The sequence below is a fragment of the Vipera berus genome, assembly GCF_964194415.1.
Source record: "Vipera berus genome assembly, chromosome: 6".
NCBI classification, from domain to species: Eukaryota; Metazoa; Chordata; class Lepidosauria; order Squamata; family Viperidae; genus Vipera; species Vipera berus.
In genome coordinates, this window is record NC_138208.1 from 37,989,587 (window position 1) to 38,133,765 (window position 144,179).

The 144,179-nt window shown below is 41.6% G+C and overlaps 1 protein-coding gene across 1 annotated transcript; it reads right to left on the reverse strand.

Moving 5' to 3' along the window:
• Nucleotides 1–7,720: 7,720 nt before the first annotated feature.
• SLC38A4 (solute carrier family 38 member 4) lies at nt 7,721–100,405 on the reverse strand. Its single transcript, XM_081330588.1, has 16 exons — nt 100,367–100,405; nt 33,116–33,234; nt 31,718–31,808; nt 31,511–31,626; nt 29,593–29,666; nt 28,776–28,868; nt 26,549–26,630; nt 26,375–26,457; nt 26,211–26,269; nt 15,130–15,411; nt 14,612–14,691; nt 12,585–12,685; nt 12,020–12,144; nt 10,564–10,708; nt 7,992–8,089; nt 7,721–7,910 (listed from the first exon to the last, which is right to left on the reverse strand). The coding sequence occupies exons 2-16, from the start codon at nt 33,232–33,234 to the stop codon at nt 7,809–7,811; spliced, it is 1,650 nt and encodes a 549-aa protein (XP_081186714.1). The 5' UTR covers nt 100,367–100,405; the 3' UTR covers nt 7,721–7,808.
• Nucleotides 100,406–144,179: the final 43,774 nt, after the last annotated feature.

Here is a 144,179-nt window from a genome sequence, read left to right on the forward strand (position 1 = left end):
AGTCGGGGAGAGGGGAGGGGGTTGGGAGGGGTTTTGTTTTGTTAAAAAAATGTATTGTAAAACTTTTCAATTAAAAAAATGGAGAAGATGGATTGAATATATTCAGAATAAATATGGGACTAAAAAGTTTCATTTAGCATTTGAATAAGTAGTGGTTTTATATGATGTATTATTAGTTATTAGTTATTTGTTAGTAATATAATTATGACTATGGAGAGTTAAAGCGCGATAGAATTTAATGTTTTATTTTTGTTGTTAGCATATTTTAGCTTATGTTTGCAAGTCTATACCCTGTATTCAGCTCTGGGAAGTCGGGGAGGGGGGAGGAGAGGGGAGGGAAGGGTTGGGGAGAGGGGAGGGGGAGGAGGGAGTTTTTTCTATTTAAAAAATGTATTGTAAAACTTTTCAATTAAAAAAAAAGAAATTGTGCCTGTACTTCTGGTAGTTCTTGATCCACATACTGCTGGAGTCTAGATTGTAGGATTTTAAGCATGACTTTACTAGCATGAGAAATGAGTGCAATGGTGCGATAGTTTGAACATTCTTTGGCACTGCCTTTCTTTGGAATTGGAATGTAAACTGATCTTTTCCAATCCTGTGGCCACTGTTGAGTTTTCCAAATTTGCTGGCAAATTGAGTGTAGCACTTTTACTGCATCGTCTTTTAAGATTTTGAATAGCTCGGCTGGAATACTGTCACCTCCACTAGCTTTGTTGTTGCTCAGTTTTTCTAAGGCCCACTTCACTTCACATTCTAGGATGTCTGGCTCGAGGTCAGTGACCACCTCATTGTGATTATCAGGGACGTTAAGCTCATTTTTGTATAGTTCCTCTGTGTAATTTTGCCCCCTCTTCTTAATCTCTTCTGCCTCTGTTAGGTCCCTGCCATTTTGGTCCTTTATCATGCCCATTTTTGCATGAAATGTTCCCTTCATCTGTTCAATTTTCTTGAAAAGATCTCTGGTCCTCCCTATTCTATTGTTTTCTTCTATTTCTTTGCACTGTTCATTTAAGAAGGCTTTCTTATCTCTTCTAGCTATTCTCTGGAATTCTGCATTCAATTGGGCGTATCTTTCTTTTTCTCCCTTACCTTTCGCTTCCCTCCTTTCCTCAGCTATTTGCAAAGCTTCCTCAGACAGCCATTTTGCCTTCTTGCATTTCTTTTTCTTTGGGATGGTTTTGGATGCTACCTGTTGTACAATGTTGCGAACCTCTGTCCATAGTTCTTCAGGCACTCTGTCTATCAGATCTAATTTTTTAGATCTATTTGTCACCTCTATTGTATATTGGTCAGAGATATGATTTAGTTCATACCTGAGTGGCCTAGTGCTTTTCCCGACTTAATTCAGTTTAAGCCTAAACTTTGCAATGAGAAGCTCATGGTCTGAGCCACAGTCAGCTCCTGGTCTTGTTTTTACTGACTGTATAGAGGTTCTCCATCTTTGGCTGCAGAGCATGTAGTCAATCTAATTTCTGTGTTGACCATCTGGTGATGTCCATGTGTAGAGCCGTCTCTTGGGTTGTTGGAAAAGAGTGTTTGCTATGACCATCGTATTCTCTTGACAAAATTCTATCAGCCTGTGCCCTGCTTCATTTTGTACTCCAAGGCCAAAGTTGCCTGTTATTACGGTTATTTTTTGGCTTCCTACTTTAGCATTCCAATCCCCCATGATGATAAGGACATCATTTTTTGGTGTTAGTTCTATAAGGTGCTGTAGGGCTTCATAGAACTGGTCAATTTCATCCTCTTCAGCACCGGTAGTTGGGGCATAGACTTGGACTACTGTGATATTGAATGGTTTGCCTTGGATTCGAACTGAGATCATTCTGTCATTTTGGGGATTGTATCCCAGTATTGCTTTTCCTACTCTTTTATTGACTATGAAGGCTACTCCATTTCTTCTGAGGGATTCTTGCCCGCAATAGTATACCTGATGGTCATCTGAATTAAATTCACCCATTCCTGTCCATTTTAGTTCGCTGATTCCTAAGATGTCGATGTTCAGTCTTGTCATCTCTTGTTTGACCACATCCAGCTTTCCTTGATTCATGGATCTTATATTCCAGGTTCCTATGGAGAAAAAATCTTTACAGCATCAGACTTTCCTTTCACCACCAGACACATCCACAGCTGAGCGTCCTTTCGGCTTTGGCCCAGTCGCTTCATTCTTTCTGGCGCTACTAGTACTAGCCCTCTGCTCTTTCCCAGTAGCATATTGGATGCCTTCTGACCTGAGGGGCTCATCTTCCAGTGTCATATCGTTTTGCCTTTTGGTACTGTCCATAGGGTTTTCATGGCAAAGATATTGGAGTGGGTTGCCATTTCCTTCTCCAGTGTATCACGTTTTGTCAGAACTCTCTGCTATGACCTTTCCGTCTTGGGTGGCCCTGCACGGCATAGCTCATAGCTTCATTTAATTATGCAAGCCCCTTCGCCACGACAAGGCAGTAATCCATGAAGGGGGATATGCCACTATACATGGTTAGTTATGCATGATTACCTTTCCCCAGGACTCTTATTCATCCCTCATTAATATCAAGAGAGTGGTCTGTATTAAATCCAGTAATTGATACAATGGCTGGGCAAAGGTGTTGTAACACAACACCCCTTCCCCCCTAACGAGACAACTACTACTTTTAACATTCCTAAACTACTCTTCCTACCCACTACCCCTTCACTGCCTCATAGTCCTTGAGGTATGCCAGGGTTTTGTGAGTCCTGGCCGGGTACCTTCCTGGTTGCTTCCCGGCTGCTGCTTCACTTTCAAGAGTTACCTCTCCGGCCAATGGCTGATCCTCCTCCCGTGTTAGCTCTGTGGTGAGTTCCTGCTGAGGCCGTTTTGCTGGTACAGTTTTACTGTCTGTTTCTGATGGCATTGCCGGCCTTGATTGGGATGTTGTTGGCTTCACTACTTGATTAGCTGCTGCTGCTGGGAGTGATGGTTGCCATCTATCTGAAAAATCCTGTAGTGGTTCTATAGGTGACCCTTTTGGCTGCTGTGTATAACCCTCTTGTTGTTGTGGGAGGTTCTCTGGAGCCCACTTCCTTAACTGGTCAATATGTCTTCTGACCTGCTGGCCCCCTTCCCCCTCAACAATGTATGACAACAGACCTATTTTATCCACCACCACCCCTTGTATCCACTTCTCATCCACCACCCCATAGTTCCTGGCCCACACTAAATCACCTACAGACAATTTCCTGGCTGTGTTGGGCTGTTCTGCCTCTGCGACCACCCTGTCTGGGTGTAGTCTGTCCAATCTGGTTATTAGTCTTCTTCCCCAGCGCAGCTCGGCTGGGCTCTTACCCATCACTGTACAGGGTGTAGTGTGTTGAGCTTCGGCTCAATCCCGACAAGACCGAGTAGTTGTACGTTCCGGCATCTCGGGAAATTCAGTCCATTCCATCTTTAAGCATGGGGGGGGCAAGGTGTTACCCCCCGTAGATAGGGCCCACAACTTGGGTGTCCTCCTGGATTCACAGCTCAGTTTGGAAGACCATGTAGGAGCTGTGACTAGGGGGGCTTTTGCCCAGGTTCGCCTGGTGCGCTAGTTGTGACCCTATCTGGACTGGGATGCCTTGCGTACAGTCACTCATGCACTTGTGACCTCTCATATAGACTACTGCAATGCTCTGTACATGGGGCTGTCCTTGAGGACCACTCGGAGGCTTCAGCTGGTGCAGAATGTGGCCGCGCAAGTTGTGATGGGGGTCTCCCGATACTCCCATGTAACACCTCTGCTCCGCGAGCTGCATTGGCTTCCAGTTGCCCTCCGGGTGAGATTCAAGGTGCTGGTGATTACCTATAAAGCCCTAAATGGCATGGGTCCGGATTACTTACGGGAGCACCTGCTGCCGGCGTCATCTTCCCTTCGTCCTGTGCGCTCCCACAGAGAGGGCCTTCTCAGGGTGCCGTCGGTCAGAGAGTGTCGGCTTGCAGCCCCCAGGGGGAGACCATTCTCTGTGGGCACGCCAGCCCTTTGGAATCAATTACCGGTTGAGCTCCAGATGGCTCCCGACCTTCGCTCTTTCCGCCCTGATCTGAAAACCTATTTATTTGAACAGGCCGGCCTGGTTTAAGGGTTTGGGGTATTTTTAATTATTTATTGTTAGGGCTTAATTAATTTAATCTTATTTTTAACTTTTGTATGTAATGCTTTTATTGCCCTGTACACCGCCCTGAATCCTTCGGGAGAAGGGCAGTGTAGAAATTCAATTAAAATAAATAAAAATAAAAATTGCGCCAGTCTCTGATGCCAATCACCAGCAATGATTCTTCGCAGTGCATCTTTCGTTGATCTTACATTTCTCTCAACCAAGCCATTACTGGATGGGTGGAACGGTGCAGCCGTTGTGTGTCTAATCGAGTTGGCCTTGAGGAAATCCTGGAATTCGGTAGATGTGAATTGAGGCCCATTATCAGATACAATTACATCAGGTAACCGATGTGTGGCAAAGAGCCCCCTCAGCACCTGTATGATCTTAGCAGACATCATACTTGTTACAGGCACCACCTCCAACCACCTAGAATAGCTATCCACAACCACTAAGAATAGTTCCCCTTGAAAAGGCCCAGCATAATCTATGTGTACCCTGGACCACAGGTTGTGTGTGGTTTCCCACCTATGCACAGGAGCATGTGATTGCTCAGGTCTGGATCTTTGACATTGGTAGCATCCCGCTACTTGTTCCTCAATGTCTTTGTCCAGGCCCAGCCACCACAGGTAGCTCCTTGCAAGGGCTTTCATGCGCATAATTCCGGGGTGATCCTCATGTAGGTCTTTTAAGACTCTACATCTGAGTTTGTCTGGCACTATCACTCTGTTGCCCCATAACAGACATCCTTTGTGTGAGGACATTTCATTCCTCCTCACAAAGTACACCTGAAATTGTGGCCCAGGTTTTTTTTTTCTTGCCAGCCGGATTGTACCCACAATGCCACTCTACTGAGCACAGCGTCACTGGCTGTGCCAGCTGCAATATCCCTTGCCGTGAGAGGGCATTCAGGGAGTTCTTGTAAGGCCAAGACTTGACCTACTGGTGCAGGATCAGGGTCAATTACTGGTAAGGGCAATCTGCTTAAAGTGTCTGCATGTCCCATCTCCTTTCCGGGTCTGTAGACAATTTTGTACGTATATGCAGAGTGGAATAGTGACCATCTTAACATCCTTGGGGACATTATTTGCGGTGTTTGTCTGTCTGTTGTAAATAGTCCCAGAAATGGTTTGTGGTATGTGAAGATGGTAAAGTGTCTTCCATATTTTAACACCTGCTACTATTGCCAATGCTTCTTTATCAATTTGTGCCCTGGATAAGGTTCTGGAGTAGTATGCAATGGGTTTCTGTTCCCCATTTGCTTCCACATGGCTTATTACAGTGCCTACTCCATATGGTGATGCATCACAAGCTAAGCAGATGGGTTTGTTTTCGATAAAATGCATTACTGTGGAGCCACTTGACAGTAACTGTTCGAGGTTGTCAAAACTCTTGACATGAACCTCCTTCCATGCCCAGGGTGTTTTTTTGTCTAGTAACCTGTGCAAAGGTTCAGCTATGGCAGCCTTATGTGGCAGGAATGTGTGGTAAAAATAATTAACCCCCCAAAGGCTTGTATTTTTTGGAGCTGGAGCCAATTTAATTGCTTTGATTTTAGACTCAGTAGGGTAAATGCCCTGAGCATCGATTCTATAACTCGAGGTTGTTCTCGAAAATTATGCTTAGCTTGCTGAATGCCTACCAACCACATTTAACACACCATTCAATTTCCTTTATTTCAAAGCACATGATCCTCTAAATTCAAAAAATAAATAAATAAAGGAAATTGAATTTAGGGGATCAAATACTTTGAAATATAACAAACCTTTGCAAGAGATCGGTTTGGTCTTGAAAAAGACAGTGCAACAGAAAAAATCTCTGTAATTTATTTATCTGTATAAAATATCTAACAGGGATTAATACTGTAAATGCTTCTGTTTTTCACATCGGAGTATCTAGAAAATATGTCACTCTTGACTGAAGTCACAATCAGCCGCACAATAGGTGTGGAAAATAAATGTGAACCCTGAAACCGAATTACAGGTATAGTTTATGTAGTTTGGAATAATATGTCACTTTGTACAACAGATCAATAAATGTAAATCTTGCATCCTTTAATTTTATTATCATTTATTTTAGAGACATTTGATTTTTCAGTTTATTTCATTTCCATTTGAGTTCCATTTTATTTAGGTATTATTCTGGCCTTTTCAGAAATTTCTAACAACGTATTGAGAAATGAAGCTTTTATAGCTCATTGAAACATTGCTGCATCTAAGTAGTATTACACTTGGGAATATTAAAGCAACAACTACCCAAACTTATATATAAAAATCAAAGCATTAAACCGTACAGGAATTTGATAAAGAATAATATTATGTACATACATATTTATATAGAACAAATATATCAATGCTTACAATGTGCTATACTGTCTATATTATCAGATACAACTGCATTGAACAACAATACTAGCTGGTGTGCTTTCAAATTCTATGTGATTTTGTTAAATCTATTTGAACTACTGCGGAAGACAAATTACAAACCAAGTTCCAGTTTGTTAAATAATTAAGATCAAAACAAATTACACGTGCAGGATCAGTTTGATACATGTTATATGTACTTGTCATAGGAATCCCACTAGTACTAGCCTCTCTCTGCATCTGAGCCCATTTCAGTTGTCACAGTTAGACAACCTTATTATGTAATTATTGACATCATATTGAAGATTAATCTATTAGCCACCAGATGCAGAGAAACTCTCACTATAAGAAGTTTTAAGTTTATTGGTGGGACAGAGAGTGTTAATTTTTGACAACATAATACAAGGAATAAAAAGTGTATTTTGGTAGCAGTAAAAATAGGAATAGCTCTGGCTGGCTAAGATTTAATTTATCTTTTGAGTACAGTTCCATAAATTGGAGAATTCTGATTGTCATTGATAACTATCCATTGGCCTGAATACTTTCTATAACCCACAGCTGTAGAGAAAGGGGGCCTTTTTGAGCCCCCATCAGCAATTTTTGTAATAAATAATATTATTAAAAGTTAGTTAATAAAGAATTTATCAGATTTGCTCACTTTCCTTAACGGATAGTCCTATAATTAATAGAATTTATTGATGTGTAAGTGAAATACTTTCAAAAATCGATGCTGTTTTTATATCCTGTTTTGAGTGTGCTTATTAATGTTATTGTTAGTCATTTCAAATAATAGTTTCATATTTCTTTATGTATATACATTATATGCACTGTACATATATACATGATTTTTTAATTTTTTATTTGGCAATTAGATAATCTCCATTTCTGGACAACTTATAAATATCCCAACCTCTTTTTCTCAGAATTGGATACAATATAGAATAAACTCAAAAGCTTGTTAAAAATATCAGCATAATTTTCAAATGGCTACATTGCTTTCTAGTTTCCAGAAATAGTAGTTATCAAAACTAAAGTAACAGTCTTTGTGGGTACTATATACATAATTAGATCCAAGCATCTTCACGAATCACATTTTTATTCTGTCCTGGTCCAAAAAAATGGACATAGGTGATAATGAATAAATAACCATCCCTTACCGAAGGGGGATTTATTCCACCTAAGGTCCATCTAGTGGTATTAACGAAGTCTTTGGAATCTTGCCGTTATTGACTAGAAGTAATGTCTTCTCTAACAAACAAAAGTCTTTTGTTTGTTTGCTTGCATATGGTTAATGAAATTCAACCACTTCGGTGGCAAAGAAAAAACAAACACTTGCAATTTCCTTCCAAATTAATGCTGATCGGAATGTGAAGAGTTGTAAATCCAATCCAAGAGAATTAGTATTATGCTCCCAAACATAAAGATTATGCCAACAATGAGGAAAATCAGGGCCTGTAAGTATAGCAAAAATGATTAATTAATAGGAAGAGCTAAAACATAGCTCAATAATTGAAAAAAATCTGGATGACTCACTCCAATCTTTTGAGGTGACCTCAAAGGCTCTTTCCTGACAATTCGAAGGTAAAATGCAGCAGGTAAAATAAAAATCAGCATTGTTGCAGCAGAGGCACCTAAAATAGGAAACATAGTCTTAATGTTTGGGAAATGAAAGTGAGCTAAGGGAATTTAAAAAAAATATTATTAATGTTAATTTCTCTCCAAAGTAACATTGCAATATATATACTTTCATAGAAGTTATGCCAATGTAAAGGTAAGGGCTGAATCTAGTTAGGTGGCAACCAGCACTCATAAGTTAAAGTTGGCTACTATATAAGTATATCAGTCATCCAGCACTACCAAGCAAGCCATCAATTCTCCATTGATTCTAAAATCTAAGACTTTAAAGTTTGCAGCAGTGTTTTTTCAATCTCAGCAACTTTAGTGTTGGCTGGGGAATTCTGGGAGTAAAATCCACACATCTTAAAGTTGCTGAGATTGAGAAACACTGCTGTGAAGCTTGGTAGTATTTAAACATTTTGTCTTATTTGCATATCAGAAGATAAATTATTGTGTGCATGTGTCTTAATTCTTATCTGTAATAAAGTCTATTTTATCTGATCTATTTGAATATTTCTTACCAAGAAAGCCTATTCTCAACTAGATGGTTCATTGTTTGGTGAGATTTATTGCTTGCCAACCTCTGGGGCAGTGGCGTAGCGTGGGGGGTGCAGGGGGGGCCGGCCGCACCGGGCGCAACATCTGGGGGGGGCGCGCTCACACTCGCAGCTCTCTGCCCCTGCCTGGCTCACTCACTCTCTCTCACTGCAGTGCTGGCTGTGCAAATCCGATCCGAGCCGCTGGGTCGCCGCCCACTGTGGAGGGGTGTGTGTGCAAATTACTTGCCTTGCCCCGGGTGCTGACAACCCACGTTACGCCACTGCTCTGCGGTGAAGCCTGACAAGAGGCATTCCAGCTCTGTAATAAATGCTTGCATTCAACCTTCCTCCATTTCATTTAAATTAGAACCTTTGAACATTTCTTCTCAAATGCTGGGTAAGAAATAACTGCACCTCTGTAGCAAAGGAGACCTAGTATTAAATTTGAATTTTCAATGTTATAGTTGTTGCTCCAGTCTGATTGAACCAAGCTAAAATTAGTGTTTTCTGAACATGCATTTTTAATATTACATTATCAGCTATCCAGTAAATTATATTGCCTGAAATTAAAAATATACAATATTTCTATAACAATATCTGACATTTCTACGAATGTATTTATAGGTCTATTTTTCTATTAGAAATATTTCTACAATGGAGAAAATTCCAGATTTACATATTTTCTTGTGAATTACTATTTGTTCAAAATTGTAGTCTGCTTTTTAACAATTATTTCCCAAAGCAGACTGTAATGACAGAAAAATAACAATGCGCCTACAAATACCAAAGCCAAAATGCAATGATGAATTAGAATACAAGAATGAACATTTTTAAACTTTAGAAATGATGTGCTAGAAAAGAAGAATAGAACTGATAATTATTTTAAACAGGCAGTCTTTTGGTCTTATAATCTAGCCCATGGGCCAAATGTGTCACGCAGAAGCCGTGCCCACCCCATTGCTGGCAATGGCAAAACTATCCTGACATGTTGTGCGATGTCACATGATGTCGCAAGTTTGAAATGTCTGATCTAGAGCAGATTAGGACTTCTCATTCTTCCCCCCAAATTATTCCATTACTATCCAAAAACCTGATCAATTGTGGAAATAATAAAAAGGCTTCATCCTGGAATCTAAAAATCTAGATTCTAGAAGATCTAGACATCAGGCCATATTTAACAAAGACAGTACTTACTGAGATCTCATTTTTATATAGGAAATGAGAATAGCTGGAACAGGAGAGAAAGAAGATGCTTCATCTATTTTTAAAAAACTTATCACGTGTGATACTAGAAAAAGATTGACCCAATCTTATGTGAAATTTTATGTGAGGTCCCTGGATTGGCATCTGAACAAGAGGGGGATGTTTCACCTCCTCTATGCAATAATAATTATATGAAAAGTTTCTAATTCTTGTAAGGAACAGAAGCATGGGTGGCCATAGGGGTGAATGGAAAAAATGAAGATGGCTACCTTGACTGTACAATTGAAGAATTGTTCCTTTCTAGGTGTTGCACTGTTGCACTGTGATGCATGAACAAATGGGTGGGGCTTTGGTCAAATAATGTGGCTGCCATTTTAAAGTTGTTGACATTCATCTCACAGGTATAGCAGGATGGGAAGATGAAATCTCCTCTACCTTTCTGTATAAAAACAGCTTTCTGAGCTTCATGCTTTCACACTGATGATATTACTAGTTTGGTAATGAAACATCTGCAAGAAAATAACCAAGCTCTGAGTGCACCAAGGATCCTACAGTTCAACCCCAAGCTACAAGTATTCCCTTCTACTGAAAAACAACTTCTCAGATTCCACAATAATTTGGCAGGGAATTCTAAATCCATATTATCCAAATACCAGGTTAGAGAAAGGAGATTTGGCAAAAATGAACATGTTGCTATGTTAATATTCTTTATTTAAAACAATGAGAGCAAGAGAAAGCATTCATACCTATGAATCCAAAGATGTCTTTAATAGTAGGGACAAAGATGACTAAAAGATTATTAAATATAAGAATAACAATAGCAATGAGGAAGTGTCTTATCCAACTGAAAGGTCTTCTGGGGAACATGACTGTGGTAAGAGATGTACGAATCTATAAAAAACATAAATCAGCATATTTTAGTTTTATTATACCCTTTAAACATTTTGTAGCAAGAAATGTTTTACCTTTGCCACTTTTCATCTTTGTAAACTTGCCCTTTTTATCTCATGTTTTATAAATAAAAACATATTTTGATGCAGAATATCTAATGTTATAATATGAAGATATCAAAAATAAGTTCTAATTATTAGTTCTACTTATTAAAAAAGATATTGGAACCTGACATGGAAAAGGATGTCAGCATGGTTACCAGTGAAATCCATAAAGGACATCTCTTATTCATAAGCAAACATTTCAGTATATTCACTTTATAGTTGCAGAAATCAGTTTTATAGGATTTCTTGAAGGTTTTAATAAAGCAAAGACTTTTGCTTCTTCTATATGTCTATTAAATATAATTTCACTCTATCATTTCATCTACAAGAGACCTCTGGAAAAATAAATGTGGATATATGATTCTGTTTGGCCTGTTCAGCAAATATATCAAGCCTGAACAGCATTTCTATAGCTGCTATGTAGATGTGGGGATAATTACTAGGTAAAAGGTTAATAGCAGCTCCAGTGGTCAACATTACGGTGAAGTTGCTTGACTCGTTAAAAGGGGGGGGAGGAAGTCTTAAGTAGAGATGCCAAACATCAAAAAATAGCATCAGAATGGAGTTTGTAAAAAACAACAACACACCAATGAATCAGTAGCTATTTTCTCACTGATTTTACTAACCTGGAGACTGCTCCTTTAGGTTATAATTTTTTCTGCAAGCATTTTTTCTATAAACAGTATTTAAGACTGAAAGCTGATTTTAGTTTAGTCAAAATAGTAGCACCCTTAAATAATAACAAAATATGTTTCCCTAAACAGATTTTAGGGGAAAAACACAACAGTAGAAGAATTTCCACATGTAAGAGAAGATAATGTGCTTATGGTTACATAATGCTTAGTGTATGTTCTTTATGTCTTTTTCAGAATGGAGTATCTTGGAAGAGGCCATAGCTGGCTATCATATTCAACTGGAACTCTGAATTCTGAGTTCTTTGGTGATTGGAACATTTTCTTTAATAGATCAAGATCATTAATACAATTCCTGAAGTAATTTTTTAAATCTAAAATGTCCCCCTTAACTGCTTAAATTTACCTTTCTTGTCTGTAATATTCTGTATTATTTTTAATGTCATGTCACATTGTCATTAAAAATTAAAAAACAGACCTATTTTATATTTGAATTTCTTGAACTGAATTACAAAAGTGGAGGAAAAGAGCACAGTCATGGATGAGCTGCTTAAAGTTTGCTTAAAATGACTTACTGGGAATAGAACTATTGGTACGGTTAGAGTCACAGCCACAAGAACTGCAAGGCGAACCATCAAGAGCAGAGTATCAAAGTTGTAAACTTTCCTATATGTATGAAGCAACTCATCTTCTACTTCACCTGATGAAAAAAGAACATTCTCTATTAGTTTTCTCAAGCAACTTCATCATTACTTGGTGCACCTTCAGACTGAACAGTTTGGAATTAGCAAACAGCAAAAATCCCTACGTGGAGACTAATTTGCAATATGGTCATCATTAGGGCAGTTGGGCAGAATTCAGTTATCTGTCCTTGGTTTAGGGAATCATCTCCAGTGCTTAAACTCTAGTAGAAGACAATCAAACAATAATAAACCTTGATCTTAGCATATGAATTTGATATCCTAAAATGCTCAAAGTAATTTTCCTTACTGTGCACAATTATTTTTATAAATAGCAAACTAAAGCTGATTTTAAAAAAATCAACCCAGTGAAGGGAAATAGCTATTACAAGGGAACAGATTCTGAATAATATGAAACTTGAACAGATATGTTGAACATTTTGAATCAGCTTAAACTCACCATAGAAAGTAAGATAGCCAAAAAGGGCAGCGAGAAGGTACATGATGAGCATTCCCATGATGGAGACATTGGAAACATTTTGCATCCGTTTTTGAGATCGGCTGAGAAGAATACACCAATGCACAGTTAATTTCTAGTAGATTTATTTATTCATGTAGCTTTTGTGTGTGTGTGTGTGTGTGTGTGAGAGAGAGAGAGAGAGAGAGAAAGAGAGAGAGAGAGAGAGAGAGAAAGAAAGAGAGAGAGAGAGAGAGAGAGATTGAGAGAGAGAGAGAGAGAGAGAGAGATGGTTACCTTGTGGCTCTTTCAGCTCTAATAAAGGAGAATATTTGAAGCTCAGGGTTGAAATGAGGAGTCCTTGGTGCTCTCTGAGCTTGGTTGTTTTTCTGTAGACATTTCATTACCCAAACTAGGTAACATCATCAGTGCTACACCTAGTACTAGCACTGATGTTACTGAGTTTGGGTAATGAAACATCTGCAAGAAAACAATCAAACTCAGAGAATACCAAGGACCCCTCTTTTAGCTGTCATGTGTTGAGTACAGTAAGTGGCTTCATTTGCTTATCAAACCTATACCAGATTTATATCATGCCTAAAGGAACTTTAGGAAGTATGTGAAGTGGGAATGAATTCTTAAGATTTCACAACTTTAAATTTCCCTACATCATCCTGTTTTTCTCTCTTCCTGAATCATTTACTCTATATCACTTCATTTATTCACATTATTTAAAAATAAACATCTGGAGATTATACTTGCCCTTTTTAAGGAGATGGCTCAAGAGAACTCTGGTTAATGGATGATTAGAAATATTAATACTGTAATAGTATAATAATAATTGAAATTTATTTTGTTGTTGAGATTAAGCAAAAAAATGGTAAAATTCCCTCAAGTACTTCATTGTTGGCAAAGGGGTAATATCCTATGCCATAACTGAGAAAATAGTTTTGCTTAGAAAGCCCAGTTGAAAAATGAGATAAATGTAAGTTTGGCATACAGTAGGAAGAAATTGTTATGTTCTTAGTTCGGTTAGGCATTGACGAGGCAGAGTGTTGAAACAACAAGCATGTTTATTAACTCATAACAGAAGCAGCCCTAGAGGCTGTTGAACAGTTATATATACCGTTCGCCTCTATGCGGCAACCAATACGTTTAAAGTAACAGTTTCCCACCCCAAACATAATTATCAGCTTGGAGACAGTCAGTCTGGGTTGCAGTAACAGAAACTGTTAAGCAATCCTACACTTAAATACAGCAATTAAGGTCACACATTAAGCAAGTGATATCAACAGTTGTGGCCAATACATTACAGAAATAACTGACAAATTTGGCTGAAATGTTTGAGGGTGTGATTATGTTATTGTCATTCAAGACCTTTTGCTTCATGGTCAGACTAGCTTTGAATACATCCCAAAATAGAAGTGTTACCAATGTCCCAAATAAAGTTTATCTTCCCCTGATGTGATAAAGGTAATCCTGGGTTAAGAATAAATGCAATATTTTCATGAACTACTGAAAACAGGATGTATATAGAAATGTTCAGCTTCAGCAGTTCATGAAAATATTGCACAGCTTCAGTGGTTTGTCAACGTGACAAAGAAGAAGGCTGTCTGCCATTTTTAGTAATATGCAGCCTGTTCATCAATATGAATTGTCTGTAAGTTTGATCTTAACCCAAAGACTGCCTGTATGCTAATCAAACAGTAAGTTACTATTACAGTACAAAACATATTGAGCAAAACCTAAAATATAGTGGGTACTGCATTAAGAATGTGAATAGGAGTCTCCTTGGAAGGGTAAAAAAAAGTCAAAATGGTAGCTGTGACCACAGAACTAATTCTCTGTCCATTTTTAAATGTATATTGCATTCTCAGATGTCCCAATGTGAAATGGAAACATAAAAAGAGAAATTAACAGTAAACCAAAGAAAAGTGAAACAGAAATAATAAATAGTAATATTTTGCTATGGAAAAATTTCAGTCTTTTATGAAATAAAAAAGTCAGAGGAACTCTGTGAGTAGTCTTACTTTTTAAGTTCACTGTATATAGGTAATACTTCTGGGTGACATACAAATGCAAATGCCAGAATTGGTATTGTATAAGCAGTCTGAAAAAAAACAAAACAAACAAGGATTTCAGCTCTGGTTAATGCTGGACTTGTTTCTTCCTGGGCAACCTGAATTCAATTTTCTGAACATTGTAAGGGTTTGTTATTGGTACTATTAAAGCTCTGACCAAGGCAGAATCCCAGATGAAGAAAGTTAGACCAAGAATGTGGTAGGCAGTGATCTATTTTGGAAGCAAGTGGCTCAAACATATCTTATGTATAAATTTAGAAAGTAGGAGAAGGAGGACAAGATTGATTATGGGACTATTGCTTCTATATACTTTTAACCATGATGCAGCAAGGTATGGCCACTATTCAGGTTGCACCAGTGACCAGCCTAGTTTACATATTTAAAACTTCCAGATTGCACTCTTTAATGGAGAAGGTCAACATTTACAGAGGTTATTTTCTATCAAATAAATGATAACAGGCCCTTACCCGTGAGTTAAACACAAAATACTTGGCTTGGCATTTGTCATTGTCTTCTCCATGGGCTTCATATTCTACTCCATTTTGATGTAGTTTCGCTTTGGTTTTTTCAAAAACTGAAGTATATTGTTTGTTAGTGTTGTCCATCATCAAATTTAATTCCAAATTAGCAGAATCATTTGGTAACATCACTACATGTAGCGGAACTGCAGTATCATTGTAGGACCAGTTGCCAACTTTATTATCCAAGACTAGGAGAGGACAGGGTATTTGGGATTTCTTGTAGATTACCTAAATTATTATAAGAAAATACAAGTATTAATTCATCACAGAAAGCACTGGATCTCATTATAAAGCATTGGAACTACCATTTTCACAGAAGTTACATTTCAACATTGCATTGCCAGAAAAGTAAAACATAACAAGTACATTTCCATATAATGTGGTGCCAGAATTTGATTTGGACTATTATGTGGCTAGAATATCATCCCATTAATATACAGTAAACATGTTTTAAAGAATGTAGCCATTGGATATTACCAGAAATGATCTCTATTTTTAAAGTTTATATAGTATACCTTTTAATGTGTATTTAAAAATTTACAATTGCAGAGATACTTCAATTCTGAGAAATAATGCAATAAATAAAAATCAGCCCGGATATTAGTAACTAAGACAAAATAATTCTTTGCAGGTTTCTATACAGAAATCTAAATCCTATAAAAAGGTAAAGGTAAAGGTTCCCCCGCACATGCATGCTAGTCGTTTCCGACTCTAGGGGCCGGTGCTCATCTCCGTTTCAAAGCCGAAGAGCCAGCGCTTGTCCGAGGACATCTCCGTGGTCATGTGGCCGGCATGACTAGACGCCAAAGGCGCACGGAACACTGTTACCTTCCCACCACAGTGGTCCCTATTTTTCTACTTGCATTTTTACGTGCTTTCGAACTGCTAGGTGGGCAGAAGCTGGGACGAGTAACAGGCGCTCACTCTGTTACGCGGCACTCGGGATTCAACCCGCCAAACTGCCGACCTATACAGAATTCTAAATCCTATACAGATTTCCCTAGACTTATTTGGTTTATTGTTGATAAAAACAGAAATATGTATAACGTGTTAAAATTTGCAACCTAATCTGTTACTTCTCAAGATATTAATAGTAGTGCTGCTACATAATATTCCATAGTTAGATGGTAATTGAGATATAAGGATCACATCTTGACCTCCCAATATTCTCAGAAGATTATAAGAGATCATTTTGGCATTAGAGGAGGAGATGGCTAAATTTAGGGTGCTTTAATATTTGGGGACAGAAAGAGTATAAATTGGATTGAGAAAAATCAGTGCTTCAATCTTTCAATATCTTAAATATCTTTCATATCTTAAATATCGTTTGAAGATCCTGGAGCACTGGGGAACTACCAGAGGACTGGAAAAGAGCTGATGTAGTTTCCATCTTCAAAAAAGGGGAGAAAAATGGATCCAGGAAACTACAGACCTATCAGCCTGACCTCAATACCTGGGAAGATTCTGGAAAAGATAATCAAGCAACAAATCAGCGAACACCTAGAGGCAAACAAAGTTATTACCAAAAGCCAATGTGGGTTTGTCAAAAACAGATCATGCCAGACAAATCTTATTACATTCTTTGACCAGGTGACAAAATTAGTGGACCAGAGGAATATTGTGGATATAATTTACTTGGACTTCAGTAAGGCATTTGATAAAGTAGACCATAACCTACTACTTGATAAGATAGAAAAATGTGGGTTAAACAGCATCGCCACCAGATGGATTCATAGCTGGCTGACCGGCTGTACTCAGCATGTGGTCCTCAATGGAACTGCATCTACATGGAGGGAAGTGTGTAGCTCTTTTCTGGGCCCAGTGCTCTTCAACATCTTCATCAATGATTTGGATCAGGAGATAGATGGGGAACTCATCAAATTTGCAGATGACACCAAGCTGGCAGGAATAGCCAACAGTCCAGAAGATAGGCTTAAGATACAGAAGGATCTTGACAGACTTGAACATTGGGTGCTATCTATGGGTACCACCTGTGGTACATTGGCACCTGGCAGGTGGTATGTGACCATCCTAGAAAAGTGGTAGCAGGGGAGGGGAATGAGCTGAACCAGTGGTAGCACTGCAGAAGCCTGAGCGAGAGATGGCTGGACCTGCAGGGCTGTCAGGGCTCAGTGGAAGTGCCGGGATCAGCGCCAGGCTCCAGCTGGAGCTCGGCACTGATCCCGGTGCTTCTGCTGAGCCCAGAAGAAGCACCAATCAGCTGGAATAAGTGCTACGTACTTTTCTTTTTACTATCTTCCACTGTCCTTTCTAACTTAAAGTCTGTCTGCATTTGAATCTATTCCTGTTTGGAGAAAGGCACGTGTTCTGTACCAGCCTGCTACCGGCCCTGCAGAAAAGGCAGGGACAACCCCTTTTACAAGAAGGCAAGAGGCTGGAATTACGCCTGCCAAATTTATTACCACAAAAACAAACGGAACAAGACAAACCAAGGAACAGGAGCTTTAAGAAACAGGAACTATCCAAGCGGTTGCCTTCAGCAAACCAGCCCTCCCCACACATTCCCCTTATATAGAGTTCAGGGTGTGGCTTCTCTCTGCCTCCTTCCGAGAAGCCCCATTGCCTTCCTCTGTTTACTCCTAATTGACTGCCTCCTGCATCGGGCGTCCTTGAACAGGGCCAGCTGTGGGTCATCTTCATTCACGCTGTCAGGCTCACACAGCTGGGTCTCCGTGGTGACCAAGTGGGAGGGGCCTGGCTGAGGGCTCTCATCAGCAAGATCTTCAACCCCCTCAGCAAGGTCTTCAACACCCCCCTCCTCCTCCTCTGAGTCATCCGACCCAACTGCCGAACCCACAGGCTGACCCTGAATCACAACACTATCCCGCACCGCAGGGCCCTTCCCCCAGGTCTGCCAATCCGGATGCGGTCAGGAAATGGAAATTGTTCATGAAAAGCGGTCACCAACGCAGGGGCATGAACGGCGGTCGCGTCTTCCCAGGTGAAGTCCTCTGGTCCGTAACCTTTCCATTCAATCAGGTACTGGAAACGACCTTTCAGCCAACGGGAATCCCTGATGCTGGCGACCTTGTACTCAGGGGTGCTGCCTCCATCACGAGGTCCTGATGGGGGAGGTTCTGCTCGGCGGAGTGGACAGGCAGGTTGCTCGGGGACCAAAAGAGACCAATGAAAGACTGGGTGTACGCGCAGGGAACGTGGCAGAGTTAAGCGATAGGCGACCAGATTGATGACAGCCTCGACTGGGAACTGTCCTAAATATCGGTGATCTAACTTTCTCACCAGCCGTGTTGACGGTAGGTTCCTGGTGGACAACCAGACCCGATCTCCCACCGATAGTAGAGGCGTATCCTGTCTTGACCGATCAGCAAACCTTTTGTAATCGGCCTTGGCCTTCTCTAACTGACGTCGCACCAATCGATGGATCGCCTGTAACTCTGCCATGAAGTTGTTCGCTGCCGGCTCCGGTGAGTCCACGGGAGAAAGGGGGAAAAACCGGGGGTGATATCCCGCATTGGCCAAGAATGGTGTCATCTGTGTGGAGGTGTGCTGCGAATTGTTAAATGCAAAGTCAGCTATGGCCAGATAGTCCACCCAATTGTTTTGCTGCAGATTGACGTAGCAGCGCAGATATTGTTCCAGGATACCGATGACCTTCTCGGTTCCCCCGTCAGTTTGAGGATGATGCGCGGACGAGAGGCAAATCTTGATATCCAACGCATGCATCAACTCCTGCCAGAAGCGGGCTGTAAACTGGGCCCCCCTATCAGAGACGACTCTATCAGGGAGGCCGTGCAGCCGAAACACCTGCTGAATGAACATACGACTAGTGGCACGGGCTGACGGTAAGCCGCGACAGAGGATGAAGTGCGCCATCTTGGTCAGCATGTCCACCACCACATACACTGTCGTAAAACCAGAGGATGGGGGTAAATCCGTCAGAAAGTCCATGGACACAGCCCCCCAGGGTCTTTTGGGTGTCAGCAAAGGCTGCAGTAATCCAGGCGGGGCCCCTGTCGCTGACTTGGCCTGCCTGCATGGGATGCAGGAGGTAACATAGGACTGGACGTCGTGTCGGACTCGGGGCCACCAGAAGGTACGGGAGACCAGGTTCAGGGTCTTGAACAGGCCAAAATGCCCCGCCGCCGGGTTATCGTGACACTGGCTGAGGATGAGTCCCCTGAGTGGCCCTCCCGGAACGTAGAGCCGGTCACGATAATACAAGAGTCCATCCGTGACCGTCCAAGGAGAATCTGGCCCCACCTCCTCCTTCCGCTGAGCCACCCACACCTCCTGCTGCTGTGCCTCCTGGATCCGAGCCCGTATATCTACCGGCTCCCGCACTGCAGCAAGACTTGACGGGGATCACTGTTCTGGGCAGAAGCTTGTCTTCCACTCGGGAATATTTGGGCTTCCTGGACAGAGCATCCGCTCTTTGATTGTGCCCGCTAGGTATGTACCGAACCCGGAAGTCAAACCTCGCAAAGAAAAGAAACCACCGGATCTGGCGTTGGTTCAAATTCCGAGCGGTCTGCAGGCTTTCCAAATTCTTATGGTCCATCCGGACCTCGATTTGATGCCGCGCTCCCTCCAGATGATGCCTCCAGGCCTCGAACACCACTTTGATGGCCAGCAGCTCCTTCTCCCAGATTGTATAGTTGCACTCCGAAGGGTTCAGTTTTCATGAATGGTACGCGCAAGGGAAGAGGGTACCGCTGGGCGTTGTTGCCTGGAGTAACACCGCCCCAATGGCAATGTCGGAGGCGTCCGCCTCCACAACAAATGGCCGTTGCGGGTCAGGATGCTTCAAGATGGGCTCCTTCATGAAGGCTTCCTTCAAAGTCTGGAAAGCCTGTTGTTCTGGAGCGTTCCACTGGAACCGAGTCTTCTTCTGCAGGAGCTGGGTCAGGGGGGCTGTCAAGGCAGCAAACCCAGGGATGAAAGTTCGGTAATAGTTGGCGAACCCAAGAAGTCGCTGAACATCCTTCACGTGACGCGGGGGTTGCCAACTCTGCAAAGACTCAACCTTACTCGGCTCCATGGCGATGCCCTCAGGAGAAATGCGGTGACCCAGGAAATCGATGGTCACCCGGTAGAACTGGCACTTCTCCAACTTGGCAAACAGCCGATGTTCTCAGAGTCGCTGCAGGACCTGATGGAGATGCTGATGGTGCTTGACCATCGATAGTCTCCACTAACATGGGCGGATCCACCGGGCACTGGGGAACAGCCCATTTGGCCACAAATGCTGAGTCCATAAAATTTGTGATGGCCCCAGAGTCAATTAAGGCATGGACTGGAATTCTCTCTGGCTTGCCAGGAAGGATCAGACGTGCCTCCAAAATCAGATGCCGTGGAGGTCCACAGGCAGTATCGGAAAGACGTCACTCAGTGTTGTTGTGGGACGCCTGATCTATCACACCGTCTAGATCGGGCTCGGGGCGTTTCCCGACAGAAAAGTAGGGGACTTTCTCGGGGCAGACTCGGTCACTGATGCCCGCTGTCGATTCTTTGGGCAAAAAGCAGCCAAATGCCCAGGGTCCCCACAGTAAAAACACAACCCCCCCAATCGTCGTCTGTTCATTTCAGTCACCAATAGACGAGACCTGGCAGCACCCAGCTCCATTGGCTCCTCCCTTTGAACTGGGGGCTCACGCACAACAGGGGCTGCAGGGGTCTGTGGGGTGGCACGGCGACTCCTTCGCTGCTGCAACCGAGCATCGATCTGCAGGCAGAGATGGATCAGCCCATTCAGGTCTGAGGGAATATCCACACGGGCCAGCTCATCCAACATCTCCTCCGACAATCCATCCTGGAAGGCATCCACAAGCGCAGCCTCATTCCAGGCGGAATCCTGGCTAAGCAGCCGAAAATCGCTGATATAGCCCTGTAGGGGGCGTTGACCCTGCCTCAGAGCTTTCAGGCATTGAGTAGCAGTCTGCGTCTTTATAGGGTCCTCATACATCAGACGCATATGATCACAAAACCCCACAAAGTTGTCCAACAATGGGCTAGGTTGAGCTAGCAGAGGCATGCCTCAACGAGCTGCATCACCCGAAAGAAGGCTTAACACAAACCCCACCTTATCCCGGTCAGTGGGGAAATCAGCTGCTCTCACGCTGATAAAGAGCTGGCATTGTCCCAGGAAAGCAGGAAACAGTTCTGGAGTGCCTGTAAATATATCCAGCATCGCAACTTGGCATTTTCTCCTGGGTGAGGGTGATGGTGGGGGTGCAGCATGAACCTGAGCTTGCAGTTGAGCCACCTGAGCTGCCAGCAAAGTTAGTTGCTGGGTGAGCTGGGCATTCTCAGCACATAGCTGCTCCATAATATTAGTAAGGGGTGGGAGGCTGAAGGCAAACTGTTCTCTACCAGCCTGCTACCGGCCCTGCAGAAAAGGCAGGGACAACCCCTTTTACAAGAAGGCAAGAGGCTGGAATTACGCCTGCCAAATTTATTACCACAAAAACAAACGGAACAAGACAAACCAAGAAACAGGAGCTTTAAGAAACAGGAACTATCCAAGCGGTTGCCTTCAGCAAACCAGCCCTCCCACACATTCCCCTTATATAGAGTTCAGGGCGTGGCTTCTCTCTGCCTCCTTCCGAGGTGCCCCATTGCCTTCCTCTGTTTACTCCTGATTGACTGCCTCCTGCGTCGAGCGTCCTTGAACAGGGCCAGCTGTGGGTCATCTTCATCCACACTGTCAGGCTCACACAGCTGGGTCTCCGTGGTGACCAAGTGGGAGGGGCCTGGCTGAGGGCTCTCATCAGCAAGATCTTCAACCCCCTCAGCAAGGTCTTCAACACCCCCCTCCTCCTCCTCTGAGTCGTCCAACCCAACTGCCGAACCCACAGGCTGACCCTGAATCATAACAGCACGCCTTGAAAACCTATGGATGTTTCTCCTTAAATTAAATTTAAGGGTCTTGTGATTTACATTCAGATGTTTGGCAACTGATTCATATTTATGATGGTCACAGTGTCCCAGGGTCATGTGAAGTGACCAAAACCTGCTGCAACCACCCAGCAGAGGGGGGGAATAAAAACCAAACACCCCCACCCCACCCCCACTGCCAATCCTTAACAGAAATGCTCACAACAATGAAAACCTGGGACAGGAGGAAGAGCGCTGCCAGGTGGGCAGGCAGGTGTCTCGCTCAGCTGTGGCTTGGGGGGGCACTTTTTTCAGTGCCATTGTAACTTCAAACAGTCACCAGGCGAACTGTTGTAAGTCGAGGACTACTTGTACTTCATCACTTTTTTACTCTTTGGGGAGGGTCATCAAGTTTTTGACACCTTGCTAGACGACTGGTGGTACTTGGATGTTGCCATATCCTAAAAGTGGTACAATGGGTGAAAAAGTTGAAAAACCCTGATCTAACAAAATGAAATTCAATAGTGAAAAAAGTAAGGTTCTACATTTAGGCAAGAAAAACCAAATGCACAGGAATAGTATAGGTGGTATCTTGCTCAATAGTAGTAACTGTGAGAAGGATCTCGGAGTCCTAGTGGACAATCACTTAAATATGAGCCAAAAGTGTGCTGCAGCTGCCAGAAAAGCCAACACAGTGCTAGGCTGCATTAACAGAAGGACAGAATCAAGATCATGTGAAGTGTTAATACCACTTTACAATGTCTTGGTAAGACCACACTTAGAATACTGCATCCAGTTTTGGTCACCATGATGTAAAAATGATGCTGAGACTTTAGAAACAGTGCAGAAAAGAGCAACAAAGATGATTAGGGAACTGGAGACTAAAACATATAAGGAACGATTGCTGGAATTGGGTATGTCTAGTTTAATGAAGAGAAGGACGAGGGGTGACATGATAGCAGTGTTCCAATATCTTGGGGGTTGCCACAAAGAAGAGGGAGTCAAGCTATTCTCCAGAGCACCTGAAGGCAAGACAAGAAGCAACGAATGGAAACTAACCAAAGAGAGAAGCAACCTAGAACTGACAGTTAGAACAATTAATCAGTGGAACAACCTGCCTCCGGAAGCTGTGAATGCTCCAACACTGGAAGTTTTTAAGAAGAGACTGGACAGCCATTTGGCTGAACTAGTATAGGGTTTTCTGCCTGAGAAGGGGGTTGGACTAGATGACCTCCAAGGTCCCTTCCAACTCTGTTATTCTATTCTATTCTATTTTCTAACTGTTAGAGGGAATGCATTATTATTATTAATATTATTATTATTATTATTATTATTATTATTATTATTATTATTATTATTATTATTATTATTATTATTATTATTATTATATCTTTAATGTAGCCTCAGACCCAAAAGTAGCCCCATGTCATGCTGTTGATTTCAGTACCAAATAGCCATATTTCAGTTTGATTTTGGATCATGTTTTGTGTTTGAGGGATTAAAAATGGTAATGAAAAGGTTTACTTCTGAAAGGATTTCCCACCCTTAATTTTGCAAAAGAAAAAAACTGCACAAGTGCAAGTTCCTCAAAGAATTCTAGACAGTTTTGCTAAACATGGAATTGGAAAATGTTTAATCAGTGTAATACAGTGTAATACACCACTACTTAGTCTCTATTTATACTGCCATGGTTCATGTTGTAATAGCTCTGATTTATCTGGTGACAAATGGAGATTTCACAAAAAAGATGGAGCCACTGATGGGCCCATCAACTGCTTATTGCCACTTTAATGCATGCACCAATAATTTACAACAGAACATTCAAAGTAGGTCTCCAGATGTCTGGAACTACACCATCTGGAGATCAATCAGAGAATGCCGGTGTAAAAATTGTGTATGTTTTGGCTTCCGGTTCCAGATTTTCGGTGCAGCCAGACGCGCGAGGGAATCGCTCCTCGTGTCACCTGGATTTCTTCATTGGGAGCCCCCTGTAAAGGGGTTGCAAGTCGCCCTAGAAAGGTGATGAGTGGGGGAGAGGTCTCTCCAGTTGGCTGTAGAAGGGCGGCGGCCCTCCCGTCGACTTGGAGCTACTCTCTGAATCGAAGAAGAAAGGATTTGAAGTACTCTGGGGATATCTAGTGAATACTATTGGCAAACAAGCTTGCTTAAATTTTGGACTGACCTTGGCATTAAGATAAAAACCTGAAACAGCTAGAGATGAATTTGGCTTAGACTTGTGGAGGTGGACTCTTACTGATTTTTGTTTGAAAAATAGCCTCCACCAAGGACTATTTATAATTATTGCAAAATGGAGAAGGATCAGCCACAAACCTTGCTTAACTATAACCTTATACTTCAAACAATCTACAGAGTCACTGAGATGTCTATCTCCAGATTTAGTAATTTACATGCCAACCTTAAGTCACAAATTGAAATCCAGACTGCAACTAAAGAATTTACACATCAGAATATAACAAAATTGGAAGATATTACTATTGAGACAGAGGAATATAAGCAACAACTATCCAAAGAACCGACAACTCTAAAAGTACAAGGAAATACCACTATGGCAAATAACCTTAAGGACCAACAACAAACTATGGGAAAACTTAATACTCAACTTTTGACTCCATCAAAAGAGCCTTTAGTATACTTTAGAAGTATACTATGTGCAAGATAGTGATGCTAACATAGAGGACGTGGAAGATCAACAAAGACAGTTTCCTGAAAGCCTGGATAGCCAAGTATTAATTACAAAATTGGATAAGACTCTCTACTTAAAGCAGATGAACCCAGACAGAAGAGGAATCCAGACCAAACTGAAGATAAAGTTTTTAGAGCAAATACAGAGACTAGAACTAACAGGGCAACAACATAATGATTATAAATGGTTTGTTTTTTGTGGATCACTGATGGCAAGATGGCCTCCTTCAGTTCAAATAATATGTATTGGAGCAAAGGGAGACCTATCTGGCAATTCAAAGGCCTTGGTCTGGAAACCTGATTGGCAAAAAAAGAAAGACAGAGTTAGATTTAAAAAGTGAGTTCTTAGAGAACCATTAAAGATTATCCTTTTAGTAATCAGTGATCTATCAGGATCTAAAATAGAAAATGTTTATGACATAGAACTAGAATGTGTTTATGTGTCTATTAGGCTTATTTTAGACATTATAATTTGTGCACTGACATAATGGAAATTTGGTTTATAGATCCCACATTTGATGTTAAAAGATGTTTGATTATTCTATTTAAGAATTAAGAATTAGCTAAAATTTAAAACAGAATCTGGTTGTGTATAAATAGTTGTAGATTGATAAACATAGGCTGTGGTCCTGTCAATAATGTGTGATGTATTAGGATGTGAAACAGACAATGTTTATTAGGTAGAACCTAGCTCAGACATGTCAAACACAAGGCCCGGGGGCCGGATGCGGCCCGTGAAGTGGTTTCATGCGGCCCGCGAAGCCATCCTGGAAACAGTGAGGGAACGGCCCCCACTGCCTTGGCCCTGGCCCAGAGACCCTCCTTCTGCCAGAGACCCTCAGATCTGTCCCACTCCTGCCCTGGCCCCCATAGGCACCCTTGATGCGAACGATGTAGAGCTGGCCATGCCCACCCAGTAGGCCATACGCACTCTAGCCACGCCCACCCAGTAGGCCATGCCCACCCTGGCCACGCCCACCCGGCCCCCTGAGGGCAACCGCAATGCTGATGCGGCCCTCAATGAAATTGAGTTTGACACCCCTGACCTAGCTATTCAGCCACTGTGTACATGTTAGATGCTATAGTTTTTGCTGTAATGAAATAAGGGAAATTTGGGTTGTGAATATTTGGGATGTTAAAGGCTAAATTTGAATAATATAATTAAAATTAAAATTAGGTAAATCTTAATAACAGGACATAGATATATCTCAATGAAACTGAATTGACAAATTTTTCAACTGACCATGCTATTTTTTAGAAATTTATTAGTTTAAACCGGTTGTGTGAAATGTTAGGGGAAATTGAGAAGGATGTTTTGATAATGTAACCTGAATTATGTACTGAAAACTGTTACTGAATCTCTGATTACCCAGTCATCATAATGCTTTCTAAATATGTAGATTTTAACTGAAAAACCAATAAAACTTGTTTTTTTTTAAAAAAAGATTGTGTACGTTTTCCTCACTTACCACACTGAGAAAGAATACCATGCAAGTAAGCGAAAATCCACTTGTATAACCAAGATAACCTTTAAAAATAATAAATGAATGTACAGTTAATTGAAAAATGAAATGATAGTACAATTTACTATCAGCTAAAGATAAACTATATATTTGAATAAGTAATTGCTTACCTAAATTTTTTAGTAGTGAAAGGGGTAGAATAATTCCAATGCTCACAAATATTACAAGGTAGTTGCCATTCAGATACCATACTCTAGTTTAAGGAAATAAAATATGAATCAATTAATCTCATAAACAGTTGGTTTTTAATAAATATATAAAAGTAAGCATAAGGAAAAACATACCCAGAATTCTCTTCGAGTCCTAAAAATGCTCGAATTACCTCTGGCAATTCATACTTAATAATAAAGAGGTAGCTTGACATTGCTGTGAATGACAAACATGATATTTTAGTTGAATAGGATGCTTGAAAGGGACACACAAAGGATTCAGTTGATTAAAATTCAGTCAAATGGAAATCCTATTTGCACTAAATTTAATGTTGGGGAGGACAAACAATGATAAGACATGTAACAATATTGTTGGATATTTACATACTTATAAAAACATTGGGACACAAGTATACTGTATATTGTGACATTTGTTTGATGCTGTTGCCACCACTGAAAAGTACCTACAGGACAGGTATCCTAAAAACGTAGGATCAAAATAGTCATATTTTAAAAAACTGATATCCAAAGGCATTTAAAAGCACATGCAAATGTTAGCAATTGTTGCCATACATCAACATTTTTCTGTAATTACACAATTCATATTACATACTATAATTTGATGGAAATCCAGAGTATCTTATAGCAAAAGCAGACAACATACAAATATAATAAATAGTCCAAACAGTATTTTCAGAATACTGTATTTTCAGTTAGAAAAATGCTACCGTATTTTCCGGCGTATAAGACGACTTTTTAACCTCAAAAGTTGGGGGGGTCGTCTTATACGCCCAGTCACCTTATACGCCGGAAAATCAGTGGGTGGCGTCTGGCGGGAGCCGGCAGGGCAGTCCTCCGCACGCGCGCACTCCCCGGCTGCTCCTTAGCAGCCGGGGAGTGCGCGTGTGTGCAGGACTGCCCTGCCGACTCCCGTCTGACGCTCTTCCCTCTTGAGGCAGCTGCTGCCTCAGGAGGGAAGAGCCGGCTCGCTCTTCCCTCTTGAGGCAGCAGCTGCCTCAAGAGGGAAGAGCGTGGAGCTGGCAGGGAAGTCCTGCGTGCACGTGCGTTTGCAGGACTTCCCTGCCGGCTCGCTCTTCCCTCTTGAGGCAGCTGCTGCCTCAGGAGGGAAGAGCCGGCTCACTCTTCCCTCTTGAGGCAGCAGCTGCCTCAAGAGGGAAGAGCGTGGAGCCGGCAGGGAAGTCCTGTGTGCGCGTGCGTTTGCAGGACTTCCCTGCCGGCTCGCTCTTCCCTCTTGAGGCAGCTGCTGCCTCATGAGGGAAGAACCGGCTCGCTCTTCCCTCTTGAGGCAGCAGCTGCCTCAAGAGGGAAGAGCATGGAGCCAGCAGGGAAGTCCTGCGTGCGCGTGCGTTTGCAGGACTTCCCTGCCGGCTCGCTCTTCCCTCTTGAGGCAGCAGCTGCCTCAAGAGGGAAGAGCGTGGAGACGGCAGGGAAGTCCTGCTCCCGTCTGACACTGCGCTTCCGCCGGGTGGTGCTGTCCGAGACGAGCCAGCAGGCAGCCGCCGTGAGCGCGGCGCTGAGTGGCAGCAGCCCCACGTGCAGCAGCAGCCGCCGGTTCAGCAACAGGTCCGAGCGCAGGAGCCGCACCGCCAGGCTGCCCAGGAAAAGCAGCCACACCGAGAGGCTGCACGCCCAGTCCAGCTCCATGAGGGGCAGGGCGGGAAGCCGGCCAGGAAGAGGGACCGGGAGCCCGGGCCGAGCGCGCCTCGGCCGACGGTGAGAGGGAAGCAGCACATGAAAAAGAGGCTGCGGCGGAGCTGCCCCGCCCTGCGCCGAATGGGAGAAGTTCAAGGCCTGGGGGAGAAAGCAGGAGGGGCGCCGGCCGTGGCGGGGTGGCGGCTGCCCTCTGGTGCTTCCTGCCGCCCGGGAAACGCTGCGTCTTGGGGGCCAGCAGAAGTGCGGGAGCAGTGGGAGGGCCAGCGGGGCCAGTCGGGCCTTCGCCTCCTCTGCGACGGACAGGGAGGGCAGGGCATGTAAGTATTTTCCGGCATATAAGACAAAAAACCTTGAAAAACTTCTTAAAAGTAGGGGGTCGTCTTATACGCCGGGTCGTCTTATACGCCGGAAAATACGGTACTTTGACAATGTAAATTATGCACCATTTTTACATTTCTAAATGTCATTTTTCAATTGTTCCTTATCAACTCTAAAATTAGTTTTCTGCTGCTATTCAAATTATATATATTACTTGTATACCATGTTTGGCAATACAATTAAGAAATTTATTTTTATTAAATCTAATTCAAGATTATGATGGTATCAGCGGTAGACAACTGTTTCCAATTTTTATCATTAGACAAATCATTTTTATTTTAAACCTTCTGAACTGTCATTTCCAACTTACCTCCAATGTTCTGCATTGTGAGAGAAATAAAAGCACCAATTTTTCCAGGCCATCCAAATGCCTTTTCACCTAATTTTTCATATATTAGCGAGCCTAGGACCAACAGGAAATGGAAAATTTTAGTGCAAAATATTTGATCCATTGGTTTTGATTTGACTCTTTATGACAGCTCAGTGGTTAATTTAAAATAGGTACATACTTAACATTTTCCCACTGCAATTAGGAAAGGGTAAAACTTGACTAAAATGCGACTGCACTACCATTCAATGCTGGCTCTGATTTAGGATTTAGGAAGACTTTGGGTAAAGTATCCATCCTAAAGATGCAGTCCCCTGTCCCATTTTGAAATGAAAGGACATAAAACCTGAAATTTTTTTTGGTGCATCTGCTTCCCAAGATACAGTGGTTCTCAACCTATGGTCTGCGGACCCTGTGGGGACTACGATGTCATCACAGGAGGTCCGTGAAGGCTTGAAGAAATGTTGATTTAAATCTTTAGTTAAGTCTTGGGGGTCTGTGGCCACAAAAGATATTTAAAGGGGGTCTGTGGTGAAGAAAATGTTGGAAATCACTGCCATGATACTTTTAAGAAGTTTCTAGTAAATGCTCATTGCCAATCTCTGAAGCTAGCAATACTACATGGTCATTTTGAGGGTCTTCTGGGTGGAATGATAGCACTGATGATAACGTGTAGCAAAAAATAGTTATGGTTACTGAATGTCAGGGTGGGGTGCCTGATATGTCTGCATTGCAGTCTATGAGTTAGAATATGCTTACTTAAAATATTGCCCCCATCTCCACTTTAAGTAAATCATACCTCCTTCTTTGGCTGTCTTCAGTAGTAGATGTACTGAATAGAGTGACATCATTGCTACACTGAAGAGTAAGATTCTGAAACAAATATGGAAATTAGAAATATAAATATAAATGAAAAAAACAATTACAAGTAAAGACTTTCCAATTCTATATAGAGGCTTTAATTCTGGATTGCTACTGTAGCTTCAGAAATGAAGAAAGAGGAAAGAAATGGTAAAGTCACAATTAGGTTCATAGGTGTTCCTAAAAGCCCAGTCTGGACTAATAGCATTTGCTTTCTTACTGTACATTGTATAGAATTATATGCACTCTAAAATAGAGATGATTTGGCCCTCCTCTTCACTTGTCACTACAGCCACTCATACAGTATTTAATTTGAATTTAGGCTCATGTAAAATACATTTGTTGTTTAATAAGGAGTGATATGATGAAGACAAGAATCAATGCCTTAAAATATATAATATTTTAGGGTTGAACATTTTAATATTATTTAAAGCAAATTTGTGGATTTATTTATTTTTAATAAAAAATCCCTCTACTTTATCATTTTTAGAAAACACTATGAGGAAAACTATCAGATTTGCTGATATGAACATAGAGGATCTATATGAATATATGTTCGCATCCCTGCTTATATTCCTGATTGTTAACTGATATTAAGTTATAGTTGTCTAGTGGAGGCATAATTGAGAATTCTTGTTTAGTGCAAGTCAAAATCTTTGTGCTAAATTTTTCACAGGCTGCTGATGGTGTGAGGGTGGAGGAGTTGAATGGGAAAACTTCAGTTCCAAAACTCATCTATGATCTTCTGATTATAACACTGAATTATCATCCAAACTAAGAACGTTAATATAAATATCTTTAGGACACATTTTTTCTTGGTAAAATTATCCTTTACTATTAGAAACCACTGATAAACTACATCTGTTTCCTCTTTTTCCTCTCATGTCTAAACCCTGCCTCAATCTAAAATCCTGTCTAGATTGAACAATAATTATTTTAAAATTTTTAATAAAGAATTAATTATTCTGTTTTTAAAAACTTCATTATCCTGTTGCTGAACATTTGTTTCATGCATTTTTAGTCTTAAATACTGAGAGTATTTAAGAATACTGAGAGTACTGAGAGTATATCTGCTGCTAGACCAGTCATCAAATCCAATTATTTCAGACTTTTCCAAATTAAACATCATGATGCTAGATTGAAAGAATTGTCATCATTTGCTGAATTGAACAGCTTTAAAAGTTGCATCTTGCTTTGATAGATCTAGCTATAGTTAAGACTTGCTCGGAAACATCTGCTGCTGTCTATCAAAGAATATACTGTATAGATAGTGTATGTCAGCTGTATGTCACTACTGTCAGCATTGCTAGAACATTTGGCATAGTAAGATATTAGATGGACAGAAATCTACAGTTACAGTTTCACATTGAGGGTTGTACAGTTCAAGCAAAATCTCCTGCAGCCCCATCATTGTGCCAGCTATTTAATTAATATCTGTTCTAAATCACTTAGTCTTGTCTCCCTTTTTTCCATTTGAAAAGAACAGAGAGAGGTACCATTTATCAACAGATATAGATTGTTAAGCATATAAGGTATTGTTTGGATTTGCCCCAAAGACTGAAATGATACTGGATTTTACTATTATATGTGCTGTTTGCCACAGTACCAAGTGAGTGAATTCTGCCAGGTCCAGGCTTATGTACAAGAATTTATTATCTTATGGTTCTCATATGTTAAGAATGTGAGAGAATTCCTAACAAGTTTATATTAAGATTTATTTGGATTGTTTCTCCTGCGAGCTTTTTTTGTACTGTGTATTTGTCCTGAGCACAAAATAGACAGAGTTCTCATCAAATGAGAATGCTTCATGTCTTCATTTCCTTACCATTTTTTTTAAAACATAGCTTACTACTTACATAAAAAGGATAATTCCAGTGTTGGCCATGGCATAGGATAACCCTAATATACCACTGCCCATAATGGCGTTGCTTAAATTAAATGCCGAAATACCGAATGAAATATTTCCTGGATGCTGTTGAGGAAAAAAACAATAATGATGATGTATTAATTGCACCACATCTCTACAGACTGGCCTACAACATAACTATTGCTAATAAACTTACATATTCATCTGTATAACTTTCCATTTTCTTTTTACCCAGGAAGCCATTAGCAAGAAACTTCTGGCTTTCTGCATCATCACCAACAAAGTGGCTGAAAGGTGAGAAAAAGCAAACGAAGCATAAGACTTTATAATGAAAATAAAATAAAATGAAATAACTTTATATTGCTCTGACCAACTTTAAATAAGATAAAATAACATGGGAAAATGACAGAAATAAAATAAACAGCCATCACAGATGTAACTTTCTTAGTGTCAGATAAATCATTTTGATTACTGAGGCTGTTAGTCTTAAGACTGAGTAAAGAGGACAATATAAATTGTAACAGGAAACAGATTAACTGTTTGGAAAGGGAGAAAATATAGGTAGTTCACAACCTATGACCACAATTGGGAACAAAATTTTCTTTGCTAAACAAGGTGATTGTTAAGTGAATCGTGCCTGATTTTACAACCTTTTTGCCACAATTGTTAAGTGAATCTCATAGCTGTTAAGCAGATCTGGCTTTGTAGAAGAGCAGGCAGAGAGGGTGGAGTTAAATGTGTCATCAGCTTAGAGTCTTTAGGTTGCCACAAATGATCCAAATCCAGTCCCCCTTGAATTCCTTTGAATTTAGTGCCAATTTAGTGCTGACCATTAATTAACCAGATTCTTGTGTGAAAGCTTAACTAAATCTTCTGTGCTGCAACTTGATCCTTTGTGCCTAACATGCTTTACCCATTGACTGCTTTTTGGAAGTTGACTGGGAAGGTTGAAAATGGTGACTAATGACTCTGCAATGCTGAGCCATTCTAAATACATGCCAGTTGCCAAGTGCCCAAATTTTGATCACTTGACCATGAGGATGCAGCAACAGTCATAAGTGTGAGGATTGGTCATAAGTCACTTTTTTCAGTGCAGATGTAACTTTAAACAGTTGCTAAATGAATGGTTGTAAGTCAAGGACTACCTGTATTACACAGTCACAGCAGTAAAGCACTTAATAGTTTAAAATCAAATGTACTGTCCAAATCATTAAACAGGTTTCAAGGAAACACAGTCATTTGAAAATAAGCACTGGTTCCTGTGACTTTAAATATTAACTTATATGTGTGATCAGTTTGAGAGTAATGAGAATCCTCACGGAAAACATTAATGATAAATTAAACAAAGTGTTGGGCAATGCATTAAGAATAAGTGTTAAACTGGGCAAGCAAATTTGCAGATTTCTTTTTATATATAGGTGGGAAAAATCCCTTTCCAGAAATACAGCTGCTGCCTTTTACAATAAAAGCGAAAGCAAGCATATTCATTTTCAGCAATATCAATTATTTAATCATCTGACTTTCTCCAGTGAAATTCTATTACATTTCTAACATGTTTTGCTTTTGTACTTTCTGCAACTACATTGCTTCCTACCTGCTAATAGTAGCCTTCTCTGAATCAACCATATCTGCGTCATTGTCTTCAATGCTGTCTCCGCTGTTGCTCTCCTCATCAAGTTCTGTGTTGACTTTCTGCAGTTCCAGGCGATCCATCTGAGCAGTCAGCGATTTCCAGAAACACACACACACACACACACACACACACAAAGAGGCAACTTCAGTGTCAACAGAACTGGGCCTTCTGTTTAAAGGTTCTGCATCCACAAGATGTTGATTCTTGGAACACTTATTACTCTAACAGAATACAAAAAAACCACAACCTAAAATTAGAGAAATTGAAAAGGATGTAATAATATTTTAATTCAGAAAAAATGAGTAAGAATTAAAATGCTAATCACAGTTTCCTCTCTAACTGAGATGTACAACTCTACATATGTCTGATCTACAGATCCAAACCCTTCCAGGCGATGGTACATCTCTTCATTCCTCACAAAAGGTGATACCTCCCCAGTGCGTGCCCAGGGGGCGAGGCTGACGTGGCAGGGGCTGGTCCCTCGCTGTTTCCAGATGGCCTTGCGGAGCTAAGCCTGAATGTGTTTCAGCATAGATGGCCACCACAAAATTGTACATTGGCTCCCAGCCAGCCTGGGTCAGGGCCAAGGCAGCGTGGGCCGTTCCCTCACTGTTTCCAGGATGGCTTCGTGGGCCACATGAAACCACTTCGCGGGCCGCATCTGGCCCCCAGTCCTTGTGTTTGACATGTCTGTCTTAAGGTCTCTTCCTATTCTAATTTATTTGGAAGTAGGTCCTATAGATCTAACAGGATTTAATTCTTATAAAATATTTACAAAGTTGCACAACTACATAACGAACTGTAATGAAATGATAATACACTTGAATTAAAAATTGACAATTGTATTTATGACATTTAAATACAGAGCTGAGTAGCATTATTGCCCATAACATGAATCTTGTGAAAATAAAACACAAGATCAAGGAGAGTTTAAGAGATGCCATATACAACATTAATTTTTATCCTTTATTTTACAATCTCCTTTTCTCCAAAATTTATATTTGAATTCCAATCAAACTTCAGGAAGAAGTCTTGCTAGTACTCCAGTTTTATCTCTGTACTATTATTCTGGAAGTTATTTTTTAAAAAACCACATATTGTAAAGTCCTTCTTTTTTACTATGAGAGATCCTCCAACCACAGCAGCTGTTACTAGTTGATGACATTTTCTTTGAGCAGTGATGTCATAAGGTCAAACATATTCAAGTCTAATTAGCAAAAGTCTACTAAGTGCCACCATATATTTGAATCTTAATCAGAGTTCAATTTTATAATCAAATTTACCATTTTCTCAAAGATAAAACAGAAGCAATCTCTCCCCATTCATAAAAACATCTTTAAAGCCTTGTATATGATCTTGTCAAAATCAAATCTCATTAATATGTATAATATGTATGTTTTAATCTTGATCAAATAGATTCAGTTGATAAATGTTTTCATTTTAAAAAAGCTTCACTTTTTGTCCTATCAAGTACTGCCCCACTAATTGATTTCTTTTCAGTTTCTCTTTGCTCCCTGGAACAGCTTGAGGAGTTCCTACCGTATTTTCTGGCGTATAAGACGACCCGGCATATAAGACGACCCCCTACTTTTAAGAAGATTTTGAAGGTTTTGTCTTATACGCCGGAAAATACTTACCCGCCGGCCCTCCCGCTGCTCCCGCGCTTCTGCCGGCCCCCGAGGCGCAGCGTTTCCCAGGCGGCAGGCAGTGCCGGAGGGCAGCCGCCACCCCGCCACGACCGGCGCCCCTCCTGCTTCCCCCCCCAGGCCTTGAACTTCTCCCATTCGGTGCAGGGTGGGGCAGCTCCGCCCGCAGCCTCTTTTTTAGAACTCACATGCCGCTTCCCTCTCACTGTCGGCCGAGGCGCGCTCGGCCCGGGCTCCCGGTCCCTCTTCCCGGCCGGCTTCCCGCCCTGCTCCTCATGCAGCTGGCCTGGGCGTGCAGCCTCTCGGTGTGGCTGCTTTTCCTGGGCAGCCTGGCGGTGAGGCTCCTGCGCTCCGACCTGTTGCTGAGCCGGCGGCTGCTGCTGCGCGTGCGCGTGGGGCTGCTGGCCGTCCTGCAGGCGCTGGGCCAGGACGTCCTGCCGCTGCCCCTCAGCACCGCGCTCACGGCGGCTGCCTGCTGGCTCATCTCGGCCAGCACCGCCCGGCGGAAGCACATCCCCGCGGGGGGAAGGGCGGTGCTGGTGACAGGTGAGTCCGGAAGGAAGCCTGAGGCTACAGCTTTCCCAAGTTGCTGGTCCCCAAAAGTTAGGCTCCCCAAGTCTCCTTCCTTCCCTCTTTGCCCCATGCGAGTTTGCTCGAATGTTGCAGCTGCTGGAAGGCCCCGCCAAACAGGAAGCTAAGCCTATACCTTCAGAACTGCAAAAAGCCACATGGTTCCTCGCGGGGCTTCCCGGAACAAGGGGCCGGCAGCCGCAGCCCCAAGCCAGGCCGAGAAGAGCGGCAGGCATGGGGGAGGAGCGGGGCCAGAGGGGGAAAGCAGGCCCAGGGGGCGCCGCCCCCGCCCAGGCCAGGCTCCGGGAGAACCTTCAGCACAGGCACGCCCCTCTCGCCTTTGTCCGCCAGCCCGCCTCGCTCCCCGGCCTCTCCCAGCGCCTCTGCCGAGCCACTCGCGAGGGAAGCGCCGCTCGGCTTCACGCGGCCCACCCAGCAGTCCCTGGAGAGGCGCACACACACCCCCATGAAGGGAAAGGGAAAAAGCGCCTCTCCGCCACGGCTCCGGGTCCTCGGCGGCTCGCACTCCTAGTTGCAGGCTGCTCTTCGGTCACCCGCCGGGAAACTTGCCAAACCGGGAGAGCGACTGCCGCGCCCACGCCCCGCCTGGGACGCCACGCCTGCCTGCCTCTTCTGGGGACTGCTTGGCTGTCAGGTCCCCGACGAGAGGATGGGCAGGCGGTCCCCAGAGGCACCCCGCTCGACCGTAGGAAGGGAGAGCCTTTGCTCCTGCCGAGGCACCGCCTGACTCGCGCTGACCACAAGAATTGCTTGCTCGGAGTGCGGAACTGAGAGCAGCAGCGCAGCAGGCGAGAGAGCTCAGAGACAATAAGGCGAGGCGCCCCTTTGGCGGAAAAGGAGCAAAGCTGGGCCAATCACAGAGCAGGCGGAGCAGGGAAACAGGGAGGGAAACAGGGCAGCGGCTGCTCGAGACGACGGGCGCGGGCTAGTCCTGCTCCTCTCATCAGGGACCTGTCAGCCAGCATTGGAGGCGCTAGCACGGCCAGTCCTTGAGCGAGCAACGGCAGCAGCTGCAGTAGCCGCCCCAGAAGCTGACGAGTTTGCCCTCTATCACCCGTTCGCCGTTGGCCGCTTAACCACGGGTCGCCATCGCCTGCCTCCATTCACCCAGCGATCCCGCCGTCCAGCAGAAAAAAGATCCGAAGGTGTTTTTTTTCCGGCGTATAAGGCGACTGGGCGTATAAGACGACCCCCCAACTTTTGAGGTGATTTTCAGGGGTTCAAAAGTCGTCTTATACGCCGGAAAATATGGTATTTATCTCTTCTGAGAGAGACCCAAAGATGCTTTTTCAAAAGGAAAGTGGTGTTTTCTTGTTTTCTTCCTTGAAGATATTTTGCTTCTCATCCAAGAAGCTTGGATGAGTTTCTTCACTTCTCAGAGTTTCCCTGCTTTCACACATTACTTTTGTACCGTAGTTTCAGATGACTTTTTAACCCATGAAAATCTTCTCAAAAGTCAGGGGTTGTCTTATATGCCAGGTGCTGAAACTTTAGGGACAGGGCTGGCTGGAAAACCTGGAGCGGATCTTCCATTTAGTCTGCGCAGGGAAAGCGGGACCAATTGGAGTAGAAGCTGCAGTCTGTGATTTTTTACAGGCTGGGGTCTGGGCGTCTTTCCTTCTAAAGTTGAAGAGCAGCTGTAGGCAGGTGGGGAATGCAAGAGCAACTTGAAAGGCAGGTGGGGCATGCCTAGCCAGAGCAGCTGCTTAGCTCTAAGGACACATTTGACTCAGGAACTGGGCGGGCTGGCTGGAAAACCTGGAGCGGATCTCCCATTTGGTCTTTTTTTTAAAATCCCATTTATATCCCGCCCTTCTCCGAAGACTCAGGGCGGCTTACAATTTAAAGCACAAATCAATGTGCTTAGCAATAGCCTTCATTCTATGTATATGCCTCCTTATTAGAGCTTTCACCCCCCCCACAAGCAGCATTATTACAAAGTCAGCTTATTGCTCCCAACAATCTGAGTCCTCATTTTACCTACCTCAGAAAGATGGAAGGCTGACTCAACCTTGAGCCTGGTGGGATGCGAACCTGCACTAATTGCAGGCAGCTGGTGTTACTTAAGGCTCTGTGCAGGGAACGTTTTAGAGTGAATTAGGAAAAGTGAAAAAGTGAATTAGGAAAATAGGAAAATAGGGAACGGTTGCTGGAATTGGGTATGTGTAGTTTAACGAAGAGAAGGGTGAGGGGTGACATGATAGCAGTGATCCAATATCTCAGGGGCTGCCACAAAGAAGAGGGAGCCAAGCTATTCTCCAAAGCACCTGAAAGCAATGGATGGAAACTAGTCAAGGAGAGAAGCAACCTAGAACTAAGGAGAAACTTCCTGACAGTTAGAACAATTAACCAGTGGAACAACCTGCCTCCAGAAGTGGTGAATGCTCCAACACTGTAAGTTTTTAAGAAGAGACTGGACAGCCATTTGTCTGAAATGGTATAGGGTTTCCTGCCTTAGCAGCGGGTTGGACTAGATGACCTCCAAGGTCCCTTCCAACTTCTTCTTCTTCTTCTTCTTCTTCTTCTTCTTCTTCTTCTTCTTCTTCTTCTTCTTCTTATTATTATTATTATTATTATTATTATTATTATTATTATTATTATTATTATTATTATTATTATATTATTATTATTATTATTATTATTATTATTATTATTATTATTATTATTAAGTTTAATCCACTTGCACTGTTTTATGTTTACATGTTTGATGACAAACAGCCTTATGTTTATAAGTGACAGTTTTCCTACTAAGTACCTGCATGTCATAAGCATTTGAATTAAAATTACCATATTAAAATCAAATCTGATGTTTTTAAATTTTTATTTGGTGTGCGTTGGAAGAGGGGTAGTCTTATACGGCGAGTATAGCCCAAACCCTATAATTTAACAGGAAATGTAGGGGGTCGTCTTATATGCCCAGTCGTCTTATACACCGGAAAATAAGGTAAATCCAAAGTAAGAAGGCTTTCCAAATCACTCTTCTGATTTATTAATTTGTTCATCCTCTTTAATCATTAAAACTTCATTTGTAGATCCATTTTGACATCATTTTATATATCACATTTATATTTCTGGCATTTTAATATCTATTTTCACACCCACAACATTTTTTCTATATCATTTTCTAATCCAATGTATTTTAAACCAAATCCACATTTTATCCAATAACATCTGTAGTTCTTCTGTATTGTCTACTACCATCACACTGTAGGAAGACAGCACACACACACACACCCCAGAAAAAGAAATATTTTGGGGGATATTAAAAAAGCAGAATATATTTCCCCAAAGGAATAATGGAGAAGATCTTAAATGGGAGAAACCACCCTCCCCTCCCCAAGTCTCTCTCCCCCAAGCAGGCCAGGTCTGTAGAAGTTCAGATTTGATAATCCTTTCAGAAAGACTGGAGCCAGGAAGCTTACAACTGATGGGATTAGAAAGACAAAGATCTTTCTAATAACGAACAACCCCTCACCCAAAAACATCCAACACAGGACATAGCCATCAGCCCCAGCCCCAGGGAAACAGGACATGACCTTTAGGACATAATAGGATTAACCCACCATTATCAGACTACAAAAAGGGCACACTGAACCTCAGGTCAAAGTTCATGCCACAGGAACAACTCCAAACACAAAAGCCCAAGAAAGTATAAAAACCCACCACTCCCAGCTCCATGTGGTCAGCCACCCCATAAATATGCTGCTATCACTGAAGTTTCTGGCAACTCAATAAACAAGAACCTTCTTTCCTAAAGGAGTCTTCATTTTGTTTATTCCCAGCTTGGACTGGACCTGATGAAGATGTTTCTTTCAACAATTTGGCACCCAAGATGGGACTTCAAGCTAAGCTCACCAATGGACTAAGACTGGGTAAGCCTTCATCTTTCCAAGACCCTGCCCATTTGGAGCAGGGGTAGTAAAGGGAGTTTTGGGTTTGAGCTCGAGGCTGCTTTGGAAAGAAGGTGAGTACCTCTAAATGTTAATTTTAAAGCCCAGGGGAGTGAGGGAAATGTCTGTATGTCTGTGTGTGTGAGTGAGAAGACCTTTTTCCCAACTTCCGGTTTTGGTAGCCAGTGGGACAGGTGGAAGAAGCCGGGGCTCTGGCTACTCAGCCCGATTTTGCTTCAACCAGCGACCCAAAAAGGGTCTGAAAGTTGCCCTGGAGGGGCAACAAAGTAGGAGGGACACTACAGTAGCTTGGATCAGGTGGTGGCTGATCGGAGAAGACTGAAGAAATCCTCTGAAAGGACAGAGGAAAGGCTGCTGGGTGAGCCGGAAAGAAAAGCGAGGAGCCGTGAAGCTCTGACAAACAGCTGATTGTCAACAGCATGCTGAAACTGGCTGAGGCAGTCTTTTTCTTCCTTTTCCTTGTGGATTACAAGTCATTGACCCCCTAATAGGGAGGAGTTAAAGAACAAAGATCCCAGAAAGATTGCAATATAAGAGCGGTGAGCAACTACAAAAGGGGAGAATTTTTAAAAATTCAATTTTAAAAAAAAATGAACTCAGCTTGATTCAAAGAAAGACTGACTATCTAATTTACAGAGGTGAAAACTTTCTAGATATAATCTTAAAGACAAATAATGTATAAAGAACTTTAAGAGAAGAACCTTGTAAATCTTTTGAACTTAGACATTGATAAATGAGTGTATGAGGACATCTAGTGGTGAAAGAAGAAATCACAGCATAATTAAACACTAAAAAAATATCTAGAATTGTTTGACCTCAAAAAACACCTGCTATAAACAAAGTGCTTTGGCGTGAGTCTACAATGGAAAAGATTTCTCAAAACTATATTTGTTGACTCTGTATATAACTAAACAGGAATTATTTGGAGATAATGAATACTTCACTGTGAACCTTTACATTTGAGACTCAACTGGAGGAGGTGGATTTGGCCTAAAATAGCTGGCTCTTTTTTACATCTTGGATTTTATATTAAGATTGCTGGTTGAAAAATGAGTACATCAATCATTTCTAAACTTATGAAGAAGACTTCCTTTGCACCCTCTATTGGAACACCCAGCCCAACAACCCAGGGATCTATTGAAACAATGTTGCAATGTGAGAAAATAAGCACTGCCTAAAATGAAATACAGGCCACACTAAAATTGATGCAAGAGTCAATGAGAAGAAACCATGAACAGACCCAAAGTAATTTTGAGAAATTAAGTGAAGAAATTTTGGATACGAAAACACAATTTGAAGTTCATCATCAAATGATTGTGAAAAATGAACAAAGAATTCAGAAAATTGAAGAGAAATCAGATGATATGGATAAAAAAATGGAAATACTATTGCAAGAGAATGAAAAATTAGAAGAGATGGTCATAATCCTAGAAATGGAGAAGGCAGAACATTACTTGAGATTTCAAAACATCCCTGAAGACAGAGAAGAAAATATTGCAATTGTGATTATTGAGCTTCTGGCAGAAGCCTTGAAAACAGATAGAGCAGAGATGCAAATGGAGATACAGTAGATGAAATATTTTGAATGAATTCAAGCTACACAAGGAAAAATAGATTACCTAGAGAAGTACATGTGAGATTCATAAAGAAAACAAGAAGAGATAAAGTACTAAGAAAAGTGAGGAAGCAATTACAGTACAAAAATAAAGAAATTGTGGTCTTAAAGCAGATACCTAAGAGAGTGAGAGATACTCAAAGACATTATCACTTTTTAACTACAAATCTGATTGCAAAAGGTATAAATTTTAGATGGCTAATGCCAGAAGGCATTCTAATCAACTGGAATAATACAAGATATCAGCTGGATTCAATCTGGAAAACAGAAAACTTCGAAATAAGACATCGAGCGGTTTTAGATGAAGGAGTGCAAAAACAACAAGAAGAGACCATGGAACAGAAACAAATGGAAGAGAAAATTCAAGATGAAACTACTGAAACAGGAGAACAGAAAGAGAAATCTGAACAAGAGAGCGAAGGAACTGCCAGAGAGCAGAGGACTATGAGAGCGACTAGACCTAAATATAAATAATGGAAATGGAGAAAGAAAGTAGAATTTTCTCAGTGAATGTAAATGGATTAAACTCACCATCAAAAAGAAATATATTTTTTTAGGAAACTACATAAATTAAATATAGACATAATTTGGTTGCAAGAGACACTCATTAAAAAAAAAACAACACCATAAACTGCTGGAACACCCCAAATTGGAAAACTTTACTCTGCATCAGCACATCAAAAAAAAGAGAGGTGTTGCTGTATATGTTAAAGAGACAATAGATTCTTAAATGATTTATTCAGATGAAGAAGGAAGAATTGTGATGGTAGACATATGCACCAAACATTAACCAGGAAGAATTCTATAAAAGCCTCCACAGAAAAATAATATAAATGGAGTATCAAAATATCTGCTTAGTAAGAGACTTTAATGCGATAGTAGATGGGACAATTGACTATAAAAGCAGTAAAATAGGGAAAACTGGAAGAAGTTTAAAAACTACAGACCAATATCGTTGCTTAATGTGGATTATAAAAATTTTACTTCGATAATGGCAGAGAGATTGAAAAAATACTTAATGGAATTTATACATCCAGACCAAAATGGCTTTCTACCAAAGAAACAAATTAAAAACAATTTAAGAGTGATAATAGACGTATTAGAATACTATGAATTACATCCAGGGAAACAATTGGCACTAATATTTCTAGATGCTCAAAAGGCATTTGATAATGTTTCCTGGCAATTTATGACTCAGCAACTACAAATAATGGACTTTGGACAGAACTTTATAAAAATAATAAAAACAATATATAATAAACAAACAGCGAAAGTAATAGTGAATGGAGATTATATTGAGAACTTTGAGATAAGAAAATAAAAGGCGAAACATATAAATTACAAACTTTGGAAATGATTCCTAAATTACTGGGAAAGATAGAGCAGTATGGAGAAATGGCAGGACTGAAAATAAACAGAGAAAAAACTAAAGTAATAGTTAAAAATCTTACAGATAAACAAAAAAAAACAACTGTCAGAAAAAACAGAATTACAGATAGTGAAAAATATTAAATACCTGGGTATATATTTAACAGCAAGATGTTCAACAATAAAAGAAGATAATTACATACAATTTTTCAGTCAAATAAAATTGGACTTGGAAAAATGGAAGAATCTGCAACTGTCAATTTTAGGAAGAATTGTGACAGTGAAAATTTTTGCCGAAAATTTTATTTCTATTCCAAACAATTCCCATAAAATGAGAAAAATTTCTTTCAAGCCAGAGCGGCTGGTGCTGCGGGAGCAGCGGGGCCCTCTCTATATGGCGGGGGTGGGCGGGGTGGGCGGCGGAAGCAGGGAGGGCCAGGCAATGCAGGGCAGCCATTTAGGCATGCAGGGCGAGGTGACGGTGGCACAGGTCCAGCACCAGGTAGGCTACCAGCCTGGCTGACATGGGTGAGCACAAGGAAGGAGTGCGCATGGACTCCGCAGAACCCACCTCCCACTCCTTGTCCTCTCTTACTTGCCTAGTTGAGATGGTGTAGTTGGGCAGCAGGGAGGGATGCAAAGTTCCTGCCAACTCACCTTTGCTGCAGACAACTTGCCGGTGCAGCGTTTGCCGGCCAGGTCTTTTGGCATGCTCAGCAGCAATTCTTATTGGCTTTTGAAAGCCAATAGGCTTTCGAAAGCCAATAGAGGGAGTAGCATGGCTTGTGCAAAAGCTTTTTGGGTGTGCAAAAAAGGGTGCCGGAACGCCATTCTGAGTGTTCTATGAGAAAAAAAGTCCTGCTTTTATGTTTTAATCTTATGATTTTAAAAATATTGTAAGTTGCCCCAAACCTCACCATGTGGATTGCATACAAATATTATAAAATCAGTAAATAAAGGTAGAACATATGTTAAATATACTTCAAATGATAATATGCTTCCCTACAAAGTCAACAAAGTCAATTCTTGCTCAATGACAGACCAAGGAGTTAACTCAGAAAGGCAAGAGGAAAATCTAGAAGAGGTCTGTGCAACTTGTAGAAGGGAAAGGCCCACATTGATAAATTAAATATCTTTGGGGTCTGCAAAGGAATGCTGGTGGGCTAATCAATGATTTGGTGACTAGAGGAGCATCTACATTGTTGGAGTTCATGGTCATGGTAAGCCATGGAGGCACTAGGCAACATGACTTTCAGGGCAGTGGTGGTGATTTTATTACTTTTTTTTTAAAGGTCTGTGCTCTGTCCAAGGGTGCTTGGTAGGCTGCATGTATAGGCCTGGTCTAGAATTTATTTTGGAGCATTCAACTATTTCCTTCTAGAGCAGGCATGTCAAACTCATTTTGTTTGAGGCAACTTCTTATAAAAGAATTGCCATTAATTTGTTTTCATAAAATAATTTAAATCAATTTTTCACTTGATTTCAAATTAAATGAATTATATTGGTTGACAATGAGATTTATTTATTTTTAGTACAATTGCCAAATGCAATAAACTGGTTTTAGGTATATGTGTGCACTCATTATTTCAACACCAATACATTTTAACAACATATTCTATTTGTAAATGAATGCAAATGCAAATTATACAATTTTTTGTGCAAAAATAAAACAAAATAACAGATTTAAGAGCTGTTATCATTAGTTATCCTTAGATAAAAAAAAATTCCATCATCCAAAACTTTGTTATACTGTATCTAACAAACAGATGCTTTGGGATTTAAAAAAAGACTGACTACATTTGATTGTGTATCACCATGGCATTAAAACAAAATTCGAACAGTGTATGAAAAATAAAGGTTCCCTAAACGTCTGCTGGCTATATCTATACATTTTCCTTGATAGTACTCTATTGCTTTCTTTTTAGCCTTTTTTTCAACTTCCCAGCTTAAAAAAGGCAAGGCACCAGGAGCTGAAAGTTACAGAGACTGTTTAAGCAGGTTGCTAAGCAACCTGTTCACACTCAGCCCTTCTTACCCTCCCACTTTTAAATTAGCCTGTACGGATCGCATTTCCTTCAATTTGAGCCATCTGAAGGCCTGTCGCTGCGATGCATTCTGCTGGTCTGCAACTTGGCTGCCTGAGGAGAATTTGGCTCTCCAGAACAGTTTCCTTCAGCTTTTTTTTGTGTGTGCCAAAAACGGTGCCATAACGCCGTTCTGAGCGTTCTATGAGAAAAAAGCCATGGATATATCACATATAATTGAAGATTATAATTAGTTGCGTGTGCACGTTCAGCAAGTGTGATGTATTTGTGCTGGCATTTCTAGGCCTCTTTCCAACCACATCCAGAAAAAATTGTAACAAACATTGGAATTCTTAAGGCCATGTTTGGTATTTCCCAGCAATCTGTTACTGGAAGGAAAAAGCAATCCCTGCTGCATTACTGATCCCAGAGAAGCATTTGCATGTATGCAGGTATCCTTAGGGTGCCATAGTTATGGATGAGAAATATTGGTTGCAAAGTTGGCATTTCTGGATGTAATACAGATATTTTGGACTTATTTTTGTTTCTTTGCATGTTTGATATTTTTAAAAAGGCATATGCTACTGACTACGCTTATGTTGTTATTGATGTTAAGCTCACCATGGAAAACATCATATATTGTTATGTATATACTAGGTTAATTATTTAAAGACTGAAGTGCAACATGACTAGATTCTAAATAATCTGTTTTTCAAAACACACAATAGTCCAAACAGTAAAAGTAAAGTCCAAATTAAGAATATTTCATTCTTAAGAATTGTTTAATTTAAAGTGGTTTAGTTGTAATAGATGGTTAAATTCAAAATAGTTTTCAAGAGTATGTACAAAAGATACTATTTTTTTCTAGTAAAGGTAAAGGTAAAGGTTCCCCCGCACATGCGTGCTAGTCGTTTCCGACTCTAGGGGCCGGTGCTCATCTCCGTTTCAAAGCCGAAGAGCCAGCGCTTGTCTGAGGACGTCTCCGTGGTCATGTGGCCGGCATGACTAGACGCCAAAGGCGCACGGAACGCTGTTACCTTCCCACCGTGGTGGTCCCTATTTTTCTACTTGCATTTTTACATGCTTTCGAACTGCTAGGTTGGCAGAAGCTGGGACGAGTAACAGGCGCTCACTCTGCTACGCGGCACTCGGGATTTGACCCGCCAAACTGCCGACCATCTGATCGACAAGCTCAGCGTCCTAACCCACTGAGCATCAGCTAAATTAGACATATTACATTGAGAAAAATGTTTTGCATTTCTTTCCTGTTACCTTTATTGATTTCATTGCAGAGATGTTAACATAGGAAATAGATTATTTAGTTATCTAATTTTACCTTCCAAAAGACAGAAGCAGATGAAAAATATGAGGTTCTTTCCTGTTGGCTTTTTTGAATTAGCTGTTTTAGATTCTAAAAGTTTAGTTCCTAAAAAAGTAACCCTGTAAATAATTTTAATGTCCTCCTCTAGTGCAGGCTCCTTTATGACTCATGGACTTCAACTCCCAGGATTCCTGGGAGTTGAAGTCCATGAGTCATAAGAAAGGGCCAAGATTGCCTAGCCCTGCAATAGGCTTTCAGAGGGAGCTTTTTTTTGCAAAAAAAAAAAGGTGCCGGAACACCGTTCTGAGTGTTCTATGAGAAAAAAAGCCCTGTATAAAAGAATGGATAACTCTCAGAAACAAAAGGTTGTTATATCTGGAGGGACATGACTTACAGTTGGGGTGGCACGCTTTTCTATGGTATGGAAAAAATAAGATTCATAAGTATTTCCAAAACCATTATATGAGAAATGCATTGTTAACAGTATGGGAAAAAAATAAAAAGTAAAATATATCTGAAAATTCCAGGGCGGTTGTCAACTATGGAAGCATTTGTACACCCAGATTTGGTAGAATTTGAAAAAATCTGGACATATAGAGACATTTTAAATTCTGAAGGAAATTTAAAAACTTTGGATATAATATAGAATTATAAAAATGGTAAAATGTATGGGAAAGAAACTATAAATTGACAATGTCAACTTCTTATAAATAAAATCTGTATAAAATGTTTTATAGATGGCACTTGTCACCAGCAAGATTAACAAAAATGTTTAAAAATATGTCAAATAGATGTTGGAAATGTAAACATAGCTCAGGCACGTATTATCATGTTTGGTGGACATGTGATAAGGCAAAGAATTATTGGAAAAAGATACATATTTGGTTAGAAAAGATGTTGGGAGAATATGTAGATTTTAAACCTGAACTCTTTTTATTAGGTATAATGTCAGAAAAGATTAACAAACAAAGCCTATATTTGATTTTACACATCACAACAGCGGCAAGAATAATATTTGTGCAATATTGGAAAAATAAAGGAATACCACCACATGAAGAAATAATCAAAAAATATTGGAATGCACAGAGATGGATAGACAGACCATGAGACTGAAAGAAAAAGAAGAAACAGAATATTATCAAACTTGGGACTTACTTTAGAGTAAGTTAGAGTAAAGATTAAAGGATTAGGAATTTAATATGTGTTAGTGTATTTAAACTCAGAAAAGTATGTTGGTTGAAAAATTATTATTATATGTATGGGAAAAAACTAATAAAATCTTATATAAAAAAGAGAAGACCTTTTTTCCCAATTACAGTTGGATCTTGCTCCCTCTGGCCTTTCCTAACTGCAGAAAGGATCTGTTCAAGTGATAGACCCTGGATAGCATGGGGGTTTGGCCAGAGTATAGGACCTTTTGTTAGGGAAAAGAGAGAGGCTGTGTGAAAATGGAATGGAAAAGTGAATGAGAGAATCAGATTTGGGCAACCAGCTGGGAAGTCAGTGAGCAAAGCCCAGATCAGGAGGTGCCCATACCTGCAGTTTGGAAGAAGCAGTAGGTCCTCCCAGATTCTCCTGAGTCTGAAAAGTGACCGGCGGTTGAAGGAGATGCCCTTACACTCAAATGAATGGTGATAATAAAAGAAACAGAAATGAATTTTATGAAAAATGTGCAACATTCTGAACAAATATGATTAAAGGGAAACATTATTTTAGTTAGTGCTATGAGTTGGGAATAAATTGAAAGAATACAGAAAAATGTGATTTAGCCATTTAGAGATCCAATAATGAATGAGTGTAATGAAAGTTTGATGAGTTTAAGCATAAATCATGTGCACACATGTGCACCCATATTGAAAGATTGTATAAACATCCAAATGTATTACTAATATGACTTTTTATGATACAAGACTGTGTAAATTAGTGAAGGATTGAAGGAAGATTAAAAGTTCTAAATGTAAAATGGATTTTTTTTGTGTAGATACATGAAAGAACATCAAATGACTATAGCCGTGGTGGCGAACCTATGGCATGGGTGACACAGGTGGCACACCGAGCCCTCTCTGTGGGCACGTACACTGTCACCCCAATCCTAGGCCTTCAGCTGGGCTTTATAAAACCTTTTCGCTTTAGGCCTCCACCACCATGTACAAAAAAAAAGGTTCAATCAATCAATCAATTTCAACTTCTTACGGGGGAAAAAAAGTTCTCGCAAAGTTGGAATTGATTGAACTTTTTAGTCCTACCCAGTCTGCCGTTATCACTGCAGCCACGCCCACCCAAAGGGCCACACCCACCCAAAGGGCCATGCCCACCCAAAGGGCCATGCCAACCCAGCACCTGATGATACATAAGTGGGTTTTGGGTTGCAATTTGGACACTCGGTCTCTAAAAGGTTTGCCATCATTGGACTATAGGAATAAAAAGTACACATCCTATTTGAAAAGTTATATTCATCTTTCACTAAAATGAATATTGGATGAAGAGAAATAAGTTATTGTCATAGAAATAAAATCTGTTTTAAAAATGTCTACATATGACTAAAAAGGAGTCTCCAATGGAATGAATTGAATTAAAAATATAAGTAGAGAAATGATTTGGTATAAAACTGAAATTAAGTAATTGTTTGAAGAAACGTTTTAAAAATCTGTATGATAACAATATTGATACTGTATGTCAAAGAATAAATTTGAAACAAACATGATAAATGTTATAGTTAGTGAAGAACTCTCTTGCAGAGATGAGCTGCATATAAATTTAATAACTAAAATACATAAATAAAGATGATATAAAAGATATAAGTAACATGAGAATGTTGAAGAATAGCTACTTATGTAGAAGATGTAACTGAAGAAATGTTACGACATGAACATGAACCTGACTATGGAATGGCTGTGTGATGTCTTTAACAAATATGTAGAGATTATATTGGTGCCCACCAAGTGGAACAATTCTATTATGGTTTGCTTATGCTGTAAAAAGGGAAAGTTATAGAAATGAATGCAAAAGCTAAAGGGAGATTAAGGTTGCCTAGGAAATCATCTGACAGAATTGTTATTGAAAGGGTACAAGTGGTGAGAGTGAGCAAAATCTTGAAGCTCTATGTCAGGAAGATGTGTAGTTCAGATTTATGCTCTTCAGCAAGTCATTGAGTAAAGTGTGAATATGAGAAAGAAAATGTGTGCAACACTTGTTGATTTTGAGATCATGTACAGAACAGTGGAACGTTCTGTGTGAATATGGATACCGAAACAAGTACAGCATACAGTACATCTGTGTAAGCATGGAATGTTTAATGAATGGTTCAGCAATAAAAAGAGAATAAGACAAAACTGTGTAGTTCTTTAATGGATAAGGAATCCATGAGGTGATGTTAGAAGTATGAAATTATTGACTGAGAACTCAAATGTGTTGCATAAAAATAGATTCTATGATGAAACAAAGATATTAAAAATTAATGTACTGTTCTCCTGCTTGAGCAGGGGGCTGGATTAGAAGACCTCCAAGGTCCCTTCCAGCTCTATTCTATTCTATTCTATTCTATTCTATTCTATTCTATTCTATTCTATTCTATTCTATTCTATTCTATTCTATTCTATTCTATTCTAAAACATGGTAGCTTGTGTTTGATAGGGAAAATGGAATGAACAGTTGCAAATTATACAGTAATGGTTAAAAATTTGTCAATCTCGGTTAAATGTTTTTTTACAGATATAAGGGATAGAGAAATTTATGACAAGCGATTATATTATAAAGTTAAATGGTATATGGTCTGTAACAAGTAATGAGTATTTTTGGAAAAAATGACAGTAGATAGGAATGCATTTATGCTCACTGTGTTTATATATATATCAAAAATAAATGGGTGGTAATTTATGGTGGGTTGAATAAAAAGTGAGTAACTACTAAGAACATTGAAGAGATTCAGTGAGGATCAAATTGCAAAACACATACAGTAAGAATGAAAAATTATGGCTGAGTGATGTTGATGAGACTCTGAAGAAGGTAAGCAAGTATAGTAAAAGAACTATATGTGAAAGATGGTTTGGAAGCAGAAAAAGTTATGCTGGTGTAAACTAGTCCTACTAATGTTTTCTTTCCTTTTATTTCTTTTGCTGATGCCTTTACTTTCTGGCTTAATGTTTCTTATTCCTTTTCTGCACTCTACATAATATTGATTACTGTAAGAAAATATCATCATGGCTATATAGATGAAAGTGTATTTAAGCAGAACTACAAAAATATATCATATTGTGAATCTTCCTCATAAAACTGTTACATATTTATTATTCAAAACAGCTGAATAAACCTGTTAAATAAATAAATTTTATATTCTATATATTAATAAAACTATGCTCATAAATGTTTTCATTTTTTGCAATAATAGCAGCTGTTATTTGCAGTCCAAATCTAGTTATTAACAGTGACTGTTATTACTAAAAGAGCCAACTTTCAATGACAGGGAAACTGAAATCTCCTAATTGTTATCTGATCAAAGGAAAAAAATAGTTCTGTATCTCATAAAATGAACATTAATTGGACACAGAATGCCAGGCAATTAAGCACCATATACATACATACATACATACATACATACATTACATACTAACATTACAGCCCTTATATGGAGTAAAGTCAAGTAAATCAAATTAATTTATTTAGATATAAGAACTTATTGGGTGTACTATTAATATTAAAGGGCAAAGATTAAAACACTGCAGAATTAAAAGTTAATATGAAAAAATTCAGTAATATGAATACTTCTAATTCCTGTTTCTTTTCATATTGATTTATTTCCCAATATTTTAACCTGGAATATTAGCAACTAGGAAAATTTTCAAGCCCACCTTTACTAGATTTAGATACAGTAAGTTGCTCCTAACAAATAGCTACTAATAAGCTTATTTATAGTACTGAGCATGCTGATAAGTGAATGCACTTAAAACATTAAAATATTTTTCAGTACCAGCAGACTAATAACAAATTAAAATAGATTCTGTTTAGAAAAGTAGGCATTAAATCTAGTTCTTTAAATCTTTAATTTAATTTATTTCAAAAGAATGTCAAGTGTCTAATTTGTTTTCCTACCTGAGATAGCAGATCTGTATATTCCTTTCTGTGATCAGTCTGGTAACTGAGAATGATAACTTAATATGGCATCCGGTCACAGAAATCTAGTTGGGTTTGTATTGCAGGCTTATTTTGATTCCTAAGATACATGAGCTCTACAATGTCTTCCTTGCATTAGCTATTTAAATAATCATTGGCACTTTGCTTTCCGGCAACCAGAATGACAACATCTATCTGCCTGTCTATTTAGTTCTGTCTGTCTGTCTGTCTGTCTGTCTGTCTGTCTGTCTGTCTGTCTGTCTGTCTGTCTATCTATCTATCTATCTATCTATCTATCTATCTATCTATCTATCTATCTATATCTCAGTATCATTCTATTATTAAAAAATAAAGCTACAAACCTACTCTTACTTCCTTGGTAGTAAGCATAGAATTAAATAGAACTTCTAAGTAGAAACTTTGAAAACAAACAAAATCCACTTCACTTTCCTTTTTCACAGATAAATAGTTTGATTATTTATTTCATTTATATATGCCAATTTCCCCCAATTTGGTAATTTGCAAATGTACTGAAATTCTAACTTCTAGAATTCTAGACTGACACTTTCATAATACCTGTCACATAGGCATTTTGATGCACACCTATGTCAGCTGTTTATATTTCCATCTGTGTTCCAATATTTACTTCAATCACACTGAACACCTCATTTTAACATGGATGAAGATGTGCATCCTGTCCTGGGCACTACCTGTTAACTTCAACTAGCTGAAGAAAATCATGTTGCATTAGGGCCAGTTTTGCAGATTCTAATTAATCAAGTACTTATCCCAACATGAAAAAAAATGTTAACTTACTTTAATATTTGTATAATCAAATGCTTTATTTTAAATGTGAATTCAAATAAAAAACCATAGGCCTTTCTGTTATGGTTGTTTATGCTTCTCACAGATAAATGACCCAGACAACCATTATCGACTATGGAAGAGTCAAAATCCATAGCAGATACCCCATGAATTTGTTGAATTGAATTAATAATATGAATATAGATGGAATCGTGTATTTCTTCAACCTCCTGTTAATCTTACTCAACAGCTTTTCTTCCAGGGAACAATTTAAGAGATTACATTACCATCATAATCTATTTATTTAAAAATCAACCTTCTGGCTTCCGGTTTGCGATTGCGGCATTGGCGGACGTGTGGGGCAATCACTTTCTCCACCATCTGGTTTTCTCCTGCCGGGGGACCCAGAAGAGGGTCGTAAGTCACCCTTAGAGGCGACAAGTGAGAAGGACCCCCGAGTGATCACGGAAGGGCAGCAGCCCTCCCATTTGATCAAGGGCAGCTCTTCAAACTGATGGGGAAAAGATCGACTATTAATATGGCCCATCATCAAGCTGCTGACAGCCGAGGCCAAATTTACTAACAAGCACCTTGAAAGCAACATGGAGGAATTGGGTGAGATCTTACCTTCTCTGTACCCCAAATACTTTTCTTGTTAAAAGCTTCTTGGAAATTTTTTCCCTTGTGAGGAGAGAGGGAAGGGAACTTTCTTCTCCCACCCTCTAAAATGGCAGCATCTGATCACTCAGGGGAAATAAAGCATTGAAAAGGTCAACTTAATTTATTACTTCTGACAAAGAGACTTGATCACAGCCCAGACCTGACCTTGGTATTATCTATGAGAGGTTTAACGCTGAGAAAGCAGCTGGACAGTGAAATTGGTCTCTAGAAACTTTGGAGGTGAACATTTACTGACTCTTGTTTAATAAATAGCCTTCACTAGAAAGACCATCTATAACTATGTCAGAAATGGAGGAGGGTCAACAAAAAATCTTGGCTATGTTAAAATCTTTACTTGAAAGTATTCTTGCAAACACTGAGAAAACTAAATCTAACCTGAAAGACAAAAGTGCCAGCCTAGATCTACAAAGCAAAACCTTGATTGCAACTAAAGAACTAACAATCCAAAAAACAACAGGAGTGGAAGAAGTGAATACCAAGACAGAGGGCTTTAAAGATCAACAAGTACAGCTTACTGAAAATCCAGGCAACGAAACAACAACTTTAAAACTGAAAATGATTTTCTACATAAACCAGAAGAAATCTGAGAAAGAAGAAGACCAGATCAAATTGAAGGCAACTATATCAGAACAAATACGGGGATCTGGGTTATCAGGGCAACAACCTAATGATTATAAATGGGCCAGATCTTTCAGAAAATTGGCAATTAGATGGTCTCCTTCAATCCAAGTAACATATACAAGAACGAAGGGAGATCTATTTGATGATTTAAAAGCATTGGTATGGAAGCCTGGTTGGCAAAAGAAGAAAGTTAGAATTAGGTTGAAAAATTGGGGCCTTTTGATTTACTAGAGAGGACCCTAAACTGTCAACTAGTGGGCTAAAGGGAGATTTTGAGACAAGGGGAAATTTGATTATTAGATTTAAAATAGTTGGAAAATAGTAAAAAATAGGGAATTAATCTGTGTAATACTGAGGACTTAGATTTACAAGGGAAATGTAAACTATTAGGAAATAAGTTTGAATTATTATTAGCCCAGATAATATAGATGATGGATCTGAACTAACAATGCATATTCTATTATTAAGGTGGTGATGTATTAGGGTGAGAAATAGAAAAAGTTTATGGAATTGAATAATATATTTAAGTAACTAATATGTGTACTGTAGACATTATAATTTTTATGAAGTGAGATAAAGGAAATTTGGGTTACCTGAAAGTCAATATTAAAGGTTAAATTGGAATACTGTAATTAAAAATAAAAAATTAGGTAAAACTTAATAACAGGATGTGGATTTATTAAGATATGTATAAGCAAAAAAGTGTATTCATAAATGTGATAATGAAGTTTTTACTGAGTTTGATACAATTAGAAATTTACTAACTTAAATATGAAATAGAAAAAGTTAAGGGAAACAGAAGAAATATTTGATGATGTAACCTGAGATATCTATTAAAGATTTTGTTATTGAACTATTGATGAACCCAATCACCACATTGCCTTCTAAATACTCAAATGTAAAACTGGAAAACCAATAAAATATTATTTTAAAAAGTCAACCTTCTGAAATTAATTGGGGCTTTTTTGTACAACATGTATACTGGGATTTCTGGTGAAACAACTCAGAATGCACAAAATATGAAATAATACTCTTGATATTGCCTATCCTGATGGAATATGCAACCCTTACTTCAACTACATCATTAGATTACCTACATCTGCACAGGGCTTTTTTTGCCATTGGTGTATGATTACAAAAAAGCAAGCATGCAAGTGATGTAAATATTATTATGAACTTATAACAGCTAGTGTTATGGGGTTCTCTCTGTCTTGCAATCTCAAAATACATTTAGTTCCATAATCACATTTAGACCATGGCTATACATTATGGCACTGAAGAGTAACAGATTAGGCATAGGCTGGCACAGAGACATCATTTTTCAGTATTGATACAATATAAGAAGAGTTTTACTTATGGGAAGAAATCTGCTTTGAGCATCCCCATGAATTCATGGATGGGCAGTGATCTATACTAATGTGCTTTCAAAGAATGCAGAAAATCTCTTAATGTCTGTCTGAAATTCTGGTTATATGAGCTCTCTAGCTATGAATCTACAACAATATGATATTTCTCCAGAAACCTCAGAGAAATGGGTTATATTTAGGGGACAATGTATTTATTCTACAGACACATAAATATAACAGCATGTACATTTGCAAGTTGTAAAAACATGTGGATTGTATTTGTACTAAATTCCATAGGTGCAGACACAATTGAAGGCATATAATGCAATCTTTGTTGATATACATAAACAGTGCCTGGAAAAAAGACCACTTTAGAAATGAAGGCAAGTTTCTTAAAGAAAACACAGTTTTAATAAATTGGAATAAACCCTATTTAATTACATTTCAAAAGAAGTTAAACCAGGCATCAGTTTGCCAATCACAGTACACATAAAATTCAAAAAACAGTTATGAGGCAGTATATTTTCAAAATTAGCATGATGATGCATACAATTTATTATTCAATTATTAATGTAATAATGCATGATAAATGAATTCTAAGAAAAATCAAATCATGCTGCTGAACAATATTTGGCAATGAAATCATCATAGGAAACCCGAACACTTACTGAATATTTTTCAAATTTGGAAATATTAATTAGAAATTCATACTAGGTTTTGAACCCTTAATTGAAATACTGAACAATTACCTTTCTTTCTTTCTTTCTTTCTTTCTTTCTTTCTTTCTTTCTTTCTTTCTTTCTTTCTTTCTTTCTTTCTTTCTTTCTTCACCTATCTTTCAGATATTCTCTATTTAAAACCTTCCACAGTTGGACTGTGATTTAAAGGGAGATGGGAGTATATTAGATAAGCCAATCAACAAAGAAGTTAACTCAACATTGCCCTTTGTCAGATTTGCGTCACTTTTAAAAAAAAATGGAATAGAAAAAGTTTTAGTGCACGTTCAGGCCAAACATCATTGTCACCAGAGCTATTTGCTTTTCAAACTTGGCTATAGTACAAAATGCACATCTGTAGAAAGCCTGATATGGACTTTTATCAAGTTATCTGGACACTATTGACAACCTATTTTGTTAAATATTACTTTAAAAGAAAAGTAAATGTTCTATTAAATTTTTGAGGGTCTTAACTAAAAACTAGATGGTTTTAAGGAAGTAGTCACTTAATTTTGATCTTTTTGTTTCTAGCTTCAAAGATAGTACCTGTGTCTGCAAATATCTCCAAAGAATTTTTCATATAATTCAGAATGTATTAAGAAATATTGCTAAAATGTAGATTCTAATAAAATATCTCTGGAAAAAGAGTAATATAAGAAAGTTGGATTATAATAAAAAGCAAGTGAATTTCTGTCTGTAAAGGCAATAAACATGGGCATTAGTAAGAGAGTATTAGTGAGATGTAAGTTAGAATGATCACTGTTGTCTTTTCTATTATGTGTAAATCTTCCTATTTCATTTAGATGCTTCATGGAGAGGGCAGCTTAGTAGATTAGACCAGTCAGTTACCTGTCCAAATGCAGCAATTCTTAATATCTTAGTTTAAAAATAATGAAATGATTACTTGAAAATATAAATATGTCATAAAGCAATTGGCTCAAGATCAGACAGATTGTTTTGTGTAAAAGGCAGGTCTAGAATTCTCCCTGTTTCTAACCTGATGCCTTAACTACTAGTCTTGTCATACTGTATATCAACTGGCAAATATAGTTGCATGTTGTTAATTCTAATTTCTGTAACTCACTCTGAATGTTTTACCAATTTCATGAAAAAGTATGATAACACATTTAAGGAGATCCACATAATTGAACATACCTTGACTTAAAACAAACTAATTGTAAGTAGGAAGCTGGTGTAAATGGAGAAAGTCAATTTAAGGAGAGACATGAAATCTACCTGCAAATATCTCCAAATTTGCTAATTTGAGCCTTCTTTAGTTCCTTTTAACTTGTGTTATCTCCACATATGAAAAGAAGAGGAGTGGGATCACTGTGGTATATTTAATTGTGTCTTTGCTGGTTTTCTTTCATGAGCAGAAGATAAACTTGAGAGTCTTCTCTATCTATTGAGAATGAGGATATTATTTTGATCAACTCAATCAAATGGATCCAACCATGCTAAGATACTCCATAGACAGAGGAAGCTCTCCTTCCACAATCAGTTTCAAAATGTAGAAGACAAAGATAAAGATAATGGAGAGATTTTGCTATTTGAGCACAATATGCAAAATCAAGTTAGTTGGTTTAGCATAATCTACAGTATGAAGCCTATCAGTAAGTACAAGCTGTTGGTCTAGTTAAAAGGTTAGGGGAAATTTATCTAGTTAAAAAAATGTCTCCAAAGCAAGTTTGAACTGGAGCCCACTTTCCCTCTTTTTTAAAAGGTAAATGATGAAGGATTCTAGACACTCTAGTGTGAACTGACATATTGTATTGATGTGAAGTCTGAGAGTTAAAAGTTAATGCTTAATTCATGTCCTGACTAATGTGATCCAGTGAGTAAAATATCTAGCCAGTTTGCATGTTGCCAAGAGACTGTGTTGATAACAAGATTTTGATTTGCCCATCCAAAGGGTTCATGGCTAAGCAGCTGGGGATCCCATGTTCTAGCAGTCTTTGCCCAGTCCTTGATCAATATGCAGGAGACAAATAATGTTCTCTCTATAGTAAATGGGGGGGGAAATGACCCCATAGTGACTCAAAGTCTGGGCCAGCCTTTTAAGAAACAACATCCCAGAAATGGATAAACAAAAAAGCATGAAATGGAATGTAGGTTTTCACAGCCATAATTCATAATGTATGACATTTGGTTTTGGCCATGAGATGGAGAAAGCAATCAGTTCAAAACCTGATGTAAACTTGGTGAAGCAATGCAGTGTATTTGTTAGGTAATCAACTGTAGATTAGGGATGCTCTAATTTGGTGGGGTTCATCCTTCCTAGATAGCAGGCTTAGCAATAAGCTGCCTTCAGTCTAATAACAAATTTTAAAACTTGTAGTGAAAACTTTTGTACTGGCATACCCACATTGGAACACACTTGACATAATGATACATATGCAATTTCACATTTAAAGATGAAATTTAAAATATCAACACTTCTGCCTCTTTCAATAACAAAATCAATTCAAAGATGCCACTAAGAGAAGCTAGAAAGAAACAGTGGTGAAAAACAAAAGCCACATTCACAAATGGATGAAAAGTTTGGGTAAAAAAGCAAGACAAATGTTAGCACAGCGTGAGTTGGAGCAATTGACTGACAGTTTGAGGTAAGCACATACAGTCCAAATTCTTTTTTAGCCTGGTCATTTGATTTCAGTCTTTTCTTGCATACCTCCTAGACTACTACTATCAAAGCAAGTTTTGTTTGTTGGCATTTGAGGGAATATACAAGAGAGGTTTTCAAATATATTAGATATTTCCATGTTCCCTATGTTGCCAATGGATTGTGTAAAAGTTCCTGGCTTTGTTGGGAGCTCAAATATAGTTTCCCAGCAATGTCACAAATAGAAGTGGTTGTGATATTACATATATAGTTACAACAATAGGTCAAAATGAAGCAACTCAGTTGTTTGAACAGAACAGATGGGAAGTGAAATGGAAAATAATGCTATCTCACTAGAAATAAAATATAACACAAATGACAACTTAAGAGCATTTCCTATAAAACGAAAGGGGTAGGTATGTTAGAGATGTTACTAAACCTTTTTTTCCATGCTGGTCATAACAGTATGAAGCTTTAGTTTAACAAAATATGGAGCACCATTGATTCTCCATTGTTAAACAATCTAAGGCAGAGAAAATTAGGAAATAAGAACTGCTTAGAGTTCTGGAAAAACCTTGATTGCTTGAATGGTGATGTAACAGAATACTGAAAGTCTGCTGAAACAGTTCTTCAGCTCAACTTATACCTTGTGCAATTAAGCTGGAGTTACTCTATTTCTCATATTTCTATGCTAAGAATATTTTCTGTAATGGCCTGTTTTCTCCTGTAATGCTCCTTCATGTTCCCAGGATCTGTTAGACATCCCATTGCATCTATGTCTGTCAGAGCTGCTGCTAGCATCTTTGTGCAAATTAGAAAAACACATTCCTGTAATGGAGGAAGTGGGGAGGTTGTGTGCATGCCATTGCCTCCACCACCCAGCTTAGCACGCAATGACCTCTTCAGGAACAAGCCAGCTATGCCAGTTTGCCAAGTCACACAGGTACCTTCCTTTCTACCAGCAGATCACTTCCCTTTTGTTCTTTTGCTGAGGAAGGAAAGCAGTGCTGACTCCTTGTGCTTTGCTGCTTCCAGCTCAGATATAGCAGCTTGTGCAGTACATAACCTGAATAACTGTTTGCGGCAGCCCTGACTTCTGTGTTCCAATGATTGCACAAAATTCTGGAATACATTTACAGGGAGGTGCTAACCAGACCTGTTGGATTTCGTTGTTTTGCATAATCTGCTAAGTTCCACAAAAGCATTATCAAGATCAAAAAGTGGAAATTTACCAAGAAGATTTGCTTGCTTACCTGAAAAAGGCCTAGGATGAGTTCTTTTTTCTATCTAGTCTAGGAAAACAGGGAGTCTGCTGATGTAGTTAATCTATTCTTAAATATGGGATGCTAAAATGGAGTATCGTTACATCACATCCCAACACAAACAGTGTAAGGCAGTGGTGGTGAACCTATGGCATGGGTGCCAGAGGCGGCACTCAGAGCCCTCCCTGTGGGCACCTGCGCCATGCCTCGGAGGTGGCAACTGTCCCTCTTCAACCAGCCGCATCCCACAGGTGTCCCTCCCCATGAGCGACATTGAGGTGACCACACCCACCTTGGCCACACCCACCCAATCTGCCATGACCACCACAGCCACACCCACCCAGTAGGCCATGCCCACCTGGCACCCAGTGATAAATAAGTGGGTTTTGCATTGCAGTTTGGGCACTTGGTCTCTAAAAGGTTCGCCATCACTGGTGTAAGGGATGTTATGTTGTGGCATGACCTTACTTTTTGTAACTTCCCTTCTTGTTCTTTCCACTGATGTCTGAGAGAAACACGAAGCTGCTGGAATAATGAAAAAACGACCCTCACATGTCTCTCAAGGCACCTCATTAAAGAGACCCATGAGAAGATAAATTAAATTATTTCTGCTTTTGACAAATGCTTCAGTAAGGCAGAACAATTTCTGTTATACAGGGCAAAAGAAAATGCAGGGGTAGGGACTGGTGATTAATCTAGTTACACAGGAAGCTTTTGCAGCATTTCAATTTCCCAGGATGTTCTGTTATTTGTTTCCATGTTGTATTGTGTAGACGCAAACAGAAAACATGGAAGAGCTACATTTCTGAAAAGTGGGAAGAACAGGTAAAAGTTCACTCAGGAGTTCTGAAATGCAACTCATCAGGCCCTATAGATGCCCAAGATATATCGAAGATAGACTTTTGAAGTCTAAAGAATACTGAATAGCATGCAACATTGCAACTGTTATTATCAGGGCTGAAATAAAATAAAACCTTTTTTTTTTGAAAAGGCTATTTTTAAAATTGGCAACACATTTCATATATTAAAATAAAGTTGCATTGATGAGCTCCCATCTTATCCTTTTAGTGCTTTTCCATAAACATCTTTTAGCAATTGCATGCAAATTAAAGTACATTGTTTCACTCTTAATACATGATAGACACCCTCAGCATAATTCTCTTTACTTTTCTTGAATGGTTAATAGAAAAGATTTTCTGTTTTTGAGAAATCATATTTGCTCAGTACAGGTTGTTTATCACAATCATATGGGAAATATGATTATGAAAATTCATTCTACAATTATTAACCAAACCTTCTGAAGTTAGCTTAGCAATAATTATTAATATATTTTGTATTTAATTTCTTGAAGCTATATTGCATTTACATCATAAAGTGTATAGTGGCCATATGCTAGCTTTGAAGGAATCAAATCATGTTTCCCATTTTAGAAAGTTGTTTATGATTTTGTTTGTATAATTTGTGTAATTTTGTGATAGCACTGATTAACAGTTTGTAAGTCTCAAAAACACAATTTGCAAGGTTATGTCCATGACCCCTTGAAAATAATCTAAGGAAACAACCCCCTTATGAGACTTTGCAACAGATGTTTGCTTAGTCTGATCTCTACAAGTCCAGCTCCCCACCGCTATGGTACATATTTGTTCCTGAATCATTTCTCAAAGAGACTATATACCGTAAATATGTTGAAGCACTAGAGTAGGATCTGTGTGAGTGTGTCTGTGTGTGTGTCTGTGTAAAAGTATATGTGGAGGGGCAGTGCCTGATATACTCCTCAAATCCCTCTACTGACAAATTAATGTTATTAGTAGAAAGTAAAAGACCACAGTAAGTGAATTACATTTTCCTTTAAAATTATACTGCTGGATTCATTATCCATATGTTATTTTTTCAGAATCTCATATTTGTCTCTGTTTTCTGTTTAATTTTTTAACAAGCTTCTGACAGAGGAATCACCAATTTATGAAGAAAAACAACAACTGCTGCACAAAGAGACTGCTCTATATATGTTGCTATTAAGTTGTGATAATAATTTCAGGCATGATAAGTGCTTTTATTGCCAAGAGGAATGAAATGAGAAACTGAAAAGAATTGTAGAAGGAAATATTTTCATATTATTTAACTAGCTAGTTCACAGAGCATTGTTTCAAGTGTCTTCAATCAACAATTCATGTGTTTTCACATTCATGTCTCTTCAATAAAAACAACATCTTCAAAGGAATAAAATTCACAAGGGAAGAACAAAACAACAATACACTATCCTTCCTGAATACCCTCAGCAGTAGGGCAAACAATGGGAAAATAGAAATGCAAGTCTATAGAAAAACACCACAATAATTAATCTTTGCTTCATTACCAAAGTAACAACCCAGCCTGGCAAAAGGGGAGCTGTGTAAGAACATTATTCAAATGAGCATAAATGCATTGCAGCAACCCAGAACATCAAAAATTGCTGGAAGCTTGGCATTCAGACAAATTAGCCATCAATAGGCACAGAGAGAGATAAACCATAAACAATAAAAAAACTAGGAAGGAAACAAAAAGACCAGAACACATTGTCACCAACCAACACCTAGGTAAGCAGGAATTAACACCAGACAAACAATAAAACAGAAAATAATACCCTAATCAAGAAACTACCAAGGATAAAGCCATAACCTACACCAACACTGGCAAGGCAAGCTATTCTATATAAACAGGAAGTAAATCCCATAATCAATAGCACTGATTATGTTATACTCAGGTTATGAAACATCTGCAAACAAACTACCAAACATAAGTACTACTAAGGACTCCATAAATTTGATATCAATTTCAATGTGGATTTAGGTAATTTACTCCATTTTTGGAAGGTCCATTTTGCATCTATATTTGTTGTTTATTCCATTGTTAATATTGATTCAACTTATGAATATCCTGATACAGATTCTGTAGACCTGAAATATGCCTGTGAATTTGTAATTCAAATTTAGAATGCTATGTATTTCTAGATGCAAAGAAATGTAATGTCTATTTCATATGATTGAAAACAGCAATAGTTTGGTATTTTATGTGGCTTTCTTAAAAGAAGATGCGTTAACATCTTGGAACTGTACAGTAGTAATTGTATTAGTGATTTATGAAGGAAAACCATAGTAACCTGATTACTTATTTAGTAATCTGATTACTATTACTTATTTCTGCTTAGGTGTGCTGTAGGAATATGATTATATGTTAGAATTATAATGCCAAATGGTATAGAACTAACTTGAAAAAGGTATATCTATATATTATGGAAGACCATTTGTATATCATATATGAAAAAGGAACATATTCTATTATTTTCAGAGAAAAAATTGAGACATTCAGAGGTTGCTTTTAATTGGCTCAGAACATTGATACATTCAAAAAATTAAAATTAATTTCTAGAAAATACTACTTTTTCCTTAAGAAACATTAATGAAATGGCTTGAATCAGAGTTGTTGAAAATAACCATTAACTTTTTCAATTATGTATCCTGTTGTGTAATTCACTTCCTACTGTGTCAAAGTTTTATAAATGAAAACATTTTATAGCAATAAAAATTCAACTACATATTTTCAGCACTGAATGATTAAACAGATTGTTTTCAATACTTTCAACACAATTATTACTGAGAGTCTTTGTATAATTTAAAACTTAGAATAACAGAGTTGGAAGAATTTGTATAATACAAGAGAACCCTGACTTTGTATAGAAAATTGTGATAAATGCCATAAATTAAGAGAGCGACTACAATAAAGAATTAAAGCAGCCGTCCCACTCTCTTTTTCTTCCTTCCCTAATACTACTCACTTCAGTTCACTTATATAGTGAGTGGGACATATAATGAGAGAAATAGGAGAATTAGGTCTGTATTATTATTTTAGACTCGTCATGATTTATAAAAAACAGTTCTCTGTTTGAAGACCTATCATATGACATCTTCTTTTAGGGCATAAGGCATCATATTTCTATATCAATTATGCTTATTTTTTCTTTTACTTTATCAAATTATCTAGTAACAATCTTATTCACTGTGTTAAAATAAATTGCATAATTGAATTACAAGTAGTATTTCTTATTCATATGCATCAAACATGTAAACTTTATACAGATACTCTATGTTTCCTACTTCGGAGAAGAATCCATTTTCTTTTCTGGGATGATATTGTTGTGATTCAGGGTCAGCCTGTGGGTTCGGCATTTGGGTCGGACGATTCAGAGGAGGAGGAGGGGGGTGTTGGAGAGGTTGCTGAGGGGGTTGGAGAGCTTGCTGATGAGAGCCCTCAGCCAGGCCCCTCCCAGCTGTGTGAGCCTGACAGCGTGGATGAAGATGACCCACAGCTGGCCCTGTTCAAGGACGCCCGACGCAGGAGGCAGTCAATCAGGAGTAAACAGAGGAAGGCAATGGGGCACCTCGGAAGGAGGCAGAGAGAAGCCACGCCCTGAACTGTTTAAAAGGGGAATGCGTGGGAGGGCTGGTTTGCTGAAGGCAACCATTTGAATAGTTCCTGTTTCATGGTTCGTGTCTTGTTTTGCTCTATTTGTTTTTGTGTTCATAAATTTGGCAGGCTTAGTTCCAGCCTCTTGCCTTCTTGTAAAAGGGGTTGTCCCTGCCTTATCTGCAGGGCCGGTAGTAGGCTGGTACAGAACAGATATAAATGGTATAGTGTTTCCTGCTTCAGCAGGGGGTTGGACTAGAAGACCTCCAAGGTCCCTTCCAGCTTTATTCTAATTGATTGACACATTTTGTTGTTGTTGTTGTTGTTAGTTGCGAAGTCGTGTCTGACCCATTGCGACCCCATGGACAATGTTCCTCCAGGCCTTCCTGTCCTCTACCATCTTCTGGAGTCCATCTAAGCTCACGCCTACTGCTTCAATGACTCCATCCAGCCACCTCATTCTCTGTCTTCCCCTTCTTCTATTGCCCTCAATCTTTCCCAGCATTAGGCTCTTCTCCAGTGAGTCCTTCCTTCTCATTAGGTGGCCAAAGTATTTGAGTTTTAGCTTCAGGATCTGGCCTTCTAAAGAGCAGTCAGGGTTGATCTCCTCTAGGACTGACCGGTTTGATCGCCTTGCAGTCCAAGAAACTCGCAGGAGTCTTCTCCAGCACCATAGTTCAAAGGCCTCAATTCTTTGGCGCTCAGCCTTTCTTATGGTCCAGCTTTCACTGCCATATATTGCAACTGGGAAGACCATAGCCTTGACTATACGCACTTTTGTTGACAGGGTGATGTCTCTGCTTTTTAGTGTACTGTCTAGATTTGTCATGGCTTTCCTCCCGAGGAGCAAGCGTTTTTTAATTTCTTGGCTACAGTCCCCATCTGCAGTGATCTTGGAGCCCAGGAAAATAAAATCTGTCACTACCTCCATTTCTTCCCCATCTATTTGCCAGGAATTGAGAGGGCCAGATGCCATGATCTTGGTTTTCTTAATGTTTAGTTTCAACCCAAGTTTTGCACTCTCCTGCTTCACCCGCAACAAGAGGCTCTTTAGTTCTTCTTCACTTTCTGCCATTAGAGTGGTATCATCTGCATATCTTAGGTTGTTGATGTTTCTTCCGGCAATCTTAATTCCAACTTTTGATTCATCTAGCCCTGCCTTTCTCATGATGTGCTCTGCATATAAGTTAAATAGGCAAGGCGACAGTATACAGCCTTGCCGGACTCCTTTCCCAATTTTGAACCAATCAGTGGTTCCGTGTCCAGTTCTCACTGTTGCTTCTTGGCCCGCATATAGATTTCTCAAGAGACAAATAAGATGGTCTGGTATGCCCATCTCTTTAAGGACTTGCCAGAGTTTGTTATGATCCACACAATCAAAGGCTTTAGCATAGTCAATGAAGCAGAAGTAGATGTTTTTCTGGAACTCTCTAGCTTTCTCCATGATCCAGCGTATGTTAGCAATTTGATCTCTAGTTCCTCTGCCTCTTCGAAATCCTGCCTGTACTTCTGGTAGTTCTCGATCCACATACTGCTGGAGTCTAGCTTGTAGAATTTTAAGCATAACTTTACTAGCATGAGAAATGAGTGCAATGGTGCGATAGTTTGAACATTCTTTGGCACTGCCTTTCTTTGGAATTGGAATGTAAACTGATCTTTTCCAATCCTGTGGCCACTGTTGAGTTTTCCAAATTTGCTGGCAAATTGAGTGTAGCACTTTTACTGCATCATCTTTTAAGATTTTGAATAGCTCAGCTGGAATACTGTCACCTCCACTAGCTTTGTTGTTGCTCAGCTTTTCTAAGGCCCACTTCACTTCACATTCTAGGATGTCTGGCTCGAGGTCAGTGACCACCTCATTGTGATTATCAGGGACGTTAAGCTCATTCTTGTATAGTTCTTCTGTGTAATTTTGCCACCTCTTCTTAATCTCTTCTGCCTGTGTTAGGTCCCTGCCATTTTGGTCCTTTATCATGCCCATTTTTGCATGAAACGTTCCTTTCATCTCTCCAATTTTCTTGAAAAGATCTCTGGTCCTCCCTATTCTATTGTTTTCTTCTATTTCTTTGCATTGTTCATTTAAGAAGGCATTCTTATCTCTTCTAGCTATTCTTTGGAATTCTGCATTTAATTGGGCATATCTTTCTTTTTCTCCCTTGCCTTTCGCTTCCCTCCTTTCCTCAGCTATTTGCAAAGCTTCCTCAGAAAGCCATTTTGCTTTCTTGCATTTCTTTTTCTTTGGGATGGTTTTGGTTGCTACCTGTTGTACAATGTTGCGAACCTCTGTCCATAGTTCTTCAGGCACTCTGTCTATCAGATCTAATACCTTAAATCTATTTGTCACCTCTACTGTATATTCGCTGAGCTTGTCGATCGGAAGGTCGGCAGTTTGGTGGGTCGAATCCCGAGTGCCGCGTAACAGAGTGAGCGCCTGTTACTCGTCCCAGCTTCTGCCAACCTAGCAGTTCGAAAGCACGTAAAAATGCAAGTAGAAAAATAGGGACCACTACGGTGGGAAGGTAACAGCATTCCGTGCGCCTTTGGCGTCTAGTCATGCCGGCCACATGACCACGGAGACGTCCTCGGACAAGCGCTGGCTCTTCGGCTTTGAAACGGAGATGAGCACCGGCCCCTAGAGTCGGAAACGACTAGCACGCATGTGCGGGGGAACCTTTACCTTTACCTTTACTGTATATTCAACAGGGATATGATTTAATTCATACCTGAGTGGCCTAGTGCTTTTCCCTACTTTCTTTAATTTAAGCCTAAAATTTGCAACAAGAAGCTCATGGTCTGAGCCACAGTCAGCTCCTGGTCTTGTTTTTACTGACTGTATAGAGCTTCTCCATCTTTGGCTGCAGAGCATATAGTCAATCTGATTTCTGTGTTGACCGTCTGGTGATGTCCATGTGTAAAGCCGTCTCTTGGGTTGTTGGAAAAGAGTGTTTGCTATGACCATCGTATTCTCTTGACAAAATTCTATCAGCCTGTGCCCTGCTTCATTTTGTACTCCAAGGCCAAACTTGCCTGTTATTCCAGTTATCTTTTGGCTTCCTACTTTAGCATTCCAATCCCCCATGATGATAAGGACATCATTTCTGGGTGTTAGTTCTATAAGGTGCTGTAGGGCTTCATAGAACTGGTCAATTTCATCCTCTTCAGCACCGGTGGTTGGGGCATAGACTTGGACTACTGTGATATTGAATGGTTTGCCTTGGATTCGAACTGAGATCATTCTGTCATTTTGAGGATTGTATCCCAGTATTGCTTTTCCTATTTTTTTTATTGACTATGAAGGCTACTCCATTTCTTCTGAGGGATTCTTGCCCGCAGTAGTATACCTGATGGTCATCTGAATTAAATTCACCCATTCCTGTCCATTTTAGTTCGCTGATACCTAAGATGTCAATGTTTAGTCTTGTCATCTCTTGTTTGACCACGTACAGCTTTCCTTGATTTATGGATCTTACATTCCAGGTTCCTATGGAGAAAAAATCTTTACAGCATCGGACTTTCCTTTCACCACCAGACATATCCACAGCTGAGCGTCCTTTCGGCTTTGGCCCAGTCGCTTCATTCTTTCTGGCGCTACTAGTACTAGCCCTCTGCTCTTCCCCAGTAGCATATTGGACGCCTTCCGACCTGAGGGGCTCATCTTCCAGCGTCATATCGTTTTGCCTTTTGGTACTGTCCATAGGGTTTTCATGGCAAAGATACTGGAGTGGGTTGCCATTTCCTTCTCCAGTGGATCACGTTTTGTCAGAACTCTCTGCTATGACCTGTCCGTCTTGGGTGGCCCTGCACGGCATAACTCATAGCTTCATTGAATTACGCAAGCCCCTTCGCCACGACAAGGCAGTAATCCATGAAGGGGTGATTGACACATAGTCATTATTAATCAGAGTTGCTGGGAAGTTAATCCTACTCCACAGTGGCTTAGGATGAAGATAGCTACGGTATCTGTAATGACCACGCTTTGACATTCCTTATTGAAACTAGTTCTGATACAATGCCTTTGCTTCTGGAGATACTTCATAGCAGCAGTAGGAAATATGCACATAGATTTCATTTTTTAAAAAAAGAATTAAAGCAGCCGCCCCCCTCTCTTTTTCTTCCTTCCCTAATACTACACACTTCAGTTCACTTATATAGTGAGTGGGACATATAATGAGAGAAATAGGAGAATTGGGTTTTATGAATGTTCCCTTTATTATGTTGACCCCCCTTCCCTAATATTGTTTGGAATGGGGTTGGAGGGTGAAAGACATTCATACATAACAAATGAAAAAAGAGCCTGAAACATTTGAATCAGATCTCAAAATTGTACTGTATATACTGTAAATACAGACACATGAAATTATAATCTACTTATTGGGCCATTGACAACAGTCTCAAAATTGGCTTGAAACAAGACTGAGGCTGTGAACAGTATTGAGTGAACTGGTTCCACTGGAGAACCTGCAATGCAAGATGCTAAAATATTGCATAGGATTTACATCTTTGAAATAATGTCACCTAAGAACATTTTGCTTTACTTATTTCCTATTATTGCAGTCCTCATACTTTTGCTTCAACCTTCCCAGAAGCCATGCTTCTGTCAAAACAAGGCAGGCAGTGAAACAGTGACAGTAATACTGACAGCTTTAGTGAATAACAGCACTGACTTAAGTGGCTGTTTACTTGGATACAGTATTCAATAAAGGATGTGAACTCACCATGGCAACCTTTGCATCACATAGCTGTCATGCTACTTCTAAGAAAGAGAGAAACTTCTGAAGAAACATGCCTGAAAGTTTGAGGTACCTCTATCACTTTCACATTGCCACTCAATCCATTATCTATCATGTACTGCTACAAGAAAATGGCAATTTATGGCCATTCCATTTATTGCCCCTCTTCCCACTGCCATTCTAGGTCTGTTTTAGAAAAAAATGTTTCTGGGATTTATTCTATACATATGTATGTCTATATATCTAAATTATAAATATACCTTCCATTTATTCTGATTGATCTTGTAACTAAAATCTGTCCTACTTTCTTAAGTCATATTCTAATACACACACATATACATTTAACTCAGACTTTCAAATTTTCCCTAGGTAACAGGTGATTTACATACTGGAAGAAACCTTTCTTTCATATGCAGATTTGATCATATGGGTTTCTAAAAAATCACCAAAAGCTTTTGCCATTAATTGATTGATATAAGAGAAGACAGCATCCAGCTATGTTCTGGGCTTGGAAGCTCATTATGATAAGATCTGGTTAGTACTTAGACGGGACCCATTAGGAAATCCCTTAATTGAAAATTTAAAAACCCACAAAGCTTGTTTTGGGCAACACTGACTGTTAGCAAAAGGTAGAATGCATATATCTATGTAGTTGCCAGGAGTAAAGCCCAATCCAACTGGTGCTCCAGATATTTGGGGATTATACCAAAGGTGCCTATTTACTGTAGGTATTATATTTGCTGAGCTGTGGTTAGAATACATTATTGCAGGTTAATTAACTGCTCACTGCCAGGAGTTAGATTCTGAGTGGCTCAAGGTTGACAGCGTTCAGTCCTTCCTTCCAAGATAGGTAAAACAAGGACCCAGATTGTTGGGGGCAATATGCTGACTCTGTAAACCATTTAGAGAGGGTTATAAAGCACTATAAGGGACGCGGTGGCTCAGTGGGTTAGGACGCTGAGCTTGTCGATCGGAAGGTCGGCAGTTTGGCGGGTCGAATCCCGAGTGCCGCGTAACAGAGTGAGCGCCTGTTACTCGTCCCAGCTTCTGCCAACCTAGCAGTTCGAAAGCACGTAAAAATGCAAGTAGAAAAATAGGGACCACTACGGTGGGAAGGTAACAGCGTTCCGTGCGCCTTTGGCGTCTAGTCATGCCAGCCACATGACCACGGAGATGTCCTCGGACAAGCGCTGGCTCTTCGGCTTTGAAACGGAGATGAGCACCGGCCCCTAGAGTCGGAAACGACTAGCACGCATGTGCGGGGGAACCTTTACCTTTACCTTATAAAGCACTATATACTGAAGCGGTATATAAGTCTAAGTGCTATTGCTATTTTTTTTGCCACAGTCATTCTATTTCTATTTGCAAGTCTTTGCATTTTATGATCTTCTGCAATTCTTTAAGGTCAAATATGCACGTGCAACAACTGGTTTGTAAGGGAGATTTTACCTTTGGATCCCAAATAGACATCATATATTTGATGGATGGCTGTACCAACTGTTTGGTTTTTTTGGTAGGTGTAGCCAATTGCCCAGGAAAAGCACAAAAGGAATCAGGGGTAGTAGGAGGGAGTGGCAGTAGCATTTTGGTAATTTGGTGCTTTGTAACTAGTTCTATCCCATGTGGTAGCTATTTAATGCTTGGATGTGTTTAACTAGTAGCCATTTTGTCAGAGTGCTCACATATCCTCAAAATGGGAAGTTAGTCATCTAGAACAGAGGTCCCCAAACTTTTGGGCACCAGGGACTAGTTCTGTCGAGATAGGTTTTTCCATGCACTGGAGAATGCATGGTTTTGTGTGCTGCCTGTATCCCATGGATGGGGCTTTGCTTGTTTGTGCAGACTGGGTTGCTAGCATGCTGCAGACTGGTACCAATCCATGGAACTGGGGTTGGGGACCCCTGATCTAGAATGAACACATTGGGATTTCTATGTTAGTCCTGTCAAATAACCCATATAGCAGAATTATAGAATTCAGAATTATAGATTTATTATCTTTAGTAGAAAATCTGTAGCTCATCCTACAAATATTTAAATTGCCAAATAGCTCTATATACCCAACAGTGAAGGATTTTATTCTAGTAGAGGAAACTTGCAGGTGTGTTGATGATTTTAAGGCAACTAAAAGGAAAGTTCAAGAAATGATGAATCGCAGCTGTTAAAATGAATGTTTTGCTGAAGTTTCTTTTTTTGTTTCAAATGATACCTATATTGAAAAAGGATGCCAACCTTGATGAATGGCAGAAGGGTATTAATAAATTTATCTGGGCGGGGAAAAAACAAGAGTTAAATTTAAGATTCTGCAAGATGCTAGGGAAAGAGGAGGACTCAAGGTGCCTAACTTGAAATTGTATTATGATGCGGTGGTCTTGACATGGGTTAGCGATTGGCTTAAATTAACTAATAAAAGAATACTTCACCTTGAGGGTTGGGATTTGGTATATGGATGGCATGCATATTTGCTTTATGATAAAAAGGTGGACAGGGCTTTTAAATCTCATATTCTTAGAAGTGCCTTGCTGCGTGTCTGGAAAAAGTATTATTGTAAGTTAAATTATAAAATACCGATTTGGGGAATTCCCGGACACACGATAGAAGGTGTATCTATGGGCCTGAGTTTGGATATGTTTTCCTATAAGGAATTACTTAGATTGGAAGGGAATAATTGGCAACTTAAATCATTAGATGAGTTAAAACAAGAAAACATAAGTTACTCTTGGTTCCAATACACCCAACTGAAAGCTAGGTGGAAGCTGGATCAGAAGGTTGGCATCACAATTATAGATGAAAACTTAGTAAAACAAATTAGAGATTTAAATCGTGTGCATATAAAGAGGATATATGTTTTAATTGAATTGGACTCGGAAACGGAATTAGTTAAAGATTGTATGATAAAGTGGGCACAAAACATAGAGGAACCAATTCCGTTGGATACTTGGGAGGCAATCTGGGTCAGAAATGTTAAATTTACTCAGGCTCAAAATTTAAGAGAAAATTTTTATAAAATGTTTTATAGATGGCATTTGGATCCCAAAAAGTTGTCTAACATGTATCCTAACCTACAGTCTAAATGCTGGAGATGCGGTAGTTTAGATGCTACTTATTTTCATATGTGGTGGACTTGTAGAAATATAAAAGCTTTTTGGATTAAAATTTGGTGGAACATTCAAAAGATTTTTAAGAGAAAGATAAATTTTCTCCACAACTGTTTTTATTGGGTATTGTTGTAGATTGTGATACTAAAGAAATCAATTTGATGTTGAAGTTGATAACAGCAGCACGGTTACTGGTGGGACAATATTGGAAGAAGGATAGTTTGCCTTCTATAGAAGAATGGGTACTTAAGGTATCGAATCTTGCAGAAATGTCTAAGATTTCTGCTTATTTGAAGGATCACTCGCAAGAAAGATATATTTCAGTTTGGAGGAGATGGATAGATTATATTCAGAATAAATATGGGACTAAAAAGTTCCATTTAGATTATGAGTAGATTTTAGATTGTTATTAATTTTAGTATTAGTATTGATTATATTTTTGTTTAAGTTATTATTATTATGTTTTTAATAATTTGAATGTATCTATGTTAAAGGGGAGTTAAAGCACATTATAAATTTGGTTAATTTTATAATGGATAATCTTAGTTAGAATATGATTATTATATCTATAACCCTGTATTCAGCTCTGGGAAGTGGGGGGAAGGGGGTGGTTTGGGGCGGGTGGGTTTTGGGGATATGTTTTGTAAAAAATTTTTTGTAAAACTGTAATAAAAAAAAGAAATGTCCAACTGTCACAATTCATAAATAATTTTAATATTGGTGTTGAGTGTATCCCATTGGTCTTACATAAAATCATTCCATTAGATTGGCTGGAATTCTCTTGAAAGATAGAACATTAACAAATAATGTTGTGCTTCTGCATAACATCTTGGCCAGGTGTTCTTGGATTGTGGATCATGACCACAAATAAAAGTTGGATTATAAGAACTATGCAGAAGTAAGCAAGCTCATCCTTCCTATTAAAAGTTACAGTTTTGTTTTGTTGTTTAAATCCAATGAAAATTTGTGTGTATGTGTGATTATTATATGAACTACCTTTATCCTAACTCAGACCCCAATGAAAACATGGGGTGGGCACACAAATCTATTTATCACATTTGGAGGTGATAGAAACTCAAGGTTTGAGACCTGATGCCTTGTCTTCCAGCCTCCTGAGGTTGAGAAGCAACCCATCTAAATTGAATCCAAGAGTGGCTACCGATGATGGTGGAGAGCAGAAGACACATTGCTCCCTAGCGCTCCCTAAAGGGAGAAGCCCTCTTATGCAACTTGGTCGGCTGGGCTCGGGAGGAGATCCCCACTCCTCCAACCCGACCCCCACCGCTCCTCGCGCCCGGACCGATAGCAGTCTCAAGGCGGGACACGTCGACACGCCCTTGTAGCCGCGCGCCGAGGAAGGTACTTTTGATGGCTGCCCTCTGCCCAGCCAGCCCGAGAGCCCTTTCCTGACGAAAGCAAGGAAGAGGCGAAGAGGACAATGTGCTGGTAGCCCGCTGGCCTGTCCAGTCACGGTCACAAACCAAGAAGTTCCTTAACATCGAGCCGTTCGCCCCAGTCTGGCTTGGAGCCCTGTGGCGCCAGTGGCGTATCTGCCGCCCCAGCGACCCTCCTCACAAGCGGGTACTTTGCAGATGTGTTCTGCTCCCAGAATATCCAGCGGTGCCCGTGAATGTGAGGCTTGGAGTCCAAGCACGTTTGAAAGGCAACGGCTTGACGAGGGCGAACTTACTCAGTCACGCCTGCCGAATGGGCCTTGCCGTTTAGCTTTCTCGCTTCGGAAAACAAATTAAAAAGCGACGCGGGTTTGTTTTCCTGCAGGTCCGTCCGCTGCAACCAGCTCTTCCAAGGTTGAACTCGGGCTGTTGCTCACAGTTGCCACGAGCTAGGTTTGAAGGAAGTTTTCTAGCGTTAGTCGGAACTGCAAGGGACTGTATCCAGCCGAGCCTTACTACTGTTAAAATGCACTCTGTATAAATAGGCGCGTTCTTTTCTTCATACAAATCAGCCCCTCACTGCCCATCACTGTGCCTCTTCCTTGCTTTGGCCTTACTGCACGTTGTTCTGTCACTCTGCCCCTCTCTCACTGTATTGTCTCCCCTTCACCCCATTTCAGACCCCCTACTTTCTTTTCACCTGTACGGTCTGCCTTTCCAGATAGGCTGCAACGTTTCGCCGGAAAGACAGCTCGGCAGGATCGCTCTGACGGCGTGCAGCCGGATCCTTCGCGGTGGAGGGGGGGGGGAGGGATAGGGTCGGGGGCAGTGAGGGAGCTGGATATATCCGATGCACCTTTTCCTTTCCTGCGCACCACCACCTCCCCCCGTTTGCTATCGACGTAGCTGCCATTCGCCTCAGCGACCCTCCCTGGCGGGATGGTTTGAAAGGGAAAAGCCAGCGCGGCGTTCTCCCAATGACGCGCAGCGGCAGGTGGCCCGATGCGTCGGAGGGGAATGTCTGCCGCTCGGGAAGATCGCTTTGCCTACCTGGGCGAGCGCTGGAATTCTTGGTGGTGATAGGCATCGGCTTTGGGGTGAGCTTCAAGGCCCCCTTCAGGAGAGCTACTTGCCGGGATGTTGGCAGGCGCTTCTGGTTACGGGACACCCTTCGGACCAAAAGTTGCTGCTGCTCCGGAGAATGAAGTGTGGACAGACGTCCTCCACCTCGCCTTCCTTTCTTTTCTTTCCTCCTTTTAACAAAGAGTCAAAGAGTGGAAATTTCCATCATGTGACGGGGGCAGCATCCCCCAGACGCTCCTTCCAGGCAGACCCCTCCCTCTCGGAAAACACCCACCAATAGCAGCCAGCAAGCAACTTGAGAGATTAAACAAAACATTAAAAAAGTGCTCAACTTTCCAAGCTCAGGTAGTGATTTAGGGGGCTACTCTGGAGGGTGAAAGTGCAACATACCTACCCATTAGACAGGTTTAAGAACTGTTCTTGTTTGATTTTGGGTTTTGCCAATCTTCCAGGTGAGCTCTGGAGGACCCACTCCAAAGAAAGCAGCTGGAAATATTCCATTCTGGGGCTCATGACTTGTATAGATTATAATATTTTTCTCCACCTATGAAGATTTTATAGCTCCCGCTCTCCCACCTAAATTTTAGTCAAGGCAGGTTTTTTTCTCCTTAAACAGGTATTCCTTAACTTACAATAGTTCATTTAGTGACCATTCAATATTACAATGCCACTGAAAAATAACTTATGACCTTTTTTCACATTTATGACTGTTGCAGAACCTCTATGGCCAAGTGATCAAAATTCAGATACTTGGCAACTGACTCATATTTATGATGGTTGCAATGTCTTGAGGTCATGTGATCAGCTTTTTGCAACCTTCTGACAAGCAAAGTCAGTGGGGAATCCTGATTTACTTAACAACTGTGTTAATAACTTCACAACTGCAGTTATTCACTTATCAGTTGTAGCAAGAAAGATTGTAAAACAGGGCTAAATTCACTTAGCAACTGTTTCACTTAGCATCATAAATTTTGGGTTCAATTGTGGTCATAAGTCGAGGACTACCTGAAATGGCAGCTGCCAAATTTAACATCTCCATAATACATCATGGTCAGAAGAAGAGAGTTCCTATCTAGCTTGTGTTTCCTTCAGTTTCTGACATACTACGGCAACCTTTTTCAACTTACAATCATTATAAAAGGGGGAAATCACTGGCTACTAAATAACCTAAAAGACATCAATGCCTGAATAAGCAAGCATATTTTGTATCCTTCATACCAATGGACTATATCAATTATGTTAATTGTGCATAAGAGTTGGTAGATAAACTAAGTGATTGACTCATAGATTTGGACTGTTGAATTCAAATGCCTGACAGAATTACTGAATGTCAAAAGAATAAACATGCTGATTTGTTGACTTTGGGCATATGGAGCAACTTTTGCATCTGAAGCCCTCCATCCTGGCTGGGAGAAATTCTGAAACATAAATGGCAAACACAGATGGAGAATCCCAAGTTGGGGAAGACTACAGAAGTGTAACAGTGGAATATAGGAAAAATCCTATTTATTCAATTTCCCAATCAAGAACTCTCACCTAATTCTCTTCATGGCCTTGCAACATAACTTTCCCTTCTCCAAGTTTGGCAAAATTCTCTTTAAAAGGATCTTCTGGAATACATTTGAGTTATAATACTAGATGGAAAAATGTATCCCTTTCCCCACATATAATGTTTTGCTGAATATCCCCCCACCTTCTCTCCCTCTGCCTCAGGTAGATCCAAGATTTGTATTTTTCCATTATGTGTGGAGTTCTGCTAGTAGGTAGGTAATTGAGCAGGATGATTCACCTTGCTGCCTTTGCATCCAGAAGTTAGGCTTGCACAATCTTACATGTAATTCGTGTTTGTTTGCAAGGGCACCTTCAGATGACTAAAACTAAAAAGATGTGGAAGTCTAAATTCTTTTGAATGTTTTCCAGTATTAATGTACATTATAACTCTTACTCTGTGTTGATAGAAGTTTGTTTTTTTCCTAGTCGGTTTCCATAAGACATCCTCAGAATACAGAAATGGCATTCAAATATCTTTCTCTTCAAATAATACCACTACTGTTACTGTGAGCTAAAATTAAGGAGCTACCTTTAATTTTATTTATTTTTATTTATTTTAAATAAATAAAATAAATAAATAAATAAATTTTCCTCCTCCCCTTCATATTGCATAAATAGAAATTTAGTTAGACATTAAATATTCTGCTTCTTTATTAGTCTCTTATTTGTGTTTTCCCCAACATTCTATGATCTATGAAAATATTGTGAATAACCTTAGCTTTCCTGTTTTTAAAATGAATATATAGAAAATGTTTCCAAAACACAAAAATTCTACCAGTGCACACACTGTAAATAGTGCAAAAACTATTCAGTTGCTTTGAATAGTTTCTTGATGTTTCTTAAGTAGGTCAGGTAATAAATTATGATGTATTTATGAATGTGTCTAATTCAGAAGTAAGTTGTAAGGAGTCTATCCACATAAATGGCTATATTCTCACTAGTTATGTAATACTTTTGGAACAAAGAAATTCAGGTTATCACAATAATGGTTATAAAACCCTGTGAAGAGAATTGACATTTTTATCCCCAAAGTTCATTGCAAGGTTGAATCTGCCCTTTGATTTGAACTTTGACTTCTTATTAAAGAGACCTTGATTTGTTAGCAATTTTAATAACTTCGATTGATAGATTTTTTTTCCTATTGTATTTACTGGTTACTTTTGTGTGTGTTCTCTTACATTTTTATTAATCTTTATTCATGTTTCTTTTACTTCACTTGAGCCTTTTTAGAATGGCAGACACAGACATCCTAAATATAAATAAAACTTGGAGCTGTATTTACTGGTTACTTTTGTGTATTTTCTCTTATATTTTTACTAATCTTTATTGATGTTTCATTTACCTCACTTGAACCTTTTTAGAATGGCAGACACAGATATCCTAAATATAAATAAAACCTGGAGCATCCTAATCAGAGTTTATGTTTTAAGTTGATCAAATTTAAGGAGATTTTAGGTAAACTGACTTCTTCATTGGCAGTGAGCAAAGGATGAACTATGCATCTTGACTCCAATGTCATTTATTTGCTTGAAGTTGAGATGCAAGTACATAATCATTGTGGCAAATGCTCTGTAGTTTTTAGCTATATCACTGCAACTCCAGCTTCTTGTATTTGCACCAAGAGGTGGAAAACAGCCCTTCCAGATTCCCCAAAACAGCTTCAATGTAGCTTTAAAAAAAATAAAAGGAGGGAGGTGGAAGATGAAGGAAAATATTACCAGTAGTATGTGATCTTTAAATCACTTGAAACTTGGCTATACACTGATCACAAAAGTAGAATACAAGTGGAAAATAATTGTCCAAAGTTTTTGTAAGTCATTTATAGATCAATTCTTAAATATTTATTTACGTATATATTGGGGTAATTTTTAAAAAATCAATATATTGATTAATATAATAAATCTATATGCTTTGTGTTGGAATATGTTAATGGTGCTGTATGAACTATTTCTGTGTATCATACTCAAATGCAATATTTTCTAGTAATAGAAATACTACTGGAGTAATATTATCTGGAACTCAGAATACATTTTGTGATAAGCTCTATTTCTTCACCAAGTACTGTTTAATTGTCCTGATAGGAATCCATATTTGTTTTCTTTCTATTGTTTCTGTTCCAGCCTTTTGCTGCTTACCAGCAACAATTCTGTTTCCATGACTTATAGCCTGAGTTCTAAAATTATGTTGTGTGTGCATATTTTTATTTATGCCAGAAAAAATATATTATGGAGAATCATTCCCAAGTCACCATCCAAGAACTACAGTATGTTGTTTCTGCAGGATTAAGCAGTAAAAACATCTCTCTCTTGCTCTTGTTGAAACAAGCAAACACAATTGTCAGAACCCATTCTTATTTCATTTCTATCTATCCCCTCTAACCCAAAAGCAAATATCACCTTTCCCTGGGTTCTGCCATACTCCCAAGGGGAAAGGGGGATGTGCCCGTGGGTTTATTGCCTCTGCTTCCGCTATCCACTACAATGTCACCTTTTACTTTTGTTTATTGCCTCATGCATTTTGCGGCTCCTAGGGTTGTTGTTTTTTTGAGGGAACCGGTTTCAAGTGGCTCTTTCAGTATTTTAGGTTGCCAATCGCTGGCCTAAACTGTGACCTGTATGATGCTTGCCTACCCTGAGGGGACCCACACTGACTAGACGAATGGTACACCCTGGCAGAGGAAGCAGAGATCGACATACTGAAGAGGCACCGCCGAGGAAAACTGTGGGGCCATTCACTCCCTGAACCATCGTGTGACCCAGGAAAACCAACGGCCATGGCCAAGAAGTAAACAGGCTGTTTCAAATACGGCAGAGAGGAGCATCGCACCATAAACTGCCACTCGAAAGCCCCTCAGCACAACCCAGATCGATCACCAGCCAAAAAGTCAGGGAAGTTCCCAGCCAAGACACGAGAACCTGCCATGAAGGCAACAGAGGCTGTAGAGTCCCCTCTCTCTGCCAAGCATGGGCAGTTAACTCTGGCCTACACTGCAGGAGTGGTGGATTCCTCCAACAACAATTTGAAGGGTGAATCCCTGGTAAGTGGACCCATCACGCCCATCCTCAAGACAGTGAGTATATTAGCCCCCTCCATGCTTGAAGCTGTCAAAGTGAAAGCCCTAATAGACTCTGGCTGCACCCGCTTCCTCATTACCCAACACTAGTGGGGAACTTGGTCAACCCGATGAGGAGGTTGAAACAGCTGATCTCATTTGGCCAGTTAGATGGGTCCATACCAGGGGTGTGTGTGTGTGCCAGCTAACCTAGCCACTTTACCAATCCACCTATCTCTGGGGAACCACAAATAAGACATAACGTTCATAGTAACCTCAGGCATGGAATGCCCAGTGATCCTAGGGCTGGCATGGCTAAAGAAATGGAACCCCTGGGTGGTTTGGAGAACATCAGAGCTCAGATTCCCGAAAGGGGATCATGCGAACTCGACACCCCAAGGAGCCCTACCAAACCCAGGAGTGGAGAAAGTGTTGGTAGGAGAGGAAAAGAGGCTACCCAAAATACTGGAGGAATACTGAGACCTCACTGAAGTTTTCAGTGAGGAACGGGCGGATGAGCAACTTCCTCACTGACCCATGGACTGTACCTTAGAAATCAAACCTGGGGCAAAACCCTCGAAGCCCAGATTGTACTCCATGAGCCCTAAAGAGTAGGAGGAGATGAAAAGATTCATAAATAAAAACTTAGGAGATTTATTGAACCTGCCAAACCCAAATTAGCCACCCCGGTCCTTTTCAGAGAAAAGAAGGATGGTACTTTGCGCTTGTGCATGGATTGCTGTGCCCTGAATGCAATCAGTGAAAGCAACCTGTACCTACTACCCCTCATGAAGGACATGTTATCCCACCTATCAAAAGCAAAATTTTTCACCAAAGTAGACCTAAGGGAAGCATACTACCACGTTAGGATTAAGGGGATAGAAAACTGCATTTAATTGCCCGATGGGATGTTACCAATTCAAAGTTTTGCCATTTGGACTGCAAGGAGCCCCCACAGTATTTATGCAATTAATCAACAAGGTGCTAAGGAAGCACCTATTAAGGGGGTCCTAGTTTATTTAGATGACATCCTTATCTTCACCGAGTCCAAAGAGGAGCATGTCAACCTAGTCAGAGCAGTTTTAAAGAAACTGTGACCTGCCCACCTATATGCCAAATTATCGAAATGCAAATTCCACCAGGAAAATATAGACTATCTGGATTATTGCATATCCCCACAGGGCATCGAAATGGACCCCGAGAAGGTCAGGGCAGTACTAGAATGGGAACCACCCTGCACAAGGAAGCAATTGCAAAGCTTCCTGGGCTTCGCAAACTTTTACCACCAATTCATCCCTTCGTTTGCCCAAATAGCTTTGCCCATCACAAACTTGTTAAAAATGAGGGGGGGGGAACTCAGTGAAACCCAGCCAGCCACTGAAATGGACAATGGAATGCCAAGCGGTGTTCGAGAAATTAAAAAGACTCTTTTCTGCCGAACCGGTACTGAGGCATTCAGACCCAGATAAACCTTTTGTAATACAGGTGGACGCAAGCGATGTGGCAGTGGGGGCTGTACTATTACAAGAAAACAATGAAGGGAAACTGTAACCATGCGCTTACACATCCAGGAAACTCTCAGAGACAAGCAATGCTGGGCCATGTGGGAAAAAGAAGGGTACGCTGTGAGATGGTCGTTACTCACGTGGTGCCATTTCCTTGAAGGGAATAAAATCCCTTTCCAGGTCTGGATGGATCACAAAAATTTGGAAGCATTAAAAACATCCAGAAAACTCACCCCTAAGCAAGCCTGCTGGTCCCAGCACTTTCACCAATTCTGCTTTACGCTCAAACAATTGCCGGGGGAAAAGAACTTCCTGGCAGATGCACTGTCTCACATGCCCCAATATAACAGCACACAAGCCACCAGTCCCAAACCATAACTGGCAGCAACCAAATCAGCAGGGTATTTTGGATTTGTAAAAACACTACGTTTAATCAAAAGACAATTTTGGTGGCCATCCACGAAAAAGACATAAAAAACTACATGGCCAGCTGCCCAACTTGCACAGCTGCTAAGAGATTGCAAGGGAAATTGCCCCAACTGCTACAACCAGTGGCGAATCCCTCAGCCCCATGGAAAGAAATATCCATGGATTTTATAGTGGAGTTACCAGAAAGCAATGGAAACAATGTCATCTGGGTAGTTACGGACCTGTTTTCAAAACAAGTGCACTTTATCCTTTGCCAAAAAATCCCTACCACAAAAATCTTAGCGAAACTATTCGTGCAGCACATCTACAGATTGCATGGGACATCCCAACACTTTCATATCAGATAGGGGAGTGCAATTCACATCAGAGTTTTGGAAAGAATTTTTATCCCTCTTAGGAACCACCCAGGGATTGTCATCTAGTCATCATCCTCAGACTAATCGATCGACTGAATGATCGAACTCAGTACTTGAGCAATATTTAAGGTGCTTTATTAATTTCCAGCAAACGAATTGGATGGACCTACTTTCTTTGAGCAGAAGTTGCCTACAACAATGCAGTCCACTCCATCACAGGCTACACTCCCTTTCAAGTAGCCACCGGTCAAAGTTTCAACCCTATGCCAGAACTAACCCCAAACAAACCAGCAATCCCATCACTGAAAGAATGGGTATCCCAATTACAAAACACCTGGCCAGTGCTTAGGAAAACATTAGACTACGGCTTTTCAACCTTTTCACCCAGCTGGAGCCTGGCGCTTATCCTGGCACTTCCATTGACCCCTGAGAGCTCCGCCTACCACCGGTTCAGCTCATTCCCCTCCCCTGCTACCAGTTTTCTAGGATGGTCGTGTACCACCTGCCAGGTGCCAATGTACCACAGGTGGTACCCATAACACTGGTTGAAAAGCCCCGCATTAGATGAAGCTAGACAGGCACACAAAACACAAAACACAAATGGATAAAAAAAAGAGTCGAACCTAAACCATTCACTGTAGGAGAAATGGTATATTTGTCTAGAAAATACCAAAAATCCCTACAGCCCTGTAAAAAACGTTGTCCAAAATATACAGGACCTTTTCCAGTTAAAAGAATCATAAACCCAGTAACAGTAGAATTAGAATTACTGAAGACCCTCAGACAAGTACACCCAATCTTTCACTGTAGCTTGCTAAAATGAGAACAACAGTCGCCCTTATGGCCAAAAATCCCCCCTCCACCACCTCCAAACATGGTTGAAGGAGAACAACACTTTGAAATAAAAGAAATCCTAGATTCTAGGAAGTACCATGGGGCAATCCAATACCTAGTAGCGTGGAAAGATCTTCCCTCTTCACAGAATGAGTGGGTCCACAAACGATATGTTAGAGCACCCAAACTGCTAAAAACGTTTCATACAGAATTTCCCAACAAACCCGACTAATCTCTATACATGTTTTGTTTTCTCTACAGGTGGATCTCTCCTATTTTTAAGGGGGGCAGGATGTCAGAACCCATTCCTGTTTCATTTCTATCTATCCCCTCTAACCCAACACCAAATATAACCTTTCCCTGGGTTCTGCCATACTCCCCAGGGGGAGTGGGGATGTGCCCGTGGGTTTATTGCCTCTCCTTCCTCTATCTGCTACAATGTAACCTTTTGCTTTCATTTATTGCCTTTGCTTCCTCTATCCGCTACAATGTAACATTTTGCTCCCCTGCGCTATATCTCTCTCTGAACTTATTTCCCTAAACTGTCAGTAAGAACAAGGGAAGGAATAAAGAATGTAACGTCCATGCCTGGTTTACTTCTACAATTCCCAGAGGAAGGTGTGAAGAGCCATCAACCATTGCTGTGTGATCTGGAGATGGGCAGATGTTATTTCCCCTTTTCCCACGATGGACCTAAAACCTGGGAATTGGTTGTCCCACACTGGCCGGATGGACTATGGGGTGGGGTCTTGCTTGGGGATACCTTAACCTATCGTTCTATGTGGGAAATCTCAGATTCTGTCTATTATTGTTCTGTACCAGCCTACTACCGGCCCTGCAGATAAGGCAGGGACAACCCCTTTTCAAGAAGGCAAGAGGCTGGAACTAAGCCTGCCAAATTTATGGACACAAAAGCAAACAGAGCAAAACAAGACACGAACCATGAAACAGGAGCTATTCAAACGGTTGCCTTCAGCAAACCAGCCCTCCCACGCATTCCCCTTTTAAACAGTTCAGGGTGTGGCTTCTCTCTGACTCCTTCCGAGGTGCCCCATTGCCTTCCTCTGTTTACTCCTGATTGACTGCCTCCTGCGTCGGGCGTCCTTGAACAGAGCCAGCTGTGGGTCATCTTCATCCACGCTGGCTGTGAGGCTCACACAGCTGGGTCTGTGTCGTAACCAGATGGGAGGAGCCTGGCTGAGGGTTCTCATCAGCAAGCTCTCCAACACCCTCAGCAACCTCTCCAACACCCCCCTCCTCCTCCTCTGAATCATCCGACCCAACTGCCGAACCCACAGGCTGACCCTGAATCACAACAATTATGCCTACTATCAACTATTCTTAATAGAGGTTCCTGTTGGAAGAGTTCGCTTCCAAGAGTTCTGCTTACTTAAGATGTGGGATTGAAGTGGGTCCTGACAACAATTCTTATTCTAAATAAATTCTATACTCAGTAAGGAGGCTTTGATTGTGCTATGTCAGTTCATACACATAAGCCAAACACCGTTGTGCCTTTATAAAATACAGTATACAGTGCAAAACTATATACAGACACATGTTAGAAATACAGCTACAAAGTAGTATGCAGTTGTTTGTGTGTTTGTGCATTTTTCGAACTTTATAAATGTGATCCAGAAAATTTGAACTATGGCACTAATTCTAATCAAAGTAAATGAAGCTACTTACATGTAATCCTTGATACCATGGAATCATGGTATACAATTTTGGCTGGAGGTATTATGTCATGTTGTCTCCCTTGAGGACTTCTGTATCCACCACTATGTTAAGTCAGTACTGTCTTCTCAACAATCATCATTGTTCCTGATGGGCCTAGTTTAATATTTATTTTCTAAATGATATTTACACTTCTAAAATCCTCAGTCTACCTCTAAACTGCTGGTTTTTCTTTCTACTATATAAAATATATAATGGAAATAAATAAGAAAGACACAGATTTTGCCAAGAATAGGACATGGAACTGAAATTTCTACTGAATTCAGCAATGAAATAACAAGGTTAAATTAAACTTGAATGTACACACTTATACAAGATTGTTCCAAAAGAAAAGGGAATAGGCACCTGTTTTCCTCTAGATATTGTTGTTGTTGTTGTTAGCTGCGAAGTCATGTCCGACCCATTGCGACCCCATGGACAATGTTCCTCAAGGCCTTCCTGTCCTCTACCATCTTCTGGAGTCCATTTAGGCTCACGCCTACTTAGTGACTCAGTGACTCCATCCAGCCACCTCATTCTCTGTCATCCCCTTCTTCTATTGCCCTCAATCTTTCCGAGCATTAGGCTCTTCTCCAGTGAGTCCTTTCTTCTCATTAGGTGGCCAAAATATTTGAGTTTGAACTTCAGGATCTGGCCTTCTAAAGAGCAGTCAGAGTTGATCTCCAGGACTGACTGGTTTGATCACCTTGCAGTCCAAGGGATTTGCAGGAGTCTTCTCCAGCACCATAGTTCAAAGGCCTCAATTCTTTGGCACTCTTTCTTCCAATGTTGCGCCACCAACAGTCTGGCTGCCGTTATTAAGTGTAACATTAATTTAGTTTCTATAACAGTACAATCAGAAATAATCCCCAATAAGAATAGCTGCGGAGTAAATCTTATTTTTTTCTTAAAAACTTTCTGAAAAATCCACCATATTTTTATCCAAAAGGCTTTAACATTTTTACATGTCCACCATATATGATAATAAGTTGCCTCTTCACTACCACATCTCCAACACTTAGGTGGTTGATTTGGATACATACATGCTAACCTTTTAGGATCTAAATGCCATCTATAAAACATCTTGTAAAAATTCTCTTAGATTTTGTGCTTGCATAAATTTTACATTTCTAACCCAATTTTTTCCCCAAGTATCCATCATTATGGGCTCTTGAATATTCTGAGCCCATTTTATCATACAATGTTTAACTAACTCCGATTCTGAATCAATCTCTATAAGAGCATTATATAACCTTTTTATATGCGATTGACTTTGATCTCTAATTTGCTTTATCAAATTTTCATCAGCTTTTACTATACCAATTTTCTGATCTTCTATCCATCTAGCTTGTAATTGTATAAACTGAAACCAAGTCTGTACTATTTTTTCTTCCTTTAAAACATTTAAAGGTTTCAGTTTCAAAATATTCCCTTCCATCATAAGAAGTTCTTGATAGGTAATCACATCTTGTTTCTGCTCCACATTTATATTTCCTATTGTATGTCTAGGTATTGCCCATATAGGTATTTTGTTATTTAATATATATTGGTACTTTTTCCAAACTTGGAGCAAAGCATTCCTTAAGATATGAGTCTTAAAATATTATCCACCTTTTTGTCATAAAATAAATACGCACGCCATCCATACAATAAATCATACCCCTCAATATTCAATATTCTTTCATCCGTTAAATTGAACCAATCACTAATTGTTGATAACACAACTGCATCATAATATAATCTCAAATTGGGCATCTTCAAACCCCCTCTCTCATGTGCATCTTGCATTATTTTAAGCTTTACTCTTGGTCTTTTCCCTGCCCAGATAAATTTATTAATACCTTTTTGCCACTCATTTAAATTTGCGTCTTTCTGAAGTATTGGTATCATTTGGAACAAAAATAAAAATTTTGGTAAGACATTCATCTTCACGGCTGCTATTCTCCCCAACCAAGACAATTGTAATTTTTTCCAACTATCAATCTCCTTTTGTACTTTTTGCCATAACAATTCATAATTGTTTTTATATAATTTCACATTCGATGCTGTGATATATACCCCCAAGTATTTAACCTTTTTTACTACTTCAAATCCTGTTGATTTTTCTAATGCTTCTCTTTGTTTTATAGTCATATTTTTGTTAATATTTTAGTTTTTTGCTTATTAACTTTAAATCCAGAAACTTGTCCATATTGTATTATCACATCCAGTAATTCTAAAACCGATTGAGTAGGTTGACTTAAAGTAACAACCAAGTCATCTGCAAATGCTCTCAATCTATAATCTTGATGCCTAATTTTAATTCCCTTTATCTTATTTGATTCCACATATTTTAATCAACAATATTTCCAGTGTTAAAACAAACAACAATGGTGATAAAGGGCATCCCTGCCTTGTTCCTTTTTCAATTTTACAAATTTCTGTTAAATTACCGTTAACAATTATTTGTGCCATTTGCTTTTGATATATTGCTTTAATAGCCTGTAAAAAATAATCCCCAAATTCCATCTTTTCTATTACTTTCAATAAAAATTGCCAATTTTGATTCTGTCATGTAAAAGTTTATAAAATTTTTCTTGATGTTGATTTGGTGCGTATATCCCAACCAAAAGTATTATCTTTCCTTCTATTATAAGTTCAATTGCAATATATCGTCCTTGTGCATCTGCCTCAATTAATTTAGCAGTTAGATCTTTCTTTAAGTATATAACTACTCCATTCTTCTTATCTGGGGCAGATGCAACAAATGTATTCCCAATCTGGAGTTTGTCAAATACTTTTGGTCTACTACTCTAATATGTGTCTCTTGCAAACAAATAACATCATTTTTATATTGTTTCAAATAATGAAATATTTTTTTCCTCTTTTGTGGTGAATTTAAGCCATTAACATTCCAAGTTAGAAACTTGGTCACCATCTTTCGCGACTAGAAGCTTTTGGAACAATTCCTGCAGATTCATATGAACCTGTTGCTTTGGTCTTGCCCCTTCCATTGCTTCCGTTTTAGTAACTTCTTGAGTTTTAATTTGATCTTTCTGTTTCTGCTGTTCTTGTGCTTTTCGTCTGGCTGCTGCTCACGTCACTCTTTGGCCTCTAGGTTCCTCTATTGATTTCAAAGGCTGGTCCATATCCACAACTAATTGTAGTTCTTCTTCAACCAACAAATTCGAACCATCTGCATAAATCTGCTTCTCTTCCATTTGAGCCTGTTTTTTTCTCTCCTTCACTTCTTTTTTTTCCAGGAAATAGTGGCAAATCTGCTTTCAGTACATTAAAATAAAATTATTTTGCTTTCCCTATTGTATTAAGACGATATCTAGTACCTAAGTAGTTGACCACTATTCCAGCCGGTATATCCCATCTGAACTGATGCTGCCTTTTTTCAATTCATTTACCAGAAAAGCAAACTATTTCCTTTTCCTTAAAATTTTTGGAGGAATTTCTTTCAATATCAAAACTTCTTGATTTTCCACTTGGAACCTATTATTATAAAAAGCTTGAATAATTTCATTTCGAATCACCCTCTTCGGAAAATAGATCACCACATCTCTTGGTAAATTCCTCTGCTTCGCAATCCAGGAGTTGACTCTAAAAACCTTTTCAATTTCCCGTATGAAATCCTCAATTTGCCAACCCATTATTGGAGCAAAGGCCTTTGCCAGTATCTCTCTCAGGTTTTTTTGTTTGTTCTCCTTCAGTCCTCTAATTCTTAAAGCAAATTCCATTTCTCTATATTGTAGCATTACAGTTTCATCTTCCATCTTTTCCATTTTATTTTGAGCCTCAATCATCTTATCTTCCAAAGCAATATTGCCTTGAGTTAATTCTTCCATACGATCATCCATGTTTTGAATGTTGTGCCAGTCCCTGAAATGCCAATAGAATATCTTCCCTTGTTTCTTTATTTTTTAATCTGCATAGTTTCTTTAATTTCTCCAATCTCTTCTGACATTAACTCAAATTTGTCATTCATTTTTTCATCTATTTTTTCCATCTTGTTTTCTATTTTCTCCATCTTATCATTTATTTCTTTTTCTATTTCTTTAGTTTGAGATTTCAAAGCCTCCTGCAGGTCTTTTAATGTCAAAGTTTGGGGGGGGGCATTAAAGCCAGTAAGTTTGATTGCTGTGCTGGCAAAGTCCCTGCACTCCTGGGGGCCCCAGTTTTTGACGATTTTAATGACATCTTAAATCAATTTTATTCTCTGTATTTAAAAAGATTAATCAAGTCAAAATGTTTGTAGTCTTGCTATTCTCTTCTTAAAATTCTTTTAGGTTCTTATAATTTTCTTATAGTCTTTACAGTTTTCAATATCCAAACAGCCACTTTCACTTTCAAAACACTTTCGATTCTTTGTTACAAAGAATAATTCAGGCGCCATCTTCCCTTTCTTTTTAAAACGACAGAAAGTTGAGATTCCAGAATTAAAGTCTTATACTTGCTGTTTATACTGCACCCACATCTGCTCTGCTCGCAACTTGGGAGTCATCCTAGATTCACAGCTTTCTCTAGAAGACCATATAGTAGCTGTGACTCGGGGGGCCTTCGCCCAGGTTCGCCTGGTGCGCCAGTTGCAGCCCTATCTACACCGGGATGCCTTATGTACGGTCACTCACGCCCTCGTGACCTCTCGTCTGGACTACTGCAACGCTCTCTACATGGGGCTACCCTTGAAGACCACTCGGAGGCTTCCGCTGGTACAGAATGCAGCCGCAAGAGTTGTGTTGGGAGTTTCCCAACACTCCCATGTTACACCTCTGCTCCGTGAGCTGCATTGGCTTCCAGTTGTTTTCCGGGTGAGATTCAAGGTGTTGGTAATGACCTACAAAGCCCTACATGGCATGGGTCCAGAATACCTTGGGGAGCACCTGCGGCCGGCGTCAACTTCCCTCCGCCCAGTACACTCCCACAGAGAGAGCCTCCTCAGGGTGCTACCGGTCAAAGAATGTCGACTGGTAGCCCCCAGGGGGAGGGCGTTCTCTGTGGGCGCGCCGGATTTATGGAACCATCTGCCGGTCGAGCTCCGGATGGCGCCTGACCTCCGCTCCTTCCGGCACGATCTCAAAACCTACCTTTTCGAACAAGCCTGATGGGATGGGGTTGGGTTTTATTAATCTGTTTTAATCTATTTTTTAATGTGTTTTAACTTATCCATGGGCATTTGTTTAATCGTTTTTAATTTTTGTATCTTGTTTTTTAATATGTATTGCCCTGTTCACTGCCCTGAGTCCTTCGGGAGAAGGGCGGTATACAAATAAAATTAATAAATAAATAATAAATAATTCCTCAAGATAACAATCAGATCAAGTCAAGTCCAGCAGGAGTGGATTCAGCATCTTGCTCTGCTTTAAAGCAGAGAAATCCTCCGCTCCGGAGTGTTTCCAGGCTTCGGGGGAGCTCTCACCCTTCAAGCCCCAGAATAAACACTCTGGGGCTCTAGGGGAGCTCTACCCCTACCTGGAATCTCTCCTTCCCCTGTTCGCCTGAGGGGAAGGGTTTTCAGCCGTGGAACAGCTGATTGTCGACTGCTCTGCGGCTTTTACGGAATCAGAGGGCTGGCAGTCGACTTTGACCATCCTCGCCGCTGAAGTGCAACCCGGAGCTCTGATCTTGGTTTTCTTAATGTTAAGTTTCAACCCAACTTTTGCACTCTCCTTCTTCACCTGCAACAAGAGGCTCTTTAGTTCTTCTTCACTTTTTGCCATTAGAGTGGTATCATCTGCATATCTTAGGTTGTTGATATTTCTCCCAGCAATCTTAATTCCAACTTTTGATTTATCTAGCCCTGCCTTTCTCATGATGTGCTCTGCATATAAGTTAAATAGGCAGGGTGAGAGTATAAAGCCTTACCAGAGTCCTTTCCCAATTTTGAACCAATCAGTGGTTCCGTGTCCAGTTCTCACTGTTGCTTCTTGGCCCGCATATAGGTTTCTCAAGAGACAAATAAGATGGTCTGGTATGCCCATCTCTTTAAGGACTTGCCAGAGTTTGTTATGATCCACACAATCAAAGGCTTTAGCATAGTCAATGAAGCAGAAGTAGATGTTTTTCTGGAACTCTCTAGCTTTCTCCATGATCCAGCGTATGTTAGCAATTTGATCTCTAGTTCCTCTGCCTCTTCGAAATCCTGCCTGTACTTCTGGTAGTTCTCGATCCACATACTGCTGGAGTCTAGCTTGTAGAATTTTAAGCATAACTTTACTAGCATGAGAAATGAGTGCAATGGTGCGATAGTTTGAACATTCTTTGGCACTGCCTTTCTTTGGAATTGGAATGTAAACTGATCTTTTCCAATCCTGTGGCCACTGTTGAGTTTTCCAAATTTGCTGGCAAATTGAGTGTAGCACTTTTACTGCATCATCTTTTAAGATTTTGAATAGCTCAGCTGGAATACTGTCACCTCCACTAGCTTTGTTGTTGCTCAGCTTTTCTAAGGCCCACTTCACTTCACATTCTAGGATGTCTGGCTCGAGGTCAGTGACCACCTCATTGTGGTTATCAGAGACGTTAAGCTCATTCTTGTATAGTTCTTCTGTGTAATTTTTCCACCTCTTCTTAATCTCTTCTGCCTCTGTTAGTTCCCTGCCATTTTGGTCCTTTATCATGCCCATTTTTGCATGAAACGTTCCCTTCATCTCTCCAATTTTCTTGAAGAGATCTCTGGTCCTCCCTGTTCTATTGTTTTCTTCTATTTCTTTGCACTGTTCATTTAAGAAGGCATTCTTCTCTCTTCTAGCTATTCTCTGGAATTCTGCATTCAATTGGGTGTATCTTTCTTTTTCTCCCTTGCCTTTCACTTCCCTCCTTTCCTCAGCTATTTGCAAAGCTTCCTCAGACAGCCATTTTGCTTTCTTGCATTTCTTTTTCTTTGGGATGTTTTTAGTTGCTACCTCTTCTACAATGCTGTGAACCTCTGTCCATAGGTCTTCAGGCACTCTGTCTATCAGATCTAATTCCTTAAATCTATTTGTCACCTCTACTGTATATTCATCAGTGCCTCTAGATATTACTGAGGCACAATTCCCAGCAGTTGCAACCAAACTTTACTGCTCTGACCAAAGCATCACACTGTTATTTCTTTTTATGGAGAGACAAATAATTTTTTAAGGAAAGACCAGTGAAATTCGAGACTTAACATCTTAGGCTAGGGTACAATGAAGTAAATAGACCTTACATCCAAAGTGTAGCAGGAGACTGCTTTTTTTGAGCTTTGCCTTGCAGCTGTACAATGGAAAAAATGACTCATGACCATTTATAGTGATTTCAGTTCAACTCCTTTTCTGCCCATTAAGAATAATTGTTGTTTGGGAATACCTTATGGCTAGACTTGCTGGAAACTGAGAACAGTAGCCATTAGAAGCAGTGCTGTAGACACCAATATTTCTCACATTCACATGAAACATTTCAGGTGCTTGGTGGCTTGTCACTTATATATAGCACATCACATTGTTCATTATTGAGATTAGATCACTGAAGTCTATGCAACTATTTATCAATGGCTGCTCATTTCAACAATAAAAATGTCAAAAGCAGTCAAATTAAAAAGTTTAAAAAAAACAAAAACACACACAAGAGATTAGACCAGCAAGGGAGCCATCTCAAGATTTCAATGGTCCTCTGAAGCTTCCAGGGCAAATGACATAGCCAAGATTTGACGGATACTCAGAAAGTAAGTAAGGATGGAGATGGGAGGTGTGCTTTGAGGAATGCTCCATAAACATGAGCAACATATGGCCTGGGTAAGGTTTTTTTTACAAATTTTATTGTTTTTCTAATATTACATTCACATATTTGAAAAGCAACATGGTGGCTGGGTAGTAGTAATTTAATTACATACAGATATCATTAGTACAGATTTCAAATTGTTACCATAAACATTTCCTCTCTTTTCCCCTTCATATATACTGTCTATTTCTAAATTTAAAGAAAAGTTTTACCTATCAATCACATAAAAAATAACTTTCTTACATTAGATCCATAGTTTTTAGTTTACACATATTCTAGTTGTTTTAACATACAATCTTTTAGACAATCAATGACCTAATAGATTTTTCAATTTTAATTTCCACAAACGTTTAGATTTAACGTTTGATATTTATCATTCCCAAGATTTTTAGTATACTCCCAATTCATCTATCACCATTCCTCACAAAATCTAATATTCAAAATACACATCCCATTAACTTCTCACCCTCTATATCAACAAATTAAGGATACAATATGATATCCTTCCTTTTTGCTAATTTTCAGGGTTTTTTAAGTAGTAATCAAAATTTCTTTTTATTTCAATATTTAATACTTCCTCTCTTCCTCTTTGTATCTGCTCTCTTGCATAAACTGATAATTTTTGTTTTTAACATTCCATATAGACCTATTTATTACTTTCAACAATAAGTTTTTAGCTTATCTACATTTTTCACCTTTACGTGACCTTTATGCACAAATCAATATTCAAATTAGCTATTAGTATTTATACTGCTAAATTTTAATGACCAACATTTTTTCTTTATCTCAGTTCATAACAGTGTCTTGTGTTCAATGTACACATCTTATCTATTTAAGTACATTCTGTTTCAGATTTCAATAAGATGGTCGAAACTCCATTCTTCTTGAGTCTTATTCTGGCTTTTTTCCTTTGCTAAATCATCTTCTATGTCCTTGTTTTTGGGTCATTGAACCAATCTCCTTGTAATATTATGTAGATTAATTGATATTGGAAAAACCATCCGGTTGCCATTTTTTAGAGGACTTGTAGGTCTAGTGGGTCATCTCTTTATTCTTCCATATCAACGTAGTTGTTCTGAATTGTTTGTCTTCTCATCCAAGTGTTCTTTTTCTAGATCCTCTAGTTCCTTCTGAGTTGTGTAAGAAACCTTTTCCTTTTTCCAAGTTGTCAATGTCTTTTCTGAATTTTCAAATATCAATATTTGTTGAATAGTAGATTCTTCTGTCATCGTATTTGAATGTTTCATTTTTTCTATTGTATTTTGTATAGATGGTTCTTTAGTTGTAGTCAAAGTTTGGGCTTTCATATCTGGGCTGTCTTCTTGTTCCTTCCCATAGCCTCTTAGTATTTCATTGGTTGTAGTAAGAATTTGGATTAGTGTTTTCAACATAGCGAGAGTTTGTTGATCTTCATCTATAAATAAATTTTGTTCCTGGTCTTCTTCCATATTGGTATTTTAAGCTAAAGGCTTTACACTTAGAAAATCCAAAAGAGAGAATGTTTTTTTCTACGTAGGGAAAAAGAAAGACTTTCACAGCTGTTGTTTCAAAGTTCTCAAGGTTATGTATCTTATCTATTTCCCTGGGCAGTCAGCCAGGCCCCTTTTAAAGTTTCCCTTTGAGTCCCAAAGTTATTTCAATCTTTTCAGTTTTTCTTTTTCTTTTTCATAAGAAAGAATCCAGATTTCCAACAGAAGTAAACAATGAAAAATAAAAAATAAAATATCTTTCAGTCCACATGCTTTGAGAAATAAAGTTCCAATTGGGATTCAGTTACTTTTTCAATGTTTAAAACATCCCTGGGTATTTAATCACTGCTCTTTCTGGAGGGAAGGCTAAAGTCCCCCTTCCCTCACCACAGGGGGGAAATGCTTAGCATCTTAAGGAGGTACAGAAAGTAATTAGGGTGTAAAAGAGGTAGTTCTCACCCAGTCTCTTCCACGCTGCTTTAAGAGTTTCCTGGTGGAAAATGTGACTTTGGCTGTTCACAGCCTAGGGATGAGCCATAATGGCTGGTCCTTTGGTCTGCCAGTTTGGAGGGATCACCAGGTCTAACAGGAGAGTTGCAGCTCTCCTGCAATCCAGAGAGCACCCGTCCTTTCTGGTCACCTCTTCGGGGTGACTTTTGGCCCTTTTCATGGGCCCTCAGTGATACGAAACTGGACAGGGGAGAGAGAGCAAGTCTCCCAGCCATCCATAGCGGCTGCATGGCAAACCGGAAGCCGGCCTGGGTAAGTTTTTATCACCTTCACTCTCATGCCATTACTGAAATTATACTTTGTGCATCCCAGGAAATACAGGGAGTCCTCAATTTACAACAGTCCATTTAGCGACTGTTCAAAGTTACAATAGCACTGAAAAAAGTGACTTATGAATATTTTTGATGTTTATGACCATCGCGGCATGCCCCTGGTCACGTGATCAAAATGTGGATACTTTGCAACTGGTTCATATTTATGATGGTTGCAGTGTCCTGAGGTCATATGATCAGCTTTTGAGACCTTCTGCAAGCAAACTGTGGGCTTCAGAATAGAAAATGTTCTCCCTTGTAATGATATGGTTTAGCTGTCATTTGCATGTGGATACCATCTAGACCAAGGGGACGCAGTGGCTCAGTGGTTAGGATGCTGAGCTTGTCGATCAGAAGGTCAGCAGTTTGGCTGGTCAAATCCCGAGTGCCGCGTAACAGAGTGAGCGCCTGTTACTCGCCCCAGCTTCTGCCAACTTAGCAGTTCGAAAGCATGTAAAAATGCAAGTAGAAAAATAGGGACCACTATGGTGGGAAGGTAACAGCATTCCATGCACCTTTGGCATCTAGTCATGCTGGCCACATGACCACGAAGATGTCCTCGGAGAAGCACTGGCTCTTTGGCTTTGAAACTGAGATGAGCACTGGCCCCTAGAGTTGGAAACGACTAGCATGCATGTGCAGGGGAACCTTTACCTTTACCTTTTACCATCTAGACCATTACTATATAATATTATAAAACAGAATGTCATGAACTGGCACTTTGACTTTGATCGTGTATGCTTTGGGTAAGCCTGAACATACCATAAAAAACATAAAATCACTGATAGAAAAGGAACAAAACAGAGCAATCTCCCATTTTGCCTACAACTCTCTTCCAAACAATCATTATCACATTATTCTGCTCTCTATAGTGGCTTTCCCTTGCTCTTCAGCTAATGAAAGGTTATGCAACACTATGATTTTATGATTTGTCCTTGCTCACGAATCTTATCTTGGAACACAATTTACATGAGGCCAAAAATTTCAAGATTGTGAGAACATAATTTTGTCAGCTCTACAAAGTATGTCAAGTCAAGAAATAGGCCTGGCAAGGATTTCAGAAATTTTCTTTATTGTAATAAGGTAGAATAACAGAATCTTAAAAGCATGCCAAAGTTTCTCTTTGTCCCATCTTATACCAAACAAAATAAATGTGGAATTATTTTGAGTTACTTTCTTATACTCTCCTTTTCTTAGGACCAACTAAGTGTTTCTGCCAGTTCCGCCTTAATGGCTTTCTCATACTATTCTCAAGATCAGTTGTAAATTTCTTTATAAAGTCAATTTTTTACTACCTAAAAAAACCCCTCCCACCGAAATTCCTATAACTGGTAATGTAGGAAATACACTTAAAGCATCTTTGATAAAGACTTGAAAATCCTCAGCTTGAAGATGACCAGCAACAGAATAATAAAATTTATTAGTTCTCCCATGGTGGATACAGTGCAGTTGTATATATAAACTTGTATATATCTTTTTTAAAAAAACAAGTTTTATTGGTTTTCCAGTTTAACATCTATATATTTAGAAAGCATCATGGTGACTGGGTAATCAAAAATTCAGTAACAGAGTTTTTAGTACATAATTCAGGTTGCATTATCAAAACATTCTTCTCTATTTCCCTTAACATTTAAACATGCTTAAACTAATAAATTTTCAAGAATAACGTGGTCAGTTAAAAAAATTGTCAGTCCAATTTTAGTTAAACATATCCATGTCCTGTTTTTAAATTTTACCTAATTTTTGATTTTGATTATAGTATTCAAGTTTAGCCTTTAACATCCAAAATAATATTCACAACCCAAATTTCCCTTATTTCACTACACCAAAAATTGTAACATCTAACATACACACAGTAGCTGAATAACTAAACTCAACCTAATAAACATTTTTTATTTCTCATCCTGATACATCACACGTTACCAATAGAACAACCTATATTTATCAATCTACTTCTACTTATACATAACCAAATTCTGTTTTAATTTTTATCTAATTCTTAGTTCTTAGTTAAAATATTCAAACAACTTTTAACATCAACCGTAGGATCCATAAGTCAAATTTCCGTTATTTCAGTGCACAAATTATAATATCTAAAATAAGCCTAGTAAATACATAAGCACGTTCTAGTTTTATCTCATAAACATTTTCTATTTCAGATCCTAATAGATCACATATTACTAAAGGAATAGCCTTTAGTAGCTCTCTAACAACTCTTTTTTAAAAAAAATAATAATCTAACTCTAGCTTTCTTTTTCTGCCAATCAGGTTTCCAGACCAAAACCTTTAGGTTGCCAGATAGGTCTCCCTTCGCTCCAAAACATATTATTTGAATCGAAGGAGACCATCTAACCATCATTAATCCACAGAAGCTAAACTATTTGTAATCATTAGGTTGTTGCCCTGTTAAATCAAATCTCTGTATTTGCTCTGGTGTCTTTGTCTTCAGTTCGGTCTGGTCTCTCCTTTTGTCTGGGTTTTTCTGATTTAAGTAGAGGGTCTTATCCAATTTTATAGTTGCTGTAGTGGCTATCCAGGCTTTCAATAAGCTGTCTTTGTTGATCTTTGGTGTCTTCTATTTTGGCGTTACTGTCTTCCACTTGATATGCTTCTGGAGTTCTAGGCTCTTTAGATGAGGTCAAGATTTGAGTATTAAGTTTTTCCATACTTTGTTGTTGTTCCTTAAAATTGTCTGTCTTAGTGATAGTTCCCTGTACTTTTAAAATTGTAGGTTCTTTGAATGGATTTGGCTATTAGATTTTTCAATATCTTCTTGTTGTTCCCTATATTCCTCTGTCTTAATAGTAGTTTGTTCCAATTTTGTTGGTTTCTGGATTGTAAGTTCTTTAGTTGGAGTCTAGGTTTCAGTTTGTGAATTGAAGCTAACACCTATATCTTTCAGTTTAGAGTTAATTATCTCAGTGGCTTCGAGAATTTTTTCAAGTATGAGCTTATAGCCAATCAAAGTTTGTGGTTGCTCTCCCTCCATTTCTGGAATATAGATGGGGTAGCCAGTTCCCGTGAAGATAGGAGTTTTTGGCTCACCAAATATAAAACGGAGGTAGGTCCAATTAGTTAGTTATATTTTTTCAAGGTTTTTTTCCCCCCGGTGTAAACAAATGCCGCTATTTGAGAGGGTGGAAAAGAAAAAGTTCCCTTCCCTCTCTCCTTGCAAGGGCAAGCAGATTCAAGAGGCTTTTGACAGGAAAAAGTAAAGTTGGAATAAAGAGAAGGCAGGTTACCCAGTTCCTCGACTGTGCTTTCAAGTGCTTGATTGTGAGTTTGGCCTTGGCAGGAAACAGCAGAAGCAATGGGCCATGGGATTGGCCGATCTTTTCTTTGTTGGTCCAAAGAGCTGCTTCAGATCGATGGGAGGGCTGCCGCCCTTCCACCATCGATTGGAGGGTCCTCTCCCCCACTTGTCACCCCTCCAGGGTGACTTTTGACCCCTTTACAGGGGGCCCCCGGTGAAACAAAGCCAGATGATGTGAGGAGCAATCGCCTCACACATCTGGCAGTGCCATGATCTGGAACCAGAAGCCCAACTTGTATATATCTTTACAAATAGTTAAGGATTCCATTCAAGAAAAAAGAGAGAACATGTGGCTAGGTATAGAGATGTTATCTGATAAATGACTTATACCAGTTTTATCTGATCCAGTGCACTCTAGCCTACAGAATACTCATGATGCTAAAGATTTCTAGGAGTTGTAGTCTAAAATTGTAATCCACTAGCCAACGGGGGTCAGTAGATGTCAGTTTCTGACTGTGCCATCACCAAGATTCCAATAAATGTTGCAGAATATTTGTTCACCATGACTTCTGCTGGAAATATAATTTTAAACCTGGAGCAACTAAAGCAAATTTAGGCTGGCTCTATGGTAGCCAGAGGTTGTGACAAAGGCTGCATCATGAGATCATCATCTTCTCAAAAGATGGCTAGTAACAAAATCTGAGATCCTAAAGCAATTATCCCACTGTAGAAATGTATTTATTTATTTGGAAAATTTATATTGCTGCCTACTTGCTCATGGCGATTTAAGGTGCCTTATGGGAAATAAAAACACCATATTAATAAATAAGTAAAAATAAAAATAATAAAATAATAATCCCCACCCCGATGACACCACACACTCATACCAGCCATTTAATGGGCTTCATGCTGCTCTGGATTCCCCAGGCCCAGTGGCAGAACCAGGTCTTCAGGGCCTTCTGAAAGAGTGTTAGAGTGTGGGCCAGTCTAATTTCTGGAGGGATGATGTTCCAGAGGACGGAGCCACCATGGAGAAGGCCCTTCTTCTGGGTCTCACTAGATATATCTTCTTAGGGGATGGGACCCACAATATATCTTGCCTCCCTGGTCTAGTGAGTTATGTAGAGGTGATCAGCAAGAGATGGTCCCTCAGATAACCTGGTCCCATGCCATAAAGGGCTTTAAAGGTGGCAATCAACACCTTGAATTGCACCTGGAAGCAAATTGGTAACCAATGCAGCTCCCATAGGAGAGGTGACACATATGCACACTGAGGTCTGCAGAAAATCATGTGGGCACTGCAACTGGAGCTTCTGGATGCTTTTCAAGGGCAGTCCCATGTAGAGCACATTGCAATAGTCCAGATGGGAGGTGACTAGGGCATGAGTGATCATGAAAATGGGATTGTTTGTTCCAAATTAGTAGAAGAAAATTGAGTATCACTTATTAACATATATTTACATATCTGCCCAATTTCTATGAATGCTATAATCTAATGAGCCAATGAAAAAATTGGAAATAGTTTCTTTTAAAAAACCACTATCCTCACTGTGGTAGAAATTCAAATGAAAGTTTAACACTCATTCAGAAAGGGGACCAAATTCTCAGATTGCACTTTGCAAGGGAAATGCATAATCCCTCCACTGACAGTGGAACTCAGTGCATGCAAGCAAGCCCATCAGTAAGTGGTTCTGGCTTTTAAAGAACAAAATGTAACTCTGCTTCACAAGGCGAGAACGTGCACTTTTTTGAGAGGAACAGCTGTCATAACTTCAAACTGTATTTAATGCAGAGCTCACAGCCAGCAGAATTACTGAATATTTATTTTTAATAAGGGACTTCTTGAAAACAACAGACCCTCCTGTTTATATAATCTGCAAAATTGACCTTTTGTTTGGACATTCAGGATAAGAAGATGTGCAAGCTGTCACTTCTCGGATCTGAAACATTAATGTGATGGGTGATAATTGGAAAGTTTGCTGCTCCCTGGAAACCACTTCCCATATTGACATGACAGAGCAAGAACAGATAGGCCAGATTGGAGGCATTCTCCATTATAATTGATAGGATTTATATTAAAGGCAACGGAGTGGTTTAATCTCTTGCAGCATGTTCTGGAATTGGAGTTATTTTCTATATCAGATTTAATTTGAGTGATATAATATTCATACTTCATTATACTGCTTCACCAGGGGCAAATGTTATAACAAAATCACTTGATTTCTAGTATCGATAATCAGACTGCTTTATCTCTGAAGAAGAATGTTATTACTTCCACTATTGTAGTTAATAAGAATTGACAGATCTCCAGGGAGCCATATGGAGCAGAAATCAAAGTACTTATGTATTACTTCTGGGTGGCAATTTGATACTCCAAACTTCCTTAAATTGGGGTTCTCAAGACAAATGAAAGGACAACTTTCAGACTCCTCTCAGTATGGCTATTGGTTAGTTGGAATTCCAGATTCCAACTCATCTGCATAACTTGCTATATGTTCTTATTTGCAGTGAGAAGGCAGTTAATACAGTGTCTTAAAAGGTCTCTTACAATTCTATAATTCTATTATTCTCAGTTCCATTGAAGTTAATGGGATTTTATTCCACGTTGAGATACAGTGCTACATTTTCTAGATTCAATTTATGGCAGGGAATAAAAATAATTTAGGGGTTAATATAGGTTTGTGTGAAAAACATAATAAAAGTATTTCAATATGCATCATTGCATTGAAGCAATGCCATGCTGGTTTTTCTGTTGTTTTCAGCAATTTAAATTAAAATTCATTTGGGTTGATTCACTAATGAGGATACATCCTTTGACTACAGTTGAAAGTTACATTGATCCATCTGAAAGACATTATTGAAACTTGATAATTCATTCATATATGTAAATCATTCAGTGATCAAGCAAAGAATTCAACCTCAAATTGAGGTGCCAATCAGCAGTGCTATTACCAAATACCCAAACTAGCCTATGATTTGCTCTTTATTTTACAAGTTATGTGAGAGCCCTTCTGGTTGTAATCCATGACAGGGTTATTATAAGCAAACAATATAGATACTCCACTTTCCCCATTCCAAAAATACTAAAAAGAAGGCCACCTTGTATTACCTGTTTTGCCTGTTTTGAAGAAGAGATATGAAATACTAGCTAAAAATCCATATTTGTTTTTGAGTCATCTGTAAAGTAGATTCAAAAAGTCATGCTTGTTCATAAAATACCTGAAAGTTTATTTTATTTTTATTTTATTCTACATAGGAAATCTAAGAATTCATAAGAATCAGTTTGCCACCAATCTATCTCCAAAAGAGCAAAGCAAAGCAAAGCAAAATCTTGTATCTAAACAGTCCTGTTGCTCCGTACAGTGTTTAATGGATACATGAAGTAGTAGCTGAGCAGAAACCAAGCAATTTTAATATTTTTGGTGCATTGTTGCCTCCTCCCCATTAATCTTTGATTCTGTATAATATTTACATTTGCTCTATGCTATCTTTGGGGTGACTGGTTCTAAATAAAAATGTAGGAGACCACTTATTTATAGGTTGGTGACTTTGAAATTGATCTTGCTTGCTCCAATCCAACTCAGGACCTATTTAGTTACAGCAGACAAGCCCAGTATTCAACATGCCAACAGAATTCAAAACAGTCTTGCTATTTCTTTATTGGCATATATGGTGAGCATTTGTGATGGTGGTGGTGGAGACGATGGGCAATTAGCAAAATAAATGTGACAACATCAGGACAAATTTCATCCTCATGTCAGATGTTGGGAAATAAATACATTCATGACATTCGTTGATGATTTCACTACATGCATGTTGATAGTTTGGCATTATTGCAAGTTACTGGAGGTGCTGCTGTTAGTAAAAAGTACTGTTCTGGATATATTATTATTTCCTTGCAGACATCAACCAATACATAATGTTCTGGAGAGAAATATTAGTAAATGGCATTCAAAAGAACAGATATCACAAGTATGTGTATAAATTGTCCTGTTTGCATAACATGTTTAACTGACTTATTTAAAAGTCTAATGTGTTAGCAAATCCAGATTTATTTTAGAACTTTCTAATTCAGTGGTGGCGAACCTATGGCACATGTGCCAGAGGCGGCACTCAGAGCCCTGTCTGTTGGTGTTACATACCAATTCCCCGGGAGCCTTCGACCATCACGGGAAAACCCCAACCCGGCAGCCGTTGACAGTTGACAGCTGTCAAAAGGCTGCCGGAAGAAGTAACGCATGCGCACGAGCCAACAGGCAGCCATTGACAGTGAGAGCTGTCAAAAGGACTGCCAGGAGCATTTACGCATGTGCCAAGACCGATCCAGCTGACAGCCGCCGGAGCTGTCAGAATGCCAGTTCCCAAACAGGTCCTCCAGCCAGCCGGCCGCTCAGCTGGCGGATTCCCCAAGCAGCCGAGTAAACACAGCCCCCAGGAGCTGTCAGACTGCAGGAAGGCTATTGGCTGCCGCCCTAGCGGCGGGAAAGCATGGTTCTCTGATTGGCTGTTATGTTTGACAGTTCTCTATAAAAAGCCGGTTTTGTGCGCCTGTCAGCTGTCCGGAGCTGAAGCCAAATAAACGCCTGAACCCTGCCTGCCGCCTCCCTCTCGTCCTTCGTGGAACAATTCACCTGGCGACGAGGAAGGGATCCCGGTACAACAGAGCTGACTCTTGCGCTAAGTCACGACTAGAAGGAGTTCCGATCCCTCCAGCCGCTAAGTCACTGCTGAAGTCGCTTTTGAGGGCAAAGGAACCCTTCTGCAGCTTGGACAGTACCGTGGACCCACACCATGGCAAACCTAGGACACATCAGGGAGTTCGACATCTGGCATCCCGAGGGATGGGAGTCGCACTGGGGGCAGGTCGAGGGCTACCTCGTTGTCAACAAGATAACGGAGGACTGCCACAAAGCCGCAGCCCTACTGTGCCTCAGCGGTCCTGTCGTCTATGACATCGCTGTAGGGCTCTGCAGCCCGGACCCCGTCGCTACAATTCCATATGCTGAGCTGACCGACCGCCTCAGCAAGCATTTTATGCCCTGACGGTCAGAATTATATTGGCGGCTCCACTTCGCTCGCCGACACCAGCAACCGGGCGAAGCATCCACAGCATTCATCACGGGGGTGCGCCACGCCACCCGCAGATGCCAATTTCCGGACCTGGAGGACCGTATTAGAGATCAAATCATCGCTGCTCTCTTAAACGAACGGCTCCAGCGGAAATTGGTGGCCAAGCCCACGATGGACCTCGCTGAACTCACACTAGAAATCATGGCCTATGAGGACAGCCATCGTGAGGACTCCCCTGTGTTCAGAGGCAGCCCCAACGGGTCAGTCCATCAGGCCTGGGAGCCAGACAGCGAATCCCCGGAGGCTGGCGCCGGTGTCGACGCTATCATCCCCCGTTTCAACAGGATGGTCACCGACCAAGAAAGAAACCGCAGACCAACCAAGCCATGGGGTTCTGGCCAAAGAGCCATCACCACCGGGCCCAGGGCCAAGTGTGCCAGCTGTGGCGGAGCCCACGCCAGAGCTACTTGCCGTTTTAGGAATGCCAAATGCCACGGATGCGGGAAGACCGGGCATATCCGCTCCGCATGCCGCACCCAGAACCGGAAGACCCTCCACGAACTTGAGGAAATTCCGGCAGGTAGGACCAAAATTCCCCTCCCTGCCCAAAAAACCTCCCAGCCTTCAGTGTTATCCATCCTCGCCAAACAGAAAGCCTTGGCCATCCACCACTTATGGCCCAAAATCAAAATCTGGGTCAAAATCCAGGGGTTCCCTTGTGAGATGGAAGTGGACTCTGGGTCCTCCGTCTCCATAATGTCCTGGGACACTCTCTGGAAAATCGGCTCCAAAAGCAAACGCCACATTTCCCTTCAGCCTTCCCGAATTTTACTCGCTGATTTCCAGGGGGCCGCCATACAATTAAAGGGGCAGGCCAAATTGAGGGTAGAATTTAAAAAGTTCCAAAGGCACCTTTTGGTCCAGATTACAGAAGGACCCAGGGCCAGCCTCATCGGCCTTGATTGGTTCGAGGCTCTGGGCATCCGTCTTGAGGGAACCAACCGCATCCAGTCACAAACTCTAGAAAACGTTTGCCACATGTTTGCAGATGTTTTCGATGGGACACTTGGCAGGTATACTGGCCCCCCATAGACCTCAAACTTAAACCAGAGGTCAGTCCCATCCGTATTAAAGCAAGGAGGGTCCCCTTCGCCCTAAAACAAAAAATAGAAGCCGAATTAGATCGCCTAGTGACCCTAGGGGTCCTGGAACCCACAGACGGGGAAACCTGGGAAACATCCATTGTAACCCCAGTCAAGCCAAACAGGGACGTGAGGATCTGCACGGACTATAAGGCCACCCTGAACCGCACATTAAACCCCCATGCATATCCAGTCCCTGCAGTCAGGGACGTGCTGTCCGAAATAGGCTCTGGCTCCATATTCGCCAAACTTGATCTGGCGCATGCGTTCCTTCAACTACCTGTCACCCAAGAAACAGCTGACGCCCAAACTATCGTCACACACCGCGGTGCCTTTAGGGTAAACCGCCTTCAATTTGGAATTTCAGTGGCTCCTGGTATCTTCCAGGAAGTCATGGAGAAAACCCTGAAAGGGATCCCTGGGGTCTGCCCCTACTTCGATGATGTGCTCATCGCAGGGGAATCCGAAAGTACCTTGGCAGCCAGACTGCAAGAAGTACTAACCAGATTCCGCAGAGCAGGGTTAAAACTTAAACGTGAAAAATGCTCCATAGGAGTCCCATCCGCGGAATTCCTAGGCTACAAAATTGACTCGCAAGGAATTCACCCCACTAACTCAAAAATCCTTGCCATCAGGGCCGCCCCAACTCCAAAAAACAAAACGGAGCTCCAGGCTTTCCTGGGGCTCTTGAATTTCTATCATGCCTTCCTGCCCAGGAAGGCAACCATCGCAGAACCCCTCCACAGGCTACTCGATAAAGGGGCAGCCTGGCAGTGGACGGCAGCCCACGACAACAGTTTTAAATCACTAAAACAAATGCTGTCCAGCAACGCAACCATTTCCCACTACCAAGAAAATAAACCTCTCTGCATAGCCTGCGACGCATCCCCGTATGGGATTGGAGCAGTTTGAGCCACTTACATAGTGATGGGACTCAGGCACCAGTGACCTATTATTCCAGGACCCTATCCAAAACCGAAAGAAACTATGCCCAGATCGATAAGGAGGCTTTGGCAATCGTGGCCGGCATCAAAAAATTTCACGACTATCCTTATGGCCGCCCCTTCATAATTTACACGGACCACAAGCCATTGCTGGGGCTATTCACCTGGGACCGCCAAACCCCCCAAATCTTGTCTCCCAGGATGCTGCGATGGACCACATTCCTCGCAGCGTATTCCTATTAATTAATTTACAAGCCAGGGCGCCAAATGTGTCACGCTGACAGCCTCAGCAGGCTGCCCTTACCCCTCGTAGACCCAGCCCCAGCCCCAGCTGGTAACATCTTAGCCATCCAGGAGCTCCTGGAATGCCCTCTGACAGCGAACGACATCGCTGCCGCGACCTCACAAGACAAAACACTTAGCAGGGTATTGGCATGGGTACACACTGGATGGCAATCCACTTGCCCAGGCACAGAATTCCAGCCATACTTCACCAGACAAAATGAACTGACCTCACACCTGGGGTGCATACTCTGGGGTTGCAGGGTAATCGTGCCACCCGTGCACAGACCCAGAGTCCTGCACACATTACACGAAGGGCACCCTGGCATCCTAAAGATGAAAGCCCTAGCCCGTAGTTATGTGTGGTGGCCAGTTATCGACCAAGACATCGAAGCACACATAGCTGGCTGCTATTTATGCCAGCAGTCCAGACCAGTCCAACCCAGGGCCCCAATTCACAAATGGGAAATCACCAAAAATCCCTGGTCCCACGTCCACATTGATTTCGCCAGCCCCTTCCAGGGGCAGGTTTTCCTCATTGTAGTGGACAGTTATTCCAAGTGGCTGGAGGTTCTCCCGGTTCACAGCACAACAACAGCTGCCACCATTCAAGCCCTCAGGGGAATCTTCGCAACGCACGGCCTCCCCGATGTTTTAATCTCAGACAACGGCCCTCAATTTACCTCTCGTGAATTTCAGATCTTCATGAGGAACAATTGTATTAGGCATGCAACGTCGGCCCCCTTCCATCCATCGTCCAACGGCCTTGCGGAGGTTATGGTGAGGGCCACCAAAGACACCCTCCGAAGGATCATCACAGGAGATTGGCACCGTCGCCTGGCACAGTTCCTCTTGGCCCACCACGCTACACCCTGCTCCTCCACCGGTAAAAGTCCTGCTGAACTGCGATGGGGCCGCCGATTGGTGACAAGGCTGGACAGGCTTCACCCCGACAGACCAGCGGCCGAAATGGCCACCAACGCCCATCCAAAGACATTCTCCCTGGGACAAAATGTCTGGACTAGGGACTATGGGGGAAGGGACAAATGGGTCCAGGGAGTCATCCTGGACCAAACAGGGCCCTTATCCTACACGGTGGACACCGGAAAGGGATTTGTACATCGCAGACATGCAGACCAGCTCCGGCCTAGGTCACCCCCAAACATTCCCCTACGCCCACCTTCCGAGGAGCCTGAACCATTTAGCAACATCACCCCCAGCAAACCACCATCCCCCCAGGACATACAAACTCCACCCGTGCCCCCCCCCAGGAAGAAACTCCAACGGCACCACACTCAGAAGAGGAGGGGCCCCTCCTCCACCATTCCAGCAGAACCAGATGGCCCCCCTGCCTACCTCGCAGACTTTGAATGGACTGGAAACACACCGACGCAAAAGAGCCCTGTTGAAAATGTTTGTTCCAAAAGTTTAGTTAATGATATTGTTAAAAATCCCATTTCGGGGGGGGGGGGGGGGAAAGGGGTGTTACATACCAATCCCCCGGGAGCCTTTGACCATCACGGGAAAACCCCAACCCGGCAGCCGTTGACAGTTGACAGCTGTCAAAAGGCTGCCGGAAGAAGTAATGCATGCGCACGAGCCAACAGGCAGCCATTGACAGTGACAGCTGTCAAAAGGACTGCCAGGAACATTTACGCATGCGCCAAGACTGATCCAGCTGACAGCCGCCGGAGCTGTCAGAATACCGGTTCCCAAACAGGTCCTCCAGCCAGCTGGCCGCTCAGCTGGCGGATTCCCCAAGCAGCCGAGTAAACACAGCCCCCAGGAGCTGTCAGACTGCCGGAAGGCTATTGGCTGCCACCCTAGCGGCAGGAAAGCACGGTTCTCTGATTGGCTGTTATGTTTGACAGTTCTCTATAAAAAGCCGGTTTTGTGCGCCTGTCAGCTGTCCGGAGCTGAAGCCAAATAAACGCCTGAACCCTGCCTGCCGCCTCCCTCTCGTCCTTCGTGGAACAATTCAGTTGGCACGTGTGCTGCCACCAGCATCAGGTCTATCAGGCCACCACCACCACCTGGAGCAGGAGCCCTGTCCAGCAGAAAGGAGGCGAAGCGGTCGACTAGCAAGCTCGAGTAGAGCAGAGGTCACCAAACATTGTCGATTGGCAGACTGGAAGAAAAGGGAGGCGGAAGCATTTTACATGCGTGCGTGTACGGGGCCTTGAGCATGCAGGTGCTGCAAATGGGGTGGGGCTAGTGCCTGTGTGATACTTGCCCTGCCTCATTCTTGTGTGGTGCAGTGCCTTATATCTGCACCCCGTGGCACCGCGGCAGCCGTATTTGCACCTTGCAGCACGGTGGCCCATGTTTGCGCCTTTGGTTTTTGAATGCCAAAGGTGGCACTCAGAGGCACCTCCCTCCCCCCCCAAGGGCACCACAATGCTGATGCACCCCTGGGCACTCAGTCTCTAAAAGGTTCACTATCACTGTCCTAATTTATATTATTATAATGAATTATAATATATTATTGTACCATTTGTTTTATTCTATATCTGTGCTCCTCTTAATTATAACTACATGATAAATAAAACTATTACTATATTTTTAGATGAGGAATAGGCAACAGCTACTTTCCTGACAGGAAGACCTGGAGGAACGTTGTCCATGGGGTTGCGATGGGTCAGACACAACTTCGCAACTAACAACAACAACTTTCCTGAGTCTGGCTACTTTGTACAAACCCAGAAGAGAAATCTATTTTACCCTCTGGCTTTGGATGTGGTGGTGGTAGTCATCTTTGCAGAAATGAGGCAGGCACTCCATGGTTTATTTTACTTTTCATTGGACAGGGAGTGATATGGGGGCAACAATGGTGTGATTAGCTATCTTCTTCCCAGACATCATCTTCCCAGTGGATCCAACTATAATGGGACTGCAATTTTTCTTAAACCATTCAGCACAGTTTATTGATACCACTCTATATAATATAACAAATAAAGTCTACAAATGCACACTACAAATCAACAACTAGTCTGTTCCTGCAAAAGATAATAGGATACTACCCAAGATAGTTGCTGGATATGTAGTTTCTGATTTCTCTGATAATTTGTTCCTGAATATTGGAGAAGTGATATAGGGGTAGTGACAGACTTCGTCAACCAAGCTAGGGGCTAGAGTGAGTGCAAAGCTAAAACAATATTCGTTGGGATGTGAAGAAGCAAAGAAAAATTTAACACAGTACATTTTGAATATAGACAGACAAGACTAGGCTCTGTTGCCCAGGTATGTTTTGCCAAGCAGCCAAACCTATAAGTTTAGACTGATGAGATATTTAAACAATATTACAGTAGCCAAACTGAGAAAGGTTTTAACCCAGATTTAATGCTTTTCCTTCAGCCACTTGGGAAGGTAGATAAAAAAACAATTCCATATGCTGTTCCATTCTGTCCATGTACTACAGGTGCTGTAGAATCTATTATCCACATTTTACTGTACTGCTGCTTTTATACAGATATTACAATCTGTTTCACTCCCCTCCAGTGGCGTAGCGTGGGTTGTCAGCACCCGGGGCAAGGCAAGTAATTTGCGCTCCCTAACCTGTGGATTTTAGCACTCGAGTCTCTTCCACTAGCTCAGGAATTCTGGGAGTTGAAGTCCATGAGTCATAAAAGAGCCAAGGTTGCCTACCCCTGAGTTAGGTTCAAGGCAAAAAAGGGTCTCTGGAGAAGAGGGAAAATGCTAGTTTAAAACTGAAACAAGGCAACTTTAAGGTGCCTCAGCTGTGATTTAGGATGAGACAAAGAGAGGACATGGCGTTGAAAATGGTTAATGGGGCATGTTTGTTCCACTCTTAGTGGACGTCAGGATAAACCCCACGAGAGAATGACCTTACAACAGATGTGAATAGGCTTGGACTACGTTTGTAGATTGAGTGCATACATCACGTGGAGCGATGATGGGCTTCATCAAGATTTATGATCCCACAATTGGCTAGTTTTCTCCATCTTGTCCTAAACCCTGGATACCAACCACGGTTTATGGCTTAGCATGTGGCGTGGGGTTGACCCAACATGTTAGGCGACAAACAATGACTTCCAACTTACAATGCCTCAGCTTCCCAAGGTTATTCCAAAGCCGGAAAAGCCAACCAACCCACCCTGCAGCTTTGCCTGCTTAGGCTGAACCCCAGGAATTCATACTTGCTGCGGCGCCCGACCTATTTTCTGCCCAGACGCTGCTTATCCAAGCCAAGCCGCCTCCTTTTCTTTGGCACCTCACCCCAAAGATTCGCCGGCCTGGCTGGAAACTCTCGCTGCTGGCGACGTGTGTGGGGGGGGGTGGTCCCGATCGCCTCCTGCAGGGGGAACCGAGTGGCCGCAGAGAGTCAATACAGCAGGAGGAGGAGGAGGAGCAGCAGCAGCAAGCAGCCGCAGGTGCGGCGGCTGCAGTTGTTACCTGACTGCCAGTCAGTCTGACGTAAGGGAATTGAGCTTTACCTGTTGGTTTAGCATCCTGCCAGCAAAAGTTTCAGTCATTCAAAGTCAGCGGACCAGGCTGGGTGCCGAAGACTTAGGAGCAGACAGAAGGGAGAAAGTTGGGAACTTTAACTGAGTTTCCGAGTGAGGTACTATCATTCCTTCTCTTTGTACCTTTATCCACATCCATAACAATAAGAGAGTTGGAAGGGACCTTGGAGGTCTTCTAGTCCAACCCCCTGCTCAAGCAGGAGACCCTATACAATTTGAGTAGTCTCCTCTTAAAAACTTCCAGTGATGGAGCAGCCACGATTTCTGGTGGCAAGCTGTTCCACTGGTTAATTAATTGTCCTCACTGTCAGGAAGTTTCTCCTTAATTCCAGGATGTTTCTCTCCTTGATTAGTTTCCATCTATTGTTTCTTGTCCTGCCTTCTGGTGCTTTGGATGTATAAGTTCACACACACACACACACACCATTCTTTGCTGTCATGTCACCCCAATGATACGTTTGGTTTGCCATTAGGGTGCTGTGTGAATGTGGTCTTTAAATAAACCACTGTTTATTAAATAAAACAGTTTTTTTAAAAAAAAACAAACAAACCCCCTTTAAATAAAAGGGAAAGTCTGTAGCTTGGGAGTTTGGAGAGAGAAATGTTTTGACACAGTTAATGTGTGTTTCTGTGACGTTCACGAAGCCCCGGTTGAATGACATGAAACGAATCCCAGTTTATGGCCAATTTGGGGAAGGCGGCATCTGAGCGCTCGTTTTCCCCGCACCGGGTCCGGTCAAATTCACACACTCTTGAGCCAATCGAACACATCCTTGTCTTTTAATCCTGTTCGCGCTCCAGAAACTGAGATTGAAGGCAGAAGAAGAGTTCAAGCTTTTAATGGGGGGGGGGGCGAGGGCTGCTTTTCTGCATTCCAGCAGGACAGGATTTATTTATTTTTTTATTTTTTATTTTTAAAAAAGCGCCTTTTGCAGAACAGAGACAGCACGGGCGCGCCCACAAACACACACACACACGCACACGCACCCGACCACGTCCTCTCGCCCCCAAAGTCTGCATGCACGGTTGGATCGGCAACCTGCCGACGCAGCTTTCGTTCCAGAGCAGGGACCCCCGGAGAGACGCTGCAGCGATCCTCCCCCCGCGGGAAATCCACCCTCTTTCAAGCCCTGCCGCGCCCCCCCCCCCCGCCTTTGGCAACCCCGGGAGCGCCTTGGGAGAGCCTCCGCAGCGGAGCCCCGGGCTTGCAGGAGGGCCGCGCTCTGTGCACGCTCAGGAGCCGCCTTCTCCTTTGCGGGGGGGGGAGGAGGGAGAGAAGGCTTCCGTCCAGCGCCGGAGCGAAGGCGGAGCGGCCCGAAGGAGGAGTCACGCTGTGTGGTTGTGTGTTTGTGTGTGTGTGTGTGTGTGTGGCGCGCCGTGGGGCGTCAGGCCCTTCCCGGCTGGGGCTCCGGTGCCTCGGCCCTGCCGGATCCCGGCGCCGTCGAGCGCGCCCCCCCAGATGTTGCGCCCGGTGAGGCCGGCCCCCCCTGCACCCCCCACGCTACGCCACTGCTCCCCTCACCTGGTAAAATACCTAAAGTCACTTTGATACTTTCTACATACAAATTCTGCTTTCTGATCAAAGAGACACTATATTTCTGGATGTTGGAAAATTCTGTTATGATGCTAGTAAGACAAGATTTAAGCTGACCAATTCCCATCTGATATAGTAAGTGTGTCTAACATTTAAACAGTAAAGGTTTCCCCTGTCCAGTCATGTCTGACTAGTGGAGCAGTGCTCATCTCTGTTTCTTAGCCAAGAGTGCCAATGTTGTCCAAAGATGTTTCTATGGTCATGTGGCCATCATGACTATATGCCAAAGAACATGAAGTGGTACCTATTTGTTGACTTGCATTTGCATGATTTTGAAATGCTAGGTGACCAGGAGCTGGGGCAAGTAACAGGAGCTTACCCTGTCCTGCAGGACTTAGGTCTCAAACCGAGGCTATCTACTTTCCAGTCCACTGTCTTAACTACTGAGCTATCATTCCCCTAACTTACGCACTCTCTCACACACACACTTTATATATTAAATGTTTAACTTTATGATTCAATTTTAGACAAATAGTATATTTTGGATCTTTGGTCCTACCAATGGAGCAACAATAGTGACTATAAAATTATGTATTATTCATTTGGATTGAGTTTTATGTTTTGTCCTTCTCTTTTACTTTTAAACTTTTTTACTTTTACTTTTCATTCTCTACTAGTGTTTGACTGATGATATGAAAGTATTAACCAAGTAAGGAAAACAAAGTTTTTCCTTATTATATGCACTTGTTCTGTATATCTGTACATTTTAAGCTAGGTGCAAAAATATGAGAACAATCTGATTGTGATACCTGGAAAAATTCTAGAGCAAATAATAAAGAGATTGATCTGTATAGCCAGTGAAGATAATGTGATAATATCAGCCCCATGAGTAGACATTGCATTACAGTCTCTGCTATGAGTCCTAAGAGTGGTGCTCCATTCTTATTCCTCTGGTATGTTACTGTGTTTATCAATCAAACTGAAAGCAAATAGCTTATAAAATAGCTATAAAAGGAATAAAATTCAAAAGGGAAGAATAATAATATGTAAGAACTGTTACATATTCTGACACAAACAACCCCCTCACATCTATAAGGAATCCCCGGCAGCCGTTGACAGCCATCAAAAGGCTGCCGCGGCAATTCCCCCCCCCACACGCGGCTAGCAGCCGATTCTGACAGCTGTCAAACTGCCGCGCATGCGCAGTGCACTGACAGCTGTCAAACCGGCCGACTCTGACAGCTGTCAAACTGCCGCGCACGCGCAGTGCACTGACAGCTGTCAAACTTCAGAGAGCCGCGCATGCGCAGCTCAGCCGGAGCTGTCAAAGCTGCCAGCTGGCCCCGGCAACAAGCCGCCGCAGCCGCGCCTACCTTTAGTCGGTCTCCCTCTTATTGGGCGTCCTTATCTGGCGGGAGATTCTTGCTTGTTTATTGGTTCTTGTTGTTGTTGTTGTTATCGCTGTTCACTATAAATACGAGAGATTCCCGGCATTGCTTCGCCCGGGACCTCTGCCCAAATAAAGCGTTGTTTTGAACCGTGCCTGCTGTCTCGCTGTCGTCCCTCAAGATAACACACCTGGCGACGAAGGTGGGATCCGGGTCTGCTTGTTAGCTGAAGTCACTAGCTGAAGCCACAAGTGAAGGAGGGAAGCCGTCCCACCAGCTGACACCGCTGAAGTCACTTGCTGGTCGGGAGAGCCCTCCACGCATTCCACCCCAAGCAGACCCGTGGACCTGACAGTATGGCAAATCTTGGGCATGTCCGAGAATTTGATGTCTCCCAGCCCGAGGGCTGGGAATCGCATCTCGGGCAAGTGGAGGGGTACCTCCTCGTCAACAACATTGTCGAGGATCGCCCCAAAGCCGTGGCGCTCCTTTGCCTCAGCGGCCCGGCGGTCTATGATGTCGCCGTGGGGCTCTGCGACCCTGCTCCGGTGGCTTCTGTGCCATATGCCGAGCTGGTCGACCTCCTCAACCGTCATTTTGCCCCGAGACGGTCCGAGTTGTACTGGCGCCTGAACTTCGCCCGCCAGTACCAACGACCAGGCGAGTCGGCCAAGTCATTCATAGCCACGGTCCGACAAGCGGCCCGACGCTGCCGTTTCCCGGACCTCGAGGACCGCATAAGGGACCAGGTCATCGTCGGTCTGCGGAACCTGAAGCTCCAGAAGAAGCTTGTTACTAAGCCGACGATGGACCTGGCCGAACTAACTATAGAAATTATGGCATATGAAGATAGCCATCGGGAAGACGCGCTGCCACCTGGAAACCCCTTCATGGGGTCAGTCCACCACGACTGCCCTAGAAGTGCCGACCCAGGAACAACCGAGCAGAAGACTGAAGTGGACGCCATCCGTCCGAGACCCACCAACCCCCAGACTCGCCAGGAGGGCGACAAAGGGCCAGATCATCCGGCCGGAGGCCAAAGGGAGACCACCAACTGCTCCAAGTGCGCCAGTTGCGGTGGCAACCATGCCAGGGCATCTTGTAAATTTCGTAACGCCAAGTGCCATGGCTGCGGCAAAACTGGCCACATTCGCTCCGCCTGCCGCAGCACCGGCCGCGAGACCCTTCACGACCTGGAGGCGGCCCCGGAAGGTAATATTCCCTCCCCAAAATTGCCAGGGAAGGCCCTACGGTCATCTGTCATGACCACTAATACGGACCAGGGGGCCCTAACTACCAGCTTTATCCGCCCCAAAATAAAAATTCAGGTCCGGATTCAGGGGATTCCCTGCGAAATGGAGGTGGACTCTGGGTCCTCAGTCTCCATTCTGTCCTGGGACACACTCCAAGGGATCGCACGCCAATGCAGGCGCCGTTTTCCCATTACCCCCTCCAAAATTCTGCTAGCTGATTTCCAGGGCGCCCCTATCAAATTAAAAGGGGAAACGAGGCTCTCTATTAGCTATCAACATTTCCAGGGTGAATTAACAGCCCAAATCGCAACAGGTAAACGAGCCAGTCTCATTGGCCTCGACTGGTTTGAACCCCTCGGGATAAAAATCTTGGGCGTGAACCACTTCCAGCCTCGCCAATTACAGGCCGTCTGCCATCAATTCGCAGATGTGTTTGACAGGTCGCTGGGAAAATTCAATGGCCCCCCCATTGACCTAAAATTAAATCCAGAAGTCCTGCCCATTAGGATTAAGGCAAGAAGAGTCCCCTTTGCCCTCAAATCCAAGATTGACGCAGAGCTGGACAGACTAATTGGACTGGGAGTCATAGAACCCACGGATGGGGGCACTTGGGAAACCCCCATAGTCACCCCTGTCAAGCCTAACGGGGAGGTCCGCCTCTGCGTGGACTATAAAGCCACCCTGAACCGGGCTTTAAACCCCCACGCCTACCCAGTCCCAGCTGTCAGGGACGTGCTTTCTTCTATCCAGGCAGGCACTATATTTGCCAAATTAGACTTGGCCCATGCATTCTTGCAGCTGCCAGTCTCAGATCGAACCGCCAATGCCCAAACCATAGTCACCCACCGCGGAGCGTTCAAAGTGAATCGCCTGCAGTTCGGAATAGCAGTAGCACCTGGAATATTCCAGGAGACCATGGAGCGGACTCTTAAGGGAATCCCTGGGGTCTGCCCCTATTTCGATGACGTGCTCATCGCAGGGGAATCGGAAGACATACTAGCTGACAGGCTGCGAGAGGTGCTTCAAAGATTTCGCACCGCCGGGCTCAAATTAAAAAAAGAAAAGTGCTCCATCGGAGTTCCTTCTACGGAATTCCTGGGGTACAAAATCGACGCTAATGGAATCCACCCCACGGATTCTAAAGTCAAAGCCATCAGGGCAGCACCACCCCCCAAAAATAAGGCAGAATTACAAGCCTTCTTGGGTCTAATAAACTTCTATCATGCTTTCCTCCCCCACAAAGCTTCCATAGCAGAGCCGCTCCACAGGCTATTAGACAAAGGAGCCCAGTGGCTCTGGACTCAAGCCCACGAAGACAGTTTTAACAATTTAAAACAACTCCTTTCAAGCAAGTCCACTGTCACCCACTACAAAGAGAAAATGCCCCTCTGTGTCGCTTGCGACGCTTCCCCCTATGGCATAGGCGCTGTCCTCAGCCACCTCCACAGCGATGGAACTCAATCGCCCATCGCATATTACTCCAGGACCTTGTCCAAAGCCGAGCGCAACTACGCGCAAATTGACAAGGAAGCCCTAGCACTGGTGGCGAGCGTGAAGAAATTTCACGATTACTTATACGGCCGCCACTTTACAATCTTCACTGACCACAAACCCCTGCTAGGGCTCTTCACCTGGGACAAATTGACCCCGCAAATTCTATCCCCCAGAATGCTTCTCTGGACAACATTCCTAGCAGCATACTCCTTTAAAATTGAACATAAACCAGGCAAGGAAATGGGCCACGCAGATGGCCTTAGCAGACTGCCCCTGCCCAACCTCGACCCAGACCCCGCACCCGCCGGCCAAATCCTGGCGATCCAGGAATTGCCTGACCAACCCGTATCAGCCAAAGAAATAGCTGCAGCAACCACCAAGGACAAAATCCTGGGCAGGGTTCTGACCTGGGTCCAAACCGGCTGGCAATCCACATCCCCGGGGCCAGAATTTCAGCCATTTTTCCTAAGGCGCCTGGAACTGTCAGCTCACCTCGGCTGCGTCCTTTGGGGCAGCCGGGTCATCGTACCCGCCCCACACAGGCAACAAGTTTTAACCTCCCTTCACGAAGGCCACCCAGGGGTGGTCAAGATGAAATCCCTCGCCCGCAGCTACTTATGGTGGCCAGGGCTCGATGCAGACATCGAACACTTTGTCGCAACCTGCAACATGTGCCAACAGACCAGGCCACCGCTTCCTCACGCTCCTGTCCATAAGTGGGAGGTAACAAAAAACCCCTGGTCCCGAATTCATGTTGATTACGCCGGCCCCTTCCAGGGACAAAATTTCCTAATAATAGTAGATAGTTTTTCCAAATGGCTCGAGGTCATCCCAGTTTCCAGCACAACTTCAGCAGCCACAATCAGGGGTTTAAGGAGGGTATTTGCCACCCATGGGTTGCCTGATGTCATCGTATCTGACAACGGGCCCCAATTCACCTCTACTGACTTCCAGGTTTTCATCAAGGCCAACTTGATTAGGCACGCCACCTCCGCGCCTTTTCACCCCTCCACGAACGGTCTCGCAGAGGCCATGGTGAAGGTGACCAAAGATGCCCTAAGAAAAATCATCTCCGGCGACTGGCACTGCAGACTGGCGAAATACCTACTGGCCCAGCACTCCACACCATGCACCACCACCGGCAAGTCTCCGGCCGAACTCCGTTGGGGGCGCCGCCTAGTCACAAAACTGGATCGTTTGCACCCCGACAGGGCAGCCGCCGAACAAACCAACGCACCGACTGCAAAGGTCTTCCCTCCCGGCCAGCCCATTTGGGCAAAGAACTTCGGGGTCGGCGACAAGTGGCTACAAGGCGTGATCTCCGACCAAACTGGCCCAGTCTCCTACCTCGTCGACCTAGGAGACGGAAGGCTCATCCGGAGACACGCTGACCAACTAAGGAAGCGCACACCGCAGAACCGCAGTTCCCGAGCCCAACCGGGCACACTAATTTCCCCAGCAACACCGTCAATGCCACCCAGCCCATTACCGCTCGTTCCTGACGTCGCCAACGACCCCCAACCTACCAACCCCGAAATCCTCCCCACCGTGGAAAGGGAAGACCAGCCCAGCACAAATCAGCCCAGCCCGAGCCTCCGACGCTCCGCCAGACCGCGGAAGGCTCCCTCGTACTTGGCGGACTATGAATGGGCCGGCAGCAGGACTAGCGGAACTGACCCCACCTAAACTTCCAGGGGCAAGGGGGGAAGGGGTGTTACATATTCTGACACAAACAACCCCCTCACATCTATAAGGAATCCCCGGCAGCCGTTGACAGCCGTCAAAAGGCTGCCGCGGCAATTCCCCCCCCACACGCAGCTAGCGGCCGATTCTGACAGCTGTCAAACTGCCACGCATGCGCAGTGCACTGACAGCTGTCAAACCGGCCGACTCTGACAGCTGTCAAACTGCCGCGCACGCACAGTGCACTGACAGCTGTCAAACTTCAGAGAGCCGCGCATGCGCAGCTCAGCCAGAGCTGTCAAAGCTGCCAGCTGGCCCCGGCAACAAGCCGCCGCAGCCGCGCCTACCTTTAGTCGGTCTCCCTCTTATTGGGCGTCCTTATCTGGCGGGAGATTCTTGCTTGTTTATTGGTTCTTGTTGTTGTTGTTGTTATTGCTGTTCACTATAAATACAAGAGATTCCCGGCATTGCTTCGCCCGGGACCTCTGCCCAAATAAAGCGTTGTTTTGAACCGTGCCTGCTGTCTCGCTGTCGTCCCTCAAGATAACACAAGAACATTATTCAGGCAAGCACAAACTCACTGCAGTAACCCAGAACACCAAAAAGGTTCCGAAGATGTGGTTCTACCAGCAGGCCTGGGGAGTGGGATGGAGCTCATTAAATGGCTAGTATGAATGTGTGTTGTTGCCAGGCTGGGGGTTATTATTTATTGTTATCTTTTATTATTTTTATTTTTATTTCTTTTATATTGTGCTTTCATGTCCTGTAAGCTGCCGTGAGCCATGTGCAAATAGGTAGCAATATAAATTTTCTAAATAAATAAATAAACACTACCATACATCACAAATATTTCATAAATAACCTATAGGTTACTACGAACACATGGCATCACCATTATACACAAACCAACTAATGCCTTCCAAAACATCTTAACTAAATCAAAGACCCAGTAGTGTCCCCCCAAAACCAAGACAACAGAGGTCCCCAACCTTTTGGGCATCAGGGATCGGTGAGTGCATGGTTTTGTGTGCTGCCTGCATCCCATGGATGTGGCTTTGCTTGTTTGTGTGGACTGGTTGCTGGTATGCTGTGGCCAGGTACCAGTCCATGGACCAGGGGTTGGGGACTCCTGATCTACAACATACAGCCACTATATAGGGTAAACCAGCAAAAGACTAGTGCAGTTTAGTGTTGGTGTGGGTAGAAATTAAGGATTTGGGATCGTGGTGTTTGACTGACAGCTGGTGTTTGTGGATCCTGGTTTTTAATTGACATGTTTGTCCCATGTAGAATTGGTTGGAATTGTTAGTTGATTTTGTAGATTACATTGTTTCTTTAACAAATTTTTCCCCTTACAGTGTGGTTGTTGGTTTGTGAGCTATTGCTATTATGTGTGATAGGGTTAGTTTTTGCATGTGGTTTGACTGTGTGGTGTGTTGTGATTTGAGTGCTATGTGTCAGAATACAATTTTTTTTGGATAGTTGTTCCTCTTCTCCTTTTTTTAGTGTTATGGTGCTGCAGTGTGTCCAGACCCTTCTGAAAAGGGACTGGACACAGCTTCTTTTTTGTGTGGTGCGGTGATTGCTTGTGAAGCTGACGGTCTGCTCAGTGTGCATGGTTTGTGGTAGACGCAGGTTTCCAGTTCTCCATTGCCAAGGAATGGGAGTCTGTTGCAAGAATAGAATAGAATAGAATAGAATAGAATAGAATAGAATAGAATAGAATAGAATAGAATAGAATAGAATAGAATAGAATAGAATAGAATAGAATAGAATAGAATAGAATAGAATAGAATAGAATAGAATAGGACCTTGGAGGTCTTCTAGTCCAGCCCCCTGCTTCAGCAAGAGAACCTATACCATTTCAGACAAGTGACTGTCTAGTCCAGATATGTCAAACACAAGGCCCACAGGCCAAATCCAGCCAGCTGTGTGGTTAGATTTGGCCCACAGAGCCACCCTGGAAATGGTGAAGGACCAGCCTACGGTGCCTTGGCCTGGCCTGGGCATTGATCTACAATGTGGTCAGCCTTAGATCCATGGCACTGCCCTGGAGCCAGTGAGGGACCACCCCACCCCACCATCTGGGAAGTGTGTTCTGAGCACTTCCCTTTCACCCAGGATGCCGGCCCTCACGTGCTTGCTGGCTCCAGGGCAGCCCCGTGGATCTAAGACTGATCACATTCCACACCAATTTATAGATCAGCACCACACCTGCACCAGCGCATCCATGCCCTGCTTGCCAACCTGGCCTCGCAGCCTGCGAGGATTCCCTTTCACTAGGACTACCTCACCTCTGAGTGGGAAAGCCACCGGCAATGCTGCCAATCTCTCCCCCTCCACTTGCCCCTTCCTAAGTGTGGAGGAGACAGAATTGGACCTTTAGGCCATGGGGCTTCTGTCTGCCAGTGTGTGATCAGTGATAAGCTATCGCAGGGGCTCTGGGGGAGATGTGGAAGGTGAATGGTAGTGGCATGTGGTTTCTGACATTGGGGAGGTCAGAAGCAGCAGCTGTAGAGTCAATCCTTCAGCAGGTGTAGAGTCAATCCAAGCATGGAGGCAACTGATGGGAGGGTGGACAAAAAGGGAAGCTGCTGCTCTGCACATTTTTTAAAGCTGCCAGAGTCTCCAGGCAGAGGCTTCCCATTTTGACTCCTCCCTGTCATTGCTTCTGCTCCTGAAGGGCCTCTGCAAGGCTCTCAGCCCACTTCTCCCAGACGGCATGTGTGTGTGTGTGTGTGTGCGCGCGCTCGCACGCGTGCGCGTGCAGCCCCACACTGTGACATTGGGGAGGAAAAGAACATGAGAGATAAGAGAAGCTGTGATACGCTTCTTGCAGCCTTCCACAGGGCTGGGGGGAGGAGCTGAGGGGGGCAGGGCACAATGTGATCGGCGGCACGTTGAAAAAAAGAAACAAGTACTCCAAAATAACAGCTTTCGTTAGTTTGCAGCCTTTCATTGCAAAGACCTCTGTTGAAGGTGCAGGGCTGCAAGGGGTGAGACCCCACACACACAAACAAACAAACATGTTTGAAAGAGATGAGAGCCACACAGAGGAGTGACAGGGGGGAGGAGTCAAAATTGGAACCCTCTGCCCACCGCTGCCTACCTGTTGCCACCTCTGCCCAGAGCCTCTGGCAGCTTTAAAAAAAACAGGGAGGGAGGGAGGAAGGAAGGAAGACAGGAAGGAATGGGATTATAATGAGAAAGAGGGATGGTCTTAGGGAAGACTTGCCTTAGCACTTGGCCACCAGCAGCCCTGCTGCCCTTTTGCCATCCCCTTGTCCCCTCCTCCTGACCTCTTCTGATGGTCTCTCATCCTATCGCTGAGGATGCTTTCGTTATAAAGCCAGGTCTCCTCGCATGGAGAGGGATTGGGCCCCTCTCTGGCCTACACACACCATGAGCAACCTGCCCAAGGACAGTGGGCGGAGTAGCAGCAGCTTTGAGTGCAGCTGGGCACCCCTTTGAGGAGGCAGGGCTGGGCTAAGGGGTCCCGGTGCCCTGGGAGTTCAAGGACCAGTCTGGACACTTGTCCTCCACTGCCCAGGTCTCTAGGCAGCCTGTGTCACTGTCCGGAGGTCCTCCGCATGGCCTGAGAGGGACAGCAAGGCTCCTCTGGTGGACAAGAGTTTGGCACTCGCCCTGGTCTCACCTTCCTCCACTGGAGACAGTGGATCCCCCCAACCATACCACACAGGTGCGCCTTGACATAAGCAATGTTGCATTGGCTATGCCCACCCTGGCCACACCCACCTGGTCCCCCGAGGTCAACCACAAACCTGATGTGGCCCTCAGTGAAATCAAGTTTGACACCCCTAGTCTCTTCTTAAAAACCTCCAGTGATGGAGTGCCCACAGTTTCTGAAGGCAAGCTGTTCCACTGGTTAATTGTCATCACAGTTAGGAAGTTTCTCCTTAATTCCAGGTTGCTTTTCTCTTTGGCCAGTTTCCAACCATTGTTTCTTGTCTTGCCCTCTGGTGCTTTGGAGAATAGTTTGACACCCACTTCTTTGTGGCAGCCTCTCAAATACTGGAATGCTTCTATCATGTCACCCCTGTTTCTTCTTGTCTTTAGACTAGACAAACCCAAGTCCTGCAGCCATTCTTCATATGTTTTGGCCTCTGGGCCTTGGATCATTTTAGTTCCTCTTCTCTGAACTTTTCCCAAGGTCTCAAGGTTCCAAGGGTTTCCTGCCTGAGCAGGGAGTTGGACTAGATGACCTCCAAGGTCCCTTCCAACACCACCACCACCATCATCATCATCATCATCATCATCATCATCATCATCATCATCATCATTATTATTATTATTATTATTATTATTATTATTATTATTATTATTATTATTATTATTATTATTATTATTATTATTAATCTTTTTTGTGGTATGGTGACCAAAATTGTTTGCAGTATTCCAGGTGTGGTCTTACTAGGATTTTATAAAGTGGTACTAATACTTCATGTGAGCTTGATTCTATGCGTCTGTTTATACAACCCAGGTTTGTATTAACTTTTTAATGTGCTTTCTCTGTAGTAGTGTTAGCTGTTTTTCTTTTTCCATTTTTCTTAGGGTGTCTTTTATTTTGTTCTCTAGCTGTTTTGTCAGATCATTGTGGATTATTTGATATGTGTTGGTGTCATTTAGATGTTTTTCAGCTTTGCTGATGTAGTCAGTTTTGTCCATTACCACCATCAGTCTGCCTTTGTCTGCCAGTAGGATGATGATGCTTTTGTCTTGTTTCAGTGTCTTTAGTGCTGTCTTGGCTGAGTGTTTTGTTTTGTATGTTGCATTGCACATTGATTCTTTGTCTGATGTCTTCATGTGTTTCTTGGTCCAGGTGATGCATTTTTAGAATGGATTCAAAATTGGTGAGGAATTCAATGGGGTCATCATCTTTGTGGTTGAAATTGAGGCCATGTATGAGGACAGTCTTTTCGTCATTAGATAAAGGTCTGCTGGATAGATTTCTGACCCATAGTTCTAAGTTGTCATCTTGTGGTTTTGGGGTGATGGTATTGAGTTTCTCTTGAAGTGAGTTGTGTTTTTCGGTTTGCATTTTGTTGGCATTCCTGTGGATTGTGTGTTCTAAGGTGTCAGGTCTTGTCTGATGGAGTTGAGGCATGCAGTTTTTTTGTTTGGCGATAGTGTTTGGTATTTTTCCAGGAGGTTGTGGGCATCAGTGATCATGAATCAAAGCACTTTGCATACATTTTGGAAGGCCAGTTTACATGCTTGTCGGTAGTTGATCAGTGGTCAGTAGCATATGGTTTTAGGGGTTCTTTGTTTACAGAGGCATTCATGGAGAAATTGTAGCTGTTTGTGGTTTGGCAATCATCTCGCAGCAAAAGTCTCCCAATGGTGGGCAAGTTTAAGCATTGCGTGCCCAAGTATGTTTTCAATAGTGGTGAATATCTGTAGGATGGAGATGTAGGATGAGGGTGAAGGTTTGTTCTCCAAGTCTGTGGGTTGGTTTCTGAAGGTTTCATTACCAGGCTAGGTAACATCTTCGGTGGAATTTAGGAAACACTCCATGTCCACAGAAACCACCATGAAACTTCTAGATCTATGCCTCAACACATACTTCAAGTTTGATGGGAAAAATCTATAAGTAAGTACAAAGTATCCCGATTGGATCACTCATATCAGGCTTAATAGCAGAAGCAGTCATACAATGACTTGAATCCATAGCTCTACCCACCATCCAACCAAAATTATGGACACACTATGTTGATGATAACTTCATCATCATCAAATGATCCCAAATTGAAGAAACACACTATCTACTCAATAACATATTCCTTGGGATCAAATTCACATGCGAAGACAAAACAGATAACAGACTTCCATTCCTTGACATCGACATAAGGAGACTAGACAATGGTAAACTGGAAACTTGCATCTAATGAAAACCCATGCACTAGACCCTCAGCTTCACAAGCAACCACCCCACTGCACACAAAAGAAGCTGTGTCTAGACCCTCTTCAGAAGGCCCAAGACACACTGCAGCACCACAACACCAAGAAAAACAGAAGAGAAATGGCTGCTTGATGTCTTTCTCTATAATGGCTATTCAAAAAACTTCATATTCTGACACACAGCACCCAAATCACAACACACCACATAAAAAACAACACACAAAAACTAACCCTACCATATATAAAAGGGGTGTCAGAAATGACAGCCACAATTCTCCAACCTCTAGGAATAGCAATAGCCCATAAACCCACAGCACATTCCACCAGGAATTATCCAGAACCAAAGACAAGATACAGAATGATGAAAGAAACAATTAATTTACAAAATCAACTCTAACAATTGCAACCAATTTTATGTTGGACAAACATCATGTCAATTAAAAACCAAAATCCACAAACAACATGATCCCAAATCCTTAATCTCTACCCACACTGATAGGATTAGGATTTATTAAATTTATATGCCGCCCTTCTCCCTAAGGACTCAGGGAGGCTCACAACAATAAAAATTAAGAGAGACTTCCGGGTGGCTCTCCAGTGTCGCAGACGGTCGGAATCGACCGCCAGCCCTTCGTTTCTGTTTAAACCGCGGAGCAGCCAACAATCAGCTGCTCCGCGGTGTGAAAACCCCACTCCTCGGGTGAAGAGGGGAGGGGGAGTTCCCAGGTAGGGGTAGAGCCCCCTTAGAGCCCCAGAACGTTTGTTCTGGGGCTTGAAGGGTGAGGGCTCCTCCAAAGCCTGGGAATCTCCGGAGCGGAGGACTCTTCTGTTGTTAGCAGAACAAGATGCTAAATCCACTCCTGCCGGATTTGATTGACATTTAGAATCATTGTTGCAGCAGAGCGGAGACAGGAGACGTATAAACAGCAAGTACAAGGCTTTAACCCTCGAAAAACAATTCTTCTTTCGTCTTGCTTATTATTTCGAAAAGAAAGGGAAAATGGCGTCTGAGTGAAGAGGGAGAGAGGGGAGAAGAACTTTTTTTCCTTTTTTATAAGAGGTGAAGGGTTTTTTCGTTTTTCTTTCCCCTCTCTCACTTTTTTTTATAGTGAAAGAAATGCGGGAGGACATTCTCCTAGCACTTCAGGGGCTATGGATCCATCTGATAAGAGGTTAAAAGAATCAATTAATTTGTTTTTTTAATTGAAAAGTTTTACAATAATTTTTTTTAAAAAAAGACCCTGACTAATAGGATTCACACAAATAAAGGGATAAGGCAAGGGTGTATCCTGGCCCCATTATTATTTAATTTATACATCAATGATTTGCCAGGGTTAATGAAGGATACCATGGTACACATGCCGATGATCCTAAATACTTACTGTAACAGCTTGCTTTATGCTGATGATATGATTTTATTATCATACTCACAAGTAGGATTACGTAGGCTATTAAGAAGATTCAGCTCTTATTGCCAGGATAACTCCCTAATTATTAGCAAATCCAAATCGAAAATAATGGTGTTTGGAAGAAACCATCAGAGACATAAGTGGCAATTAGACAGTGAACCAATTGAACAGGTTAATACCTTTGTATATTTGGGAGTAACTTTTTCCAAGACTGGATCTTGGGCCTGCCATCATCAACGAAGTACATTTAGAGCAAAAGCCCGTTTGAATTTATTGCTCAAACTAAAGAATCATAGTTACCCAGGGTCCCTAGCTCCACTACTCAAAGTTTATAAGGCTAAGGTTACGACAATGCTCTTGTATGGAGCAGAAATTTGGGGTCTTTATTCAACCACAGCTTTAGAACGAACACAGTCCCAGCATCTGAGATGCATTTTGGGTGTAGATCCAAGAACATCTGCTGCAGCAGTTAGAGCTGAATTGGGAATTCATACAATTCAGGCATTATCTAAAATTAGAGCTTATAACTACTGGTGCAAAGTTAATGAAATGGAGACTGATAGACTCCCCAAATTATGCCTACTAGAGCAAATAAAACTACAATCACAAATCTCCTGGATCACCAAACTAACAAATTTTGTAAGAAGCTGTGGCCTTCCTGTTTCTTGTGTAACAGGAGAACAATCTAAAAAAAGAGTTGCCCAAAGAATTAAGGATATAGAAGCACAAACTGATATAGCTATCCTTAGTAAGGTGGGTAACTTGAAATGGCTGAGTAAATACAAATGTACTTTTCAAGTGGACAGTTATTTGAAGTCACAACTCCCAAAACATCTTAGGGAGATATTTACGAGAGCAAGATTTGAACAGCTGGACACAATGGTCAGATATGGGAGATTTCATGCTATACCGTACAATGAGCGTCTCTGCATTTGCGGAGCGGCAGAGGTAGAGGACCTGCCTCACATCCTATTTGACTGTTGTTTGTATAAGAGGGTGAGAGACAGGTATCTTGGTCTATATACCAAACGAATGACCCATTGGGATCCCCATATCAAAATAACTTACCTTATGTCCGGCCAGAACTTGAAAATAACATCCAACGTAGCACAGTATTTGAACAAAATGATCCAGTTAAGATCTGCATATGTGGGACTGATTGGGGTAGATTGTAAGGGCGACTCCGAAATATAATGTTTCCATATTTTATCTATATCTTAAATTTGCATTTTATTACTATTTTAACTTAAATTGTATTTTAATTCCATTTTAAATTGTATTTTATCAAATTCCATTTCGGATTGCTTTTATCTAGTTTTGGTGATGGTTTGTTGCTGGAACTTTGTACTTTGATATGGCCCAAGGGCTAATCAATAAAAGTTGTTGTTGAAATACAAGCAATTTAAATATCACATCAATACTTATTCAAATGCTAGATGAAACTTTTTAGTCCCATATTTATTCTGGATATAATCAATCCATCTTCTCCACTCCACAATATATCTCTGTTGCGACTGATCTTTCAAGTACGCTGAGATCTTTGCCATTTCCGCCAGATTGGAAACTTTTAAAGTCCATTCTTCTATAGTCGGCAGTTCTTCCTTCTTCCAATATTGCGCTACTAAAAGTCTCGCTGCCGTAATTAGGTTCAACATCAGCTTAGTGTCCACAACAGTAGTATCAGTAATAATGCCCAGTAGAAACAGTTGCGGACAGTTGAATCAATTACTTTGTTAAGAAGTCAGTTTGATATGTTAATGGCGGACCAGGTGGCAACTAATTTAAGATATGCTAAACATCACATTTTTAATAACGCAAATAAACCTGGTAGGTGGTTAGCTTATTTATTAAGGAAAAAACAAAGATCTTGTTATATAGATAAGATAGAATATAGGGGTAAAGAAGTATTTCAGCAAAATCTTATTAAAAAGGCCTTTGTTGAATTTTATTCTAGGCTGTATGCAAGGGATAAAAGTCAAGGTTTAGATATAGATAGTTATCTGCAAGGAGTGAAGATCCTGGCGCTCACACAAGAGCAACGGGAAGAGATGAATCAATTGATAACCTCTGAAGAAATTATTCTAGCAATTAAACAATTAAAAGTAGGAAAGGCACCTGGGACAGATGGATTGACTGCTACTTATTATAAAAAATTACAATTAGAGATGGTGGAACCTTTAAAAGAATTGTTTAGAATAATTCAATCTGGAGGGGAGGTACCTCCATCATGGAAAACAGCATTTATAACATTGATTCCAAAGGAAGATCAAGATCCTGTACAAACCAAAAATTATAGACCTATATTGTTGTTAAATACTGATTACAAGATATTTGCAAACTTTTAGCAAATAGATTGATGAAGGTTATGCAACAAATGATTTATACTGATCAAACAGGATTCATAAGCGGTAGGCAAATGAAAAATAACATGAGACACATTGTAAATGTATTAGAATATTTAGAAAGAAATAACCAAGTCCCTGCAGCGCTTATTTTCTTGGACGCTGAAAGAGCTTTCCATCAATTGAATTGGCAATTCTTATTTAAGGTGTTAGAGAAGATGCAGTTTGGGGATATGTTTCTACAACCTATTAGGGCTATATATCAAAAACAAACAGCACAAATAATAATTAATGGTAGCTTATCAGAAGTTTGTAAAATTGAAAAGGGTACAAGACAGGGATGTCCATTATCACCATTGTTGTTTGTTTTAACATTGGAAATATTATTGATTAAAATACGTGATTCAAAGAAAATACAGGGAATTAAAATTAGAGATCAAGATTATAGATTGAGGGCATTTGCAGACGACTTGGTTATTACGTTAAGTCAACCAATTCAATCAGTTTTGGATTTAATGGAAATAATTTTACAATATGGACAAGTTTCTGGATTTAAGGTAAATAGACAAAAAACTAAGATATTGTCTAAAAATATGACCATAGAACAAAAGGTAGCTTTAGAAAAATTAACGGGATTTGAAATAGTTAAAAGGGTTAAATATTTGGAGGTATATCTTTCAGCTTCAAATACTAAACTATACAAGAATAATTATGAATTTTTATGGTCAAAAATACAAAAAGAGCTTGATAGTTGGAGAAAATTACAACTGTCTTTATTGGGAAGAATTGCAGCTGTGAAAATGAATGTTTTACCTAAATTTTTATTTTTATTTCAAATGATACCTATACTCAAAAAAGATTCAAATTTGGAGGAATGGCAGAGAGGTATTAACAAATTTATTTGGGCAGGGAAGAGACCGAGAGTTAAATTTAAGATAATGCAAGATGTACGTGAAAGAGGCGGTCTCAAAGTGCCCAATCTTAAATTATATTATGACGCAGCAGCATTATCGTCAATTAGTGATTGGTTTAATTTAACACAAAGGAGTTTATTGAATATTGAAGGGTGTGATTTGTTATATGGGTGGCATGCTTATTTATTGTATGATAAAAAACTGGACAAAGTTTTTAAAACACATATATTAAGGTCTGCCTTGTTGAGAGTTTGGAAAAGATATCGATATAAGTTGAATTATATAATTCCTATTTGGGCAATACCTAAACATGCAATAGAAAATATTAACGTGGGATTTAAACATGATGTGATAACATATAAAGAAATCCTTAGATTGGAAAAGAATGAATAGCAATTGAAGTCGTTCAATATTTTAAAAGAAGAAAAAATAGTACAAACTTGGTTTCAGTATGGGCAGTTACAGGCTAGATGGAAAGAAGATCAGAAAATTGGTATCTCAATATCAGACAGGAACTTAGTTAAGCAAATTAGAGATCAAAGTCGAGTGCATATAAGAAGGATATATAATGCATTGATAGAAATTGACTCAGAAGCGGAACTGGTTAAGGATTGTATGATAAAATGGGCCCAGAACTTTCAATAATAATGACTACTTGGGAGAAAATATGGGTTAGGAATGTTAAATTCACACAGGCACAAAATCTAAGGGAGAATTTTTACAAAATGTTTTATAGATGGCATTTAGATCCCAAAAAATTAGCATGCATGTATCCAAATTGTCAGCCAAAATGTTGGAGATGTGGTTGTGATGATGCAATGTATTATCATGTATGGTGGACTTGTAAAAAACTTAAAGCTTTTTGGATTAAAATTTGGTGGAACATCCAGAAGATTTTTAAGAAAAAGGTAAGATTTTTACCACAATTGTTTTTGTTGGGTATTATCACTGATTATACTGTTATAGAAACTAAATTGATGTTGAACTTAATAACAGCTGCAAGACTTTTGGTAGCGCAATATTGGAAGAAGGAAAATCTGCCAACAATTGAAGATTGGACTTTGAAAGTTTCAAACTTGGCAGAAATGGCTAAAATCTCGGCATATGTGAAAGATCACTCGCAACAGAGATATATAGTGGAATGGAGAAGATGGATTGATTTTATTCAGAACAAATATGGGACTACAAAGTATCATTTAGCATTTGAATAGTTATTAGTTATTGTAATTAGAGGCTATATTATTTTTCTTTTCTATGGCTAAGGAGAGTTAAAGTGCGATAGGGTTTAAAGAATAATTATAGTAATTAGAATATTTTAGAGTAAGATTGTATGATGTAATACCCTGTATTCGGCTCTGGGAAGTCGGGGTGTGTGTGTGTTGGGATGGGAGGGATGGGGAGAGGGGTGGGGTAGATGGGGTATATGTTTTAAAAATGTATTTTAAAACTTTTCAATTAAAAAACACAATAAAAATTAAGAGATATAAAATACAAAAATTAAAAAAGAATTAAACAATGAATATAAGAAATATGGGACAATTTACACAATAAAAACCAAATTAAAAACCATGGTCAGTCCAGGCCCACTTGTTGGAACAACCATGTCTTCAGGTCACGGCGGAAGGATCGAAGGTCAGGGGCCATCCGTAGCTCCAGAGGCAGTTCATTCCAGAGGGTTGGCGCACCCACAGACAAGGCTCTCCCCCTGGGGGTCGCCAGCCAGCATTTCCTGGCTGACGGAACCCTGAGGAGGCTGACTCTGTGGGAGTGAACTGGGCGATGGGAGGTTGACATTGGCAGCAGGTGGTTTTGCAAGTACCCTGGGCCTAATCCATGTAGGGCTTTAAAGGTAATTACCAGCACCTTGAATCGCGCCTGGAGGGCAACCGGAAGCCAATGCAGCTCGTGCAGGAGAGGTGTAACATGGGAGTATCGAGATACTCCCATAAGCACCCGTACAGCCGCATTTTGCACCAGCTGAAGCCTCCGGGTGCACTTCAAGGGCAGCCCCATGTAGAGAGCATTGCAGTAATCCAGGCGAGAAGTGACAAGGGCATGGGTGACCGTGCATAGGGCAACTCAGTCCAAAAAGGGGCGCAACTGGAGCACCAGGCAAACCTGTGCAAAGGCCTCCCTGGTCATGACGGTTAGATGATCTTCCAGGTTGAGCCGTGAATCCAGGAGGACACCCAAGTTGTGGGCCCTTTCTGAGGGGGGCAAGAGCTCTCCCCCCATCAAAAGAGATGGAACATGTTGGACAATGCGAGATGCCGGTATCCACAGCTACTCGGTCTTGGAGGGGTTCAGCCTGAGCCTGTTCCTTCCCATCCAGACCCGCACTGCCTCCAGGCACTGGGACATCACGTCAAGGACTCGGGGTGGAGATAAACAACTGGGTATCATCCGCATATTGGTGATACCTCACCCCAAAGCCATGGATGATCTCACCCAGCGGCTTCATATAGATGTTAAACAGGAGGGGGGAGAGAACCAACCCCTGAGGTACCCCACAGGAAAGGGGCCTCAGGGTAGATCTCTGCCCCCCTGCCAATAGAAACTGCAAACGGCCTCAGAGGTAGGAGGAGAACCACCGTAAAACAGTGCCTCCCACTCCCAACCCCTCAAGCCGTCGCAGCAGGATACCATGGCTGATGGTATCAAAAGCCACTGAGAGGTCAAGTAGGACCAGGACAGAGGAGCAACCCCTGTCCCGGGCCTGCCAGAGATCATCTACCAGTGTGACCAATGTCATTTCCATGCTGTAACCGGGTCTGAAACTGGACTGGTACAGGTCCAGATAGTCCACTTCATCCAGGAAATGCGGAAGCTGATGTGCCACAACACTCTCAACAACCTTCACTACAAAGCGAAGGTTGGAGACAGGACAATAGTTATTTAACGAGGCCGGGTCCAGAGCAGGCTTCTTGAGGAGGGGCCTCACCACTGCCTCTTTTAAGGCGGAGGGGAAGACACCCTCTGTCAATGAAGCATTGACAACTGCCTGGAGCCAGCCCCCTATCACCTCCCCAGCAGCCGAAACTAGCCAGGAGGGACATGGGTCCAATAAACAGGTTGTAGCGCTCAGTCTATGCATAATCCTGTCCACATCATCCAAAGACACAGGGTCAAACTCACCCCAAATGGTAAAACCAAGGCCTGCCCTCTCCACCCCGCCGGATTCCGCCCAGTTGGAGTCCAAACCAGTCCGGATCCGAGTGATTTTGTCCTGCAGATACTGTACAAATTCCTCAGCCCTACCTTCCAAGGGGTCATCCCTCGGTTGCTGATTAAGCAGTGAGCAGGTTACTCTAAACAAGGTGGCTGGGCAGTTATCTGCGGACACCTGATACCCTGACATCAAACAGCACCAGCTCAATTGGAGCAACACAAAAATCATCAGCCACACTACCACCTGCCATGCTTGTGAGTTCATTGAAGCCTGACACTCTACAAGCAATTCCATCAACAGACACATTGACCTGCAAACACCCTAAGAACCCCTCAGAATCCATATCAACCACACAGCTAACCAGAGATAGCTTTGAAGCTCAACCAGCACTTCACCACACAATGACCCTCAACTGATGTAACCTCCCCATCACAAGACCCATTACAAGACTCCCACTGATGACTCACACCTGACCCATCACAAGACCCATCACAAGACCCTCAGTTGACACATCTACACCTGACTCATCATAAGACCTATTGATGACATGAAGCCCTCATATATAGAGCAAAACCAACACTGACATCTCTAAACTCTACTGCAGATGTTACCTAGCCTGATAATGAAACATTTAAAAACCAACCCATAAGCTCAGAGAATGAACCTTCACCCTCATTCTACACCTGAGCTACAGATATTTGCCACTATTGCAAACTTATTCAAAAGAGTCAATAAAAAACTAAGAAGGAAATGAAAATATCAGAACACCATCTTCTGTAGTCCACACCCAGCTAAGTAGGAATTAATATCAAATGAACAATCAATCAAAAAAAAAATACCTTTATCAAGGAACTATCAAAAAGAAAACCACACCCCCAACACAAGTGTCAGGGCAAGCTATTGTATATAAACAGATCAAACCCCATACTCATTATTTTTTATTATTTTTTATTTTAATTCCATTTATATCCCGCCCTTCTCCAAAGACTCAGGGCGGCTTACAAGCTTAGCAGTAGTCTTCATTCTATGTATATGCCTGCTTATTAGGGCTTTCACACACACACCCAAGCGGCATTATTACAAAGTCAGCTCATTGCCCCCAACAATCTGGGTCCTCATTTTACCTACCTCGGAAGGATGGAAGGCTGAGTCAACCTTGAGCCTGGTGGGATGCGAACCTGCACTAATTGCAGGCAGCTGGTGTTACTTAAGGAGGCATTAGCCCACTGCTCCACCAAGGCTCTATATTAGCACTGATGACATTACCTAATTAGTTGGCAAGCAAACAACTAAGCTCAGAGAGACCCAAGGACTCTGTTGCTTGGAATTTGCTACAAATTCTCTAAATATTTGGTATGTTATTATTTAGGAAAGCTTAAGTTTTTTCTTTTCATCATTGCTGACTCCAATTTCATATTTTCTAAAGTTATAGTCCAGGGCTTTTCAACCAGTGGTACGGGTTCCACCTGTGGTACATTGGCACCTGGCAGGTGGTATGTGACCATCCTAGAAAAGTGGTAGCGGGGGAGTGGAAGGAACTGAAATGATGGCAGCCACACAAGCCTGAGCGAGACGGCTGGAGTTGCAGAGCTGTCCGGGCTCAGCGGAAGCACCAGGATAAGCGCCAGTCTCCAGCTGGAGCTCGGCGCTGATGCTGGTGCTTCTGAGCCCAGAAGAAGCACTGATCAGCTGGAATGTTGCAGCATCTCCAGGGTCTTGTGATTTACATTCAGATGCTTGGCAACTGATTCATATTTATGATGGTCAGAGTGTCCCAGGGTCATGTGAAGAGACCAAAACCTGCTGCAACCACCTAGGAGATGGGGGGGAGATAAAAATCAAACACCCCCCACCCCACTGCCAATCCTCAAAAGAAATGCTCACAACAATGAAAACCTCAGACAGGAGGAAGAGCGCCACCGGGCGGGCAAGCAGGTGCACTTTTTCCAGTGCAATTGTAACTTCGAACAGTCACTAAGCGAACTGTTGTAAGTTGAGAACTACCTGTACTTCATCACTTTTTTCCTTTTTTTTGGTCATCAAGTTTTTGACACCTTGCTAGGCAGCTGGTGGTACTCAGATGTTGCCATATCCTAAAAGTGGTACAATGGGTGAAAAGGTTGAAAAGCCCTGCTATAGTCTATCCTTGAGATTTCAGTCACGTGCTTAATGCTTTTATGTGCCAATTTTTATTCCCAGCTATCCTTTTTCCAAAATGACTTCACTTAAAACAATAACTACAGCTAGCATCATCCATCAAGAAATAGCAGTGTGTGTAAATATCACAAAAACAACAACACAGTATTAACACCATATAATTCTCTGTATAGTACCAAGATTTGAAGTCTGGGCTTTCTAAATTAGATTACTGAGTAATATCACTTTGTCTATGAAATATCTATGGAGATTCTCAATCATCCAGTTCATGGTTGTCCCAAAGGTGCTTTTTCAAAAAGGCAACTGGTCTTTCTTGTTTTTTTCCCCTTGAAAATGTTTTTCCCCAATGTTTTCAAAGGAATGAAAACCAAAACCAAGAAAATGTAGTAGCCTTTTGGAAAAAGCACCTTTGGGTATAATTTGAAATGTTCACATTTTTTTGTTCTTTATTACTCTGATGTTGATCTTGAAGTTGAAGTGGAGGATGTCAGATGATTGTCCTTCACTGACAAGCAGAGGTTACATATTCACAGTATTCACACTGGTTCTATTAGTTCTATCAGCAACATTGCTTGTTTATTAACATACCAGTGGAGACTGGCTTGAGAAGGTTGCCTTGCTTTCATGGAGTTCTGTACCACAGAAGGATCCTGGGGTAAGAATTCAATCCAAGCAAACACATTCTTGAACTGAACTTCAGTGGGGTTCTAACTGGTTACCATTCCTGCACCACATGGATCTAAAGTCACTAGGGGAGATAAGATGACTGAATTTGCAACATTATCAAGGCACAGTTCTGTTTCATTTTCATAAAATCCCAGATGGTGAAAGAGTATATTTGCTTTCTCAGTGTCTGGCTGAGAGCTTTGGCTGAACTCCCACTCACAGGAAATCAGAGATGATGCAGCTTGTGGGATGATGAAAATAGTCAGAGGATAGGATTCAGGAAAATAAGTATTGCTGATGAGTTTGAATTTATCTTTGTACCAATGATGGGGGTTGGAGGGAAAGACTGAACTATTCACTGAACTCTTATACTGTCCAAATATTATTATTATTAAACTGACATTTCTGAGTTTTCTAAAAGAAGCACTTAAAAATTTGGGCAACACGATGTTGTTGTTGTTAGTTGCGAAGTCATGTCCGACCCATCGCAACCCTATGGACAACGTTCCTCCAGGCTTTCCTGTCCTCTACCATCTTCTGGAGTCCATTTAAGCTCACGCCTACTGCTTCAGTAACTCCATCCAGCCACCTCATTCTCTGTCGTCCCCTTCTTCTATTGCCCTCAATCTTTCCCAGCATTAGCCTCTTCTCCAGTGAGTCCTTCCTTCTCATTAGGTGGCCAAAGTATTTGAGTTTTAGCTTCAGGATCTGGCCTTCTAAAGAGCAGTCAGGGTTGATCTCCTCTAGGACTGACCGGTTTGATCGCCTTGCAGTCCAAGGGACTCGCAGGAGTCTTCTCCAGCACCAGAGTTCAAAGGCCTCAATTCTTTGGCGCTCAGCCTTTTTTATGGTCCAACTTTCACTGCCATACATTGCAAATGGGAAGACCATAGCCTTGACTATACGCACTTTTGTTGACAGGGTGATGTCTCTGCTTTTTAGTGTGCTGTCTAGATTTGCCATGGCTTTCCTCCCGAGGAGCAAGCGTCTTTTAATTTCTTGGCTACAGTCCCCATCTGCAGTGATCTTGGAGCCCAGGAAAATAAAATCTGTCACTACCTCCATTTCTTCCCCATCTATTTCCCAGGAATTGAGAGGGCTGGATGCCATGATCTTGGTTTTCTTAATGTTTAGTTTCAACCCAGCTTTTGCACTCTCCTTCTTCACCTGCAACAAGAGACTCTTCAGTTCCTCTTCACTTTCTGCCATTAGAGTGGTATCATCTGCATATCTTAGGTTGTTGATATTTCTTCCAGCAATCTTAATTCCAACTTTTGATTCATCTAGCCCTGCTTTTCTCATGATGTGCTCTGCATATAAGTTAAATAGGTAAGGCGACAGTATACAGCCTTGCCGGACTCCTTTCCCAATTTTGAACCAATCAGTGGTTCCGTGTCCAGTTCTCACTGTTGCTTCTTGGCCCGCATATAGGTTTCTCAAGAGACAAATAAGATGGTCTGGTACACCCATCTCTTTAAGGACTTGCCACAGTTTGTTATGATCCACACAATCAAAGGCTTTAGCATAGTCAATGAAGCAGAAGTAGATGTTTTTCTGGAACTCTCTAGCTTTCTCCATAATCCAGCATAAGTTGGCAATTTGATCTCTAGTTCCTCTGCCTCTTCAAAATCCTGCCTGTACTTCTGGTAGTTCTCGATCCACATACTGCTGAAGTCTAGCTTGTAGGATTTTAAGCATAACTTTACTAGCATGAGAAATGAGTGCAATGGTGCAATAGTTTGAACATTCTTTGGCACTGCCTTTCTTTGGAATTGGAATGTAAACTGATCTTTTCCAATCCTGTGGCCACTGTTAAGTTTTCCAAATTTGCTGGCAAATTGAGTGTAGCACTTTTACTGCATCGTCTTTTAAGATTTTGAATAGCTCAGCTGGAATACTGTCACCTCCACTAGCTTTGTTGTTGCTCAGCTTTTCCAAGGCCCACTTCACTTCACATTCTAGGATGTCTGGCTCGAGGTCAGTGACCACCACCTCATTGTGATTATCAGGGATGTTAAGCTCATTCTTGTATAGTTCTTCTGTGTAATTTTGTCATCTCTTCTTAATCTCTTCTGCCTCTGTTAGGTCCCTGCCATTTTGGTCCTTTATCATGTCCATTTTTGCATTTTCTTGAAAAGATCTCTGGTCCTCCCTATTCTATTGTTTTCTTCTATTTCTTTGCACTGCTCATTTAAGAAGGCATTCTTATCTCTTCTAGCTATTCTCTGGAATTCTGCATTCAATTGGGCGTATCTTTCTTTTTCTCCCTTGCCTTTCACTTCTCTCCTTTCCTCAGCTATTTGCAAAGCTTCCTCAGACAGCCATTTTGCTTTCTTGCATTTCTTTTTCTTTGGGATGGTTTTGGTTGCTACCTCGTGTACAATGTTGCGAACCTCTGTCCATAGTTCTTCAGGCACCCTGTCTATCAGATCTAATTCCTTAAATTTATTTGTCACCTCTACTGTATATTCAACAGGGATATGATTTAATTCATACCTGACTGGCCTAGCACTTTTCCCTACTTTCTTCAGTTTAAGCCTAAACTTTGCAATGAGAAGCTCATGGTCTGAGCCACAGTCAGCTCCTGGTCTTGTTTTTACTGACTGTATAGAGCTTCTCCATCTTTGGCTGCAGAGCATATAGTCAATCTGATTTCTGTGTTGACCGTCTGGTGATGTCCATGTGTAGAGCCATGTCTTGGGTTGTTGGAAAAGAGTGTTTGCTATGACCATCGTATTCTCTTGACAAAATTCTATGAGCCTGTGCCCTGCTTCATTTTGTACTCCAAGACCAAACTTGCCTGTTATTCCAGTTATCTTTTGGCTTCCTACTTTAGCATTCCAATCCCCCATGATGATAAGGACATCATCAGCATGATTGCTCAGCACTTAAGACACTGGGCTTTGAGACCCAATCATTGTACAATGGAGTGAGTGCCTGTCTCCTGCCCACCTAGCAGTTTGAAAGCATTCATATGCGAGTAGATTCCATTTCTGTGGGGGTGGGGGAACAACACTTTGCAATGTCATTTGGGTCACATGACCATGGAAATGTCTTTGAACAGTGCTGGCTCATAGCCTTAAAATGAAGATGATTGCTGCCCCTTATAGTCAACAATGACTAGCTGAATTAAATCCACAGGAATTCTTTTCCTTCCTTCAATTTGTTGTTGAAGGAAGAATTTTTCAGAAACTTATTTCATTACTGCTGCTTCCATATGTACTTATCCTTACAAAACTATTAATGCACTTCAGATATAAAAAAGTACAAAGTTTTAATATTACTCATTCTCTGTCATTGAACTTCATTTTATCTTCTCACTAAGAATACACACACACACACACACACACACATAATTATTCTAAAAATTCGAGTCCCAGGTATATCCATTTAAACCCTTAAAAGACTGCTAAAATGCTGAACTCTGGGATGAAAAAACTTTATTCAATACTGAGCTTTTGTCAACAACTGCTGATGTTATCAAAGTGTGAGCTAGCAACTGGAGTCACTCATTTTTATGGCCCTTTGGATGTTAATGATTGGGTCATTGAGCGCATTGTAGGTCTATCTGCACCGCGCCCTCCTGTAATTAATTGTGTTAATCCTGATTCGGCTCTCACTGGCCGACATCCGCTTCAATTTTACTGTTCCTCCCACCGTCATCACTCCCCCCACCGTCATGTCTAGACGCACCATCTGTATGTGGGGTGGTTGTGTCAGTTGGTAGTCTATCTGCTGTGTTGATCATGTTGGCCGCACTAGTTTGTTGTTTACTCTTTGATCTTGTAACGGGTCCACTCTGCGCTTCCGTATTTCCATTTCCCATAGCCTTTGCTGCACCGATGTCTCCATAGGTATGTGGCTAGAAGCTTTCACTTTACTGTTTGCCCCAGAGAGGGGTAGTCGATGATTTGTCCATTTTAACCCCTTGCACAACTGTTCATGTTGCCTCAGCACTTGGTATGCTGGTAGTAACTCGACATGCCAGTTGATAGAGTGCTGGTTAGATAGTCAGGCCTCCTTCAGTAAATGGCCGCCCTTCGTTGGATCTTGGGGAATAACTTCAGCCCCCATGAAGTTGAATGTGTGGCCATGCTCACTCATATCTGTCCACACCTGAGACCATTGTTCTTTTCATTTGGCCGCTATCTCATGCTCATGGACCCTTGTCCGAAGGCGTTTCACTGTCTCTCCAACATAATTGCATGGACAATCATTACAATTAATGTGGTAGATCACGGATGACTTTTCGCCTTCGGACAGGGCTTCTTCAGGGTGCATTATTTTTGTCCGTAGGATCTGGCTGGGTTTATGTGCTACATTTATGTCGTGGGTAACGAGTATCCATCCAGCCGCCTGAGATACTCCATTTATATACTGTAATGTCACCCAGGTAGCAGTCATTGGTCCATCACTGGTTGATTGTGGTTCTTGGTGTCGACAGCAGCGTCGGATGAAGTTTGTTGAGTATCCATTTCACATGCACACCTGATAAAAGCATGCCCATTCTTTAAACTTGGCTGCTGTCATGCTGCAGTGGGTGTTAACCCTGTTAAATAACATCCAGATGCAGCTGATTTTATGTGTGATAGGATGACGTTTGTTTGTTTTTTATACATTTTATTAGGTTTTATAGGGTTAGGGATAAAATGGGGTCAAGATTAGGATTGGGGTTTGGGTTAGGGTTGGGGTTAGTGTTGGGATTGGGGATAGGGTTTCCCCAGGTAACATTTTCAATATTTAGCAAACAGCATATTGTCTGCATACATGTATTTAACTAACAGTAATAGATACAGTTAATTATCATAAACAATGTTAATTAATCACTCAGTCCCCTTCTTCTTGCTAATATATATTCAAAATTACATATCACATCCCTTTCTCTCTGACTCATTTTTCTAGCCATTGATAAAAGTTATCCCATGTTTTAAAGTACACTGAATCTTCTTTCTCTGTAATCTCTAAAGTCAATCTATCCATTTCTGTGAACTCTAGAATTTTCTTAATTGGTACTTCTTCAGTTGGTAAGTTTTCATTTTTCCAATATTGGGCAAATACAATTCTTGTTGCTGTTAATACATGTAATATTAGATATCTACAATCTTTCTCATACTTGGCTTCTATTATTCCTAACAAAAACAATTCTGGTTTGAAGTCTGTTTGTTTTTTAGCCATCTTCTCCAACCATAAATGTATTTTAACCCAAAAATGTTTTGCTTTAGGGCATGTCCACCAGATGTCGTAATAAGTACCTGGTCTTTGTTTGCATTTCCAACAATTGGCACTGATTGGTTCAAAATTGGGAAAGGAGTCCGGCAAGGCTGTATACTGTATACTGTTGCCCTGACTATTTAACTTATATGCAGAGCACATCATGAGAAAGGCAGGGCTAGATGAATCAAAAGTTGGAATTAAGATTGCCAGGAGAAATATCAACAACCTAAGATATGACGATGATACCACTCTAATGGCAGAAAATGAAGAGGAACTAAAGAGCGTCTTGTTGCGGGTGAAGAAGGAGAGTGCAAAAGCTGGGTTGAAACTTAACATTAAGAAAACCAAGATCATGGCATCTGGCACTCTCAATTCCTGGGAAATAGATGGGGAAGAAATGGAGGTAGTGACAGATTTTATTTTCCTGGGCTCCAAGATCACCGCAGATGGGGACTGCAGCCAAGAAATTAAAAGACGCTTGCTCCTGGGGAGGAAAGCCATGGCAAATCTAGGCAGCACACTAAAAAGCAGAGACATCACCCTGTCAACAAAAGTGGGTATAGTCAAGGCTATGGTCTTCCCAGTTGCAATGTATGGCAGTGAAAGTTGGACCATAAGAAAGACTGAGCCCCAAAGAATTGAGGCCTTTAAACTATGGTGCTGGAGAAGACTCCTGCGAGTCCCTTGGACTGCAAGGTAATCAAACTGGTCAGTCCTAGAGTAGATCAACCATGACTGCTCTTTAGAAGGCTAGATCCTGAAGTTGAAACTCAAATACTTTGGCCACCAAATGAGAAGGAAGGAATCACTGGAGAAGAGCCTAATGCTGGGAAAGGTTGAGGGCAATAGAAGAAGGGGACGACAGAGAATGAGGTGGCTGGATGGAGTCACTGAAGCAGTAGGAGTGAGCTTAAATGGACTCCAGAAGATGGTAGAGGACAGGAAGGCCTGGAGGAAAGTTGTCCATGGGGTTGCGATAGGTTGGACACAACTTCTCAGGTAACAACAACAGGCAGGAACAATAGGAAAAGAGGTAGAAAATCTAGCCCAGAAACGATCTATTATAAATAGAAAAGGCTGCTCCAAAAGAAACATCCATTTCCCTTCTCTTAGAAAAGTCAAACCAAAAAATAAAAGTACCAGAGAAGAGGGTCTCTCTCTCTCTCTCTCTCTCTCTCTCTCTCTCTCTCTCTCTCTCTCTCTCTCTCTCTCTCTCTCTCTCTCTCTCTCTCTCTCTCTCTCTCTCTCTCTCTCTCTCTCCTCCCCTGCCCAGCTCGTTAATAGCCTTGGATAGACAGCCAAGAAACCTGAAGCAAAAGGAACAATGTAGCGATAAGCGCTAGCCTTGAACAAACTAAAAGAAAGCTGACAGGATTGCCTTATACATACATAGAAACCATTTTTGTTCTCCATTAATAAAATGCACATTCTTTTTTTTCTCTTTTTGCTGCTTTTTCTGCAGCTACAGGAATTGTATTCAGGGAGGAAATAAAATGCTTGCTCATGTTATTTGTCCTACAACTGACATGATGCATTGTTTTTGCGTAAGAGGTTTGGGGCTTTATTCTTAAATATTGGCCAGATGCATTGAGGAATGAAGCTGCCAGAGAGCCTTAACAGTGCCTGACATGTAAAAACAAAGCAAAACAAAAGTTTTTGTATATGCTGAGTTTCCAAAGAGCCACATTTTGCATAGCCCCAAGGCTGTGAAAAGATGATTTGGTGGGTGGATTTAATTATCTTTCTTCCTGGCACTGATCCTGGTGCTTCTGCTGAGCCCTGACAGCCCTGCAGAAGGAAGGAAGGAAGGAAGGAAGGAAGGAAGGAAGGAAGGAAGGAAGGAAGGAAGGAAGGAAGGAAGGAAGGAAGGAAGGAAGGAAGGAAGGAAGGTGTCATGGTTCCGATTAATGAGACAGTTCAAACAATATTCAGGCATTGTTTTTCTAAAAAGTCTATAATAATGAGAACAAAGCATGGATGGATGGATGCCAGAATCTGAAATCTCCTCCCCTAAGCACATCATATCATGCACAATTACCTCCCTTAATTACACATCATAAATCACATTATCCAATTAGTTTAACATATGAAGTTTCACTTCCTTTCTATAGCATGCTATTTCTAATCATATCAAAACATCTGGTTAACATTCCCCCCTTCAAAGCAAAGCAAAGCAATTTAAAGCAAAAGGTTGCCTCTTATGTTGTCAAAGCAAAAACATCCAATGTTTGCAGCGTTGACATCCAGGCCCCCTTAGAAAAAGGATAGATCCTGTAATGTAAACAAAAGCATATGTCAGGGATTAGCTCTTGGTTTGTTGGGGTTTCTTTCATGAAACTTTTCGATGAGTCAGTCAGCCTTCACATTGCTGGATTTTACCCAAGTAGCTTCAGACAGCAAGTACCCCTTCCATTGTACTAGGTACTGCAATTTCCTTTAAAGATTCTAGAGTCAAGAATGCTTTTCACTTCCTAGTGTCTCTGACCCACTACTATGAGGGGCCTGGGTGCCTTCTTAGGGGGAGGTCTTAAGGTGGAGCCCTGAAAAGGTTTCAGTAGGCTGCAATGGAAGACAGAGTGAACTTTCCCTAAAAGCCTAGAGAGTTTTAATTCTACTGTGATGGGGTTGATGATCCTTACGATGGGGAAAGGCCCCAAGAATTTCAGTCCTAATTTCTTGCTGGGTAACTTGAGGTGTAAGTGTTTAGTTGACAGGTAAACCTTTTCCCCAACTTGGAATGTTTTTTGGGGAGCTCTCTTTTTATCAGCCTGTTTTTTTATAAGTCTTGGAAGTCTTTTTTAACGCCATTTTTGTGTCTCTCCAAACTTCTTCCCACCCCCTCACCCATTGATCAAGTGTCTGGGAAGTGGAGGGCTGAGGGTATTCAGGCATTGGGCTGAACTCTTTTCCTGTGGCTACTCTGAAAGGCATGTAGCCAGTGCTGCTGTGAACAGAATTATTGTAAGCCACCTCGGCGAAAGGGAGGAGGTCAGTCCAATTTGTCTGTTGGTAGGAAACATAGCATCTGAGACATTGTTCCACCATTTTGTTAGCAGATTCTGCAGCCCTATTGGTAGCCGGATGAAAAGCAGATGATAAGCCTTCAGATGATCCAATTAATTTAAGGAAACTCCTCCAAAATTTCGCTGTGAACTGCACTCCTCTATCCAAAATTATTCACTTAGGGGTGCCATGCAGTCAGTAGATATGTTTCAGGAACAATTTAGTCAGTCGTTGGGCAGATATGAGTCCTTTGCAGGCGATAAAATGAGCCTGCTTCAAAAACAGGTCTATCACAGTTCAGATGACAGTATTTCCTCTACTTTTGGGTAGGTCTACCATAAAGTCCATGGCTATTTCTTCCCATGGTCGAGAAGGGTCTGCCACCGGCTGCAGTAACCCAGAGGTTTTCCCTGGAATTCTTTTCATGGTGGCACATACGGTACAACTCCTGACATAGTTTTCTACATCTCATTTTAGCCCTGGCCACCAAAATTGCCAGCAGATGAGGTGTAGAGTTTTTAAATATCCAAAGTGTCCAGCCTGTTTTACATCATGGCTGTTTGAGAGCATTGAGATGAAGGGCTTCAGGTAGATACAGTTTTCCCCCCTTGTATGCCAAACCATCCCTGCATGTTAGGGAGGTTTGATTATCTTTGAACCATTGATCTATGAGGAGCTCTCATTTTATTTTCTTCGCTTCTGGGTCATCAGGATTAGGGGTTCTGTGAGGTGTGAGTTGTGTCGCAGGTTGTGAACTGGGGATAATTGCCTTGTTGACCTCTTTGCATTTGCTTTTGTACTGGGGCAATCGGGATAGCACATCAGCAAAGACTTTTTTCCTCCTGGTATGTACTTTAGAGTGAAGTTGAAACGATTAAAGTACTGTGCCCACCACACTTGTTTTGGGGACAGTTTGCAGGGGGGGGTGTCTTCAGTGCCTATAGGTTTTTGTGATCTGTCCATACTTCAAATGGCACCTTGCTCCCCTCATTAGTGTCACCAGTTTAACAGGCTCCACCTAATGGCGAAAGCCACCTTCTCGCAGATTGCCCATCTCCTTTCGCTTTCAGTGAATTTTTTGGAAGTGTAGGTGCAGGGTTGTAGGACTCCACTTTTGTTCTTTTGCAGTAATATAGCTCAGACTGCAACGTTGCTGGTGTCAGCTTGGATTACTAAGGGCTCCCCTGGGCACACTCACAGCGTTCAAATCTTTATAGTCAATGCATAAATGAAGAGACCCATCTTTCTTTTCTTTAAACAGCACATGGGCTCCCACAGTGGACTTGGCCCACTCAATGAATCCCCTTGTTAGGTTTGTGTCCACATATTGTTGCATTTCCTCCATTTCAAGGGGGCACATAGCATACATTCTTGGTCATGGAAGTTTAGTCCCTGGCAACAGTTCAATGGAACAGTCATTGGGCCAGTGAGGAGGCAAGGTATCGCATTCTTTTTCACTAAATGTCTCCCCTAGGTCCTGGTACTCACTGGGGATGAGCAACTCACCTGGTGGCCATGAGGCAGCCATGTGTGCTCGCTTATTGGGTGGGCTAAAATTCCCTGTAACATCTGTTGAATCAATGGGGGGATCAGGTCCTATAGGTAGTCTCACGTTTCTCATTCCTTTCTCCCTCCAAATAAACGGCTTCCATTTGTCCAACCAGGCTAATCCTAGGATCACAATCTCAGTCATTTTTGGAGCCACCAGGAAGCGAATAAATTCCCATTGCTCACCTATTTCTAGGCGTAGAGGCTCCATTAATTGCATGACTAAAGTCCCTCCCATCAGGGAGCCATCGGCTTGCTCGAACCTCATAGGTTTGGAGAGCAGTTTTGCTTGTATGCCCAGTTTCATGGCAAATGGCAAGCTAATGATGCATCGGGAGCATCCAGAATCAACTAGCACCTTTAAATCTACCTCCGTACCCGATTTAGGGATTATGAGCTTGGCAGGTAGTGAGAAGGGTGGCACATGTCGGCTCACCATCGGGTCATTCTCTCTTTCGTTGTCGCTGTCGAACGAGGGTAGAACAGGCGTGGATCCAGCCTAACTTCCGGCATCATCCCATGTTGGGGGTGTGACCTGGGCAACAGGTTCCTGTATCATTCAGTTGTATTTCTCTCCCATTAGCCACTTTGCAGGTTTCTTCCTCACCGCTGGTCCTGGTCTGTTCTGCGGTTGGGGGTAGGGGACTGGGCAATTCACTGCTTGATGTCCCTGCTGTATGCATTGGAAACACTTAATTGCCAGGCCTGCAGGTGGCCTGGGTCTTTCACCCTTCACAGTAGCTGGAGATTTTCGTGGGGGTGATTGCCATTTGGGTTGTTCTGACCTCGGCGCAGCTTCAGGTGGGAGAGGCTTCTTATAGCGGGTGAGCTGAACATCTAATCTGCTGCCCAGTACCATTTTTGCAGCTGGTCAGGTACAGCTCTGTATATGCAGGCCTGAGAAAGGTGGTCATCCAACCCTTCCCTGAAATGATGAATTATGGATTGCTCAGGCCATCTCCCTATCTGACTAGCTATCTTGCAGAACTCTCGCACGTACTCCAGGGCAGGCCGGCCAGCTTGTTTTATCTTGTGGATTTGTTCTTCTGCTTTGAGGGCAATGGATGGGTCCTCAAATCTTTCCCTCATCCCTAGGAGGAAGAGGTCAGGGTCCTCCAATTCAGGGGCTTACTCATTATATAAATTGTTTAACCATTCGGATGCTTCTCCCTCTAGGCTGGACGCAATCACACCGACCATGGCACCTGGGTCCGGGTAGAGATAGGCCCAGCAATTCAAATGACAGCGTACTTGGTTTAGGAAAAAAATCAGTTACTCTGGGTCCCCATTGAAGGTTGCTCTGAAGGGTGGGGATATTATTGATTGCTGGGGCCCCCACTGCTGCTGGCCCCACTGGTCCTGCTGTATGCCCAGGGGCTGCACATTCAGGCCCTGCTGCTGCCACCCTTGCTGTGGTTGTCTGAGGGGAGACTGCTGGGTCTCCCTCTTTTGTGGGCCCCTCAGCGGTTGCTGTACTCTCAGGGGTGGTGACCAATCTCCTTGCTGTGGTCATCCTCCCACCAGCTTCTGATCTCCAGGCTTCTGGTTGCAAGGCCTCTATTAGCAGTGGCAAGCTCAGAGGTTGTTGGCCTTTCACTTGTTGGGGTTCCCCAACCTCCCATTGCTGCAGAGGCCCCAGGCTGGGGTTCTCTGTCTCTGTGGGTCTGGAGGGCCTGGTAGGGGACTCCTGGGGCTGGCAGGCAATCTGGTCTGCAGACAGGATTTTCTACTCACCCAAGTTCTCAGTGGCAGATGGTCTGGTAGCTCTCCACCATTCTGCTTTTGAAAACTCTGGCAGGGCAGTCTCGAGGCATCTGTAGTCTCTGCTGGAGTGGTTCCAGCCTGATGACCAGATAAGCTCTCCTAACTGCTTGGGTTCTGCCCCCAACTGGAGTCCTGCAAAAACTCATCTTCCCAAGCATGCTGTCTGTTACTCCCTCCTCTGAGCTGTCAGCAGCTGCTAGGTCACCATCTCCAAGCCCATTCTCTTTTCCCATGATGAAGATTTTTCCCTGAAACTTTGCCAGCTTCTCTCAAGGCTAGAGACAGTGGCTGGGGCTCAGGACCCCCCAAGTTTGTTTGAAAGAAAATAGAGTCTGGCATGATGTCATGGTTCCAATTAATGAGACAGTTTAAACAATATTCAGGCATTGTTCTTCTAAAAAGTCTACAATAATGAGAACGAAGCATTGGTACTCAAGGATGGATGCCAGAATCTGAAATCTCCTCCCTTAAGCACATGTATGGTGCACAATTACCTCCCTTAATTACACATCATAAATCACATATTATTTATTTATTTATTTATTTATTTATTTATTTATTTATTTATTTATTTAT

Bases quoted from the DNA above. Each gene is read 5' to 3' on its own strand.
- SLC38A4 (XM_081330588.1), bottom strand. From the start codon at position 33,234: ATGGATCGCCTGGAACTGCAGAAAGTCAACACAGAACTTGATGAGGAG. The intron at 31,627-31,717 runs GTAAGTTTATTA...TTTCCTCAACAG, and splicing joins AAAGTTATACAGATGAATAT to CATCCAGGAAATATTTCATT. The intron at 26,270-26,374 runs GTAAGCAATTAC...TTATTTTTAAAG, and splicing joins TTCACTACTAAAAAATTTAG to GTTATCTTGGTTATACAAGT.